This window comes from Lacerta agilis, chromosome 3 (assembly GCF_009819535.1).
Source record: "Lacerta agilis isolate rLacAgi1 chromosome 3, rLacAgi1.pri, whole genome shotgun sequence".
NCBI classification, from domain to species: Eukaryota; Metazoa; Chordata; class Lepidosauria; order Squamata; family Lacertidae; genus Lacerta; species Lacerta agilis.
In genome coordinates, this window is record NC_046314.1 from 81,482,383 (window position 1) to 81,619,335 (window position 136,953).

Consider the following 136,953-nt stretch of genomic DNA (forward strand, 5'->3'; position numbering starts at 1 on the left):
CTGGAGACTGGGTTCAAATCTGACCTTTACTTTGGAAGTGCTATGTGGCTTTGTTTAAAGTGTGGAGTAGTTGTTAAAGTGTCAGGCCAGTCACTATCTGTTAAGGTAACCTACTTCGCAGGGCTGAGGCTAAAATGGGAAGAGAAACAGGTTGGACATGAATGCCACCCTGAGCTCCTTTGAAGAAGGATAGGGTAAATTTTAAAAGCACAACACCTTGCAAATTAAAAACGATGTGCAATAAATAGTTGTAAACACCTACACTCATGTGTGAGATTCTTTTGAATCCAATGGGGTTGCTCTACCTGATTGTTTACATCTCATCTCAGAAATAAATTCAACCAGGCATACTCCCAAGTAAAGTGTGCACAGGACAGACACTTTACTCTCAAATAAAGTAGCAATGCCAAGCATGCAAACTAAAAAGTAAGTGCCGCTTAACTCAAGTGTAAACAGCCCAGATGGGTTGTAACTCATTTAAGATGGGGGCTGTCTTATTACTATGATGAGCCTGCATTGCTTACAGCAGTGCTAGGCTAGCTGGAAACACTTCCCGAGCAGTTAAACGTGCAGAGGATCCTGCTGCTAACGCCCTTATGATGGCAAAGCCGAAAGCGTGAAATCCCAAACCCACCTACACGGGAGTAAATCCTACTGAAAACAAGAGGCCTTGATTTGAACAAAGTTATGTTTAGGGCCGCACTGCAAGGTTGCCCCCTGATGCTGACTTAGTAGGGGAAGAGCTCTTCGGGCATCCCGAAGGGAACCGGCTCCGTAGGACATGCGCTCTTCCGGATCAAGGCTGCAATCCCAAATACAGTACATTTATCTACCCCATTTATCTATTATGCAACCCCATATGCATTTATCGAAATGCACGCACCGGGACCGTGCAGCACCGCTTGCTATGCACGGAAGTCCCCGGCCTTCGTCCAGGAGAGCCTGCACAGGTTGAGCTGCGGCTGGTCTGGCCTAGCTAGGAGCCCTCTTTCGCCGCAAGCAGAAGCGAGCCCGTGCCCTCGCCGCTTGGCTCCCCTCTCACATCCCCGCGGCTGCGGGCGGGCTCGCTCAGAGGCAGCGAAGGACCCCGTAGGGGCAAAGAAAACACACACACGCGCTCATCGCACCCTAAAAACTCACAGAGGCTCTCAGGCCCAGGCTCCCTTTCCAACGCGGCATTTGCGTGCAAAGCAGCACAGCCCCGCATGGACAGGGCCCTCAACAAACCTGGGAGGGCGCTGCGTGGCGCACAGCGCGAGGCGCGGTGTAGGGAGGGAGACTCCTGGCTTTCTCCGCCCGCCCTTGTCCCGTCCTCGTTCTCGGCTGCCTGCCCGTGCGAAAAGCCACGCCTTCCCTGGGCGGCTCCTCCCTCGCTCCTTCCTTCCCTCCTCCCTCCCGCTTATTCCCGAAGGCCGAGAAGCCGGAGGCTGGAGGGCGCGAGTCCAGGAGGAGAGGGAGGTTGGGGCGCCTTTTCCTCGGCGGAGGGGCGTCAGCGGGAGCCCCGCGCAGAGAGGGCGGGGAGCAAAAAGCCCGGAGGACCGCTCTGCCTTTGACAGTGAGGTAAGTTGCGCGGGAGGAGGCATGCTGCTGCTGCCTGTGTCTGGCAATGCCCCTGCGCTCCCTCTCGCCTCCTTCTCTTTGCTGCCGGGCTGCAGCAATAACAGCTCCAGAGCCCGTTCCAAGGGCCGCTCGGGACTGCTTGGCCATCCCCTTGGCGGAGCCCTTCGGGCGAGACGGCTCCCGTGGCCCTTCTTTTCCCTCCCACACTACCTTGCCAGTGTCGGTATCTGTTTACTCGCGCGAGAGAGCGCTGCTTTGCTCCCTCTGCCTCGAGGTGGAACAATGGCAGCGGAGCGCAAGGTAGGGGAGGGGTGAGAGGGTGGCCGGGGCAAGGTCTGCCGTTCGCTGGGCGTGTGGTCCCTTTTGCAGAGCCCTGCGGCAGGCACGGGCTGTTGGGGGGGGGGGGCTTAGCAGCCTCCCCTCCTCCCGCCTCCCCCAGAAAAAGCTCTGCTTCTTCCCCCCCCCCCCCCCCCCACCGACACAATGACAGTCGTCCGCCGATCCCACGCTCCCCCCTCCTCTCGAAACTGTTCCAGCCGCTGCGTTTCGTCGCAGTTCTCTGGATTCTCCCGCACAATGTCAAAAAGAGGGAGGGAAAGAGGGCAAGATGCTTTTCTTCGCCGTCAGACAAAGCAGCCATCTCGCTGGGGGGCGGGGGTGTTTTTAAAGACCCGATCAGGGTTTGTGTGCATGCGTGTGCATTGGGCAGGATGGCGAGAAAGGAGGGACGGGGTGTGGGGGCGCATGCTGCGTGTTTCTTTGTTGCTGTCTCCCCTCTTGGTGGTGTGATCGCGATGGTGGTGCTGATGATGATATTGGTCCGCGGTGCTGCAGTCAATCCCCCCTTCCTTCCTTCCTTCCTTCCGCGTCAGGTGCGGTAGGGAAGGGAAAACCGAGAAAGCCATTTCAGGGACTTAACAGTGCGGTATCCTATAGACAAGGCCGCTCGGAGTTAAGCCCCACTCACGGGACTTATTCCCAGATGTGTGTGTGTGTATAAGGAGTGGTGTCTTTTAAGTTCTCTCTTTCGTGCTGCTTTTGCTCTGGAGATTTCCCTGCTGCCTTCAGAACAGCTTTCCTCCCAACGTGATGGTTGATGGGAGTTGTAGTCCAAAACATCTGACCAGCATCAGGTTGAGGGAGGCTGCTTTAGAAAAGAAAAGGAAAAGAAATGCACCAAATGCTCAGGGAAACCAGGCCCAAAAAGGAGGCGGATGCAAAACCAAATCCATGTCCTATCCTGCCTCACTGTTTCCATGCTACCCTGCCTTTGAGCTGTGCCTCCTCCAGGGATTTTCCTTTGATCTAGTCGCAAAGATAACTGAGAGCAGCCAGGCAGTCAAAAGACCTTTCTTTCGCCTGTGATGTCCAGGTGTTACTGGGCTAAAATCCCACCATCTCTTACCATTGGCCATGCTAGCTGGCGCAGATGGGAGTTGGAATCCTGCAACATCTGGAGAGCCACAGGTTCCCCATCCCTGGGCTAAAGGAAGCATGGTGATCTATTTCTATGACGGATGGCAGGGAAGCAGGATGGACAACTTTTCCCAGACCATCTCATGCGACACAATTATAGCACTTTGGTGGTTACCATCTTTGCAACATCTGGAGGCTGCAAGCCATTCTAAGTCTAAACCACAAGTGTATGAAAATGAGGTTTAATATAAAATAGATTAATAACTGCTGCTATATCAACTTAATTCTCCTGCTTCTTATTCCGCCCTCCCACCTCATTTTAAATAAAAAAGTTGGCTTGAGTGCAAAGGGAAGGAAGAGACTGTGAAGTGAATCTTCCTATTGCTATTATTATTGTTGTTATTATTATACAACCCCCCCCCTCCATTTCCACCACCCTAATGACAATGCCTCATTCTGAGTCAGGGTCAGCTAGTGTGTGTTACTGGAGTTCAATGTGTCAACAACATCTAATGATATCCATGGGAGATGGCTTCCTTACTGTTGGTGCGGCAGTCTGAACATTTGGAATGCTGAATGAATGCAGAGGGTGTTTTTTACATAGTTAGACAGCATAAAGCCTATCTCCAGCTGTGTTTGAATCTGGCACTCAAATCAGAGGGTAAAGATGTTTTGGCTGCACAGATGCTCAAAGGCTGCATGTCTAGCAAGTAATAAATGCTGTTGATATTGGGGAAGTCATAGGGCCATGTTATGTCTTCTCCAAGTGCACAACGAAGAAAGTTCCTTTACATGACAATTTAATTGGTGACAGACTTTTGCAAATGTTTATCGACTTTTTTGGGGGGAACAAAAGCAAATGTAAAATATGGATAACCATAGATGAGATGTTATTAATTACTATGCTGTTTATCATTTGCATAATATTTTTGCGTTGCTGTGTTTGCCTTTCCGGTTGCATGGAAGGAAAGTCAATGTTACAGGGATGGACCTAAGGCAGGGAGATTCTGACCTATCCAAGGTCACACAATTAGTCCAAGCTGTTAATCCTCTCCTTATCTCTGAAGCTGCTATGGAAAATGCAGCTACTGTCTTCATTACTAGAGAGTCATGTGTAGTGCAATCCTTATCATGTTTTCTGACACAGGCTGCAGTTAGTTCAGAGGGAGTTACTCTATTGTAAGTGTGTTTAGGATTGCAATCATAGTCTTTTTACAGATAGGAGATGATCAAAGGCATGGATTAAAAGATAACAGCAGTCAAAATGGGGTTCAAAGGTTTGGATCTTTCTCCCAAGTAGCTGAGGCAATAAAGTAGATTCCTGTTACATCTTGAAACCAAAGGTGCAATCATTCCTGGCTGTTTTTAAGGTAACAACCTACAAGACATAGACAACATGGCCTATTGGAAACAAAAATAATTGAAATCTCAGTGCAGAGAATATCTGTTTAAGAGGGTGTATTGGTTGGGAGACAATGGAAGAGTCAAACCATTGAAGAGTTACAGTGCCTGCTATAGCTGTAGAGACCGATACAGGACACATATATTTCATTGCAGGTAGGGCAGATTACCTAATAATATAATGCTTAAAGCATCTCTGAACACAGTGTTTCCCAAGTTAGAATAGTCATGTATCTCTTTTGAGAGTTTTACTGGCATATCCCCTTCTTGGGTGAAGATAATTTGGGGGGTAGTTTTGATAATATTACTTTATCTTTGAATTGTTTTCTGCAGCTAAAAAAACCTACAATAAAGTAAAATAAAAAGTATGCTGTGTACCCTTTGAAACCCTTTCCCTTCTTCTTCTTTGGCGATCGCTCATAGCCGAGTAAGATTGTCTTCCATAAACATGGTTTTAACAATGAGTCAGTAAGTGACTGTGGAGGCCAATTCTGGATCCACACGTGGGGACATTGGTTTCTGGTCGGGAGTTGATCACAGGGTTTCCCATACCCCCAGGGGTACAGGTACCACACTTTGGGGAAGACGGACTGGATGGACGGAGGAATTGCTATCCACCTTACAGCAGGGTGGCAGCAATGGAATGGGCTAGGGCAGGCCTGTCCAACCAGTCGATTGCAGGCTGTCCCTGGTCAATCACAAGATCTCCAGCAATCGACCAAAAAAAGCTCAACAACAACTCTGGTCAATCCAATGGGTAGATTGCTGCCAGTTTATTTATAGTGGGAGTAGATCGCAGTCTCTTGGAAGTTGGACACCCTTGGGCTAGGGAGTTGTGTGGCTCTCCAGCACACACAAGCAGGGAACCAACTTGCATGCAGGTGTAGGGCAGCTGCCAGACTCCCTCTCTCAAGTGGGCTTACAGCAGCAGTGGCATTGCAATGGAGTCAAGTAGCTGCTCAGCAAGCCTGTGAGTGAGCTTGAGGAGGAGGCTGGTGAATGGAGCAGCGTGGCTGCCAGGGGGCCAAGTGGCAGGAAGCACTTTGCAGGGAAGGGTCCAGCTCCAGCCTTGACAGTTGTGTGGGTCCCTGCTGTCTTACTCTTGCTGGTTTTTTGGGATGGGGTAGGGCAGGACAGTGCAGTACAGTGCAGTACAGTACAGGGAGAAAGGTGGGATATAGGGCTGTGGGTGTGGTTTATATTGCCACAAAACGTCTGTGACCCCTTTAACCAGAAGTTTCTGGTTTTGCTTGCCAAAAAGTTTAATGAAATCTTCTGTCAACATCTACTGTTTAATCAAACTTGGAGGTTGCATCGCACACACCAGTTTTTGCTATCTACTGAAGAAAGGATATTCTAGGTGTTCTTAACTGTTATTGATAAGGTCAATCAGGGTGGTAAGACAAGAGGATTTTGCTTTATCAGTGGAGTCGTGACTGATCAGCAAATCTTTAAATACAAACTATGTATGTTTCTTAATATATTTTTTAAGGAAAATGTAAATAAGTTGTGAAACCTCATGCTTTCCCACATTTCTGTTAAACCACAGGTGGGAAAATAAAGAGTATATAAGTAATTCAAAAGTTAGGGGAAATGAGGGGACTTGGAGTCTGTTCAGAGATCATGACCAGCCATCTTTGGATTGATCCATCTCAGCCGCTTGGGGATGCACGCTTGCTTAAATAACTCTGTAAATGAAACACGGCTTTAATCTATGGAATGGTTTCTGGAGGTATTTGTTTCCTTTGATGAATTCCTGTAGAGCTCAGGTTCTGGACAACAGGCTAGAAAGATCCAAGAAGGGGTTTTTCCAAGAAGGATTGTACAGTTTCCCCAACAAAAGGTTCCAGGATGCATTCACAGTCTTCACCACCCAAGTTGTCAGTCCTCCATTGCAGCTCTCATTTGCTGGGAAGCAAAAGGGTCCAGAGGGAAAGTGCCATCTTCTGAGTATCCTGTCTGTATCCAGAACCAGTCTGCATAAGGTCTCCAATTGTGGAGTCCATGCTAGAATAGATGCAAGCAACTTTATCAACAATCTGCTCACAGCATGCTGCTGAGTGCTCCACTCTTTTCCAGGACAAGTCAGAATGCAGTAAGCCTCAACCATTCACAACTGCTGTTCTGTCCAATGCAGTGGTGAATGCTTCTGATGTATGTTAGCATGAACATACTATGTATGGTGCCATCAGCCAATGGAAGAAACTCTCCAACCCAAGGTGCTGAACAAGCTCTAAGGGGAATCTAGTACAATTCTGTCAAGTGCCAGAAAGGGTCTCCTGATTCCAGAGACTAGTCAGAGTCATTAATGGAACCATTAAAAGACCAATTGAATTCAATCCCAGTGGAGGACCCAAGAGGTGGTGGGTACTTGGGAGTGAGAGCTCATCAACGGCAACCTTGCTAGGGCCGCTAACAATGTGAAGCCATATGACTAGTAATTGTAGCACAGTACTCCTAACTATGCCTACTCAGAAGTATGTCCTGTTCAATTCAGTGGCAATTACTCCCAGTTAAGTGGAGCTAGGTTTGCAGCCTTGGGCATTTCCTAGAGGGCTTGAGCTAACCAGGCCCCATGTCTTACTAGGGCAATCATATACTACAGAGACTCTCTCATCCATCACTCACCCCAATTATAAAGAGGACTTAATGCAGACTGGTGGTATTGCAGTCCACCCATTTCTTACTTATCTGGGTAGTAGGTAGGTTTTTAAATACTGAAATATGCCATTTAAAAGTCTACTTTAGTTGTTACTCCCACTGACAAGGGTACAAGGCTAAATAACTTTCAGTGTCCAACTTGCCTTTCTTGGGCAAGGCAAAAGTGTATGTGTTAGTGCCTTAGCTCCGGGTCTGCCTGGGGGATTCCAAACATCATTATTCTTACCAATCTGACTCTCGGTCTGGATTTCGTAAGTAAACCCTATTGGTCCCTCTGCTGGATCACATATGTGGAGAGATGCATTGAAGAAGTGGGATCCTCTTATGTTCTAGATCTCTCTGTAGCATACTAGTAACATTCTGGACCATCTTTCATGGATGGAGATTGGAAGCATCATGCTTTGGTAACACTTACCCTAACGCTGTGGTTGGGTTCAGGTGGTGATGGTGCATGGTTGCGGGGACACTGATGGTTGTTGGTTCTGCTGAGCTATATTTAAGTGCTTGGCCTATTTGAAGTTCTACTCCACCCTCAACCTCTCCCAAAGGACCAGGTAAATGGCACAGGAGTGCTCCCAAGAATACAGCAATTGTAAAATATCAAGTACTGAGGCACATCATTATGTATAAAGTAATGCCCCAGGAATTCCACCCATCCAAGGCTCTAGTAAGTATTGGTTTGTGAATAATCTCCTTCCTGTTTCCCAGGTGCCTGGTCTCTTTCCTCTTCCCCTGAAATCTCTCCTAGGTAACTGCATTGTCCCAGTGCAATTTTCCACCCTAACTTTAAACTTAGTATGTGTCAAAAATTCTGAATGTCAAGCAGGGCAATGAATTTAACTTCATTAATTATGCTAGTACTTCTATGGCACAGAATTTATCTAATCTAGTTGTGAAATTTGCATTTGCTTGCACTAAATCACAATGGCCTGGGAAGGCTCTCATGGTGGGGGAGAGAGTGCAGCCTTCTGACACCTATTATTCAGTATTAAGGAGCACACTGCTTCACTTTCAGATCTATTATGTATCATTCAGGTACATATTAAACTCCTGCTGCATGTTACGCATTGCAGCAAGCACAAACCTTCAGGGACAAATACATGTGCACTTGTGTGTAGTAGGGGGGAGCAGGGGGTACAACTATTGGTTGTCGGAATCTGCTTCTCTGAGCCGACTGTGAAGTCTTTGCAATGCTTCTCTCTTGGCAATTCTTTCAGATGACAGCTTGGCCTGATTTGTCATACTGTAGCTTGAAGTGGTTTTGCAGTTAGTGCAGAGGAGTGTTCAACACTGCATCAGCAAAAAGTAATAGGAGCTGAAATCTCCTAAATAGAAAGAGGGAAGCGCCTGTTATTCCCATGGAGTCTGAAATTGGCTCCTGATGCTGTGAATGGAGTACCTTCAGTTGGGCTACTCTCTTTAAAAGCCCCAGTTGGGCCATCCTGGCACTACCCTCACACATCAATGCGTACCGTCACACACTTAGGGGAGCTTTCCCACATTACTGGGGAATGCCCATGTGTGAATCCATGTGTGAATTATACAATTTCATGTATATGTTCAACTGGCACTCCACCCCCACTAACTTGAAGCAGAGAAATTACAGGCACAAATTGACAAAGAATGGGTGGATCTTTTGCATCAAGTCTCCAGTGTTTACATCAATACTATGAGAAGGGCATTGGATTTATTGCCGTGGGGCAATTGTGCAATTGTTAGGCTTCCAAAAATGTTTTAACCTAAGGCAGTCATGGGAACCTGTGGCCCTCCAGATGTTGTTGGACTCCCAACATCCACCAGTCCCAGGCAGCATGGCCAAAGGTAAGGGATGGTGTTGTTGTAATCCAGCAACATTGAGGTGTGGGGGTGGGACACAGGTTCCCCATCTTTGACCTAAGGGTAAGTGTTTGGCCTAAGCGTAAAGACAGATGCAGCATTTTTAGGGCAGCGGAGCCAACTAGAATCTCCTTCATCACATTTATTCCAAACATGTCTTTCCACCTTAAAGCTGGATTTTGAAAGCGTCAGCTCTGTGCTTGCAGCAAAAGCTTAAAATGTACTGTGCTAATTGGCTAGTGCCTGTGACATTCTGAAGCAGTTATACAATTATTGTTAAGCGCTCTATTTTTTAATGATTAAAAATGTGATAGATGAACATTTCAGTTAATAAATGTATATGCCATGCTTTAACATATTATAAAAGATGGGAGGCTGCCTAAAATGCGGAGGATGAAAGACTGAATCGGAGTTTGACTTGTTGGTATGAGTGACTGTCATTTCAGTTGCAAAGCAAGGAGGAAGTGAGGCCTGAACCACTGCCAGAAAGACATGCTATAAGAGTCCATTCCACTCCCATTAAATCTGTTTTTACCAAAGTCATGGGGCAAAGGGACAAGTGCTTTTACGAGTTGACTAATAAACATGTAGTAAATGGTAGAAATATATTAATAGTTTTCGCAGTGGATGGGTCTTCCAGTGATCCATATTTGGATATTTCATTTGTTCAGAAAGTTAAGAGTCAACATTTTCATGGGGTAATGGGGTGGTTTTGCTGACATTCACCAGTTTTGGCAGGAAGGACTGTACGGCCATGTTTGGGCATGATATTTCGGCTTTCAGAGCTGAGAAGTGTACGAGCCTTTTTGCCCATTCAGGTGGTCTTTTACTTTTCCCTTTGCAAAAGCCACAATTAAACCAGGAAGCCTCTGGTTAACCAAAGTTGAAATATTGTTACCAGCTTTGGACCAAACCAGAATACTGTACAGTGGTACCTCGGTTTAAGAACAGCCCTGTCTATGAACTATTCTGTTTACGAACTCCGCAAAACCAGAAGTAGTGTCCCGGTTTGCGAACTTTACCTCGGTCTGAAAACGGAATCCAAATGGTGGAAGGGCACCGGCGGCAGGAGGCCTCATTAGGGAAAGTGCGCCTCGGTTTAAGAACGGACTTCTGGAATGGATTAAGTTTGTAAACCAAGGTACCACAGTACTCAACCATAATTTGAAGTTGATTTAATCTCCTATCTTGGTAAAATTGCAGCCTTCACACTAGATGTAGAAAAGTATCCATGATCACTGCTACAGCCCAGTGTGTTGCATTGTAACACTTCTAGTCACGAGAGCCAATATTGTGAGTGCCGTGTTTATTTTTCTAAGATAGGAATTCTCAGCTTTAGCATTTGTTTGTCAAGAGAGAGATGACTGGCAGTGACTCTGTTAAGTTTTCAGTGCCAGCTAGCTGAAGGCTCACTTATTTGCCCAGGCATCAAGAGGAGTCTGCAGAATTGTTTTTAATTTGCATTTTGTATTTACTTTGATGCAACCTGATATGGCAGGAGTTGGGAACAGGATCTCACTGGCAGGTCGGAACCTCAACTCTGTGCACGCGCAACCATCCATCTACACGCCCCCCCCCAACATATGCACTAGATTTGGCAAGTGAGTGGGGCCACCCACCTGCCATTCACCTGGAATTGTGATGATGTAAGCCTCACACAGTTCAAAATCAGTCCATGTGAGCAAAAAAAAAAAGTGTGTGCAGTGCTTCCCAAGCACTCACAATCAGCTGATCGTTGGTGCTTGAGAAGTGCTGCATAAGGGGTTTTGCAAACAGCTTATTGGTGATGCTTGCGATGCCTCTTCTGTCCAGGTCTCACCTTTTCCTGCCTCACACTTGATGTCATGTATGTTTTGGTTTGGCCGGAATTAGGTCTAATTAGGTCTTCAGTCTGGAGATTCCTCACCCCTGTGCTTTGGGATTGCCTTGGCAATGAAAAGTGAGAGGGGGCAACTTTACTAAATTTTTCAGCAGAAAACTTAACACTCCGAACTCTGGTATGAATGAATGAATTTATTTTTACGGTCACAGACCAACTCACTCAAACTCTGGTATGTTCCAGATGTTTCAGACTACAACTCCTGTCAGATTCTAGCAGCGCAGCCATACTGCCCACGGCTAATGGAAGTTGCAGGTCAAAACATTTGGAGGGCACCAGGTTAGGGGAAGGCTGCTGGAATCTTCCTGCATGCCAGATGGTATTATCAAGCATCATGCAGAGTACTATTTGCAGGCTGGACAACTCAAACCATCCCTGGCACAAAGATGCCTCATGAAATACTTTTCTTCTTATAAGTTATTCTCTGACTGGCTGTTTCCGGGCTCTGCCTTCATGCTTCTGCGTTTTCTCTCTTTCTCATTCTTCCCCTTCCCTTATGGCCTTTATATGACCTGTTCAGGCTGTCCCAGAGCTACAATTAAAATGAATGGATTCCAAACATTTTTGTCTCACTCAGGACTAATTAATTCGTAATTTTTATTAGTGTTTACATGTTTACATCTGAGATGAGCAGAACTCATTTGTAATTAGAATTTGCTTTAGATATTAATGGTGACCCCTTTTTAAAAAAATAGAATATGTATTCCACTCAATGTAGCTTTTATTTTATGATGCAAAGAGCAGGTTAAGCAAAACTTGTACGGTTGGTCTTCTTAGCTGCAAAAGATGCCATGGAATTAAGACGCATAGAATAAGGACCTTTGGATAGGAGACCTGAGCAATCTGTGTGGTGACAGAGTTGGTGCTGAGCCCTTGAGTAAGGGGGACCTTGAGAGCGGTAGACTCATTATCTGATGAACTGGGTTCGTGTCTCCACTTCTCCACATGCAGCTGCTGGGTAACCTTGGGCTAGTCACACTTCTTTGACATCTCTCAGCCCCACTCACCTCACAGAGTGTTGTGGGGGAGGAAGGGAAAGGAGAATGTTAGCCATAGTGATAAAGCGGGATATCAAATCCAAATTCTTCTTCTTCTCCTTTCTTCTTTTTCTTCTTCTATACTCATATCTAGGATTGGCCTACGAGGGACACAGGTGGCGCTGTGGGTTAACCCACAGAGCCTAGGGCTTGCTGATCAGAAGGGTTGTGGTTCGAATCCCCGCACAGGGTGAGCTCCCATTGCTCATCCCTGCTCCTGCCAACCTAGCAGTTTGAAAGCCATCAAGAGTGCAAGTAATAAATAGGTACCCCGGCTCCACGTGAAGGTAAATGGTGTTTCCGTGCGCTGCTCTGGTTTTGCCATGACCCAGAAGCTGTACACCTGCTTCCCGTCGGCCAGTAAAGCAAGATGAGCGCCGCAGCTAATGGTCCGGGGTCCCTTTACCTAGGATTGGCCTATAGAAGTAGTGTGTCTGATTCTACAACTGGTATTTACTGCAACAAAGGGAAGGGAGGATTCAACATGCTGCTTTGTTGTATCTCTCTAGCTTTTGATGGAATTACTATGGGAGCTTGTGGTGGAGCTTCCATGTAAGTAGAGGAATGAATCATGTTGCATTCATCCTAGATTGTTGCTTCTTAATAACTGTCAATGATCACCATTTATCCTTGAATCTCCGTAGTGACCTGTTCATAAATATGTGGCTGATTACGGTTCCCCGGAGTATGGACATGGCTACAATGCAGGTTTTTTTGTGTGTGTGTTGTTATTTTACAGACGGAAATACAGAAATACAGATTGATCTGCTGAAATCTTGGTTCTATAAAATAATGATAGCATAAACAAATTATTTTGCAAGCAAAGCCGCAAATGAATACAGTATGAGGAAGTATTCATGCATTTAGTGCCTTTGCATGCATACATGCCAGTATGTATAAGTGTCATATTATATAATCAAATAGATTTATGACATGAAAAATGAACTTACATATGTGGCTATAGCTACTGGAGCACAAAAACATAGAGCATCCACTAGTTTTGGGTTTCCTCCCCCTCCCCACTAAAATTAAATACCGGTATATCATCTATGTAACTTTTATTTCAATTAATCAAGACCTTTCCAAAAGAGTTATAACAATTATCAATGCAGCTCCAAGTTTAGCAAATAAATTATTCATGTTCATCCAGGGTCTGCACATTATGAATACTAATTACTGTAATTTTACATGTAGCTAAACAAGTCTGTAATTATTTCAACTATTAAACATACCACTATAGTTTTCACTGAGGGGCTCCATTTTGCTTCCTAGATTACTTCCCAATATTTCTATCCCAGTCACTTGTATCCATGCTGTCCATTCATGAGCAGAACGGAATTGCACAGTTGGACGTCCCATTCCTCTTCTCGCCCCTGCAGCTGCCTCACCCACAAAATCTGGAGGACCCTCTGGACTAGAGCAGATTTGGTGGACTTTCAGAGTGAAGAGGAGAAAGGTGAAGTGGTAGTGGTAGTTTACTTTATAATAAATATTCTGATTCCAATACTGAATTTACCAACTCTAAAAAAAATAAAAAAAAAAAAAATCTCCTATCATCCCTGAACATTGGCATGCTTGCTGCTTCTGGTAGAGTTGTAATCAACCAACACCTGGAAGGCACCAAGTTTGGGGAAGCCGATGGTATTTCACGATGCGACTGCTTGAACTGTGTTCATAGCTATGGCCACACTTTTTTTGCTGTCAGTAAGCAGCATTAACCCATTGGCTTCGCTCCTTCACCTCACCTTCCCACTTGTTTCCTCTTATATCCTCCAGTGTGTAGAATGCAGAACAGCGGGATCATTGTGGTCACCTCTTTGCTTTCCCCTCTGCCATATCTATCAGTTTGATGTATAGCTGGAGGACTGGGGGAAAGATGCTCGCTCCGCTTGCAGCGGAACCCAGGCTCCCCTTGAATCACCTTACCACATCAGCAGCTGTCACCAGCCCATGAAGTGCCTTTCAAAGCATGTGTGTAGCATGCACAATCATGCCCTGAACCACTCAGATGGTCCAGGTTCCCATCAGCGACTGAATAGCTAGCATCATAAGCTGTGGTGCTTATATTGGCATTCAGCTTTTGGGTAGCTCTTCAGATTATCTGGAGGGGCTATGCTCAAAATTATCCAGCTTTTGCTGGCTTGAATGGAAGAGTTGAGTGGAAATTAAGCTTGTTTGTCTTTTAAGATATTTTATTGGGCTTCAGCAAAGCGGACTTTCCAAACACAGAAATAACCAGTAGTTTTATGATTTCTGATGTTTTCATTATGCCTCTGCATACCAGTTGCTGGGAATCAGAGAGGTGCTGTTGCGCTCGTGTCCAGCTTGCAGGCTTCCCACAGGCATCTGGTTGGCCACCATGAGAACAGAGTGCTGGGAAACCCTTTTCTGGGAAGTGTGGTATTTTATATGTGTTGAGAAAATGGGACCTAAGACTGATATCAAGGAGAGGACTACAGTTCCCCCCTTTGTTTTCAGAAGGGGCCGTAGCTCAGTGGTCCCAGGTTCAATCCCCAGCATCTCCAGGTGGGCTGGGAATATCTCCTGCCTAAAACCTTGGGAAACAACTGCCAGTTAGTGTAGAATCATACTGAGCTAGATTGACCAATGCTCTGATTTGGTTTAAGGTGCTGGGCAAAATGAACGTGCCAGAGGGATAGTGGAATTGCAGAAGCAAGCTGACCTCCCGTGGTCATTAAAACATATAAGTTGTGATGTATGGATTTCACCCAGCACTCTTTAAACAGAGCTCTCCTCCTGCAACTGTGCTTCCACTTCCTCTTCTTTCCCTTGTACCCCCCCCCCTTGAATCTCCAGAGAGCCCCTCATCCCTCTGGAGCAGATTGTGAAGGTGGGAGGGAGGCTTCTTTCCAGACACCCCCTGCCAGGACTCCTAATGTCAGTACTGGCACAATAAAAGATAGGTTTCTTTCACATGCAGAACAAGTATTATGTGGCACCTAAGAGTGCTACTTCTGCAGACCAAAGCAGTCGGGTTGACATTTCATAGAATCATAGAGTTGGAAGAGACCACAAGGGCCATCTAGTCTATTTATGGGGCATTGGGGCAAGGCAATCTCTCTCTCTCTCTCTCTCTCTCACACACACACACACACACAGTTTTTATTGTATGCTTCTCTGGTCTCTTTAGGGATGAAGAGCAGGACATAAATGATTTTAATAAGTAAGCAGATATAATTTTAAAACAAGATTGTATGCATGCACACCTGCACATGTTCACAGTCACAACAGATGAGAAGAAACTGAATTGAAACAAAGTACAGCCTAGAAAGCTGTTGTAACCTGGGTAGACATTTGACCCACTAAATGCTGCTGCTTTTTTTTAACTTAATGTTTGCTCTTTGATCCCAGAGGAGAACAACTTGCTGAGCCCTCAAGGCTATACCAAAAATATTTTATGAGTCAGGAGGTGTCTGCAGTGAATTTGCGTTATTTGTCTGCATGCAAGTGACAGAACCAGTGTGGCACAGTGGTTAGAATGTTGGACTAGGACCTGGGAGTCCAGGGTTCAAATCCCCACTCAGCAATGAAATTCACTGGGTAGTGACCTTGGGCCAGTCACAATATTTCAGCCTAAACTCCACCTCACAGAGTTTTAGTGGAAATTAAATGGGGTGGGGGGGACCATGTAGACCACCTTGAGCTCCTTGGAGGAAAAGGTGGGATAGAAATGCAATAAATGAATAAATAGAACCTACATATAACAACCACAATGATTTGTTGTTTACAATCTGACTTTATCATCTTCTGCAGCATATCTGAAGGTGATTTACATCACAGAACAAAAAATAATTAAAAATTGGTACAATTAAATAGAATTTCAGACTGAAAGTACAATTAAAAATATCTAGCAGTCAGCAGAATCATTCATAGTCTACTTGCTGGGAGGAATTTATTATCCAAAGAAAATAAGAAATCATGGATTCAAGTTGCACATAGTGTTGTGGTCAAAACAAAATAAAAAATAAAAAAATCCTTCCAGTAGCACCTTAGAGACCAACTAAGTTTGTTCTTGGTATGAGCTTTCATGTGCATGCACACTATTCAGATACTATTCAGATAGTGTTGTGGGTTATGCTGTATACAGGTTGCGCATTGTGGGGCTTAACAGTTGTGTAGAAATGATTATTTTGGCACAGTCTACCTCTCCCGGTACTGAGGTCCAAAGACAAAGTTGCAGCAGCTGAAATCCTCCCTTCTCTGTGTTGCTGTTAAAGACACAGGCACTAATCTGGAGCGTTTTGTAAATTGCCTCCCTCCTAGCTTCAGGTCTTGAAGCATCACCGGCCTTACACTTCTTAATTGTGCCTTGGGAAATGCCTCCTGGGGCTGCGAGCAGTGCTACTGAAGGCCCTGGGGCAGCTTTGCTGCTGGAAAAAAACTTGAATTCTCTGCTGCCCTCAAGTGCGTATTCAGCTGGTTTGGGGCTAGGTGCTTTTCTTGGACAGTGTGGCCCTCATTCCATTTGGCAACTGCAGATAGTTTGGCACCGGAGAGGCAAAGAACGGAATAAATTATGTGTTCTGTTTCTGGAAGGTTGGTTGAAATGAAGTGCTCTCTCTCTCCTAGTCAGTGCCCCCAGCCATCAGCAAATAGCACTGGGAGCCCTTGTGACTAATCGGAAAGATGCCTCAGCCACAGCAAGATGTTCCTGAGTCATCTACAAGTCACCTCTATTATGTGTCACATGCACAGTTAGTCTACAGCCAAACAAAGGAGACTCCCCCACCTTGGGCAACTTGTCCTACTGCCCACTTGCCCTTGCAGCTAAGTAGGCTTGGCTAGCATTTCCTCTCACTTAAGTCTTACCCGAGTTCAAGTAAATTCCTGTTTGACTTGTCTTTCTCAGTCATCACAGCTTATGAGTTACAGTCCTAGCTGAAAGAGATCCATTACCCCATCTGACGCAACTCTGAACCCTAAATTTGCCTGCTTGTAGTTTCAAAGCAGTACTTCACCCATATATTCTGAGTAAACAGCCAGAACAACTCTTTCTTCTTTGTTCTAAGTTGTAAATAGCCATTCAGAAATCCTCCCCCGCCCCCCCTCATTTCCGACCCCCTTTCTATTCCCCCTGCCCCACTTGGCTATTTCAAACCAGTTCCTTTTTTTCATGCATCCTTTTCACTCAGGGGCCCTGGAATCTGTGCTTGAAGCTCTTTGAAGCATTCAGCTTCAAATCTGCTCAAACGCTAATGGACAAACAGCAGTGGAGAGCATGTAGATTTATTAATGTATCCGAGACGATCTCAAGGTCTTCATGATTTCTCCTCCCCGTTTTTTTTTTCTAGGGGCAGAAAAGTAGGATACCCATGTGCAGGCCCTGTGCTATAGTGGTGGGCTGATGTTCCAGGAGCCATAGCTCTCCTTAACTTGTTAATCCGCTCCACCTCCTCGTGGGGAGGAGTTGCGGTGGACCGCAGAGCCGCTCTCCACACTTCCTGTGGGCGGGGGACTTTGTCCCTCGCTGCTCGGAGGAGTCCCCGGCCGCGTCAGCAGGCAACCGGCCAATCAGCCGGCTGGGGGCGTGGCCGGGGGCTCCCTTTCAAAAGGAGAGGCGCGAGCCGAGAGACCTCCTTTCGGCTCGCTTCTTGTGGCGGTTAGGCATTGAGTGACCTAATGTTGGGGGAGGGGAGGCCGGGCCATCGCCTGCCCCTCCAAGCTTAAGGGTAGTCCGTTAAAGGAATCCGGGGGTGTGGGATCTTGTCCGAAGCCCGGGGCGGGGCTAGGGCCATGCCACGACCCCATTGGAACCCAAGGGGAACTCGAGTTGGTCTGAATCGACGGGGCTCCCCTTATCAGTGGTTTACCCTTACTGGACTTCCTGCTCTGCGGGCAGGAGTCAGATATAGTCAGGTCCACTCAATGCCTAAGCCAATACCGCTCACATGCTGTAACCAATAAAGTTGTGGCCAAATTTTTACCCAATCACATTAACCTTATATTCTGTGTCCTGGTGTTTTTATTTCATTCCCGGGAGGGCGGCTTTGGGGTCTCGACACGCAATAACTCCCTTATTTCCTTTAGCAAAGGGGTGGGGGGACCTCTGGCCCTTCCGATGTAGGCCAGCAACATCTGGAGAGCAACAGGTTCCCTATTCGTGCTTTACAACCCCCTACTTCCCCCCTTTGTGGGAGCTGTGGGAAGTTTTAGATTTGTCCAAGGCATGTACAGTGTGCGTGTTTCTCTACTTTCTCACAAAGCAAAGTAATTGCAGTATCTGTTTCATAAGTCATGCAGAACAGGGTGCCTTTCCCATGGGGTAGTGGTGGTGGATTAGCTCTGTGTAAAGCAGTGTGGTGATCCACGTCAACCATTATAGATAAGGGATGTGTTTGTGTGTGGGTTTAAAAATAAATAAATCTGTAAACTGCTCTGGAAGCCTTTTCACTTGAATTGAAGAATAGGATAAAAATGCTTCTGAGCAGATTCTAATAAAAAAACAAACAAACACCAGTGAGTATTTCTCAGCTATTATCATTCTGATTCACTGGTTCCCAAGCCATGTTTTCTGGGCACCTCTCTATAACTTTTGTTCCTCTTCTTTTCTGAACCTCCTTTATTAAAGTGTGCAAATTGAAATAACAGAGAGTGCAGGAATAGAACAGTGCTGTTGTTGCTTTATGCGTCTAGGATACATTTCTTTCTCTCTTACCAAGCCAGTACAAATGTGGCAATTGTTGCAACAGTTCTGCACTGCTGAATCATGGTCACTTTGTTATTCGCTAGATTTCCTTTCAGGCCTCCCTCGAACTGAACCCTAAATTACTTATTAATAAACATATTTGGACTGTGGGTTTTAATGGATTGATTTTGGCCGTTTGGAGTGGGGGAAATCAGTTGCATGTTGCAATGGTAGTTCTTTCAAACCATGTTTCTGCACTTTGTGACAGTAACACAAAGCTGGACCATGCAATGAGAGTGTTACTAAAGTTGTCTGGTGTTTTCTGCAGACCTAATAGAAGTTAACGTTGTTAACAACTGGGTTCATTTGACATCATCTGTGCTTGGCTATCAGATGTCACACTACTGCTGGCATCAGTGGAAGAGTGTATGCTTTGCCTGTAGAAGGTCTCGAATGAAATCCCTAACATCTCCAATTTAAAAATAAAGGCCAGGTAACAGGCAAGTGAATGGGAGGGACCTCAGTCTGAGACCCTGGAGAATGAACTATGTAGGGCTAGTTACAGGTGGGTAGCCGTGTTGGTCTGCCATAGTCAAAACAAAATAAAAAATTATTTCCAGTAGCACCTTAGAGACCAACTAAGTTTGTTCTTGGTGTGAGCTTTCGTGTGCGTGCACACTTCTTCAGATACACTGAAACAGAAGTCACCAGATCCTTAAATATAGTGAGGGAGTGGGGAGGGGTATTACTCAGAAGGGTGGTGGGAATGGGTGATCAGCTGATAGGTGTGGAAAACCTGTTGATGACTCTTAACGGCTGCAATTAGTCTTGCAGGGAAAGGCAAGGGGTGAGATGGCTAAAGATAGCTTTGTATAATGAGATAAGAACCCAATGTCTTTGTTCAGACCAGGTTTCTCCATGGTTTTAAGTTTGGTGATTAGTTGCAATTCAGCCACTTCTCTTTCCAGTCTATTTCTGAAATTTCTTTGTATTAAGACACTACTTTGAGATCTTTTATAGAATGTCCTGTGAGATTGAAGTGTTCTCCTACTGGTTTCTCTGTCTTGTGATTCCTGATATCAGATTTATGTCCATTTATCCTTTGGCGTAGGGTTTGGCCTGTTTGTCCAATATAGAGAGCTGAAGGGTACTGTTGGCATTTGATTGCATACACAATGTTGGAAGATGAGCAATTAAATAGTCCTGAGATGGTATGTTTGATGTTGTTGGGGCCAGTTAGGGCTAGATCAGGCTTCCTCAAACTTGGCCCTCCAGATGTTTTGAGACTACAATTCCCATCATCCTTGACCACTGGTCCTGCTAGCTAGGGATCATGAGAGTTGTAGGCCAAAAACATCTGGAGGGCCAAGTTTGAGGAAGCCTGGGCTAGATGGAGAAACACTTTCCATGCAGAGATTCTATGCAAACTATAGTTACTTCTTATAAAAGTGTCAGTGCTGAGATTATGTACACGAGCCTGCAATATCCCAGAGTCCAAATTTTAAATCTTAGCCTGTATCTGCACTTTTCTGCTCACCTGGAACCTTTACTGTCCTCCATAGTGACCATCCATAAAGCCCACAAGAGACAAGTAAGCTCGTTCAGCATTCTAGTTTACTTTTATTGAAGTGAAGTCCTTCATTCTGGTTCAGTAGTCTGTGACTGCCTGACTTGAAACACTTTTAGAAACTAGGAGGTCAGTCTGGCATCCTAATACTAAATACATTTACTTGGGGCTTTCCTGTTTGTTTGAGCAAAGCACACCCTCAGTTTTATGTTTTGTGGGACAATGCTGTTGGTCGCTTCTTCTGCTGGGTGACGTTCATGAGATGAGAAACATGACATTTGCACTAGATACCAATCCTCTACAAAGGCACAGACGTCTCAAGGCAATTTCCCATATACTCTGAGCAGCTGGGCTTTTGTCTACCATCTATTCCACATTTTTCTCAAGTAGCTACTTGGAGCCCATTATATCTTTGTTCGATGAGCAAGGATCGGCTCTGCGAAAAGACGAGTGCAATTATGCCTGTAATGGGCATCTGATGTAGCCTCGTGGCTAAGAGGCTGGGGCTCTAAGCGAAAAGATCCCTGGTTCACATCTTGCTTCTGCCATGAAATTACTAATTTATGTATTTATTTAAAATAGTTGTAGCCTGCTTTTCTGAGCAAAGCTCCCCCAAGTGCCATATATATATATATATTCCCAAATATGAAATATTTCCACAAGTGCACCAGCATTAAAAGCTAAATAACCAGGAAACAATAAAGCACCCACCCAGCCCAGAATATAAAATCCACTTTCCCAATTCATCCATATCACTGAGCATGCCTCATTTATAGGCTGTCTGCATGGTCAGCCCAGGACATTTTGCTGCTTCATACAGAGCAGCAAATGTCATTCCCTCACAACCAAGTTGAGATGCATAGCACCTAAGGTCAGTCAAATTATTTTTTGCACAAAATTCAGAAAACCCCACAAGCACTGTTCCCCATCACTGATTGTTTTTGGTAATAATCATAATTTTACAATTTGCCCATTCAGGACACTCCACTCAGTAACCATTTCACTAGGATAGGGCCTAGCTTCAGAATCTTTCTAAAAGACTGGTGTATGGTGGTCTTTTGTAGGATGAAAGAAAACAAAATTGAGAGCCCGAAGGCCACCACTGAAAAAGCCCTTACACTGGTGTTAGGCATCAGTAGGAACTCACCACATCTGTAAGAACTTTGATCATTTAGTGTGGCAGCACAGACACTTTGGAACTCTCTGCCTATTGATATCAGGCTTCACTGTATAATTTTTGGCACCTGCTAAGGATATTCCTATTTAGACGAGCCTATCCAGATTTTAATAATAAATTAAAAGTTGGAAAGTTTTTATGGGTTTTAATTTGTTTTAGTCCAGGGATGTCCAACCAGTAGATTGTGACCTTCCAGTAGATCCCCAGCTGATCCTGGTATCCTTATAAAGGTATCCTTAAAAAGGTATGGGAGGGAAAGCTATAAAAAAACAACAACTGTGCAACGCTCCCCAAAAAAGCTCACCAACCCTGGGCAATCCACACACCCCATGCACGCTCCTCCTCCCTCCAATGACAATAGATAGATCACTGCCAGTTTTTTAATACTGGGAGTAGATCACAGTCTCTTGGGAGTTGGGCATGCCTGTTATAGTCTATCCTATGGTGGTTTTAACTTCCCGTAGGCTTTAAATTGTGGTTGTAGATTTTATAGTGCTAATTTCATTGTTTTATCTTTTTTGTAAACCACTTTGAAATAAATAATAAATCAGCCGCTTTTCTCTCTCCCCCTCCTTGCATAACCACCATTTGCAACATGGGGATAATTATCAGCCTACATTACAGGGGGGTTGTAATGATTATAGCAATATGATAGTAACACTGTACTATATGTGATAGGCTTTAAATATTCTAAAACACTATATAAATTGCTACTTTTTTCACAGTGGTCTTATGCAAACGCTCTCAAAAACAGTTCAATAAAATTGATGTAATCCCATTACAATTAGCTGTCAAGGAGCCATTATAAATAAATTATCTAAATCAGATATTGTTATTTTTATGCCTTTGGTTTGGACATGTCTGCACTGCAGGGTAAGCGTGTGAATGTGTTGGTTTGTTTTTGTGAAGGTTTTTTTGGAGCCATATTAGCTGAAAGCTGAAATCCCTCTCTTGGAATTGGATAATTTGTGGCCTTGAATTAGAAACACATTGTGTATCTGTATGCAGTTGGTCTCCCAAGACAACAAAGTTCTGTGCATGCATTGCTTGTTTTGCCATTTCTGCAACCTGACACACATGCACACTTTTGACTTCTGGGGATTTTTGCTTAATCTCTGGCAAAATCAAGATATTGATGCATAGCAATGAGTAGAACTGACCTTGGGCATTTTGCTACCTGAAATAATAGTACCTTGCTGCGGAAGAAATTGAAAAGAGAATTGCAGGCACATCACTGCATGTAAGCATTGTCTTCTGTGTTTAAGGCTACAAATTCAGGGAGTCATGTACAATAAGTAAGGTCGTCTTGCATTTAAATAGTGGTATGCAAAGTCTCCACTTGTGAAATTATGCTAGTTTATGTGTGTCAGTTAATTCCCACCGCCCATGCCCACATGAAGAACATTTGTGAGAGAATGTCTTTTCCCTATTGGGCTTTTAAAGATTGTAGTGATAATACATCTTAATTAATGGTCATGGCAGATGAGCGGTCCTAAGAACTGTCAGTTTGAATCTTTCATGGGAAATTATACAAATGGCATTGCAGTGGGGTTGAGGGGAATTAACTCTGCATCTCCTGGATTAGTTTGCATGTTATGCAGCATATATGTGCAGACCTCATAAAGATGTGACCCAAATCCAGCTTGCAGTTGGATAGTGTACAGTGCAATCCTACTCAAAAGTAAGCCCTTTTGAATTCAGTGGGGTTACCCCCTGGTAAATGGGGCTAGGATTGTGGCCTTCGCTGGCATGCCTGTTTTTATCCAAACATGCGACTCCAATTTAGGCAGCCCTTTACCTAATGATTTCTGTTCCAAGATGCCCTGTTTGCCTAAGGCAGTATGGTGATGTCAAGTATGAGTGGGTAAGGCCATGGCAGGTCTGCAGAGACAGGGGACAAACAGAAACTCCCTGGAGCAAGGGAGTAAGTATGCAGCATAAATTAAGCATGCCATTTCCCCTCCTGTATGCCAGCAAGTGATGCTTTTCTCCCACCTTCCGATTTAAAACATGATGCACCTTTGGTGCAACAGTCTGGCACAATTCACACTTTTCCAAGTGTTCCTTCACACTGAATGATTTGCTTGCTCTTGTTCTAGCACAAGCTATTGAACTGAATCTTATCACCTCTTATGAAGGGTTGGGCAGGGAGGGTGTCAGTGTTTTGATGTAGAATTTATTGGAGCTTTCTGCCAAAAAAGGGGGGGCAGGGGGTTCTCATTCTCCAGAATGCCAATTCCTTCTCCCTCCCTTGTCCTTTTCTTGGTTCAAATAATTGAAGGACTATGCAAAATATAATCTGTATCACTTTCTCACCAGCAAGACACTGTAATAATCATTGCTATGTATTTGCATGAGTAGGAGAATGCTATTCGAAGCAGAAAAAGTGACAAGGTAGGAACAAATTATTGCTATTATGTCCTGATATGTAAAACCACAGAATTCAAAATTTCTTTTTCCCATGGCTGTACACTATGTAGCTAGATCTCAAAGGAGGGGTGATGAAGGAGGTGGGATTTAAAAGTGTGTGTGTGTGTGTGTGTGTGTGTGTGTGTGTGTGTGTGTTTTACCCTGCACCATCAAGAAGCAGGTTATAGGTATGGGATTGTGAATTACAAAAATAAAAAATGCTTTATGTAGTTATTACACGTTTTTCACAGACCACACAGAAGAGTTTTTGCCATGGTTTTTCACTATTGATTATGGCATGCAGAAGTTTATATCATATCTTCATCATGGGCACATTCTTCTTTCTCAAATATTCAAAACTGGGCAGCTGGCTCACATGAGAAAAGTGATATTGGAAAAGATATTGAGCTAATAAGTAACTCCACAAATGGATTTTAAAAACCCTTCTAGATTTCTTCTGGCTATTTTAACACTGATAAAACAGGAGAGCTCTCCCTCTCTCTCTTTCACTCACTTACACACACACAAACACACAAATAAAGAGGGGGGGAGGAGTTTACAAAGTTGCTGGCATCTATATATCTCCAGACAATGGAGTGCACCTCCTAGGTCAGGGGTCGGTTCACTACAGCGGAGATCCCTCCGTGCGCTGGATTGCACACGTGCATGAGCGTGCCCGCCCACATGAGCACACGTGCCTGTGATTCCTGGCGCCTACACAGACACGATTTCCGGCACTGCGGAAGCACATTCAGGGGCAGCTTGTGGGCCTGTTAAATGACCCCCATGGGCCTTAGGTCACCTACCTCTGTCCTAGGTGAAGTCAAACTGCTGTGTTAGCAACACCAAAGTGACCTCCCTGGGGCTCAAGCCTGGGCAGTGTGTATGGATGTCCTGGGCAGCAGAGCAATACATTTGGCACCAGCTTGACTGCAGGGATTGCCAGAAGGAGAAGAACAAGGGATCCAACCATCTTAGGGACTACACTCCAGATTTGTGTAGGGTTTACTCCTAAGCATTTTCTTCTCTCACAAATATCCTGCAAGGCAGTGGAGGTTTAGGATCAGAGCTTTCCTTCTCCGAGATGGGCTACCTTCTCAGGTGGACAAGCTTTTTAAATTTATTTTTAAACATCCAGCTGTGCCATTTGCCATCCCTATTTCCTCTGGGCAATGAATTTCAGAGATCAATTTACTTGTGGAAATGATTTATTTTTAAACTACCCCCTGTGTCTTTGAATGCCCTCCAATTATGTGAAAGAGCAAACATATTTATTCATTAGTTTACATATCTCTTATACCCTACTCTTCAACCCATAAAGATTCCAGACCCACTAACAATTACAAATCATCCAATTATCACATTAAATCAATAATCAATTACAATAAACCACCAATTTAAAAATGAGGGCCTTCTCGGTAGTGGCCCTGTGGAATGCCCTCCCATCAGATGTCAAGGAAATAAACAACTATCTGAATTTTATAAGACATATGAAGGCAGCCCAGTTTAGGGAAATTTTTAATGTTTGATGTTTTATCGTGTTTTTAATATTCTGTTGGGAGCCACCAGATGGGCAGGGTATAAAATTGTAAAATAGTAATAGTGGCAGATGTTAAAACTATATAAGATCTATGCCTGTAAGTAAACATTATACAGTGGTCTACAGTCCCCCCCCCCCCCAAATTTCTTGACAATCAATTAATCTCTCCTGCTTGCAATTTAAACTCATTACTGCCTGATGTACCCTTCAAAGGCCATGATAAATGACTCTGCTTCATGGCAGCTCTTAAGGAAGAATCTGGTCCTCTGACCTCTAGTAGCCTGAGTCTGGATTCCATTCTTCTGCATGCTCATTGGTGGAACCTGCTCCCTAGAAGTCTGCTGGAGCATTTGCATACTCTTGCAAGGTGCTGGGATAAAAGGAGGCAGCCTGCCAGGTGTGAAATTCCACCCCTTCTGCTTGTTCCTAGGGCTGTGGCAAGATTAGAGTGACAGGAATAGACTGTAAACAAACCTGGCCCATTGGCAGCATGCAGCCAACAGAATGCTGCAATGAGTTCCTTCCTTTGACTTGGACCCGTGTATTTTTCCATCTCTGAGTGTGGTCAGTCTTAATATAGCCTACAGCTTACTTTGTGGAGGTCTGGATTTTCTCTTTAAGAGCTAAGCTACGTCCTACATAACCTGGTGCTTCTCAAACAAGCTAGCCAGTATTCCCCACTGCCTGTGCCAGTTAAGCTCTGTCTGCTGCTTCCTGTTTCCACTGCATAAGAAAACAGTGATGGCCTAAGTTAAAACAGCCATAGGTCTGTCACCTGTCTGAATCCTGTGCCGTTTCATGGAACATGCCATCCATTGCTAATCATGCAGCATTTTAAGTAGTGTAACATTAGTGATACCATTAAACAGGTCAAGTAAACCAGGTAACACCTCTGTTGGAGATTGTATGCACCCTTTATCACTTTGTGGCTAGTGGGTTTCTGCATTGTAGAATTGTAAAAAAGGGGGAAATGGTTTCCTGGTGAGAAAGGATATATAATATTTTTTCACACTTTTATCCTGCTCTTTCTCCAAGGAGCAAAGGGTGAGACATCATTAGGTTATCTCGTTTTTGTCAGCGAGGTGGAGACTTCTCCAAGCCTATTCAGTGAGCTACTTGACTGACTGGTCGGGGTGAAATAGAGTTGTTGTTCAGTCGTTCAGTCGTGTCCGACTCTTCGTGACCCCATGGACCAGAGCACGCCAGGCACGCCTATCCTTCACTGCCTCTCGCAGTTTGGCCAAACTCATGTTAGTAGCTTCGAGAACACTGTCCAACCATCTCATCCTCTGTCGTCCCCTTCTCCTTGTGCCCTCCATTTTTCCCAACATCAAGGTCTTTTCTAGGGAGTCTTCTCTTCTCATGAGGTGGCCAAAGTACTGGAGCCTCAACTTCAGGATCTGTCCTTCTAGTGAGCACTCAGGGCTGATTTCTTTGAGAATGGATAGGTTTGATCTTCTTGCAGTCCATGGGACTCTCAAGAGTCTCCTCCAGCACCATAATTCAAAAGCATCAATTCTTTGGCGATCAGCCTTCTTGATGGTCCAGCTCTCACTTCCGTACATTACTACTGGGAAAACCATAGCTTTAACTATATGGACCTTTGTCGGCAAGGTGATGTCTTTGCTTTTTAAGATGCTGTCTAGGTTTGTCATTGCTTTTCTCCCAAGAAGCAGGCGTCTTCTAATTTCGTGACTGCTGTCTCCATCTGCAGTGATCATGGAACCCAAGAAAGTGAAATCTCTCACTGCCTCCATTTCTTCCCCTTCTATTTGCCAGGAGGTGATGGGACCAGTGGCCATGATCTTAGTTTTTTTGATGTTGAGCTTCAGACCATATTTTGCGCTCTCCTCTTTCACCCTCATTAATAGGTTCTTTAATTCCTCCTCACTTTCTGCCATCAAGGTAGTATCATCAGCATATCTGAGGTTGTTGATATTTTTTCCGTCAATCTTAATTCCGGTTTGGGATTCATCCAGTCCAGCCTTTCGCATGATGAATTCTGCATATAAGTTAAATAAGCAGGGGGACAATATACAACCTTGTCGTACTCCTTTCCCAATTTTGAACCAATCAGTTGTTCCATATCCAGTTCTAACTGTAGCTTCTTGTCCCACATAGAGATTTCTCAGGAGACAAATGAGGTGATCCGGCACTCCCATTTCTTTAAGAACTTGCCATAGTTTGCTGTGGTCGACACAGTCAAATGCTTTTGCGTAGTCAATGAAGCAGAAGTAGATGTTTTTCTGGAACTCTCTAGCTTTCTCCATAATCCAGCGCATGTTTGCAATTTGGTCTCTGGTTCCTCTGCCCCTTCGAAATCCAGCTTGCACTTCTGGGAGTTCTCGGTCCACATACTGCTTAAGCCTGCCTTGTAGAGTTTTAAGCATAACCTTGCTAGCGTGTGAAATGAGTGCAATTGTGCGGTAGTTGGAGCATTCTTTGGCACTGCCCTTCTTTGGGATTGGGATGTAGACTGATCTTCTCCAATCCTCTGGCCACTGCTGAGTTTTCCAAACTTGCTGGCATATTGAGTGTAGCACCTTAACAGCATCATCTTTTAAAATTTTAAATAGTTCAGCTGGAATATCATCACTTCCACTGGCCTTGTTGTTAGCGAGGCTTTCTAAGGCCCATTTGACTTCACTCTCCAGGATGTCTGGCTCAAGGTCAGCAACCACATTACCTGGGGTGTATGAGACCTCCATAGAAATAGAGATGGACAGTCTATTTACAGGCCATGCTAATTTTGCATGCTCATTCACAAGACTGTTGCATCCTGTTTCTGTATATATCTGCATTTTATTTTATTTAAAATCTGCATTAAAAGTTGCATGTGTGTGTGTGATAAAAGATGTGTTTAGATAATGCTTCTCTAAGTGTGTGCATTCTGATGGCATTTTATCTTAAAATACACGTTTTAGTTCCCTTTTTTTACCCAAGGGCTGATTGTATTTTAAAAAATTAAGATGTTGTCTGAATCAAGGCACGGTGGCTTACTGCTATGCCATCAGTCCTGAGGAAGCATTTCGTAGGAGTACAGGTTTTAAACACATTTTATCCTGTGCTACTAGCACAATCCTCTAGCACAGAAGGCGTACTGGGAATAATCTTGAGAAAGGTGTACATTGGTGTGGGCTGAAACCGCCTGCCCAAATATATTGAAAGAATCACTTGTTTCCTTACTGTTTGCCAAAGGGAATTCAGAGTTTAAAGGTATGTTTCCTGACACTGGATTCTCCTGAGAACAGTGATTGGCATATGTCTATGCTGAGTCGGTCAGAATAAATTATGGAGTGTTCAGTATTTGAAAGAGTCAGCTGGGGGAAGTAAGGGTGAGGAAGAGGGTATGTGTGAAAGATCTAGTCATTTTTACTTTTCTTGAATCCACTTTCACCCAGAAGCAATGAACTCCAGTGACTCAGCCTTGGCAGCCAGTAGAAAGCTGAACTCTCTCATAGAAGAATGCCTGCGTATTAGTTTTCCAGTAGATCCTATGCAGTGGGTGTCTGGCTCTGGGTGAAGCCCAGCTTGTCATGAGTTAATAATACATGCAGGGTGGGTGCCAAGCACCCCCTTCCCCCCACCCAAGCAAATAGCACATTGCAAAGTGTTTTGAAATGGATGGAACTTCCAAGGTCGGGAAGGGTCAAAGGGGGGGCAAAAATCCAAAGCGTATCACTGTGTTCAACAGTCCAGTAATACTTTAGATTCCTCCCACAGGCTTGAGTATATGCTTGTTGGTTGAGAACTCAACTAACTTGAGTCAACAGTTATGAGATTATTCCCTTGAGTAATCTGCTGTGCCTGTGCTCAAAGAGATGCTCTGGCTTCTGAATTGTTATTGAGCTATGTTCAAAGCTTTCCTGTTGGTATATAATGGTTTGGGAACAGGTTACTCGAGGGATCAATTTGGCCCATGCATGGCTATTTAACCACTTTGTTATGCAGAACTTTCATTTTTATAAGTGCCATATGATGAAGGTTTCACATTTACAAGGAGCTGATCTTGTAGTGTGGCAGCACCAATGCATAGACACTCCCTGCCTATTGACATTAGTCAGGAGCCCTTTCTATATTGCTTTACACACTTGCTGAAAACTTTTTATTTCAGCAACTCTACCCAGACATCATTAATAATAATAATAATAATAATAATAATAATAATAATAATTTATTATTTGTACCCCGCCCATCTGGCTGGGTCTCCCCAGCCACTCTGGGCGGCTTCCACCAAACATTAAAATACATTTAAAATATCACAGTTTAAAAATTTCCCTAAACAGGGCTGCCTTCAGGTATTTTCTGAATGTCAGGTAGTTGTTTATTCCCTTGACTTCTGATGGGAGGGCGTTCCACAGGGCGGGCGCCACTACCGAGAAGGCCCTCTGCCTGGTTCCCTGTAGTTTTGCTTCTCGCAGTGAGGGAACCGCCAGAAGGCCCTCGGCGCTGGATCTCAGTGTCCGGGCTGATTGATGGGGGTGGAGACGCTCCTTCAGGTATACAGGACCGAGGCCATTTAGGGCTTTAAAGGTCAGCACCAACACTTTGAATTGTGCTCGGAAACGCACTGGGAGCCAATGTACCGGTAGATCTCTCAGGACCGGTGTTATGTGGTCCTGCCGGCCACTCCCAGTCACCAGTCTAACTGCTGCATTCTGGATTAATTGCAGTTTCCGGGTCACCTTCAAAGGTAGCCCCACATAGAGCGCATTGCAGTAGTCCAAGCGGGAGATAACCAGAGCATTTAGTTATTTATGTTAGGTTATAATGCTTTACCGGTTTTATCTGTGTTTTATTAACTATCATGTATACCTACAATTTTAACAGTTTTGTGGATTGGTTGATAATTATATTGTGTACACCACTTAGAGAGTTTTATAATTAAGCTGTCTATAATTTTTTCTAAAAAGCCACAAGCAAAGGAAGGGGAAATGTCTATGTTGGCTTTTTAATGTGAAAGATTCACAGCTTGAATCCTGAATAAGAAATGACATTCTCCTATATGGTGAATCAATGATCTCTGTGCAGGAACGGGGGGGGGGGGGGACCTGTTCTCTGCAGTTGACACCGAGGTGATCATACTTTGCATTTTGTACACCAAATTTGCACAGAGAGCTCAAACTGAGAAATTTTCTGGATACTTGCCCCAACAACTGCCTTTCCTGGGAGATTTTCACGAATCTGATAAATTTGGAAGAATTGGAATAGCTTGTTGCATGATGGAAATGTCATTTGAAAATTTTTTTTTTTTTTTATAAAAGCATGTCTGTACTGCCCACTCACATAAAATATCAAAGTGGTGCACATCATTAACTATTTTAAAATAATACAAAATAATCACTGGATTAATTGGTTTATCTAAAAAAAGGAAATTAAACAACTGAGTAGGTTCATTGGTATAAGAGAGTCTTTAGAATCTCTGTTGGAAGAGAGTTCATACCATGGAACTGGTGACACTAAACCTTTGGCCTGATATTAGGCAGCTGTTAAAGAGGAGACGATGTCTAGCTGGGATTTACATTTAGCTGATGTTTTTCAAGTTTTCAGTTATATGTGTGTATTTTAGAGTATGCTGCTGTCCTGGAACCTATCCAAGGTGGACTAGAAACCCTGGCATAGTATGGACCAGAAATATAAACATACAGTTCATAGGGTCCAGAGACATAGGAGAGGAGACTCTAGATAATCTGAGAAACGGAATGGAGGTTTTTAAATGTTAGACAGGCAATTTTCTGGTTTCCAATTTTTACCTTTAAGCTTACAGACACATGTACAATATTCTGCAGCAAAATGATACCTTTAATACCTTTCCGTGACATTTTGGTTATGTAACCTTCATCCCACCTTCCATTAATGCTGTTGTGAATTACTGCATACTGATAGGCTGATCATCCTTGAGGGCTAAGATATTCTCTGTTTCATGTCATTAGAAAATGATCCCCTTCCTGTTAAGTGTGACCATTTCCTGACTTCTCTCCTTTGGATGAGACTGGAAGCCTAGAGATCAGACTAGTCGGAGTAGTGTGCTTCCTGGGGTGAACGTCTCTCTGCTGCAAAAGGGACCCCTGACCATTAGGTCCAGTTGCGGATGACTCCGGGGTTGCGACACTCATCTCGTGTTACTGGCCAAGGGAGCCGGCGTACAGCTTCCGGGTCATGTGGCCAGCATGACTAAGCCGCTTCTGACAAACCAGAGCAGCACACGGAAACGCTGTTTACCTTCCCACCAGAGCGGTACCTATTTATCTACTTGCACTGGTGTGCTTTCGAACTGCTAGGTTGGCAGGAGCAGGGACCGAGAATGGGAGCTCACCCCATTGCGGGGATTCAAACCGCCAACCTTCTAATCGGCAAGCCCTAGGCTCTGTGGTTTAACCCACAGTGCCACCCGGGTCCCCAATTCTATGCATATCTACCTGGAAATAATTCCCACTGAGTTCAGTGAGGATTACTATTACGTAAGCATATAGGACTGCAATCTAAGAGGCCCAAGTCTTTCTGTAGGTCACTAATGAGACTTCAGAGTAATAGTTGATGGCAGAGTAGCCTTGCAGCAACTAAGCTGCTTCTGCTTCTATAAGAGGCAACTCTGTAACCAGCTCCCCTGCCAACAAACATCTCTTTGTCTTTATCTGTGATATCTTAACTGTTGGTTTGCTAAATTTGCATTTTATGCATCTTGTTAGCAGCCCTGGGCTCCTGTGGGAGGAAAGGTGGAATATAAAAATGAACAATAAATGTGCTGCCGCAGACCTTAGAACTAGGAGCTAATTTTTCCACATGGGATTCTGGGATTGTCCCAGGCTCTGGTGATATTTTCTGCTTTGACCAGCTATGATTCTCTTTTACTCTGCACCAGTTTGGGCTGTGTGTTTGTTGTTGTTGGCGTATTCTTGCCGGTGCCAGAGGCGTGTGTTCTTTTGTCACAGCTGTAGCCTGACAGACATTCCAGATGCCCTGAAACATGTTTATTTTTACCTGCTGATGTAGAACACCTCTCTGTTGCCATTCCAGGATGTTGCTTGCTTGCTTCAGTGCTGGCCTTTGACTCAAAAGGTTATTTCCTTATATCTCCTGTCACTCATCAGCACTTACATCCTGTTGTCTCCTCTGCTGAGCAAATAGACTTTCTCTCCAAAAGATAATGATGTAGACGAGGGTGTCAGATTCTATTAACTATAGCAAGCGACCACAGGGACACTGTCTTTCAACCATAAAGCTGCTGGGGCACAGAGAGGCCCTGAACTCTAGTCTATTGTACTCAGCATTGTCTACACAGTAACTGGCAGCAGGTGTCCAGGATTTCAGCCCTACCTGGAGATGCCAGGCATTGAACCTGGGACCTGCTGCATGCAAAGCAAATGCTCTACCATTGAGCTATGGCCCTTCCCATTTTAGTTTATGAGGCATGCTTATTGCTGCACCCATGTAGGTTTTATCCATATATGAGTGTGTTGTAAACAAAATCTGCCCTTATTCCCTTATGGGGTACACAAGAGCCCTTATAGAGTCCTTTGTAGGTTCTCCATCAGTAGGAGAAAATAACAGAGGCCAAACAGAGAATATTGAGAAGCAAAGCAGCTAGTAAGCCTGATCTTTATTAAAGCTGTTGCAACAGGGTGGTCCCCTCACATGCAGGAGAGAGGAGGAGGACCTCGAACAATGGAGCGCAAGGCCTTATATAGCCATTTTGAAATTCCCTGCCATGGAGCTCAAGACCACCCCTCCATACATCATACATACATCACAGAAGGGGTGTAGCCCAAGACCACCTCCCACAAACATCATACCTACATCACACAAAAGGCAGTCTACAACAGAAATTTGAATTTTGTTGTTTTTCCTGTCTGAGACAATGGGAAGGTTTTTTCACCTCCTCCCTCCTTGCAGAGAAACACTTGGTCAGCTTGGGAGTCAAAATGGTTTCAGGACTGTCATCCTGTGCTGCTTCAGACATGTGGGGTGTGTGTGTGTGTGTGTGTGTGTGTATGTGTGTGTGTGTGTGTTTGCTTGGTACATTTATGATCATTTATTATTTTATTTATTTATTATTATATATCTAAAACCTTAACATTCTTATAACAAGTGCTATGAAACCTAATTATTTCTCAGCCAGCATATTGACAAAATGTGTGGCTATAGGAAGGGCTTTCATACAGAAGGTACCCCAGCTGATGTGAGAGACCTGCTTGTTCAAAAGCATAAATGTCTTTTCAAGAAACAGTTAGTTCTGTTACATACATACATGCCTGAAATAAATAGCCATGGGTTCTTAACTGGGTGGATAATGATTGCAGAGTGCTTTGAGGAAGTACAGTTAAGAGTTTTATCCTGAAATTATGATTTGCCGTGCCCTTCTACAAAGGTACATTAACATCGCTTCAGGTTCAGTTTCATCTATCTTAGAAGCATCTACCTCTACAGATGCCCTGGCAACTGAAATCCCAGGACACCCAATAGCCAAAAGCTAGCATAGTTGAGCTGATAACATGCTATGCATTTGAGACACTAGCTTAAAAAAAAAGTTCTAAGAAATAGCCTCTACAACAAAGTGAGTCAGAAAATGCATCTTATGCTTTACATTGAAGGAAAGGGGCATTAAATAAATAGACAGTGTTAAACCTGTTTTTGTGGGCTGCAGTAATTTTGCAAAGGGTTTTTATGGCTTACTTAGGACAAAGATCAATAGAAGCAAGAGAAAAGGAGAAAGAGAAACAATGAAAACAGAAGATTGTGCCACGAAGCACACAACCGAAGGAAGTTTGGGCCCAAGGGAAATTAAATGGCAATTATATGAAAAACTACTTCTACAGAACAGCAGGAAATATATGTTCTAGCTCGAGTAATTATTTAAAAAGATTCACAGAAATCTGCTATGTATTCCTTGATTTAGGAAGAATGGAAAATGCTTGTCACATTTCACTGTCCCAGGGTCTGCTATGAGAGTCTGGCCTAGCAAAGACGCTGCAGTCCTGCACATGTTTGTTAGAAAGTGCTCATTTCTCCCTAGATGGGCTATATATTGGACTGGTCCAGTCGTCTTTGCTTCTTCACAAATCAAAGACTCGGCTGCTATATTATGGCGTGCCCATGCTGCACTCTGCCACAATGGGAGTTCAGTCCAATGGCAAAACTGTCTTCTCGCTCAACAAGCAACTCATTGTCAACCAGCCTTGCACAGTCAAGTCCGCTGCCTGCCTGGTGTCAACCCCTGCTGTGCAGAATGCAAATGACGCTGCACATACCTCCCTGAGCTGCTCTTCCCAGACAGCCCTGCAAGTGTATCTGCACACAAGGCACAAATGTATAACAGAAATTGGCTTCACCCAAGTTGTGTGTGCTGCCCCTGGTGAAATTTCAGAAGCTGCCTCCAGCTGCCGTTTATTTATTTGTCCAATTCATTTATGCCCTGCTCTGTCCTGCCATTGCTATTGTAGTACTCAGGGTGGCTTAAAACATGCAAACGTTACAAAGTCATGCACATTAAAAAACAAACAAACCCAAAAGCAGTAAAGGAGAAACAGCTGGTAGATTAAATCAACTAAGGAGGGATCAGTGCAGACCAGCTTGAGCAAAAGTGTATTTGACTCGTGGTAGAAGACCATGAGAGAGGGGGCAAACCAAGCTTCTGAGGTAGAGCATTCCATAATCCAGGTGCAGCTGCAGAGAAGGCCCTGTCTTGTATCCCAACCAATGGTGCCTTAGCCATAATTGAGATGCAGAGGGAACTCTCTCTAACAAGTCATAAAGAGGATGTGGGATGATTTGGCAGAAGGCAGTCCTCTTCTGGCATTGACCCAAGCCATTTTAGGGTTTAATGGTCACTTATAGTTGAGAGTGGAAATGGACAAGAAACCAAGGCCGCTGCCCTGAAATAGGAGATGCAAACAACACAAAAGAGGTCTCTGTCCTCCTCCTGTAACTTTATCAATATACAGTAGGTAGGGCGCAAGCCACCAGTAGTTAAGCTCAGCAGAGGGCAAGGCTGGACCACTTTGTTTGTTGGAAGATCATTGCCACATGTACAGGATTCCTTCTTTGCCTTTCAGAGCAAATCTAAAACAACTGGAGAATTTAGGTTTGTTGTCTTGCTAGGGGGAGGAATGATCCATAAAATAAATCCAAAAAATGAGACTGTTAAAAATTTCCCTTCACTCACTTTGTCAATCTGGCTCATGTCTCCGGTTCATAAGTAGAATGTTACAGCAAATACCCATGCTGCTCTTTTATGCAAAAATCCTTTTAAAAGTTTTATAAAATTATGAAGTACTTACAGGGTAGTCTTAAGTGCTTTTCTGGCTCCCTCTCTTTTTGTTTAAAAAACCTTCCTAGCTAGTTGGAGCAAGAAGAAAGCACAATGCTTTCTGAAACTTTCTACTGAAAATTCTCTGGAAACTGTAGTACATTAGGATCTGCAACCTTTTTCTGGATAAATGTACAAAGAAAAAGATGGATGCCCCCATGTATCTTTGGGGTACAGCCATCTTTTTCCATATTGTGTCTCTCAAAGGCACGGCCCTTGCTTAGAAGGGTTCGTGGACAATCTACTCCATGTGTTTACATTCTGATCCAAGCATGAACTGTCCAATGCAAACCAAGGAGTTTTTATTCAGATTGTGAGGCCAGCTCATCTCTAGTCATCGAGCATAAAGAACTACCTGGAATATAAGGCCATTTTGTTGTTGTTGTTCAGTCGTTCAGTCGTGTCCGACTCTTCGTGACCCCATGGACCAGAGCACGCCAGGCACCCCATCTTTCACTGCCTCCCACAGTTTGGCCATTGATTGTTGTTTATTCCTCTTCTTTCAGAGCTCTTGTCTAACATCTGAAAATAACTGCAAGTAGGGGACTCTTCAGAGATGGGTGGCACTGTGGGTTAAACCACTGAGCCCTAGGGCTTGCCGATCGGAAGGTTGGCAGTTCGAATCCCCGCAACGGGGTGAGCTCCCGTTGCTCGGTCCCTGCTCCTGCCAACCTAGCAGTTCGAAAGCATGTCAAAGTGCAAGTAGATACCGGTAAATAGGCGGGAAGGTAAACAGCGTTTCCGTGTGCTGCTCTGGTTCGCCAGTAGCGGCTTAGTCATGCTGGTCACATGACCCGGAAGCTGTACGCCGGCAACCCCAGAGTTGTCCGCGAGTAGACCTAACGGTCAGGGGTCCCTTTACCTTTACCTTTTTAGGGGGACTCTTCACTGAGAGACCCCCCTGTATTGGGAAATCTGTAATGTAGACATGAGGGAGTCCATCTTCACACCCCTATTTCCAGGATATGGGAGAGGAAGGAGAGATCAGTTTAATTCTAATAAGAAACAAATGATTAAGTGAAAGTGACAGCTTGGATAACACTGTTTCATAGTCTGCCGGGACTGGATGACAGTGGATTAGAAAGAGACTCTCTTGAAGAATCACAGCTGTGAGACAATGGGGTGTGGGAAGTTGCTTATGAGCTGACTACTGTCACAGGCTGCCCAGTTTAATTTCTCTCACTGCTAAAAGGTTATTCAATTCCTCACTTTCCCACCTACACCTTCATTACCACTCTCCTTTCACCTCTCTCTCCCAGGAGCTTGGATTTGGGGCAGAGTTGGCAGCCTTCTACCTGAGCAGTCACAAAGGATGCCTTAACCACATAGCACTTCCACCGTCCTGCATATGCCTCTGTCTTTTTAACAGCAATAGTGAAATGTCTGAGTGTAATAGGTGGAAGAATAGCCTCTGGGGAGAAAGGCCTGTCTGACTTAGAGGTGGTGGGGACCCAGGCACCAAAAATGTTCAAAAGGTGGGCCTTGGAAGAGGAGGGTTGAAAAGCAGTCCAAAATTATTGAATTTAATAACTATTAATACAAATACACTCCAATAATACAAAAATGTTGACCTACTCCAGTAGCTTAGTACTAAACACGATAGAGAATGAAGCCTAACGCAGAAGTAAAAATGCACTACATGCAAAGACAAACAGGTTCCCATTTGACAAAAGCAACATGGGCTTCTCTACAGCTAACCTTCATGCATTAGTTGGCAGTTGCACCTCTCACTTGCGGCAGCCTTTCTCCTATCTCCCTCCAACATCTCCCTATCTCTTCCCCATCTTTCACCTTAGAGAGGTAGGGAGACCTGGATGCAGACTGCTGGTTCACCAAAGATGCAAGAAAGCAATCTGTCCTTGAGTTAGTTGCTTGTATTGAGGAGCTTGGTTAGATGGGACCCTGTTGGCTCCTTCTCTCACCTGATCCCTGCTGGGCTGGAGGTTGCGGCACCACACTGACTCTATCAAGGGTAGCACTGCAGACAGTGCAGCAGAGATGAAGACAGCATTTTCCTTTCCTTTCCTAAGCTGTTATGGTGACACAAGGAGCTGAGGCACCTGGATTTAACAGTGTTTTGTGGCAAAAACTGTAGCAGAAGATATTGGGGCAGCGGTACCTCTTCTTCAGGATCATCTTGCCCTTCAGCAGTTGTACAAGGAGGACACACAAATTTATGGGTCTAACTGCATCCATCTGATGAGGCATCTCTTCTGCCATTGACTGGCTATCTGTGTTTATTAGTGCATTTCAAAGCATACTGGGTAAGGAGTGGCTTATCAAAACTGACCAGCTGAACATGTAAGCTAGAAAGTTTTCATGGTGGTGAGCAAACAAGATATGGAGCTCTACAGTGTGATCTCTACAGTCAGCTGTTGATCACTCAAGCTTTTGAGCTTTTGACTTCTAGACTGCAACAGATGTGTAACTGAGAGGCAGGGAAATCAAGCTCCATGTAGAGAAAAATAATATTAGGATTTTGTATTCTATTAACATATAAAAAGCAGAAATGTGTTATTATTAGAAACAGTGCTATCTCAATGGTTTCCTCAGGAGGTCCTGTGCAAATATTGTGGTGGCGCTGTGGTCTAAACCACAGAGCCTAGGGCTTGCCAATCAAAAGGTTGGTGGTTCGAATCCCCACAACGGGGTGAGCTCCCATTGCTCAGTCCCTGCTCCTGCCAACCTAGCAGTTTGAAAGCACGTCAAAGTCCAAGTAGATAAATAGGGGAAGGTAAACGGTGTTTCCGTGCGCTGCTCTGGTTCACCAGAAGCAGCTTAGTCATGCTGGCCACATGACCCGGTCAGGGGTCCCTTCACCTAGAAGGCCTTAGGGAAGTCACTGTTGCTGAACCTCCATTCCACAACTCCAATACAGGGATAATTTCAGTCTACCTTACAGAGCTGTTGTACGTAAGATGATATGTGTGGAGCTATTTGAACAATTCAATTTCTAAGTCTTAATATTATTGCTACACTAATAGGAGAACCTAGCCTAAGGAACTAATCTTTGTTCTTGCAGCATTACATTACCACAAATTTATGTCATTTATGTCATTGAGGCTTGTGCAGGAGAACTTCCCTGTGGTTGTGTCTCATTGGGCAGATCTGCCTGGACCCCCACTTAGCCACCATAAGGCTCGCCAAAATCCACTGCCTATAGAAATTGTTTTACATTGTCGCATGTTAGGGCTGCAAAATACGGTTTAGCAAGTGCCTCCTAAGCAGTTTAATATGGTCCTGAAAGCTCCTCAGTCTTTTTCATTGTAAGTTCCTCATGTAGTGGAGAATGTTGCAGATTCCTGGCTGTTCTGCTGTCCACTTGCTTTCTCTCCCTGCCCCCATTGCCTTCTCCAGGTTATTCACAGGTACCTTGGTTTCCCAGTTCCCACTGGTAGCTGTCTCATTAAGGATCCTTGCTTGCAGAGTTTACGCCCACTCGCTTTCCCAGGGCTCAGGCCTGGCCCTTCTGCTTTTTGTCTCTTAATCCATCCACTGCTGCTGCTGCAGCATCTCTCTGCTTTTTTTCCCACCCCGCCTCTGTATTTCTTTTAAAATTCATTGCATGGCTCCCTTCCCAGATCTTCTGGGCCTCCTATTAAGCAAGTGAAGCCTCGGCCTTGTGGTGATTCCCTGTGTGCTCCACATGTCAATCAATACCCTGCGTGGCCCTTTGTTTATCATTCCTCTGCCAGCTTGAATCCCTGTGAGCAGGCCTCATCCAAGCCAATAAGGAATTAATTTGTGGAAGCAAAGACAAGACTCCTGTGATATGACAGTGCATGTTTCATAACAAAGTGTGTTTCATTTCCAGCAACACTGTCGGGACGCTGCTATGTTTTGGGGGCTTAACAGCTCAAGTGGGTGGCTTTTAATATTAGGCCATGTTTGCAGTGTATGTTCATCACTGATAGGTGCTGGATTTGAGGAAATGTGTGGTGCACATTTGATTTGAGGTTGGAATTAGCAATGTTAACTAAGCTTAAGCGTTCTACTACATTCCTCACTGTTGGCTGGGTCTGATGGGAGTTGTACTCAAAAATATCTGCAGGACACCAGGTTGGGAAAAGGTGTCCTCCTAGTATGAAGACAGGCACATTTCCAGTTTGGTTCGGTTTGGTTCTAGCTGCATCGGATCCTGGGGACCTACTTGGTGCCTCTTGGCAAGTCGTGCTCGCTGCAATTAGAGAAAAGTAGTGGCTGTGCATTTACAACCGATTGGACAGAACAAATGAAATACCCCACCAGTGTATACTTGCCTAGTGCTGGATGTTCCCATTGCACCATAGAACAATTGCAGACAGTCCTTGGGGGCACATGCAAGCTCCAGAATTAGGAACATTTCGAAGTCTCAGTCCAGCACTAAAGCAGATAAGAAGCCCCGGAAATGGAGCCAAATATTATTTATAGATTCTCAAATGTTTCAGATCAATAATGAATGCATTTAAAAACAACAACCTGCCTTCAAACCAGTGCTATCTTTCTAGAAAAATAGATGCTGGAACTCACCATGAACACATCCCTCATTTTCTTAGTTGGCAATGGCGCCCACCAGAGAGGTGCTGGAACTAAGTTCCAGCGAGGTCCAGCTGAAAAAAGCCCTGCTTCAAACACACTGCAGATTTGTCAGATTTATATATTCAGGGTTATGGTTATATGATATCTGATTTGATGAGGTGCATTGCAAGTTTGTTTTCAGTCTTGAGACTTTGAACCATGGAAATGTTACAGCTTTGACCTTTTCCCCCCAGCTATGCATCTGGAGGGGTAGCTTTAAAAATAAAGGGAACTCAGAAGAGGAGGAGCCAGCTGTCAGAAAGCAATAAGCACAAGACTATTTCAAAGGGTGACCAACGTCTTTTGGAATATTCAGTAGAATTCTGGCCATGCTTCTGAGTCCATAACTCTTTTCAACATGGGTGAATATTATGATGAAAACACATTTTCAATGGCTATTGGGCATGATAGCTAAAAGGAGCGCCCATGCTCAGAAGCAGTCTCTCTCTTGAGTTTCAGATGCTAGAGACAAAGTTGAGGAGCGATGAACCTTCATGTCCTGCTTTTAGGCTGCCTAGACAGACGCACCTGCCTGATCCTTGTTATAAAATAGAATGCTGGACTAGAATGTCCTTTGGTCGGATCCAGCAAGGCTGCTATGGCTCTTATGTGCATAGAGGTGTTGAAGTTATTGAAACAGTTTCCAAGGAAACTTCTTGAATCCAGACTTACCCACAATGAGCAATGGGAACATGGCTATTAACCCATCTGCTGCTGCTATTGTTGTTGTTGTTTAGTCGTTTAGTTGTGTCTGACTCTTCGCGACCCCATGGACCAGAGCATGCCAGGCACTCGCTTGCTTTATAGGTTTCAAGGATGAAAGGTTGACTCATCTAGTTCATGATGCATAGATTGGCAACCTGAAACCACTCCTAGTTATGTACCTTTCTACAGGTGATCTGTTCAGGCCTGGCAAGAACAATTTGTTCCTCCCTCCCCCCCAGCCTACTGGATGCAAAGAAAGAGGGGGTGGGAAAAGGGGGGGTAGCAGGGAAAAAAATTAAAAGGGGGGAGAGAGAATGACTACAGCCACTGGTGGCTTTGACCACATCACTGTTAGCATGTAGACTACAGATTACTCCAACTAGGTGGTCCAACACCTGGATAGCTCACTTGGTTAGAGTGTGATGCTGATAAGGCCAAGGATGCACGTTTGATCCCTATATGGGACATCTGCATATTCCTGCATTGCAGGAGGTTGGACTAGATGATCCTTAAGATCCCTTCCAACTCTATAATTCATTGTATAATCCAAAAGAATGTGGTCCTCTTCAGAAAAAAGGGTTCTCCACCTGCCTCCACTTCCTAAATTTGACTGAAGTTTGGTGATTCAAGCACTTAACTACTCTCTTTTGAACTTGTGCAACACAAAAAGGATTCTGAACAGCAGGGGCCAAGGGGACTGGGAGATGAAAGTTGGGAAGTCCTCCTTGAGCTCTTTAGCTGCTTCCTTCTTGTATGCAGGTGGGAGAACTTCCCAACCCACCCTTTTCTTTGCTTCTAACCAGGTTCTTCTCTTCCTTCCACAGGGAAGACAATGAAGTACTAGAGATGCTTCCCTTTGTGTTCGCCATCCTGGGCTCAGCAGAGGCTACCTGCAGGACCGCCGCCTGCAACAACACCACCAAGGATTACTGCTACAGCGCCCGCATCCGCAGCACTGTGCTGCAGGGCTTGCCCTTCGGAGGGGTGCCCACCGTCCTTGCCCTTGATTTCATGTGCTTTCTTGTAAGTACGATGGCGGTGTTGCTGTTTGGCTTGGCACTTGAGCTAGGTCTCTTCCCCCTGCATCTGTCGCAGAAGGAAAGTCAGATGTCATAAGGAGATATGTCCAGTAACAGGTGACCATGCAGAGCACAGGAATCCTGCCTCAAGTGCTAGAGTCATTTGCAGATCTTGTGTGTTTTCAAATGCTTTCATGAGGACAGGAAATCTCTCTCTCTCTCTCTCTCTCTCTCTCTCTCTCTCTCTCTCTCTCTTGTTCTGAAAGTTTGGGTGCTGGAAGAATCTGTGTAAATGCCAAATACTTCCCAGACATCCACACTATCTATAAGTCACAGTACTACTGCTACTAGCACTTTGCAAAATCGTCCACAACCTTCATTAGAGTTTCTTGCTAAAGGACCAAATAAAAATTAAATTGTTAGAATAAGAGGCGTTTGCATATTTTTATGTTGTGTGCATATACTATTTTGCAAGAAATGCAGAGAATTTAGCTTTCTCTATGGTGGAAACAAAAAACTATACTATGTTTTTTATATATCACTGGGGGGCACTGCAGTTTGGTGGAGGACAGACTAACCAGGGACCTTGGCCTTACATTTCCTTATTTGCCTTTCTGCAGGCACTGCTGTTTGTTTTTTCCATTTTACGTAAAGTGGCCTGGGATTATGGGCGTCTGGCACTGGTGACTGATGCTGACAGGCAAGTAGAACTCTCTCTCTCTCTCTCTCTCTCTCTCTCTCTCTCTCTCTCTCCTAGAAAGTGGAGAAATATCCTCTTTTGTCAAATAACTTCACCTAGAAGTTAGGTTCAGTTACTGAAATGCAGTCCAACAGGTTAGCGTTTTGCAATCCATCCATGGGCCAGAACTCTAAAGAGGTACTTTGGGTGCACTCAAGTACTCGGTAATACCTAGTGATTTTTTTTCCTTCTTCTTCTTTAGACAACAGTCCCTCAAGTCCTAACGCAAACTTCTTTTTCCTGCAACTCCCTCAGTTTTGAAAGAGGTGTGATGTGGAGGGTTATTGCTTGATACACTCACATCCTTCCAAGCTTCCTTTTGGTGTGTGCAGTTCTTTAGACATAGCTGGTGCCCACATACAATATACCCCTTCTCCTAGCATAGTAGAAGATCCAGCCTGACTAGTCCTGGGTGGCTCATAAAACGTCTGGCCGTCCAGTCGTTGCAGGGCAGGGGAGGCAGATGAGTGATTGCACAGCAACCAAAGAACTTGCCCCTCCACCATTTCCCACTAGGGATGTGGAAGGGGGTGTGGACCCTCTGCCTAGGATATTCAAGGTCAAATGGCCAACCCTTTTAGAAGAGCAAGTGATGGCAGCCTCATATATGGTAGTAGTGAACTCCTTCCCCAAGTGATGATTCTTATGTAGCAAAAAGCTTGCCATTCGCGCACAAGAGGGAGCTAATAGCTGGCGGGGGGGGGGAGGTGGACCCAAAGTTTCCAGAAGTATCAAAATGGGAGGGGACTTCAGCAGGGGGATCCCAAAAACAGTCCCTTGAGGAATCAGGTGGGCACAGAATCTGACGGACTGTTGGAGAGGGGAGATGGATTGGAGTATCCTGAAGAAATGCATGACGAGCTGACAGAACCCAAAGCGAAAGCATTTTATACTTCAGCATTTTATTGCAGTTTCCACCTTGTTGTTATTTTTACATACTTACATTCTGCTCAGGAGGGCAAAGGTACAATCACTAAGCACGTATCAGATCAAACAGCGACTTCTTCCTTTTGACGCCAGCAGTAGGAATTCTTTTGGTAGAGCAGCAGTTAAAACTCATCAGTATGAGATACGGGCCAAAGGCCTGTAAAAAAGAAGGAAGGTTTTGGCGCAGGGGTGATAAGTCAACAGTGAGGGTGCCAAAGTGAGCATCTCTGGGGAGAGCAGTCAAAAGTTTAGGTGCAGCCACAAGATGACTCAACCCTGGGGTTGGTGAGAGTTCAGAGGTGCATGATTCATAAATAATTATCTGAAACATAGCAGTTCACAGACCCGAAGAGACAGAGAGCGCCTGCCAAGGAATATGGTACACAGAGGATGGGGGGAAATTGTTACAGGGTATGCAAGGTTGTGGTTGCTGCTTTCTTAGCCTGCAAAATTGCTTACAAATGCAGGCAGATCTTTGATTTTACAGATGTTCATTTCCCAACAAAACTGGAGACCACATGCTACGCTCTTGGATGCTACAGCTTTTTATTTGTACAGATGTTACAGTTTTTGATCTGCAGAAGTGAGAGCTGGCAAGAGGGGACAGTTCCACTGCGGCAGTTCCCTTGAGTCAGAAAGTTGGTTGGGGGAAGTCTTGGGAAAGAATTGTTAATGATAGCTTCTGTGACTGGAGGGGAGAGAGAAATGACTGTTGTTAACCACTGTCCCTTGTGCACGTTGCTGCAACTCTGTGATGCAGAGTGGAGTTGCATCGTGAAGTAGGGAAAAGCATCCTTGTCTTCACAAAGAAGGGAAACAGGCCAGGAATGTGTTCTCAGAGGGCTCATCAACACTTCCGCTTGTCCCACTGCTTTCCCCCAGGGAAACGTGCTGTTTACTGCTGATTCAGAACAAAGTCAATTGTTTTTTCTGCAGATTGACTTTTGTTCCAATTCATGGTAAACAGTGGGTTTTCCTGGGGAAAGAGGTGGGACAAATGAAAAACCGCTCGGAGCCATGCCTAGAATGTCTGGGACAAGTGGAAAACCTCTCAGCCCCATGCTTTCTAGCATAGAAGCGTAGCTGAACCCAGAGTGTATGTCAGTGCCATCATGAGTGACTCTACTGCTGATAAAAGTGGATCTCATATGGAAACTAAAGCCGCCACCTCAATCCACAACCCATCTTCATTGGTCATACGTCAAGGATCTCGCTGGTCTTGGGCCTCCTGGACTGCTGTCAGTGGACAGGTTTCACAAAAGCTGAAGCCTCAGCAGCAAACCAGAAGAGATAAGGATGCAAAGAAATGGGAGTCTCAGAATATGAGAGAGAAATTAGAAACCTTTATTTTATTTGCCCAGCCATCCCCTGCATTGCTGACTATCAACATTTCAGTTTTTTTGAGGGTCCCTGGATTTGGATTGGTCCTGGCTACTTGATGAGAGAAGGACAGCAAGAAAAGAAATGTAGAGATTTGTGCAATATATCTGGATAGGAGGCTTAAGAGAACCAACACAACTGCAGTTGATGGGATTGCTAGTTTTCTGAGCAGTCCACCCTCTACTGCACATTGGCCACAGTATGGTCTACTTAGTTGCATCCCCTCCCTGGTTCCTTTTATGATAGGCTCAGAGACCACGTAAGCAAGAGTCATGTCCAGAAGGGCCCAAAGGATCACCATCTGTAATACTAGCTGTTGCAGTCAAAGATGGTATACTAAAGAAACTTTCCTTAAAATGTGCACATCTTCCACCCAGGCTACCAAAGACCTAAGGAGAGTGAAAAACAAACGAAACAGAGTTTGCCTGAAGAGCAAATGCAGTTATATGTACATAGGCTTCGTTTGCTTTAGATAAGGCTCTGCTTCTCAAGGAGCAATTCAGAATATCAGCTGCTGTATTTCAATTTGCTGTTGTGGCTTTCATCTACAGCTGTTTATCCACCTGTTGCTAATAAGAGGGCACAGAATCTCATTTCCGAGGGAGGGCAGCCACATTTGCTTTGCGTTTAAGTTTGCCTGGAGACGCAAATGGCAAGGCAAATCTGAAAATGAATGTAGAATAGATTTATCCAAACACCAGAGTGAGCAGGGAAACCCTGACAAGGGAGAGGACTGGCTCCAGTCCTGAACAGTTTGCATGAACCATAAAACTGAATCTGTAAGCCAAAAAACTAAGTTTATTTTCTTGCTCCTCGGGATGAATTTGTTGAACGATTTCCTTCCCAGGACCCCAAAATATCAGCACTGAGAGAGGAAGACCCTGGCTCTTGATTGAAAGATCCAATTTGTTTGTAACTCTCCCTTTTTCTCCCCCCCCCCCCCTTCATTCTTTTTCTTTTGTCCCCAGGCAGAGGCGCTGGCAGCAGGAGCAAGAGGAACGGGAATAGTACGTTGCGGGTTTTCCCAGGGTGCTTCTTCCATCCTTCCTTAATTCTCTTTTCCTTCCTGCCTCTGTTGAAGTTTTCACCTTTTGCTTCTAAACGAATTTTCACCGGGAGAGCAGGGCTTGTGATTGTTATCCACACTGGTCACTGAACAAATAACCCCTCTTGTGTCAGTCACACTACACCAAAATGGAGGTGGGGAAAAGTTGCTCTCGAAAGCAACGAAATTCATAATGCAGACTCTCACCTTTCTGAAAGACTGTCTTGTTCCTTTTTCAAAGAGTTGCTTATTATTTATTAACTTATTACATCTATACCCCACCTTTCCTTCAGGGAGCTCAAGATGTCAGGCAAATTTCTCTACCTCCCCATTTTGCCCTCACAACAACCCTGTGAGGTAGTTCAGGCTAGGAGAGTATGACTGGGCAATTCTGCCACCACTTTTCAGCAATGAGAAATGTTATCTTCTGCTCTGAAACATTCTCTGCCTCCTCGGCTGACTCATGCAGGAGCCCAAGGAGCTGATTTAACTAGGCTCTTCAAATTGCTCTTCCCTCAGGATTTTTTTTAAAAAAATATATTTAGGAACCTGTTCCCTAGCCAGGCATCCCATGAAGCTGGTAAGAGTTTTCCACCACTGACACATTCTAACCAAGAACAAACTGGGGCCCAGCGCCAAGCAAAAACATTTGGCTTCCTCGGACAAGATGGTTCTGAATCCCTCATCCCCCCATCAACAAACAAAAGCTCACCAAATAGGGAGCTAAACCTTCCGTCATTCCTAGTGACAGAACAACACCCTTTGCTACTCCTGAGGGTAGCAGGCTTGCTTAGGGGGAAGCAGAGTGGGTCACACCACTGTGTTCTCCAAATCTTGCCACCACCATCCCACCCCCCTTGTTGTATGTCGCCTGAGGTGCCTGCATCCCGCTGCCTCATGGGATGTTCTGTGTAGAACAGTATTCTTGTTGAGATATAATAGTCACCCATTATCTGCACTTTCTGGAAAGATTTGAAAACATTTTTGTGCTGAAAATCTTGCCTATCTAGGTGGGTAGGTCTCTGCCATGGGTGTCAACTTTAAAAAAAAATCATCTTCTGTGCTATTTTTAAACTGTGTTTTAGCTGTTTTTATTATATTTGTCCATTGCCTTGGGGCATATGTGGAAGGCAATGGCAACAATGCCCACCCCGCTGGTATATTTGGGGGGCCAGCCCTGCTGTGAGGTGAGGTGCAATTCAAGAAAGCCAAAGAGTCAAGTTATTTCATTTGCTTTACCACATGAAAACATAGTTTGGATTTTCTGACTCAGGCACAAAATTCCTTTTCAACCAGGCCTTGGTCTGATTAATATTAATATTCTATGGCCTTTTAAATGGGTGTCTTTTTGTGGGGGGCAGGTTATTGTTTTGTTTTAGCTATCTATTTTGTGCTTTTATCCTGTATTTGTATCTTGCGAACCGCCCTGAGATCTTTAGATAAGGGGTGGTATATACATTTAAGAATCATAATGATGATAATCATAATAATGTTTCATGAGATATGGCAATGAAAGAAAAACCTGGACCTCACAATGACATGTTGTTGTTCAGTCAATGACATGACAACTGGTTAATTTCTGAGAGGAGAGTGTCTAAAACAGGCCAGGAGTTGTGGTGAGGCTTGTATTTGTGTGTGGAATCCCTGTGCCACTTGTCGGTTCTAGCTCCAGATTTGGGCAGGGAGAAGGGCTTGTTCCCCTCCAATCAGGAGACCCACCTGCTACTCACCACCATTACTGCCAGCTACTGCTGCCAGCTTCTCACTTGCTAGGGAGGGAGGCAGGAAGGGACACTGGAGAGGGGATGAAATAAGAAAAGATCAGTGGCAGCAGCACCTGCTGCTGCTCCTCTTGGGCACCATCCTCACTCACTTGCTCACCTTCTTTGAGCAATAGCAAAAAAAAAAAAAAGTGAGGGAGCCATAGGGCAAGTTTGCTCTTGGGCCATGCTAGGGCATGTGCCTGCCAGCCATGCCCCCCAGTCCCAAACATTTCCGAGATGGCTGTCTTTTATTACTGCATTTATATCCCTGTTTTCTGCAAAGGAGGGAAACATGGTTCTCCCCCTCCCCTTTTTATTCTCTGAGGTAGGTTAGGCTAAGAGACCATGACTGACCCGAAGCCCCCCAGCAACTTCCATGGCTGAGCAGGAGGGGGGGACTTCAAACCCTCGTCTCCTAGATCCTAGGCCAACACGCTTAACCACCACCCCAAACCTGGCACAGCACTACTTGTTGATGAATGGAAGATTCACTATAAATGGGTGTGGAGGCTGACTTGATTATCATCCCACATGTTCCAGGAGTGATTCCTGGCATAAGAAAAGCAGGCTGCCATGCCGAGCCCCAAGTCCTAGTTAAGTGGCCCAGCCTAGCAGCCATTACAGTCTGGTCATGTCGGTGCCTTTGGCACAGGGCGTGTGTTTCGCTGCATAGCAATTTGCTTCCTCCTCACTGGCACAGTATGGAAGTTTCATCACACGCAGTGTTTGGTAGCTCAGTGATAAAGCGCCTCAGCACTGCATACAGGCCTCCCCGGGTCCATTCCCTGACATACCCAGGAAGGACTGGGAGTGTCCCCTGCCAGAAAATCTGGAGAGCCACTGCCAGTCAGTGTAGACAGCACTGAGCTGGGTGGATGAATGGTCTGACTCAGCCTAAGGCAGTTTCCTGTGTCCATACATCTCCTTATCTTCTTCTGTCTTTACTCCTCACTGTAGCTGCTATTCTCCCCCTCTACAGCCACATTCACACCTGCTGTTGAATCGGTCATTTATTCTTCAGTGGGAGGAGGGGAGCATATGCCCACCCCCTCGCAGGCAGATGGGGTGGGGTGGGATTTCGCAACCCTCCTGGGATCCACATTGCCACTTCTTACATCAGGCAGTGCCAAACCCACTTCTGAAATCTGCCTGGCAACATGCTGCCCTCCAGCTCCCCCTTGTGACTGTTCCATTTCTATGTTCCCTTTTAATGCACATTTAAACAAACGCACAAGCAAGTCACTATTGCACAGAATGAGCATTGGGATTAAAGAAGGGAAAGGCTACATCTGTGTCTGGGATGTGAAGCTGTCATACCTTTTGTTTTCCCAGAGTGCCACTTGAGTGCACACTATACAATACATCTGCAGTCCCCTTTTAGGGCTTGGAGGCATTTGGCCACTGTTCCGATCTGTGAACAGGGGGAGGAGTGGAGGCCAGACTCCATGCTGTTGCCTTGCTTACATGACTCCCTTCTCTCCTAACTAATGCTAAATGTGCATTAATCATCCAGGTCCCTGCAGGGCCTTACCACAAAGCCTCTCTTGCTAGCCTCCAGCCTTCTTGAAAATCCAGATGGGTCAGTTTAAAAAATATTGTCATAGAGGTTAGGCAAGCAACACCCCTCCAGTGTGTGTGTGTGTGTGTGTGTGTGTGTGTGTGTGTGTGATGAGTAGTAACTTTGGAGAACCTGCTTGTACTCTGAAAGCTCATTCTGATGGTGAGCAGAGAATCACAAGGATGGGGCAATACTTTGTGCTCAAAATGAGAAGCAGGCAGCACTGCCTCCGCTGGTCCCAGAGAGGCCTCTTGCCACTCACATGGTCTGAAAAGACCAACAGGGATTGAAGCAGACCACAAGCATCTGCAGCTGGGATAGGAAACATGTAGATCTCCAGATTTTTCTGGACTACAACTCCCATCATCCCTGGCCCTTGGCTGTGCTGGCTCTGGCTGATGGTGGGTTGGAGCTCAACTTCTGGAGGTCACCAAGTCAGCCACCCCTGATCTAGAGCATTGCTTATGTTCTGTGCTCTTGATGCCCAGGGGGAAAAAACACAATCTAGACAAGCGCTATAAAAAGCTCTACCGTGTATCAACCATTTCACATACTCTGGGGGTAATTCTTTTCATCTCCTGCAATGTCTTCAAGTACCCGACACAGAATTTAGAGAATTTCAGCTTTCAAATACACATGCATGCATACTTCTAGTCTTCTTGGCTTACATGGTGTTGGGAGCTAATCATGGTGACAATAATTAGTTAAGTGGGCAGAAATCACTGAGCTTTTAATGACACATTGAATGCTGCATACACAATAAACCACATTATGCACTCAGGAATTCTAATTGTTTATCACCTACTGCATCATCCAGAAGATGAACAAGGTGCATTTCCAACTCCTAAAATTTCCATCTGATACAACCTAAATTCCATAGTCAACTGAAAGGATTTCTGTTCAAAACTGTAGTTTACTTTATGCATACTGTTAATTTCTGCCACTAACAGTTTCATTTTCTTAACCCATGTTTTTAATTTGGTACTCTGCACTAGCCTGTGTGGCACTGAGATCCTCAGGTGTTTGCTGGAGGAAAGAGTTTTTCTTTCTGCCTTGGTAGCCATGTGTGTGCTGTCTTCTAATAATTCCATAGGAAGCCTCCCTGACTTGTCACAAGAGGGAAAATGCAGGCCATCATATCTGACCGGTTGTTGATTTCAGCTTCTTCTTGTTCACTCATCTCCTTTTCAGAAGACTTAACCTTCTCTTTCTCGCATCTCCTGACTGTCGTATGCAAGTTTGGCTGCATAGTAGGTGATGGGCAGCCTGGATTGCTTCTGTCCAATGCATGTGGCACACTGGTGGTGTCTGAATTCTTTGGGCATCGCTGATGGGGCCTTGTAGTGTTGGAGCAGTCTGGTGAATAAAAGCCCTTCTCTTTCTCTTACGTTGCAATGTTAACGTCACTTACCTAGCAGTAAGCCCCATTGAATTCAGTAGGACTTACTTCTGAGTAGGCATGGTTAGGATTGCACTGATAGTCACAAACTACTCATTAAAAAAAAAAAAAACATTATCATTTATTCCAGTAGCCCTTTCCTGGCCGTAAAAGATGCATTCTATTTACCTTGCATGTGTAAAGTAGATTAGGTTGAGGGACCAGTAACCTGTCAAAGACCACAAGGATATATTTGGTTATTTGTATTTTTAAAACCATCCCTCCTTTCTAGTGCCCAGGTATCATTTCATAAGCTGCCTTTCCCACACACACAAAATGGCCATATCTTTTCCGCTGCAAGCACATGGATTGGGCTGTTGCCGCAGGATTAATCTCTGTGTTGGAAATAGGAATTCATGAGCAGAGCCACATGTATATTGCAATTCCATAGGAGTGCAGAACATAACATCTGGCATCGGGCACACACCTTAGCTGACTGGAAATATTTCAGTTTTTAACAATGCTCCTAGCTGTTAGGGCTGCTGAGACTTGCTCAAAAGAATACGGACAATGCCTACTGAAATCTCCAAGGTGGCTGAATGAGAATCCAGCAGTTGAGGACTAGATTTCTTTTGCCTGGTCTTTGCCTTACTCCATGAGTAGCAAAAGCATAACAAATCAAGCAAAGAAAAAAAGAGGGGGGGGGGAGCTTTAGAATGCAGAATAAATGAAAGCACATGTAATTTTATGCGAATTGAGAGCATCTGTACAGGATAAAGACTTGAGATTTTTCTTGATGCAGCACTTTGATTGGGTGCAGAGTACTGTACGCACATCCCTGCTTATGAAGCAGCCCTGGAAGTGCATCGCAGACGCCCATGTCTGGACCTAAATCTCTAAGGCTGCTTCTGTAGAGCCCAGCATCTTGGCTCTTGTGATGGAGAGGTTTGCATTGGATCAGAGTAAAGGGAAAGAGAGGGGCAATCTCTGCTAATGGCTTTTTTCTCTCTTGCCTTTTCTCTCTCTGGAAGTTTTTTCTTCATCTCGCCTGGGGCAAACTGGCTTGCGATAACTACTCTGGTGGCCTTCTGGGTTCTCAGCCTCTTCCCAGGCCCTGATTAACTGTACCCTCTGTTGCAATTCCAGTGTGGCATCCGCCTTGCATTCTGACAGCCATGACCGTTACGAGCGCCTCACTTCCGTCTCCAGCTCTGTGGACTTTGACCAAAGAGACAATGTGAGTGGCAGGCAAAAAGAATCCAGGGTTTTCCCAGCAGCGCTCTGCAATTAAGCCCTTGCATCGAGGAAAATGGGAAATGAAGGGGTGGCGATGCTCCTTGCTCAATTTCAATGTGCACAGTGATGATCGAGAGTGGGGATTAGTGTGAGCAAAGCCCCCTAATGTTATTGGGGCATGACATGTGCATGACAAGCCACATAGGAGGGGCAATTTCCACTCCAGTTGGGACTCATGAGGGAAGATGTAACATTTGCAGCAGGAGTAGCACCCTCTGTGGCTGTAATTTGATTAACAAAAATGGATGTTGCAATGTGCTGCACAGTTAGTGTGATGTGTTATTTCATAGAATTGTAGAGTTGGCGGGCGGGGGGCAGGGACAGCCAACATTTAAGGAGTCAGTATCTAAGGTTGTCAAGCAGCTTCTAACGAAGGCAAGGTGTCTGAGCCTACACAATATTCAGAGCTGGCATTTCCCAGCCCGAGGGCTCTTCTTGGAATTGCATGCCAGCAGGTATGGCCTGAGGCAAAAAGTAGGTTGGACTTTTACAGCTGGGATAGCTCAGTTGATAAGCATGATACTCTTAATCTCAGGGTTGTGGGTTTGAGCCCCACCTTGGGCAAAATATTCCAGTATTGCAGGGGATTGGACTAGATGACCCGGGTAGTCCCTTTCAACTCAACAATTCTGTGATTCTGTGATTTATACAATAGGCTACATTCATTCTCACAAAATTCAGAGCTTAAACACCTATTCCTTTCTAGACAAGCATGAAGCATTGTTGCAGTACAAGGCATGTTCCAGCCATCAAAAGCACTTGAGGAAAGGGTGCAGAACAGGGCCAGAAAGGGGCGTCCTAGGCAGAGTCCTGAGGGGCAGATAAAGAAGACTAGGCCTGAGGCCTGGGATCCTGCCCCATAACTTACAATGACATGTGGGCTTGTTTGTAACCTTACACGTCTTAGAACTGATCTGGCTGTTGCCTCGTTTCAGTTCTTCCATCTTGGCAGGAGAAGCTGGTAGATCTGAGGTTGTAAGGGGCTCTGTACTAGTTAAGAAAAAGTAGCAAAGTGGGATAAACCGAAAGAACTCTGATTAACTTGGGCTTGTTTTGTCTCCACACAGGGCTTCTGCTCCTGGCTGACGGCAATCTTCAGGATAAAGTAAGTTCTCCCATCTCCATGCAGAAGGTCCCCCCTTCTTGTTCTTGTATCTATCACCAGCTGTCAGGAGCAGCAAAATGGCAGAAGACCTGACACTGCAGGGTCATATCACTGTCGTAATTCATTGTTAGACCAGGGGAATTGAGAGCAGGGATAGGGAACTTGATGCTCTCCAGTGCTTGTTGGGCTCCGGCTCCCCTTAGCTGCAGCCAGCCTGGCAAGTGTGGGATGGAATGATGGAAGCTGTAGTCCTGTAACATGTAGACGGCCATCCCTGAGCCAAAGGTCCCCAGTCAAGAATAAGGATCCTCTGTTGCTCAAGATGAAAGCAGATTTAGTCCTCAGGCTCTCCTGGATTAATTAAAGACGGCAGCACCTTAATCCTCAGTATATAGACTGAGAGCACTGGTGGCAAATGGAGCTGATAATAATTCTGCTGCCAAACACAAATGTTCTGCGACCCAAGGGAGCTAGAAGCAGAAGGGTGGAAATAGAGGCTAGCTAGTGAAATTTGACAGCATTTGGGCAGAGGAGTGGGTGGGGGCAGCAGTGCGCTCACTTCATTGCTCTGAAATGTTGGCTGCGCATCACACTTGGCCCCCACGATTCCTCTAGGTAGCCATCAGCTCTCCACCTTTCTGTTCCTTCCCAGGGATGATGAGATCCGGGAGAAGTGCGGGGCCGATGCAGTCCATTACCTCTCCTTCCAGCGGCACATCATTGGCCTGCTGGTGGCTGTGGGCGTCCTCTCTGTGGGCATCGTTCTGCCAGTGAACTTCTCAGGGGACCTGCTAGGTAAGTGGAGAGGCGGCTTCTTACTATTCCTGCTGGGAAAGAATTAGACAATCTCACTCAGTGCTGGGAGGGACCTGCTCATCCTAGTGCTGGCTAAAGAGAATAGTGGTGATTCAGACACAGGTGCATGTCTTTCTACCTCAAATAGCTCGCCATGACGCAGGAGGGCCCCTTGGGAGCACTAAAAGGAAGCATGAAGAGAAATAATCTATACTAACAGTGATTTCAACCTGAGCTTTCTATCTCTTCATCGCTGAGCTTTTGGGGCTGAGTGAGCTGCAATCTCTACATCTATTCCCCAAACCTGGATGGTACAGCCCAAAAAGGAGGATATTTTACCTCCCAGCTCTAAGTGGAAAATTGGGATCAGGGGGTGCCCATCCGATAGCATGCATCTTTCTAGCCTAATTGCACCATTCACCCCCAATTAGGAGACTTTTGGCAGTCAGCCTGGCTGTGCTCATCTTCCCGGCTTAAAGAATCATTCAAGGGATTATTTGGAATGGAGGAAATGCTTTCTTCCCAATCTTGGTTAAACTTCCCCAAGAATCCTTTTAGCATTGAAGCAGACAAAACACATGAAAGCTTATAGCATCCCTCACAATTAATAGCCCCCTCCCGCATTTACTGACCTCTTAAGCTCCAGAGAGTTTAGACCACCTGGCAGATGAAATAATCCTGAAGATGGGTGGGAAATTAGGGCCAAGAGATGGGCTCCCCTGACCCCAATTGACCTCTGCCCCCTTTAGGCCCTCGGCTAAAGGGAAGCAAGGGACAGACCATTTCCCACTCTTCAGTGTACCAGCACTCTACCCTCTTGTCACCAAGTTCCTTCATGTACTGTAGGCCTCATTTGGTCTTCCATTTTGAACCAATATTTTTCTAGAAATCTAGAGGTTAATTGACAAAGCACAGTGTTTTGCATAAGGGGGATTTCTGTACAATTCTGCTTGTCTGCCAGAAGGTTGTACTACTGGCTTGACTAAATAGTGTAATCATGTACTCAGAAGTAAGCCCTGTTGCATTCACCAGGCCTTACACTCAGGTAAGCATGTATAGGATTGCAGCTTAGAGTCTATCCTCCCTCCCAGACAGCTAGTCAAACACCATGCTGTTTTGAATTTAGACTTTGTTAATGTTACCAGCATATGGTGTCAGTCTTTCAGAAGCCTTAAGGTACCAGCTTACAATCTAAAGCTCAGTAATGCAGTTTGATGGTGGGTTCATTTTTTTATTTTGTACTACAGTAATTTTTAAAAAACCCACACAGGATAATGTTTGGGTTTGTTTTCTGGTTTTTAATAGAGATATACCTCTAATAATACATCATTCTCAAAATATAAAATATAGACTAAGATAAACAACAGTAAGTTCCCAAGTCTTACCAGCTCTTGTATAAGTCGCTGCTATCTTGGAGGTACAAGCCAGAGAGCTTCAGTTGGTAGGATGCTCATACATTCAAACATCATATCATTTTATACAGTTTTGTAAAATCACATGTTAACTGCTCTATAAATTTGGCACACAATCTAAGCTATCCAGTTGTTTCTTGAAATTAAAATATATAAAAGAATACCCCTCCTTACTAAATTATTATTTCTAAATTATTCCTAAGCAAAAAGACCCATAGATTTCTATTAGATGAGGTCAATCCTAAATTTATTACTTCACTTTTGGCAAGTCTTAACTCAGATTTTAACCATAAAATTAATACATGACCTTTTGCAACTATCCTTGTCATGACAAACATACACTAAGTATCTGAAGAAGTGTGCATGCACACGAAAGCTCATACCAAGAACAAACTTAGTTGGTCTCTAAGGTGCTACTGGAAGGAATTTTTTAATTTTTAATTTTGTTTTAAGTTTACAATGTTTACAATTTTCTTACATGAAATTATTGACCCTTTACATTGATTATTGTTTATTGACTATTAATTAACAAAACTTTAAGTACACTTTAATAGATTGGCCATCTGGCCTAATTCCCTGGCTAACCCTCTGACCTGAGTGACATTTGGGATGAGATGAATTTCATTTAAATTCTGCCAGAGCCCTGGGACATTTATAGTAATGGCACTGAAGTTTTTCATGGTATTCATCCTTTTCAATAAACCATGAGATACTTGGATGAAATTGTTAAGGTTGGAAGTTGAATCTCTGGAGCAGCTCAAACAGAAGTAAATGAATAGTCACCAAATGAGGAAAGATTGAGCATCAGCAGAAGAACATGGAGAATTTCAAAGTCTCCCATTACAGCAGGCATTGGGCTGTTTGCCTCATCATCTAATCCAAGCCACTTTGAGTCTCTCTGATAAAAGCAGAGCAATTTTGTTCCAGCAACTTAATGCCTTCTCATTGCATTGCATCCAATTAATTATTCTTTACTTGTTTTCTTGCCAGAGAACAACCCCTACAGCTTTGGGAGAACAACTATTGCTAACTTGAAATCTGGGTAAGTATGATATCGGGGTGCCATCAAGGAGCTGCGTTTTCCGAAAAGGAGGAGGAGGAAATATTCATATTATTGAAGGGGAATATTATCTGGGAGGCTTGTGGATTAGCACTGGGATAAATGGGCTGACCCAAAATGCAGAAGATACATTCAAGCAGAGATAAGTATTGGGCATCTCTTTTCCCTTGTGACAGGAATAACCTGTTATGGCTGCACACGTCCTTTGCCTTCCTGTACCTGTTGCTGACTGTGTACAGCATGCGCCGGCACACCTCCAAGATGCGCTACAAGGAGGATGATTTGGTAAGTCCAAACTGGCATCAAGCTAGACTTGGTCAGCTGGAGCAAGCAACCTCCTTAATTTGGGTGATGTCCTACAGCGGGTCATGGGATCTGCATTTCCTGTTCCTCTGATTTTAAAGCATTTTTTTCATGCTCCTTTTGCATTTGTGATATCTGTTGACTGGTTTCAGGCATGTGAGTTTGGGGAGCTTTCTTTAGTACCTTTTCTAATAGTTAGGGTTATTAAAAATATATATTGTTCTGACCTTCTTTCAGTTATTATTTTGCCATTAAATGAGATCCCGTTCTCTTCAAACACACCCATGTATGCCCCTTTCCTGCCTCCCTGGTGCCAACCCAGACATTATTGTCATTTATTATTTACATGATGCCATCAGGAATAAAAAACATTCAGATATCAGGCCTGAGGAACTTAAAACCTAAAATTCAACTGGGGTGGGTGGGTGGAGGAATGAGATAGAGGGGAAAGCAGGAAGAAGAGGAATCTTGTATTTATTTAGAATTGCTTCTATTCTACTCTTTTTTCCTAATGAGATCAGAGTGGCATATAATTAAAAAATAGTAACAGAATATGTAAAATAACAAACAACATTGCTCTCCTAGCAGCGAAGCAATAAAACTGCTAGCACATTTGCAAAGCTAAGCAGGGTCTGGTATGGTTTCAAATTGGATTGGGGGCTGCGTGTTGAGATTCCTGCATTGCAGGGGGTTGGCCTAGATGATCCTCGGAATTCTTTCCAACTCTACAATTCTATGACTAAGCGTAAAGCAGCCAAAATATCCACTGTTACAAAGAAAAGTTTTAACTGCCTCCCTGATATGCAAACAGTGAAGTAATATGACTCTCCCAGGAGACGGAATTCCAAGGGTTGGGAGGGTGGCACAGAAAAGGCCCTATTGAGCAATGTATTATTGTGGATAGCTGATTGGGAAATGAGAGGGACCCCTGTGGAAGAGCTCAGTTCTTGACCAGGAGTATGTGGGGAAAGGCAGTCCTGGTGTCCCAATTCATTTAGGCCAGGAAATGGATAGGCAGCCAATGTATTTGGTAAAAAGGAGAGTACCACGAGCCCTATGTATGACCCCCATGAAAAGCCTAGCTGCCATATTCCGAACAGACTGAAGTTTCCAAATGATCTTCAAAGGTAACCCCACTTAGAGCTTATTAACAATGATAAGACATATTCCATTTCTGCTTCCCCATATCACTTGGTTTGAGAGCAGGGTACATTTAACATAAATCCACAACACATAAATCCCATAAACTGATACTTAGCTTGGGCTTAGTCTCCATTTCCTGCTTCAACTGTGAAAGACCTCAGATCTAACTTTCTCTTTGCTTCTTGTCTGCTCCAGGTGAAGCGAACTCTCTTCATTAACGGAATCTCAAAGTATGCCGAACCTGAAAAGATCAGAAAGCATTTTGAGTGAGTCTTGTTCCCTGGATCCTTTAATTCTTGGCTCGACCCTCTTCTGACAAAGAAAAAAAATATATAAATCAGCCATTTTTCCTTTGGATAACTTTGTCGCCCAACACAGTACCTTTGTATGCCTTAGATCAGGACTAGCCAATGTAGCGCCCTCCAGCTGTTGTTTGCTGCAGCTCCCATCTTCCTTGAGCAACATAGGGACATTGGAAGCTGCTTTATACTGGGCCAGACCATTGGTACATCTAGCTCAGTATTGTCTACACTGGCAAGCAGCAGCTTCCCAGGATTTCAGATGGGGAGTCTTCTCCTGGAGATGTTGAGGATTGACCCTGGTACTTTCTGCAAGCAAGGCTGATTCTCTGCCACTGAGCTCTGTCCCTTCCTCCTGCTAGCTAGGATTGATGGGAATTGTAGTGCAGGAATGTTGTCTACCCTTGCCTTAGATCAGGCATAGGCGAACTTTCTCCATCTAGCCCAGGCTTCCTCAAACTTGGCCCTCCAGATGTTTTGGGACTACAGCTCCCATCATCCCTAGCTAACAGGACCAGTGGTCAGGGATGATGGGAATTGTAGTCCCAAAACATCTGAGGGCCGAGTTTGCATATGCCTGCCTTAGATGGACATGGTGTCACCCTAGGACAGGGGATGCATTCACTTCTGGGCAAGCTTACAGGGTTCACATGCTAGAAATGGGCAGGGCTTCTACACATACACCCATGCCCCCTCTCTGTCCACCATCCTCCAATGTAAGAGGCATTATTATCAGCTAGGCAAAAGCATTCATGGAAGGTGCATGGCAAGGCCAATGCGGGGGATGACCTGAGGAGAAGGGATGTGCCTGGGAGTGGTGGGGAGAAGTGTGACCTGGAGAGAATTTGGAGGGCCACATTTGGCTCCTGGGCCTGCAGTTCCAAACCTTCTGTCCTAGGTGGTTGTTACACTTCTTAACAGGAATGACGGGCACTTATTTCTTTCAGTCCCTCCCCCTCCCCCCCCCCCCGCTTGCTCCTACAGAGCTTCAGCATGCAGCTGAATCAAAAGCTGAAGAAGCCTTCCTTTTCAGAGTCAAATGTGCCATTTCAAGCCTCTTCCTTGAATAGGAACTCAACCAGGTTTTGCCGACCCTGCAGGTTTCTAATAAGCTCCTGCCTTGTTGTTTTCCCCGACTGCAGGGAAGCCTACTCCAACTGCACGGTACTGGAGGCACGTCCCTGCTATGATGTGGCCCGGCTGATGTTTCTTGATGCAGAGAGGTACAGTCTGGGATTTGTAGGGAATGGGGGCTTTTAAACATGATGTGAAATGCGCAGTTTGGCCCACCGTGAGGTTGCTTATGCAGCACCAAGCCACATCCAGTTCTAGCACCGCTGTTCACAAATCCTAGGATCCCAACAGTAGTGGGAGAGGGTACAGGTCAGAGGTGAGGTCAGGCGAAGCCAAGTTGAAAATAACAGGAAGCAGGGGAGCACATGATGAGAGGTAGCATGGGAGGGGCTACAGGTTAGAAATCGTTGACTGAATCCCATACAGAGAATCCAGTAATGAAGTTTCGGTAAAGCTCTGCATGGAGTAGCCCTTGGGCAAAATGGGACAGGGGGGAAACCTGCATGGCTCTTCCCTGAACTGTTTCCAATTGAGCTTACAAGAATTCAGTAACTTTTAAGAACTGGTGCCTGAGTCTGCTTTTCTCCTCCTCCTCCCTCCTCCTCCCTTTTTCCTTTCGTGTTATGCTTTTTAGATCATAGGTCTGAGGGCAGGGGCAGTTTTTTATTTTCACCATCATCTGCAGGGTACAAATGCTTCAAATAAATACCGTGAGACCATATGCTTGCTTACCTATCTTTTTCAATCTTACCAGCTAGACCTTGCAACCCCACCTATGAGACAGGAGGGCCTTATTGTGCCAGCCTTGTGCCAGTAAAGGCTGAACTGCTTTTCTAGCCATAACAAAGAGACTCTGTGGCAAAGCAAGCGGTGGAAGTTGCATCTCATCCAGTGCCACAAACACTTTCCTGTATCTGGGTATCTTAATCCAGATACTCCTGTTTTGGGGAGAGTGGAATTCCCTCCTGTTAAACAGCTGTTACCTTTTCGGTGCTTCCTGAAGACCTTCCTCTTTCAACAAACCTTTTAAGTTGAGATCTTTGCCCGGGGCCACATCTGTAATGGAACTGCTTTAACTGTTTTCATATGTCAAGTTGTTTTGAATGTTGGTATTGTTTTATATAGGGAACTGTTTTTTAAAACTGTTTTTACACCTGTTTTATGGTTGTAACTGTTTTGTTTGTCTTACAATTGCATATTTTACAATTGCATATTGTAGTGAATATGCTGCAGGACTCAGTTGTGCAGAAGACCCAATGCATGCTTTCTTTCTTTCTTTCACACCCCACTTTGCCTGCTTTGTCTTGCTAGGTTCTCTGAGCTTCCTCTTCCCCTGCACTCTTCTGTTTCAGGAAAAAAGCAGAACGTGGAAAGATCTACTTCACCAACTTGCAGTCCAAGGAGAACACGCCCTCCATGATCAATCCCAAGCCCTGTGGCCATCTCTGCTGTTGTGCCATCAAAGGCTGTGAAGAGGTGCAGAGGAGGGAGCAGGGAAATGCAGGGGACTGAGGGGTCCTGCTAGGAAGTAGCATGAGGGAGGGGGGTTCTTGATGGCCACAGGTCCATTTATACCATTAAAGGCACTCTTTGATGCTCATGCTTGTAGAGAAAGTTGTGCTAGGGATCCAGTGGTCACCTAAGCTTGGGCCTTTGGGTTGAATCCAAATTGTCCCTTCCGCAATTTGTTCATTCCATTTCAGGGAAGGGTCTGAGATTCAGCAGAGGCTCCTGCTGAAGGAAGTAAGGCATTTTTGTCAATATATGCCGCTTTTCTGCAACCACCAGTGCCAGCTTCCACACTGCTCTGGGGGGTCCGCAACACAGGATCACAATTTTGTGGGTCACAAGAGGCTTTTTTGGGGGGTGGGGGAGAATTAGCTAAAATCACCTCTGTCCTCCACGCTTCCTCCAGCAGAGAATCCCATCAGTAGCGTTCCACCTATGCAAAGTTTGGATCCAACCCTCTGTAATGGCTGCTGTCCCCTTATCTGTTTCATAGTATCTCTTGAGAACCCTCTGCAGAATACATGTGCCCTGTTCAGCTGCCCTTTTCCTGCACAGTTTCAACTGATGTGCCCTAATAATCAAGTGGCCCTTTTATTATGCAAGAGGATGTGCATCCAGTTGTTCCATTCTATACTCACAGCAACTGTCTGGGTGAGATTAGACAGAGGAACTTGCTCAAAGCCACACAAAGGAGCTTAGTGGGTGATGAACCCAATTCTTCCTAGTTCAGGTCTACCATCTAGCCCTACACTAACATAGCAAACTAAAAAACCCTTTTGCCAAGCTGCCGGGGATTGGGTAGAAGTGTTGCTCTCCCCAGCCCTGCCAGCCTCTGCCTAGAGAGCGACACCAGCTTCACTCCTCCAGTTCAGAGCTTGGCGTTCCACATGCTGAATGGACAGTGGATAGCCCTGAAATGGGGCATTCTGAGGCCATGGGGAGGAGCTGGGTCAGCCTCAGATCCCTTGAACCCTGAGCCATCACATTAGGTTCAATCTGGGTCCAATTGCTGGGCCATTTCCAGGCTGGCACAGTGCTCTGCCTGTCCCTCACCCTTACCTTCTGATCCAGCATGCTTGGCAGGGCTACAGATGACCATACTGCTCCAGGTAGCAGCTGGGGTTAAGATTGAACCCCAGTGCTTTATCATACAAGAGCCCATGAAACCAAAATATCAAGCAGATGACCAGTTGGTTCCCACTCACTGGGCAGCAACTGATCCTGTATAAATTGTAATTCAGTACCGCTGTGTGTTGGGCTAACATGCCATATGTTAGCCCATCATTTGATGTGGCAATGGGGCTGCAGGGCTTGTGTTCTCACCTTGTGCATGGTTGCCTAGGTGGAAGCCATGGAGTATTACACCAAACTGGAGGAGAAGCTGAAGGAGGACTACAAGAAGGAAAAGGAAAAGGTGAACGAGAAGCCGTTGGGCATGGCCTTTGTCACTTTCCACAATGAGGCCATTACAGCCATGTGAGTACCGGGAGTGATGGGGAAGAATCATTTTGATGGCGGGGGGGAGGACATTTCCCAGAAAAAGGCAATTTGGGTGTCATTTTGAACCAAGACGGTGGATAGAAACTGTATTGATTTTAAACACCTCAAAACTGCAATGTTTTTTGTTTGTTTGTTTCTTAGAACTGCTGATAGATAGATAGATAGATGATAGATAGATAGATGATAGATAGATAGATAGATAGATAGATAGATAGATAGATAGATAGATAGATAGATAGATAGGTGATCTAGCTAGCTACAAACTATCATTTTCTAAAACTCCAATCATGTTCCCCTTTTGCCTGTCTTCTTCAAAGACAGAGTTTTAGTTGTGACTAGTAAAGCAGCTGAGTGAGGCAGTTGTTGTTGTTGTTCAGTCATGTCCGACTGAACCCCATGGACCAGAGCACGCCAGGCACGCCTATCTTTCACTGCCTCCCGCAGTTTGGCCAAACTCATGCTAGTCGCTTCTAGAACACTGTCCAACCATCTCATCCTCTGTCATCCCCTTCTCCTTGTGCCCTCCATCTTTCCCAACATCAGGGTCTTTGAGTGAGGCAGTAGCTACTGCCAAATTGCAGAGACTTGAGAAGGCCTCTGGCCCTCCTCCAAGGAAGCTTCATCTCTCCCTTCTTCTTCTTCTTCTTCTTCTTCTTCTTCTTCTTCTTGCCAGAATGGCTATGTTTTGTCGGAGCTATCATGCCTCTGAATCTCGCTTGCTAGGAATCACAGTTGGGCAGGCTGCTCTTGGGCTCAGGTCCTGCTGGCTAGTTTCCCACAGGCCACTGTGAGAACAGGATTCTGGGCTATAGATTGTGCCACTGATCCAGCAGACCTCCCTTACGTTCTGATGTTCTTCTTCCTCCAGAATCCTTAAGGACTTCAACGTGTGCAAGTGCCAGGGCTGCAAGTGCCGTGGGGAACCCAAGGCCTCGTCCTGCAGCGAGTCTCTCCATGTCTCCAACTGGGCAGTCTCGTATGCGCCTGACCCTCAGAACATTTACTGGTAAACAAAATGGTGCCTCTCTGTGGCCTAAACTGGGAATTCGCCATCCTGGCACCATGCTTTGTGCAGGACTCTTTCTGGACTGCATGGATGCCAGAGCAAGAGATGCTTCTCCATAGGCTTTTGTTAAGGTAGCTATTGGTAGCAGAGTGTTTTTAAAGGGGATGCAGCCACATGAGGACTGGATGCCACAAGGTTTTCCAAAAGCTCCTCCGGTCCAATGTCTCCAGTGTTGGGTTCTGCCACCCTTAAAGTTTGGTTCTTTGCTTTGTCTCTCCTTCAGGGAACACCTGTCCATTCGTGGCTTCATTTGGTGGTTCCGCTGCCTGATCATCAATGTGGTGCTCTTCATCCTGCTCTTCTTCCTCACCACTCCTGCCATCATCATCACCACTATGGACAAGTTCAATGTCACCAAGCCTGTTGAGTACTTGAATGTAAGACCTTGACCCGAGAGATTTGGAACCTCCCTTCTCTCTTTAACCCCATGACACAGGAGGGGCCTTTGAAAAGTGGCTATTTCCCTTCATATTCAGTAGGATTAAGCCCAGCCTCATGAGCTCTCCCCTCTGTGGTTTTGAGGAAACAGAACAGGGGCAAATTATATTCATGTTGCTATCACTGCACTGTTTATGTCCTCATGCTGTCAGTGAGGTTGCAAGGAGAAATTATGAGTGTGTGTGTGTGAAAGAGAGAGAGAGAGAGCACACCTTTGATAACATAGAACAAGTACATCTTTTTAACTTGTGAATAAAAATTCATGGTACTATGTCTTTTTGAAACTTAAGTTCATTCCTTCTGGTTCCCTGTATAATTTTAAGTGCTATAATTACATTCCTTGATGTAATTGTGATAGCTTGACTTGAGGAGCCATCAGCTTGCTGGTAGCAGCCTCTGAGGTCCATGTATTATGGGACTGTAGGACCATATAACATCTGGCTCAAATGATGGTGCTATCTGTTGGATCTCAAAGATGTAATTCCACTGGTGGTCAGTGTTTAGAAACAACTACTTTTAAATTGAGTTTGTCTAATTACGTTTGCACAAATGAAAGGGAAATTATTAACTCAAACCAATCTAGCAAGACCAGTGGTATTTAAATGGAGTGTGTGTGCATTCATGCTCAACAGCAAATGACAAGTTACCAACCAGTTGCCAGCTAAATCAGCTTATATAACTAAACAGATCCAGCTGTGTGTGTGTGTGTGTGTGTTCTTCAATGGCACTCCCCTGTGCGATGTTGCCAGTCATTTGTTGAAATTTAAATTAATTAAACTGGCCTTAGGAATTCTGCCAGCCAATTTCTCCAAGTTAAATACAACCATGCATTTACAGTACTGAGGCCCATTAAATAAAAATAACTACAAGTTTCTCCTCAAGTAGTTTGTGGGAGATCTGAACTGACTTGTACTGAGTCTGCAATACTTGAATTAGATAAAAAGAATCCTTCTGCTTTCAAGATAATGAATATTTTTATAAACTTGGCTTATCTGTTAGTATACCGGTTCTTAAAATATGGGGTGGACTAATTCAGAGGGACATGGGTGGTGCTGTGGTCTAAACCATAGAGCCTAGGGCTTGTCGATCGGAAGGTCGGCATTTCAAATCCCCGTGATGGGGTGAGCTCCCATTGTTGGGTACCAGCTCCTGTCCACCTAGCAGTTCGAAAGCACGTCAAAGTGCAAGTAGATAAATAGGTACCACTCTGGCGGGAAGGTAAATGGCATTTCCGTGCGCTGCTCTGGTTCGCCAGAAGCGGCTTAGTCATGCTGGCCACATGACCCGGAAGCTGTCTGCGGACAAACGGCGGCTCCCTCGGCCTATAGAGCGAGATGAGCGCGCAACTCCAGAGTCCTCTGCAACTGGACCTAACGGTCAGGGGTACCTTTACCTTTACAATTTTAGTCAGACATGGTTCTGGGGCATGAACTAGTAAGTGCTTTCATCTTTGCCAAGAGAACATCCTGGGTGCATTGAATACTCCTGGTGTTTCAAGTGGTGTTAATTCACCTGGCAGAGGAATCTTTCACTGATGTGCTTTGAGTTTGTGGGGATCACTGCAGCCTCACCCATTCTCCTCCCATTCTAATTCGGAACAGAGTTCAGAAAAAGCTGCTGCTTTGTTCCTATTCTCTTTTCCTGTGCCTGGTTTTAGGAGGAGCTCAAAGATCTCTTACGCTATTTCACATGTATCCCAAACCACAAATCCTGGCCTGCAGTGGCATGCAATACACACAGTTGTGTGCAAATATCTTTGCATGCTTACCTACAGAATTGATTGTTCAAGCTGTGTTGTATGGGGGACAGAAAGCAGAGTAAACTTTGAATTCAAGAGGTGTGAGAAACACAGTGCTGGCAGCTACGACTAGACTACCATGGTATAATATCAATGTTGGAATTATATATTTCACACACATACACATGTTATGATAACATGTTATGATAACATACAACCAACCCAGCCAACTTGGTATTCTTGGTTGCTACAGTATATATTATTCAGAGCAAGTGACTGATGGTTTCTTTTTCTTTCTCTTTCCAGAATCCCATCATCACCCAGTTCTTCCCCACCCTGCTGCTATGGGCCTTCTCTGCTCTGCTTCCCACAATTGTGTACTATTCAGCATTCTTTGAAGCCCACTGGACCAGGTAAGATGGGGAAATTGTCTCTGCCTGCCTAAGAGCTGAACTACTCAGAATCTCTGCTTGGAATATCTCCCTCAGGCCCACCTGCACTGCACTAGGATTTGATTTCTATGGACTTCATGTTTCTTCTTTTAGGAAACTTTAGGAAAAAACTTCATGCTTCTTCAAATCCCATGAATCCCTACTGAGGAAAATAATAAAATGCCAAAAAAAAATATGTTCCAAATTCTTGTTTTTTGCAACTAGTGTTCTTTTCTGATATGTATTTTATTCTTGGAGTTCTACAGTATTAATCTAACAGTATATTGCAAACTACCTTGAGAGCCATTATTGGATGGAAATATGGCACATACATTTAAAAATATTAAATCAAGGAGGCTTTGCCAGTCCTTATTCACATGTTATGTTATGCATATCTTAAATCTGTACCTCAGGAAGGTAGCAGCACAAGAACTAGCCTTTTCGGTGGTGGCCCCCTTGCTTGTGGAATGCCCTCCCCAGGGAGGCATCCCTGACACCTTCAGTATCTTTTTTTAGACACCAGGCAAGGGTTTTTCTCTTTTCCTGGGTTTTTGGATGGTGTTTTTGAAGGGTGGCATTTGTGGCCTCCTTTAGTGGGGCAGGATTTGTTGGTTCTGCCTTTTAATTGTTAAGCTGTCTTTTTAGGTAACTTGGTTGTTCTTATTTGTTTTAATGTAAACAGCTTTGGGTCATGCTTCCAGAAAAGCAACTATCACATATAATAACTAATAGTAGTAGTAATAATAATTTATCTTTGCCACTAGGTCTGGAGAGAACAGGACAACCATGCACAAGTGCTACACTTTCCTCATCTTCATGGTATTGCTGCTGCCTTCGCTGGGCTTGAGCAGGTAAAAGAAAGGTTGCTGGGTAGAAGAGAACATATCTGGGATGGATCCAAAATATCTATTCTTTCCAATGGTGGTGGCAACTTTCACCATTTCCCCCTTTCTCCTGTGTCTCTCTGGAGTAGAGAGTGCTGCAGGGCAAAGGAGCAATTGCCAAAATCGCCTCCCTGCCATGAAACAGCACCAATGCTGAAATCTCACCCTAATTAGATGTGATCTTGCCCAAAATTGGTGCGGATGGTAGCAGCGCTTCTCTGCTGTTGGCTGTGGTGGTGGGGCTGGCAGGGCATCCGCAAGCGTGCCACCTGGGGTCTTCAGCCACCTGAGGCAACAGCCTCACCCTGCCTAATGGCTGGACTGGCTCTGGCTGTTGTACATCAGAGCAGTGAGGCTGAATGTCAAATCAGCATGCACACATCTCTGCACCGTGTATTTTCAATTCTCAAGTGTCCATGCAGTCTCTTCTTTGTTGTTTTTATTTTTAATTGAGAAAGAGAGGATGCATGGCAGGACATCACAATAACCTTATACACATTCAGTGTGTATAAGATTCAAATTAGCTCAAGGTCTGTTAAAATTGGAGCTGAAGTGAAAAGCTTGGCTTCAGTCATTGGGATAGTAAGACTAAAGTCCTGGGCCTACTCACCTTGGAGTAAGCTCCAATGAATGCAGTGGAGTACGTAGAGAATTGTGCTGAATATTACCTTGAATGAGGACTGCTTTCTCAGCTTCAGTTCCCAATCTCTAATATTGAATGGCCTACTTGTGGGATCTTGTGAATGGAAAGTGTGTATGTGTGTGTGTATATATATATATATCTCCACACTAAGGTAAAACAAATAGGATTAATTATAATAATAATAAAATTTGTAAGTGGCTGTATTGTATAGGCAGATTTGCTTATATAAATGTAACCTCCTCTAGAACTGCATTAGTAATAAGATCCAGTAAATGCAAAAATAAATCAATAATGGTTCCATTCCCCCATCCTTGGCCTAAAAGAATGGAAGCATCTTTTATTCCGCTATTGCTCTCTTTTAAATCAATGCTTTTAAAGTGATCCCTATATAAATATAATGCCAGTGTGGTGTCAGGGACTTATCTGAGGAGGGAGAGAAAGAATCCACAATAAGAAACAGGGTTCGGTTGTTTAATGTGGCCTAGTTTTTTCTTGGTCATGGTCTGAGACAGAGGGCTGGCCTTAGATGGACTGGGGCCTTGACCCAGCATAGCAAATAGATGTATGCTGACACTGCAGTTGCATCCCAAGTGCCTCTTGGTAATAATTACTTTGTGTGCTTCACTTTCTAGTCTGGATGTATTTTTCCGCTGGTTGTTTGACAAAAAGTTCCTGGCAGAGGCTGCTGTGAGATTTGAGTAAGTAAAGCCTTAAAACGAGAGGAGGGAAGTGCGTGGTTTGGTGCCATGCCTGCTGTGGCGCAAATCACTGCTTCTCACAATCTTATCCTCCCACCACTTCCTGCTTCCCTTGGTATGCCATCGTCCGATAACATCAAGCCATTTAAGCATCTGCCATATGCTGTCAAAAACTTATCCTTCGATGCTCCTAGTTGCCATATTTCCTTAAATTACCTACTGTGTAGGCTGCGAATAAGACAAAGCTTTATTTTCTTTGTGAAGGTGGGACACAGAGACCATGCTAACAGAGACACACCTACCAGGGTTGGGGAATAAAGGGAAACCACTGTATGTGAACCAACATGTTAACACAGGTGGATGTAGGAGTCACAGGTGTGTTAGGCAGCTAATAGCCCCTAATTGGTGGTTCAGGCAGTGGGGACATCCTACACAAGGAGGAAATGACTCAGACGAAGTAGTCAAGGGCATCGGTATATCCACGTCTGACCCAAAATTTACTACCCATCTTCCATTCTGTTAATCCCCACGCAACATTCCATTTGCTTTCCTGGTTGGGCAGCTTTTTTGTATTGCTCTCCTTTCTCTTTCCCAGGTGTGTGTTCTTGCCAGACAACGGGGCCTTCTTTGTGAACTATGTTATTGCCTCTGCCTTCATTGGGAATGCCATGGACTTGCTGCGCATCCCCGGCCTCCTGATGTACATGATTCGCCTCTGCCTTGCCCGCTCAGCTGCTGAACGCAAGAATGTCAAACGGGTACGTGGCTCATGCCAGCAAGAGTTGGTCAAAACTGGAACCAGACGTCATAAGGGGATGTTTGACTGCTGCCTGGAGCAACCCACAGACATGATTGTCTAAAGGTTTCAAAACAGTGGTGCTTTGAAGACAATTTGGGAGGTTCTTTTGCCTTGTAGTGTTAAAAAAAACAACAACATGGAGATAAGACCCCCCCCAAAAATCATATCTAGGGCTGTCAACCTGTCAAATAAATATTAAATTTATTACATGCTCTTTGGTCGATTAATCAATTAATCAAATTTGCATACGGATTTTTAAAAATTGGTTCTGGAACTACAAGCATCCTTTTTTATTTTAGATTATATATTCATGTGTCATAGCATTATCTTAGGGGAGACATTTTTGCTGCGTGTGAGAGAGTTTTATTTTAACCTGCCTGCTTAATCAGGGATAACTTTTCTATTCAAAAGGTCTCCCCCTCCCCTCAGTTAATCTTAATGAACTAACGTATTAAATGTTGCAACCCAAATTATATCCTGTTGATCCTTCTGTTGAGCTCCTAGATGCTTGAAATTATTTTATTCATAAACCTTGCACAAGTATTCCACAATGGGGGGGGCAGTCACTATGAAGGCCCTCACTCTCACCTCCACCCCCACCCCCACCCCAAACAGCCAGACTCCCAGGCGACCTTAAGTCAAGGCGGGGGACACACTGGATTGACATACTGAAGCGATTGCACCTTGCCTGTTTCCATAGTAACTTAGGGAGCCCAACTTCCAGTACCATCTTGGTGCGAGAGCCTCACTGTGAATCTGTGGACAAATGGACTTGTGAAAATCGTAGCTTGTTTGACACACATCCAGAATATAGTCATGTGGGCTCGTCACTCAGACATTCATGTGTATGCCAACAGGATCTCTGTTTTTGTTCCTCTTGCCCTTCAGCATCAGGCCTACGAGTTCCAGTTCGGGGCCGCTTATGCCTGGATGATGTGTGTCTTCACTGTGGTAATGACCTACAGTATCACCTGCCCCATCATTGTCCCGTTTGGTAGGTACCACAGCATCTCCTTCGACTTCCTTTGCCTAGCACAGGCATGGCCAAACTTGGCCCTCCAGATGTTTTGGAACTACAACTCCCATCATCCCTAGCTAACAGGACCAGTGGTCAGGGATGGTGGGAATTGTAGTCCCAAAACATCTGGAGGGCCAAGTTTGGCCATGCCTGGCATAGCAGGTTTTTAATACACCAAATACTTAAAGGCAGCAGACATAGATATATTCACAATGGGTTTTGTGTCAATTCATTACAGTGAGTTTCTTAAGATGACACCTGGGTGATAACATAGCATCTAACTATAATCTTGTATTCTGTGGGTTCAAGGTGGCTTGAATGAGATTTGCAAGCCCCCATTTTGTGATTCATTTCCTGCTGGGAGCTTAGGGCAGGTACAGCATTGGGGTTGGCACTGTCGGCCACTTGCCAATGGCCTGAGGTGACCGGAGGGCCCACCATCCATCTTCCCTTCTGTTTACTTTAGGCAAGTAAGTAACAGAGGCAGCAAGAAAGTCAGTGTAGCCAGCAATGCAGACACCGTTTCAGGGGGCGGGACCCTATCTCTGGGACCCCAATGTAGTACTGCTCCAAAGATATCCAATATTGGACCTCCCCAAAGCATTGTGGGAGAATTAAAACAATGGATGTGATGTCATGAGCAGTGCTTAATCTGCTGGCTATACTGGCATTTTTGCTGCTGGTGGTATCTGCCTGCTTCAAGGTAAAGGGAGTAGAACAGAACTGCTGTCTCCTGGGGCCATTTTGGTAGCTTCTCTACCACCACCTGAGGCAGATTTTCTCTCCCTACCACCCAAACAAGGGGTGTTGGTATCAGCTCCACTGCTGCCCCAGGAAGGGACATCTTCTGCCAGTGCCAAGGGAAGGTGCCACTGAAGAGCTTATGTTGTGGGGTCTAATAAGGACCCCTTCAAAGCTGGCACCAGTCCTGGCTGAAGAATTTGTTTTGGTGACCCAGCCAAGTTGTGGCTAAGTAGGTAATTTTTTCAGGCTTCCTCCATTCCTCCAGAAACAAGGAAGCTGCCAAATGAATCATTGGTCTCTCACATGTCTGATGCCTGTAGAAGCTGTTTAGGAGGCACCTAACAAGTGGAAATAATCACATATAATAAAGTAGTGTCTCTGCATCCAGTCCCTGTGTCCGTGGGATTGTGCTACTGCGCATGTGCCCCACGGACAGCCGTGGGGACTTGGAGCGCAGAGACTTCGGGCGGGCGGGCGAAACTGTTGAAGCGGCGGGTGTGCGCGGGCACACGGTGGGTGCACGCTCGCGTGACTTACTTCTAAGCGGCGGCGGGCGAGCAATGTCAAGCGAGAGGTGCTCGGTCAGCTCTGCACGTGTTCCCGATGTTGCTAGGGCAACAGGGACGCTATGCACAGAGCTGGCTACGTCATGCTGCTCTTGTGTTGTTAGAAAAAAAATACCAGATAAGTGAGAGCCGCTCAGTCAGCTCTGCGCATGTCCCCGACGTTGCTAGGGCAACAGGAACGCAGAGCTGACAAAGTTTCTATAACTAACATTGAGGCAGAGTCGCCTCTGAAATTCTGTAGGACAAAGAGCTTCATCCTGCCAGTAATATTGGGAGGTTAATTGATGTGGATGTTTCAAAGCAGGGCATGCAGGTGCTCCTGTTTAACTCAATGAGGCTTTCTCCTAGGAAAGTGCAGTTAGGCTTGCCATGCATTTTAAAGTGCACGATTCCCCTCAAATAATTTTGGGAACTGTAGTTTGTTAAGGGTGCTTGGCGCTGCAGCTCTGCGCAAGGTAAACTACAGTTCCTAGGATTCGGGGCAAATGTTTGACCACATATGTTCTAGCGCCCGTTAATTTAACGGGCTTAATGTCTACTAGTTAATAAATAAAGCTGCTGTTCATTCAGCCTTCCAGCTGATTGCTCCGTCCCTCCCTATTCTGTTAGGCCTGATGTATATGCTACTGAAGCACCTGGTGGACAGGTACAACCTCTATTACGCCTACCTGCCTGCCAAGCTGGATAAAAAGATCCATTCAGGGGCTGTCAGCCAGGTGGTGGCAGCACCTATCCTCTGCCTCTTCTGGCTCCTCTTCTTCTCCACCGTGCGCACAGGTAAGCAGATTCTTTTACGTCCAGTCTGATTTGCTAACGTCTGCCTTTATAATAAATATAGAAGGGCTTTCAGTGAGACATTGATGCCCAAGGTTCAAGAAGCATGCTGAGCAGCTGCTCCACAAGCAGTGTAGATGGCACCACCTTCCGATCATTAGAAAGTGCAGTTAAATGAGTTAATTGCGTTAATTCGGAGCAGGTATGGGGAACTTGCTAGATCAGTTACGATCAATCCCAGGACCCATTTTTAAGTAAAACATGCATTTGGGGACCCGTATCTTAATCTTTTATCATATATTTGCATGGTGGTAGTGCTCCTGATGTGACCCATCTTTGGATCAGGTTGCTCAAGACCAGTGCTCTAGATTTCCCTGGCCATCAACTCCCATCATCCCTTACTATTGGCCAGCTTGCTGTGGGTTATGGGAGATGGATTATAACAAGGTCTGGAGTGACCATGGGTGGAATTCAGTGTGTTGGAAGAGATAGCAAAAAACCCTGTGTATACTCACTGTGGTGTTAGAGATTTGCAGGTGGCAGCTCCATACCATGGAACACGGTCCCAAAGGAAGCAGCAATGGCTTCTAAAGAGGATGAGACAAATCCATAAAGGATGAGCCTATCAATGGCTACTAGCCATGATGGCTGGGCTCTGCTTTCATGGTCAGAGGTAGTAGTGCTTCTGAATACCGGTTGCTGGAAACCACAGGTGGCGAGAGGCCTCTGTGTTTGGGTCCTGCTTGTGGACTTTCCACCGGCATTTGGTTGGCCACTGTGAGAACAGGATGCTGGACTAGATGGCCCAGTAGCCTGACCTCTTCTTATGTCAAAACATAGCCTGTGAGGGGTGGGAGAGATAACAATATGGCCCTCTGGAGTAAAAGTAAATAAATATTCCCCACCCCAATCTATTCTTTCTTCATGGGCTACTGCCTCCATTTTGCTCCTTCTGAATGGAAACATATGGCCTGACACAAAGCGATGTCACTTGGAGCGACCTCTGCCCACAAAACGTCACTTCTGTAACATAAGAGTCCACCCTGGCTGTCATGGGGACCTGTGTTGCCATACATAGCCATTATATAGCCACTCTGGAGTGCCACAACAGATGATAAAGATGAAAGGATCTTCTTTCCCATCTTGGTTACACACACACACACACCACTATTGCTGTTCAAAATGGTGAACGTTGGGGGAGTGTGGAGTGTGGAGGGGGTAGAATGCCTCGCTGAAGGTGGCCATGCTTCAGCAGAGAAGTGGCTTACCCTGTTCTTTAGGTCAGCAGCTATACTGAGAGAGGACCAAGGCCTAAAGTGAAGCCCCCGGGAGCAAAGAGCAAAGGCAGAGGAGAGAGAAGGTATATACTTGGCAACCTTGACAGAGATTATTTTGCATTCCTCAGGGTTCCTGGCTCTCACGTCCATGTTCACCTTCGTGGTTCTCGTCATCACCATCGTGATCTGCTTGTGTCATGTCTGCTTTGGACACTTCAAATACCTCAGCGCTCACAATTATAAGGTAATTGTAGTGGAAGGGTGTTTTCAGGGCAACCGAAAGGGTTGTGTGGTGACTTCCCCTAAGAACTGCTTCACGTGTTTCCCCAGAGAGATTTGGGAAAGGGGCAGGATCCCAGGCACACCTGTGTTCTTAGTCCGTGTGTTGAAGAGATGGGGAAAGCCCTGTGTACACTTGTATACACATATGAAGACAATGGGCTTGCGCTGTTGTGCCTCGACATGTGTACACGCAATTGGAGAAGCGTCCTGCAAGAGGCGGACTCCATTCTGAGATGGAAAAAGACCACCTCCTAATTCCTTGTTTTTTGTCTTGGTCTTCCTGCCCTCGCTGCATGTCTCAGCCATTTTAGGAGCTATGTGGGGGCTGGACCAATGCCGTGGTCCCTCCCCACAGGAGGAAAGCCCTGGCAGGGGAAACCAGCCCCTATCATGGTTCTTCCTTTTTCAGGAGCCACATGAGAAGAAACTGTGAAGAAGCAGCTTCCACAGTGATGCAGTGATGTAACTTGACCCTTCAGAGTTTTATTGCTGTGGAGCTCCTCTTCCACATGCAGAGCACCTGAAGCCCAGCTCCTGCTGTGATTGCCACCACCGGCACCATTCTGGTTGCATCACGTAGAAACGTTCCCACAGGGCAGGCAGGGCCAGAACTGGCAAGTTGCTGCCTCTGCTGTCTGGTTTCCTGCCACGTATGCTTCTGTCTTCCAGATCGACCACACAGAGGTGGATGCTGTAGATGGGAGGGAGAACGGACGGCCTGCTGCCAGCCACCCGCCAGCTCCAAAATCAGCTGTGAGTCTCCAGCTCCTCCGCTTGCCTTCCACAACGTCGGATATTCTGTGCCCTCTTATGTCTGAGTTTGGGGAGGAGGAGGAGGGAGAGGCCTTTGCAGATTTCCTATCAGGCCCCCACCTTTTTGGCTGTACACGAGCAGCATCCACGGAGCATGAGCAGAGAACAGGCCTCTCTGTTACTGGCCCTTTCTGAGATGATGGACTGGCAGCCTCTCTCTGCCCCTCCCCTGGTGCTATCTGTTCACTTTCTGCCTCTGTCTCTCAGCTTGGACAGTGAAGCCAGACTGGTCAGTGCCCCTTTCTCTTCCGCTTTCTGGCTCCTAACGCATCGGCATGCTCTGTGAGTGCTGCAGAAAGAGCTGCGGCCGTCATTTCCCAATGCAAGTTAGTTTTGAGTGGGACGGGAATCTTTAATTCATTCAAGGCTTTGTGGGTCACCCCTTTCCCTGCACCCCAAGTTGCCCGAGGTCCAAATTGTCTGCAGACAAGCACTGTGGAGATGTCAACGGCTGCAGTCATGCCATGGAGAGCACAAAAGAGCAGCTCCGGAGGCAGATCCTAAGTACTAGCTTAATTGGGGTCAGGGAGGAAACACACACTGAAAACAAGTGGATTGGTTTCCCTAAAAAGATAGAAAATAGAGAGAGCCTGTATTATTCTCATCCTCATCCATTTAACGCAGCATTTTAGTTGTGCCAAAATTCTTCACAATCTTTCACTCCAATCCAGAGTCCCATGTGTGCTTTGGTGCACGTACAGAGCTTCTGCATGAGACAGTTTCTCCTTTTGCTGTGCATTGGAGGAAGACGGTCCAGTTGCCCATCATCACCTTGTGTGTGTGTGTGTGGAGCTGCACCGTACATTGAAGTGAATGGTGCTTTACTGGTACACCAGAGCTCTCCTTCCTGTGAACTGAGATGCTTGCCTCTTTTTGCCCTCAAAACGAACCCACAATTCACCTTTTCTACACACGAGGAGCTGAAGCTAAGCTATCTTGCTGTGACAGACTTATCTGTTGCAGATCTGAATTGCAGCCACAGTATTTTCAATTCTATTCTAGCCACAGTTGTTTCTATTCCTAATGATGAAAGGCCCCTTGCAATGGGTGGTTTCTGAATAAGGCCTCAGTGGCTCCTTTCATGTTTGCTAAAGGAGGACATTCTTGATGCTAAGGCTCAGGGCAAGGAAACATCGGGCCAAGGCTGTGGAGGATCCTCAGTGCAGGTTTTTGAGGCTTCAGGGCTGTGTTTCTTCCACTGAATGTCTCAAGATCCTCATGAAATTAGGGCTGAGTGCTACAGTTCAGAAATAACTGCTGCACTATTCGAGCCTAAGCTCTGAAGTCTCACGGCCCTTTTTTTTCCTCTTTCTCCCACCCTCATTTTGCTGTCAAACAGCTATTCCACACAATACAGTTCTGTGCCAGCATGACTGCTCTTGGGCTCCCGACTGCATGGCACTTACCCATCATGCTCTGCTGCCTGGGTTCCCACAGAGAGAGGAAGAGGGTGGGGGGCTGACTGGTCCATTGGTTTATTCTTCTCTTCTTTTTATACCGGCTCTGCAGCAGAAGTACATTGCCCAAGTGCTGCAAGATTCTTCACCGGAGGGCGACGTAGCAGAGTCTGAAGAACAGGGGTCCCAGGACGAGGAGCTCATCAACCCCAACGGCATAAACGATACGGATTTCCAGTCGTGCGAGGACAGCCTGATAGAAAACGAGATCCATCATTAGGGGTGCTGGAATGCAAGAGGGGGCAGGGGGAGTCCCGTGAGCTGACAAGGCTGCTGGGCACCGGTTGTATATGTGTGTGTGAGAGGGAGTGAAAAGCTGTGTATGTGTGAGAGAGGGAGCGAGACCAAGGAAGCGGAAGAGAAGGCAGCACGAGGCAGGTGGCATCCATTGCTCCTTCCTACCCGCCTGGCTGCTGGATTATTGCTCCTTCCAAGATGGGGAGAGAGAACCTGTCCCGTTGCTCTCTGTATTGTTCTCTCTCTCTCTCTCTCTCTCTCTCCATCCTTTAGCATGGGAGGGGGATTTCTCTTACAAGCTGCCTACCCTTAGCACCAACTGAAACCCTACAAACCCAAGATGGAGCAGAGGAAATGACCTGCCTCTTTGCTCCATTGTGGCCAGGATGGGGAGCAAAAGGAAGGTGCAGCAGAAACCAGGCGAAAGACTCTCCTCCTCCCAGGGAGCCTGTCCTCCCCCATTCCCTGCTCCCCTGTCTAGAATCATGAACACTAATAATGTATTAGGTCTGAAAGCAAACTGAGCTTTAATCAAGGCACTGAGTTTCCAAACGAAGAGTCAAGTGGCTTTGAACCTGGCTGGGATCAGGGATTCCAGCCAAGCGGAGCTGTTTTGGGTTTTTTAAAAAAAAAAAAAAATATCTGTGTGTAAATCGCCCTACATGCCTGTGCATCAGCAAGCATTTCATCTCTGGTGCCCGAGGCACAACCCTATGACGACTGCGGTCTCGGCCAGCCTTTTCCACTCTGTCTCTCCAGGGAAGGCTGCTAGAGCGTTGTCTTAGAGCCAGAGGGATGCGTGCAGGAAAGGGCCCCTGCTACCAGGAATGCTCCTCGATGAAAGCCGCAACTGGAGAGTGCCACCCAGCAGCAGAGGCTGCCCCCTTTGTGGCAAACGCAGCTCCAGTGGCAAGAGAGCCCCCTTGCAGGGCAAGGGGAGCGCAGGGGGATTGGCAAGGAAGATTGTCCCAGGCAGGCTGGCGGTACTTCCCTTCTCTTCTCTTCTCTTCTCTCCCCACTCACAACTCAAACAATGATGGTAGTCCATGTTAAGTGCGACCCAGGGGTCTTGAAGCAGAGGTGCCATGATTTGGGCTCTGCAGCATTATTATTATTATTATTGCACTTTTGTTTTATCTTCAAAACTGACTAAAACCCAAGCCGCTCTCTTGCCCAATCTAATTTTTAGGGAGGCAGAGGAGGGTAAGACGGGTTGGTTTCTTGAAGACTGCTAGAGAGGGCAAGACCACAGGATCCCGGGCACAGTGAGGCTTCTGAGCTGCTCCAGCTGTGCCCCGGGTCCTTGCTTTTGAATCCTCTCATGCATTTTTAGTAACCGGCAGCTCGGCTCCTGTTGGATCAGGTTCCCCCACCCCGGCTGCCTTGCATGTGACTCCAAGGAACTGCCTTATGACTCAAGGTGTCGCTGCCTCCTGAGCTTTCCTTTTCAAAGGGTTGTGAGAGAACCTTCCATCCCACCCATTTGCATCGTTTGCACAGAAGGTTGGGGTTGCCCAACTCATAGGGCTCTTTTGTTTTTGTTCTGTTTTGTGCTTCTGTAAGATTGGCATGAGCCAAAGGGTGGCACGGAATCCATTTCTGTGAGCACTCCAAAATCTATTCGGAAAGGTATTTCCAGCCTTGGATGGAATGGGCAAATAGAAGGGATACAGGTGGAGCCAGGAATGGCCCTTTGGGGTTGTTTTGGGGGATGTGGGAAAGCAACGAATCCCCTTTCACTCTTGGCGAGTCTTGCCTTCACCTGGGGACACTGGGCCTCTTGTCTAGGTTGAGTTGGTTCTTATTCTTGAGCTGAGAATCTGCACCAGACCCATTTCCCAAAACACCAAAACGAAAACCCACACACAAACAGAAAAAAGGCCGTGCTGCTATTTAGCTGTCTTAAATTTTCCATTCCCTTCGTCTCCACAACACTTTCCCTCCCCTGCCGTAAGCAGTCCTTGAGGGATGCTGCCAGTGTTACACAGAAGCAGAGACCAAGAGACCAACCCTCCCTTTGAAGAGGAAGTGGGTGCAATTCGCTGTCTTTGTTCTTCCAGCCAGGGACCTGAAGCGTTTTCAAAGATGGGACTAAATGTCTCGATCTCTTTTAACACTGGGCAGGGCTGTGGGGGGGGGGCTGATCCACCTCCATGGGGGAAAGCAAGAGAGCTGAAGCGCAGGAACACAAGATGCCGTCACGATTGTGCAAAGTCACGGACAGTCACGAGTGCAGACGAGAGAAGCCCTTTGCATTTTTACGCTTCTTGACTTAGGAACCCCAGAAAACGGGGAGAAGGAGCTGGACTTTGTACTCCCTTCTGGGAGGAGACACATGAGTTTGAGGAGGAGCCCATAGCTTGGGGGGGGGGGGAGTGTCCATGAGTTGGGGGGAGGGGGAGGAGGCTGTGTTCAGAGTGACCCTTATTCCTCCCCCACCATGATCATCACCCCCGCCACACTGCTGCTGGAATGCATGTGGGTTTTATTTTAATTGTTTAAGGATGTTTTTCTTGGATACTGTCTAGAAATAGTATGTGTTCCATGCCAGGGTTTCCTGTCCACACCTGTACTGGTCCCTTGGCACCATATTCTTAAGCCCAGCCACCACTGCCCTATCTGCATCAGCCCCACAGCCTCAAATTGGGATGACTGGGATGGCCCTGGGATCTCCCTGTACATACAGCTGCAGCGCAGGGCTGGCCTATGCTGGTGATGGATGGATGTGTTGGGTGCGGACCACTGGTGCCCCCCTTGCAGGGAGCTGTGTTCTAACTGGCACTGTGTCTGTGTAGAGATGTGTATAATACCCTGTATATATTTGTGTAAAAAAAGGAGAAGAAAAAACAGGAACTTATCATATTTCTAGTCTCTGTGTGTGTGCATTTGGGGAGTGGCGGGACGGGGACGGGGAGTGGGTGCCTGCTGCTTGGGGGGAAATGAATGCTAGCAGATGATATCAGAATTTGGGGTGTGTTTACATTACCATTTACTGTGGCTGGTGATTATCTTTTCCCACAAAGTCTTCAAGAATAGCATCATCTGGATGGAAGAGAAGATATACGTAATTATTTAAGTGGGGGTCACTGTAGATCTTAAGAATGCAAAAGGGGGGCATTGGTAAGGGCCACCTGAATGCTGTTAAGTTATAATTAGACCTGTTAAGTGAAGCAGGTTGATTAATCGGGAAAAATCCGCCCCAAATTTGGGAGGGGATGCTTCATAGAAACATGGGGAGCTGCCTTATGTCAGAATTTTCTACAACAGTAGTGGGGAGCCTGCATCCCATAGGACTGCTTAAGTCCACCAGGCCTTGCCACTTGACTTGTGCTGTGGTTTGGTCCAAATCATGCCCATGTTTCTATCTCCTGGTGACATCAGGCACGTGACAGGTAAACCTTGGGGCCCAAGGGAAAAGGAAGAACCAGAAGCATGCTCTGCTTTGCAGAGGAAGACATTTCCTTGGCAGCCTCAGCTTGACTTCAAGTCATGGTTGCCGCTACAAAACTGGAGGGTGCTCCCAATTCTTCCATTTCTATTTGATCCTGAGGTTAACTGCTGGAAACAGGCCCGTGGTTGCAGCAGAAGGGTTGCTATGCCAAATAAGCACTTACCTTTCCTTGGGTTCTCTGAGCATCTGCTTACTGCAACCCTGATGACAGAACATATTGTTGTTGTTCAGTCGTTCAGTCATGTCCGACTCTTCATGACCCCATGGACCAGAGCACGCCAGGCACGCCTATCCTTCACTGCCTCTCGCAGTGGCCAAACTCATGTTAGTAGCTTCAAGAACACTGTCCAACCATCTCATCCTCTGTCGTCCCCTTCTCCTTGTGCCCTCCATCTTTCCCAACATCAGGGTCTTTTCCAGGGAGTCTTCTCTTCTCATGAGGTGGCCAAAGTACTGGAGCCTCAACTTCAGGATCTGTCCTTCTAGTGAGCACTCGGGGCTGATTTCTTTGAGAATGGATACGTTTGATCTTCTTGCAGTCCATGGGACTCTCAAGAGTCTCCTCCAGCACCATAATTCAAAAGCATCAATTCTTCGGCGATCAGCCTTCTTTATGAACATATATCCACCATTTAATTTAAAGAATGGAGCAGGCACCGTGCATCTAGAGGTGTGTATCTGCCACAGTGTTGATGAGCCTGACCAGGACTTCCTGGGATGTGGAAATCTTTTGTGCCCATCTCCATGTCTCAGCCTGTCAGTCAGTCACTTGGTGCTACAGACTACTGTAGAGTGTTCTATGTGGTGCAACCCTTGAGGTTGGTTCAGAAGCTGCAGCAGAATTCTACAGCTGGGGTGGCTGCCACTATGCTACCAAGCCATCTTCCAAGGTCTTACTATTAGTTTAGAAAGCCCTAAATAATATAAAACCCTTAACAACTTGGGACCAGTGTACCAACAAGATCGCCTTGCCCACTACACTGCTCAATCGGCGGAATGGGCGCCACATAACAGCCATTCCACATTTGTAGGAACCTGATTGTTTATTCCTGTGGTCTTTGTCCATGCAGTTTTCTTGGCAGGGATACTGGAGTGGCTTGCTAGTTCCTACTCCAGGTGGATCACCTTTGGTCCAAACTCTCCACTATGACCTGTCCATCTTGACCTGTCCATAGCTTCCCTGAGTAATTCAAGCCCCTTCGCCACGACAAGGCAGTGATCCATGATTGTTTATAGTGTGGCAGCAACTACACTTTGGAACTCCCTGCCTATTGAAGTCAAGCAGACACCTTCACTGTACTCTTTCTGCCAGCTGCTAAAAGCATTCTTGTTTAGGCAAGCCCACTCGGATGTTTGGAAAGTTGAGGTAATTTTAATCTGTTTTTAGTATTTTAGCTTTTGTATGTTTTTAAGTGTGGCTGAAATTTTTATCTTGGTTTTATCGTTTTGTAAACCGCTTTGAGTTTTTTTTTTGTTTTGTTTTAACAATCAAGTGGTGTATACAAAGAAAGCGAAAGAAAGAAAAAGAAAATCGGGGGCCAGTGAGCAGGATACTTCAAAGACTAACAAGGCTACCCCTTTGGAAGTTGCAGAGCAATGAAGCCACAATAAAAACAGTAAAGCGAATCGCGAAAGGATTTCACTTATAAAATCGCCCATTGAAACAGCAATGTATTTTAACTATCGAAGGAGTCATATCTATACCCGCCTCTGTTGGCGCATCCAGGACTAAGTAATGCGCCAACAGAGGGAGCTCGCGAGTTACGAGCAACTGTGATTCGTTTCTGCAAGGGCCGAAGCCCCGGTCCCGTTTGGCTACCGAGATCCCGCAGCTTGGGCGGGGCGGCGGCTTTTTAGGGGCCCAACCAGAAGCTGGTTACGCCAAACGGGTAAAACTTGCGGAGTCACGGCAGCTCTTGCCGCGCACGCTGAGTCATTGTGGGGGGGGGGGGAGCGGCGAATTCTACAATTAAAGGCGCTGGGTCTCACAAGCTCGCCGGCAAGCATAGCCCCTCTTGCCCGCCCCAAACTGAGCACAAGTTCTCCAAACCAAGCCGGAGCCGCGAGTGGTCTTTTCGAGGGTTCATCTCATTGGCGAGGAAAAGGCACTTTGCACATGCCTCGTTCAGAGCCGGTGCCACGTTACTCCAAGCATCTCAGCCCCCACCACTGCGGGAAACTAGTTCCGGGGCTAAGCCCGAGATGCAACGAAACCCTGAGTGGCAGCGGCTTCCCCCGCCCCGTCGGTCTGGGTGTGGCGGCGGCGCGGCAGGCATAGCTGAGACCTGACTCAGAGATCGGGGCTGCGGCTCCGGAAAGACGCAGTGGATCCAGGCGTTTGACTAGGAGGGGGAGGGATGGCTCTTAGACACCGAAGTTTGTTGATTCCGGGCTTATTAGCTCATTGTTTGCCTTTCAAGTGCCCCCCCCCCAAAAAAACACCCACCCACACCCCCGTCTGAAATGCAGACTAACCGAAGTGCAATCTCTGTGCCCATCATTGATAAAGCAACACAATTGTAATTGTTTCTCAACACAATTGTAATTCTTTCTGAAAAGATACTTAAGTTTGTTAGAGCTTTGTTGCTTTGCCACATATATACCCTTAAAGGGAGTTAGTGAAAAGATACTTCTTTGAAACTCTTGACTTGCCACTTTATGAACAAGGCTCTCAATTTCCTGCAAGTTGCACAGAATGTAGTAGTGAGGTGGGAGAGATGGGGAAAAAATCCACATCCGGCAACCAATGTGCCCCTTTGGTTTCTGAGAGTACAGGAGTAGATGAGTCTAAAAAGCCTCTGACACACATTTTCACAGCCCTCTAGCTGCTATGGTGGCTCATGTACCAGAAGTAATGTATTATGGAAGTATGTACTTGATTCTGACCAAACTAGCATTGGTTGCCAGAAGTGAAATGTGTGGGCATTGTTTTCAGCTCTCCTGCCCCACTATAAGAAGCTTCTTTATGCTGAATCAGACTATTTATCTAGCCCAGTTTTGTCAGCCCAGCTCCTCCAGGTTTCAGGCAGGGGCCTCTCCCAGTTCTGCCTGGAGATGCTGGTGTATGTTCTCTAACCACCGACCCACAACCCTTCCCCTGATGTCCTCCTCACCAGCCCTCTTTGAGCACACCATTCCCCTTCCCTTTCAAGTGTGGCAGGGGGAGGGGGTTGCATTAGACTTGGCTTACATATACTCAAGCCACACCTGTGGCTTTTCCATGCAGAGCTCCTCCACATGTTGGCCAGCACCAACATGAATGGATGCAAGCATGGAGCAAGCCTTAACATTGTTACCATCCATCAAGCACAGACACAGCTGTTATTAATTACCCCATGCTTCCACCAAGCAGTTTGGGGCCCCCTGTTTTATCCTTGCAATAAGCCTGTGAGGTAGGTTAGGCTAAGGGGTGCTGCCTGGTGGCCCATGGTCACCCAGTAAGCTTCAAGCAGGAGGGATTTGAATCCACTTCTCCTCAGTTCTAGACCGACACTAAACAACATGGCTATACTTTATTATATTTTAGTAACAAACTTGGGTGCTGAGTGTATGTAGCCAAAACAGGGCTACCTCTGAAAAGAAGGAAGTACAGGTGCAATAGAATAATAGAATTCTAGAACTGGAAGGTACCCTGATGGTCACCTGGTCCAACCCCCTGCAATGCAGGAATCTCAACACGCAGCCCCCCCCCCATCCAGTTTGAACCATACCAGGCCCCGCTTACCTTTGCAAATGTGCTAGAAGTTTTATTGCTGTGCCACTAGAAGCTGTCTATTGTCCCATCTAACTCAGTATGGTCTTTGTTGAATGGCAGCAGTTCTCCGGGGTTTCAGGCAGCATTCTCTGCTAGTCCTACCTGGAGATGCCTGGAATTGAACCTTGGAACTTCGTCATCGAAAGCAAAATCTCCACCACTAAGCCACGGTTCTTTCACACAGTCAGCATGCTCAGAAGAACCTCAGTGTTTGCCGAATATTTTTTTTGAAGAGGGGGAAAGGGCAAAAGCCCCTTGTGGTTTATCGTCAGTGTTTACATTGCATGTTACATTGTTGGAACTTGGTGGTAATATCAGTGACTATATCTGCTTATTTGAAAGAAACCACGGAGTGCAAATTGTTAGATGCAACGCAGCACATAGTAAGTCACACCTAGCCAAAACTAGAAGTGTAGCATGTAAGCAAAACTGGATGACCAGAGAGGAAAAAATTGCCCTACCCTGCAGGATAAACATACCTCTGAGAAGCCACCTGCCTATCTCTCCTTTCCAGTTGCTACCCGCTCCTGTCGCCTTGTCATCTCTATTTTGCTTGTTACCAGACACTGTGCATTGATCTGCTCAAAGACAAATGGAAAACAAATAAAATGAAAGATTCAGGTGAGCTTAAACAAATAGGGGAAGGAGAGTTCCCAAGCCACTCTCACCTGGCCACATTTCTCGGTGTTGCCTTCCCCAGCTCACACAGCAGCACCCTGCTTGGACATTCCTCTTGGGCATGATTTAGTACCACAGGCCAGCACAGCATCCCTCTGTTCACACCCAGCCAGACATGCTGCCAGTGATTTTTTTTACAGTCCAATAAAGACATGTATGCATCCAAACAGTGTAATGAATACTGGCTGGGTATGCACACACAACTGCAATAACATATACACTGTAAATCCAGCTGGGATGACAACAGTGAAAAGAAAAGGGAAATAAATGTTGTGCTTATTCCATTTTAAAGAAGAGACATGCACTGAGATTGCAGCCCCATGCATATTCCCTTGGAGGACTAGGTCCCACTGCATATTTGTCAATATCCCTTCTAAGTAAGCATGCAGAAGATTGGCAGCATGACTATCTACAGATAAATTGTCATTTTAAAGCACATTGTTCCTCACTCTGTGGCACTCCCATTGCTCAACCATTATCCCAGCTCTCATAGGGTCTCAGTTGTGTTCAGATGGACTCAAGGGCTTCAAGGTCAAAACAGGCTATGTACACATGTGGGGTTTGAAATACACGGGGCTCTTTTTTTTTGCAGAGTTTTTGTACGTAAGTGCTTTGCAGTTGTACATACACAATAACATTGCCTAAATTGGGAGTTACTATCCATGCTGTCTGTATGTACAAGTGGATGAGTTTACGAAGCAAAGTGCATCAATATTTTCTTCTGTGCTCCACTCAGTTAGTCTATCCACTCACCATAAGCACTGGCAGAAACCAAGTAACACCTCATCACACCTGTGAACGTGCAGTTCTTCAATCAGTGTATAGCCCTGCAACATCGTGAAGTCTACTACAGCAAGAGGCGACCTAAGAAAACACTCTTGGTGTACATGGCAGCAGTGCTTGAAGAGTGCATTCCTGGCACAAAATGGTCTAAACCCATTCCTGTGGAATGCACTTTAGCTCAAGCAGTAGCATGGGACAGGAATGACGTGTTATGTGCACAGAAACGCCCCCCCCCAATGTGCCTGCATCCAGCACTGTATGCACATTATCACACAATGTGTACATGCCCAAGGAAAAGCCTCTCTGGCTCGAATGGAGGTCAACCTTTTAGAAGGAAGGCCTGGTTATAAGTATAGCAGCAGACACAAGTCTTAAATGAGAGGGTGTAAAGATTAATAAGAACACTCTTTCATATTTCAAGACAGAAGAAATTATCAGCAAGGTTGAAATGCCCATTCTTGGTTACATTCAAGATCAAAGGGTGGGCAGGGCATTTTAAGAGTATTTTAACCTCATAGAAATCTTTCTTTCTTTTCTTTCTTTCTTTCGTTCTTTCATAAAATGTATACAGTGCTTGATTGTGAAAAAAAAACTAAAAGCGGTTGTCAACAAATTCCAAACATCATCATCATCATCATTTATTATGGAGTGCCACCAATGTGCAGTATTTTAAGGGCAGGTCCCTTGTCCCAAGGAGCTTACAATCCAAGCATTGACACAGGGGAAGCAGGGAGCTCAGGAAGGGGAGGGGGGAAATAAAGGCGGAAGTAAACAGGGAAATAATGTGCAGCTGGTTCAGTTAATACATGCCTGGAGTTGGTTACAAGGTTATTTATTAATATTGCTGCTGCTGCTGGGGGTCATTTTGCATACACTTAAACTGATTGCCACAGACTCTTTGCACTCCATTGCCATTTAAGTCAGTCTTTACATTCCTGTCACTGCTTCCATCCCTGTGTACCTAACCCCTCTGTGAATCTGATGAAATGTAGAGCCTACAGTATATATTTCACCAAAGCTTGCCTTGTGCTGTAGTAAATACGTTATCATTTTTGGTTGCTGTTTTCGCTGCAACACAGACAGGACTAAGCACACAGAAATAATAATAAATTATTATCATCATCACCACTTGTATGCTGCCTTTCAAGGTGAAGCCTCTGGAGGCGGCTCACAACATACCGAAGCCATAAAACTAATCAGAATCTGACACAAACCCACAACCTATGCTAACCAAACACGAACACATCCAGATATATTATCCCGGCAGCCGTCTGAAACAGCACCATAAATTACATATTAATCCTAGTAACTAAAAATAAGATATGGAAAACACCCACTTCCCTATTTTTCAGCAGAGATTTGTGCTGTTAGCCTGCCGATAGAAACTGTTCGATATGATAGAACCAGTGACTTGGGACGGGATAGGAGGGCAGTGCGAAGGACAGGAACTTATGAGGGTGGGATCTGAGATACAAGAGGAGCGATGCCCCCCTTCCTGAAATTGCACCCTTCGGGTGTGGGGCGCCCAAGGTCAGTATCACACAACTTCAGGCTCCCACAAATCTCTATCACCAACCGATGATGATGATCTTTAGGGGTACCTCGCGTTCGCGTATAATTGTCCTGTCCCGCTCCTTGGGCCAAAGATAGCCCGAGAATGGCGGCAGGCTAACTTTTCCAGGGCAGTTACAAGCTAACTTTTCCAGGGCAGGTTTACGATGCCTTGCATAGCTGTCAACTTTTCTCTTTTTTAAAAGGGAAATTCCCTTATTCAGAATAGGATTCCTCGCAAGAAAAGGGAAAAGTTGACAGCAATGCACCGCACGGCCGGGGTGGGGCGGGGGTCAGCTACACCGTTTGCCCGGGGAAATCAAAGATCGGCTTTGCTTTGGCTCCTTCGAGGGGTTTTTGTTCCGCACATGACGAACGCCCGGGAGAACTTCTTCCAACTGCAGAAGGAAGCGGGAAGGGACCCCGAGCCGGATTTGTGCGGCGCCTTTAACTCCTCCGCCCTTGCCCCGCCCGCCCAGGCTCAATCTGAGCCTCCTCCGCGTGCACATCCTGCCAGGCCAAACCCCACCTTCCCCGCGCGGAGTCTGGAGGGCGGCTGCCGAGCAACGACTGTGCCTGGCCGATGAGCAAGTAGCAGGGCGTGGGGAGGTGCCCGCCTGCCCGAGGAGGGAGCGCACCAGAAGCGGAACTCCGGCCTGGCAGAAGTAAGTGGCTCTGGGAGCTGGAGATTTCCTGCAATCCGATTAGGAGTTGCTAATTCCAGCCCCTCCCCGCTGCTGGCGGCAGGGCCTCGGGACCCCGGCGCCGTCGCGAGCCCTGCCCCGAACTTTCCTACACCAGGGCAGGTAAGCTGCTGACCGGGGGAAGAATTTGGCGTCTCCATTACTTGCAAGATCTTGGGGGAAACCAGGGAGATCTTACTTGCTTTTTAGTCCAGGGGGGCGAGGGTTTTTGGGGAGCTTCCTTTCTGTCCTTAGTTAAGGGTGGAAGAATGTCTAGGGGAGCAGCGACCTTCTCTTAAATGCTGGGGGGGGGGGGAGTGGATACTCGATCTCTCTCAAATCTCCGATCCAGCATTTTATACCTTGTATGTGGCTGGAAGCAGATCTGGGTGGGAGCCAATTTATGTGTAACGCTCTGCACGGCCTGGGCTGGGCCAAGCCAGAAGGAACAAGCAGGAACAGCCTGGGACTCTTGAAGGGGAAGGCGCATTTCTTGGAGGATCCCTTTAAAGCTAGCCAGCCCACTGGCTAAACTCCCTGGGGATGTCCTCCACACACCCCTTGCGCTTCTCCGGCAAGCTTGTGCAGTGAAATGCCGGGTGTAGAGAGAATGATCAAACGCTGCTTATCTCTTATCTGATTTTTCTCCTGGTGTATCTTCTTTTTTGGGAATGAAGCCAAGCAACCGGAGGTGGCCTGGGAAGAGCATCCTGACTGCACCGACATATGACTGTGCAACTGGGAGAATGAGCCTGTGCTTTTATAGCACAAAGCAGAATTATTGGCATTCTGGGCTTAGTAGCTGGTTTTGCATTCAGGACAGGGTCATAGCGGGGATATTCAATGTTGTGCCTCCCATATGTTGTTGGACTGCAGCTCCTAAAACCCCTGACCAGTGCCCATGCTTATTGGGGCTGATGAGAGTTGGGAGTCCAACAACAGCTGGAAGTAGGGCCGACCCAAGACATTTTGGCTCCTGCCAGGGAAGAAGCGGTGTGTAAAAATCTACATCAGGAGCAAGGGGAGGAGTAAATAATCTACATTGGGATCTGCTGCTCCTGTGGATTTGCCACCTAAAGCAGTTGCTTCACCCTGCCTCATGAGTGGGCCAGCCCTGTCTGGAAGATGCCATGTCAATACGGCTCCTTGTTAGTACCTGCTCCCTGCTGTTTTTAATTTATGTTGTCTGTGCACTGGAGGTGAAGCACTGCTGAGGTCTCTCTGGGACCCCCTGTCTATATTGCACATAAGAGCATCCACGTTTTTCATCTGTATTGATGATAAAATATAAGAAGAGCCCTGCTGGATTATCCTAAAGGCCCATCTGGTCCAGCATCCTGTTCTCATAGTGGCCAACCAGATGCCTATGGGAAGCGCTGCTACTTTGACCTAAGTGCAAGAGCACTAAACTAGTATTTGGAGACCTAAAAAGTTTAATGAAGTTAATAGCTCTTGCTTTGTTTACTTATTTCTCCTAGCAGAGAGCCTTTCACTAGTCTCTAATCTGACCAGGTGAAGATGTCCTAATAGCCATTGTTGACTTATGTCATAGTTATGTCCTATATAAACAACTAAATACGTGCTTGAAGTATCAGTGGAAAAATCTCACTCTACTCCTTGGACTATGCATCTAGGCATCCAAAACCGGCCACTTTTTATGGAGTGGTTGATGACTAATAGTTTCTCTTTGGTAGATAGAGCCCAAGGGCAAGGTCCTCGACTGCTGTGTAGGAGCACACACAGGATGGCCATGTAAATTGTAGTCTGTTTTTTCTTGCAGTCAATACGGATTCCCAGTATCTGTTGGGTTTCCATCGCGTTGTGCTGTTGACTCCTTCAGCCTGGCCCAGCTAAACTAGTGTCTTTCCGCCATATTTCTCAGGGTTGAGGTATAGGGTATCCTCCCAGTACTGTTGGACTACAGTTCCCAACAGCCCCAGACATGCTGGGAGTTGCAGTCCAAGAATATCTACAGGTCACCACATTTGTTCCTTCCCCTCCCCCCGCCCTCCATGTCCTCCTGTAGCTGCTGCATTCTGCTGTGTTCCTCATGCTGAGTGGTCTTTCTTTTTGAATTCACTTTTGTGGATCTGGAACATGAAGTGCCTTCGGATGGCTGGATGCAGCTCATGGCCGCTCTTTGTGCTTTGCTGGTTTATTGTGGCAATCTGCAGCTTTTCCTTTTCACACTTCTAGGAGGAATAAACATGGGACTTATTTGCACTGATACAGTACTTCCATAACTGTCAGGGATTTGCCTTCTCCTCGCGAGGAGAGCCCAGGGGGAGGTCCTACTCGTGAGGAAAGCACGGGCGGGAGTACTCCTCGCGGGGAAAGTGATCCTGCTAGTGGGGAGGATCAGGGTAGGGAACCTCCTCGAGAGGAGGTCTTGCTCAGGTACAGGGAGCCCCAGCCACTGCTGTCATCTGGATTGGAATGTATGACTGTTATCTCTTGGGTTTTGCTCACTCCAGATGTCATAAAGACCCCTGTTTTTTAACATTTTCAGTAGCTTGTAAGAGTCCGTAGTTGTGTGGGGGGGGGGGTTGAGGAAGGCTGTCCATGAGGTTGTGGGGTGGCCACTGCTGTCATCTGAGTCCTCTCAAAGCCCATTGCCAGAGCTCTCTCCCGTGGAAGAGGAGGAGGAGCCGAGGGTCAGGGATGCTGGGCAGAGACCCAGCAATGCCAGCCAGAGGCAATCAGAGGGGGAGTTGCAGCTTCCGGCGCCAGCACAGCATGGGGGGGGGTCAGGGGACACAGAAGACATCGTTTCAGGGTGCCGAGGCTTTGGTGCTGGGCAGGAAACAGGAGAGGGGCACTTCCAGATTCTGCAAGTGACTGAGCGGTCATGTTTTTAGCTAGCTCTGCACTGTAAACAATTATGCACAATAAAGTAATCTTTAGTGTAAGAGGACTCTGTCATTACTCATGAGCAACACCGTGGTGTACCCTGACAGCAACATTAAAATGGAAGCTGCTGTGGATTTTCCTCCTGCAATGTAAGCTGAGCTTCCTCCTGACTTGCCAGTGTAAATGACAGTCATACACACTAGTTCATTCAATAGTCGCTTTTTTCTCTTTACCCCATGTTTTGACTAGGCTGCCACGTTTTGATTTTTTAATTGTCATTCATTGAAAGTTTTGTTTTCCCCTTAATTTTTTTTAATGGTTTGCAAAATACACTTTGGGAATTTGGAGGATAGAGAGAACTGGGGAAGCCAACTTATGCTGAGTCAAACCATTGGTCTGTCAAGTTCAGAACTGTCTACACTGACATGCAGCACTTTTCCAGGTTTCCATAACAAGGATATTCCCAGTCCTACTAGAGATGCTCAGGGTTGTACCTGGCACCACCTACTGATGCTCTGCCACTGAACCGTGGTTTGTTATGTCATGGACACCAGCCAAGCAGTGCTGTGCAGTCTTCTGCTACTGCAGAAATGTTGAAATGGATTTTTCTGAGCTTGGCACTGGAGAGAAAATGACTTGAAAATAATGGAATGAGTGTACTTGCAGAACAATCTGTTGCTCAAATTTTATGTCTGTATGCACCCCTAAACTGTTGGGGGGGCAAACCTTATGTGAATGGTAGCTGTATTTTTGAACATTGTTCAAGATCAGTCCTGTTTTGATTTGTCTGCAGTTATGGAGTCTTGATTTAAAGTGAAGCAATACGCTCCGAGGAGTGGTGGGTGGGTGCTTCATACTGCCGCCTTATTCCAGAGGTAGGCAATGTGGTGCCTTCTTCCAGAGGTTACTGGACAACAATTCCTATCACCCCTGAGCATTGACCATGCTGACTAGGGCCAACAGGAGTTGGATTCCCAACAGCATCTGAGGGAACCACGTTGCCTATCTCTGTCAATAGAAGATCTAATGCAATCCAATTCATCTATATTATTTGCTAAGGAAACATGAGCACCCAAACCAAATTATGCAAATTATCTGACAGTCAATGTAAGTTTATTGTTCAAGCCCAAAGCCATGACAAACCTGCAGCAATAGTACCAGTAAAAAAATACAGAGCATACTGTATATCCATAATCAGAGCCAGCATCCAGGATGTAAGAGAGAGGTTGCCGGAGACAAACTCAAATCCAGCCTGATTTCATATTAAACCTTTGAATCACCACAACCATTTATAGTGATTTTATCTAATTCCCCTTTCCTGATTCTTTGATTCTTTGATTTGCAGCCAGTGCATAGAAGGCCACTCTGTGCGTTACAAAACTATTTTTGTGGCTCAAAGGAAACCGGACCATTTCTGCCAGGGTGCACCAGCTTGCTTGTGTTCAGGGGTGCCAAGTTGAATAAAATATGGGGGCAGGTAAGCCCCACCCTGCATAATCGATCACATGACACAGCACACCATTTAAATGGCAATGCCCATTAACTTGGGGGGGGGGAACCTCAGCCCCATAAAATATTTTATTGGGGGGGTTGAAGCCCCCTCGGCCTCTAGGAGTTGGCGCCTATGCTTGTGTTTATGAAAATTTATAAAATCTGCATTTACTTCCAAATTTATTGTGCTTCCAGCATTCCGGTTTCCGATCTACTTGACTTTTCTCCTTTTATTGATTTTTTTGGGGGTGGGGCTGAGTATTGGGCTGACTAAAAGCATGGCGGTAAATGGAACCTGACTGGACACCATCAGCACATTCCTACTTTCCTCTGCAATCATGAGGGCTAGACAGTTGCTTTTTAAAAAAAACAAGCACTGTATTGTATGAGCTAGCTGATATCTACCACTCGTACTAAATCTGTATTGTCCATCTTATCCCCAGTTGTGTGGAGTATAATAGCAATCGGGACTGAGCCACTGGAATGGACTGCTTGACTATTGCTTTCCCCCTTCCCCTTATAGGATGCTCTGGTGGCACTGTGACCGTCTTCTCCTTTGAGCGGTTATGTGTAGAGGCCCTTGGCCAGGGTGTTCGTGCTGCAAAGGAGCTGGGAATGCAGGAAGCAAAGTGCTTGTTGCACTGCAGCAGGCGCCTGGTATTAATCCCGGAGAGTGGCAGGGAGCCAAGGCCTTCCCAAATACAGCAGAATGGTGTCGTGACTGAAGAGCTGGAGGCCATCACTCTGCCTGAAAAAGTGTATTGTATTCTAGCCGCCAGTTGCTATGTCTTCAGTGCTAGATAATCTCTGGGAGCTGCCTGCTGACATAGCTGAAATAACTTGCAGATCACTGGATATAGCTTACAGCTGTTGATGTTTCTGTCTCAATTTTTAGGTGTAAGGACATGCGGCATTTCTCTTGGGAAGGGCAGGGGAGGAGTGGGAGGCTCCACACTCCCATCATTTTCTCCACGGCCATCTCTAGCTCATGCACAAGATATTGTTAAATGCCAGCTCATGCAACCTAGCAAGTCCTCCAAGAGCTAAGAACTGTTTCCTGGACTGTACCACTTAGGCTGCAGGTGTCAGTCCTCCCGATGGAAAAACCATCCCTGCAGGTATAAAAGGATGTAAGAAAGGAAGCTGTGCTGAGTGGCAGGCAGTGTTTCACCTTGAGGAACATCTTGAATATTCTTCCCTCCCTGGATTGACTCTAGACAGATTCTGCATCCAATGAAGGTCTCAGTGTTTGGATTTGAATGTCATAAAGAGGCCCGCAGCTCAGAAATCTGCAGCCCAATACAACCGTTCTCACAGATCAGAGAAATGACCTGGTAGCTGGTCATTTTGGTCTGGCACAAGGGGAGAGGTAGAAAGCGAGGAACTCAGGACTTGACCCTGATGCCAGTGCTGCAGAGGAACACGGCCTCTGGGAAACTGCGCAGAACACTTTCTGCACTGGGAATTCAGAAGTACCATTTTTAGTTTGCATGTACAGCAGCAGGAAATTGAAGTAGCAGGAAATGCTTTTCTTTCTGCAAAATCAAATGACTGTGCCAGCTGTGTGAAACCCATTTCAAAGTTGCATGGTTGAGAGAGTGTGCTGAAAGGCTGAAGAGAGCAGCAGGGAGAAGAGGGTATCCCTTTCCATTTTGCAAATGTTTTGAAGCTGATTAAGCACTGGCTGATCTGATTGGCAGAGTGCCTGGTTTGGGGGAACATGGGAGACTGGGAAAGTGACTGAACTAAATAATCCAAAATAGTAGCTGTATGCTTAGGACTTCAGAAAAGCAGGAAGGCTTTTCTGGTTATAGTCTATAGACTGTGAGCACTTGATGTCTTGGGGGGGGCATGGCTTTGTCTTTTTGTGTTTGTTTGTTTTTACAGAGGATGGGGGTTGGTTTGTGGGGCTACTTTAAACCTTCTTAATCGGAACTCTGATCGTCCACACAAGGCAGTATTTTGGAAACTTGGGGATTTAAAGGGAAAACATAGAATCGGCTGTTTGTTTTGTAAAACTGGGCATCAAATGATGGGTTGGATTTGGGATCCTGCCCTTGTGGGTGTCTGCCCCTTGGTCTCCAGACAGTGCCTTGGGAATGAGTCCAGTGAGTGTGTACAGGCTGCACGAAGGAGGAGAGAGGTAGCCCTAAAGCAGGCATAGGCAAACTCTGCCTTCCAGATATTTTGGGACTACAACTCCCATCATCAGTGGCGGAGCTAGGCTCCGCGGCACCCGGGGCAGCAAAGGAAACGCCCCGGGGGCGGGGCGTCGTGACGGCACATTGTGACGTCACGATGCTCCGCCCCCGGGGCGTTTCCGGCAGTGCCGCCACCGCTTCTGCAGCCCCCTTTTAAGCCGAAGAGCCTGCTTTTAAGCTCTGCGGCTCAAAAGGAGGCTGTGGAAGCGGCGGTCCGACGCTGCTGCTCCCGGGGCGACTGAGCCAGCGGCAGCGCGTGGGGGTGACAAGCGCCGGCCCCTCCTGCCACTCCCCACGCTGCCGGTCACCCCGGGAGCAGCAGCGCTGCACGGACGGGGTGCTCCCTCGGCCGTGCGCTGTTGCTCCTGGGGTGACGGAGGGAGCGGCAGCGCTTGGGAATGGTGGGAGGGGCTGCCGCTTGTCAACCCCATGCGCTGCCACTGGCTCAGTCGCCCCGGGAGCAACAGCGCACGGCCGAGGGAGCACCCCGCCCGTGCAGCGCTGCTGCTCCCAGGGTGACCGGCGTTGCGTGGGGAGTGGCGGGAGGGGCCACCGCTTGTCACCCCCACCCGTCGCTTGACCACTGGTCCTGTTAGCTAGGGATGACAGGAGTTGTAGCCCCAAAACATCTGGAGGGCCGAGTTTGCCTATGCCCGCCCCAAAGCATCTCCTGTCATCCTCTGCCTCCTTGCACTGACTTAAGAAGCAAACATATGCTGAAAGATGCATCGCATCCAAGGGGAAAAGCCATAGCTCAGTGGCGGAGTTGTGTGCAAAAGTTCCCAGCATCAATGCCCCACAATCTACAGGCAGAGCTAGGAAAGGCACAGTCACTGCTGGATGAACTAAGGGTGTGATTTGTTATAAAGCAGCTTCCTGTGATCCACGTTGCCTCTTCCTATGATTTTCCTGGATGTGGGGCAAAAGACCAGCACACAGGCCTGCCAGGTTCACCCCTAGTGGCTCCACTACTTGTAGAACCCCGTGGCACTTGCCAGTGTAGCCAAAGCCAGGTATCATTTGTGGTAATGGCAATAGGCAGCTGGTTGACATTTTGTTAGGTTGCTTATACTTCCATGAGAAGATGAGGAAAGACACGTTCTCTTAATACAGGAATTGATAGTGGAAAATGTAAAACACTTGGTCTCTTACCTTACCGTCGTGTTTGCAGACATGCTTTTTGTTGGCGAAACACTCGTGCCTTGCAGCAGTAATAGCTACTGAGTTGTGCTCTGGGACCCAACAGAAGTTAACCGTGCAGTTAAAGTGTGCTACCAGCTATTATAAATACTGCCAGCTATTGGTTGCTGATATGATACCTATAAGTACTGGCAGCAATATAACTGGGAGTGGCTCTGTAAGGAAGGTGAGCATCTCTTTCAGCCGTCTGCCATTACAGCGCCTGAAAAGTCTTATTTGTCATAAAACCAAAACAATTTGCACTATCAGTACAGAATTTGACCTGCAAGAGGGAGAAATCTGACTAAATGGCAAGAAGAAGCTCGTGAGGAATGGCTGTGCTATAACTGTTTAAATATTAAACCTAGCATTCATTATTACTTTTAACTTCATGAGATGTTGAAGTTTGTTTAAAGATTGGATAAATATTCCAGAGCTATTTTTGTATAACTTTGTATTAGAGTTCATCCTGGAGAAATATCCTCCCTATTTAGCCATTCTGATGCTAACAGCTGCATAATATATTCTTAAATTAAGACAGTTTACTCCTCCTCTGCTAATAGGCTTTTGTACAGTTGAGGTTTGTCTGTCTTTCTAGAGAAATGACATTTTTGCCTACCCAAAGAATGGCATTTATTTATGAAGCTTTATTATTTATCTTCCACCTGTTTAACAGAATATTGACCTAGAGACTAACAATAAACAGGAAATAAATCAAAATATAAATCAAGACATATTGAAAATGCATATTGAAAATGCACATACCTAATAAATAAACAACAGGGGGGAAAGACAGCAGTAATATATGCAAGCACTCAGATAAAAGCAGCCAACTGATGGGCTGAAATACAACTGAAAAGAAAAGGTTTTTGACTCCCAGACAAATGCCAAGAGTGGGGACTCCAGTGACTGAGCGTGGCCATGAAAAAGCTCCTCCTTTTTTGTCTATATATTGTGTCAAAAATTCAAGGCTATTGTGGAAATCAATTATGGATCCCATTTTAAAGGAATCATTCAACGAAAAGGGGTGCAGTTTGTGTCTTGTTGGCCAGATTGACCCTTCCCTAGCAGAAAAGCTTCCCAACAGAAAAATGTTTGCAGTCTATGACAATGTGCATTTGTAGGTGGGAGAAAGGGAGCTGCACCACGTCTATGTGTGGCAAGTGTTTTCATATGCTGCAACATGCTACAAGTGCACAAGGGTAAGCGTTAGTGCATGGAAGCTAAGTCATAAGCGAGCACAATATTATGAGATGGAAGGCGTTTTCCTGCTTGTGTGGCAGTGAGCTAAGGCCAGGTGTCGTAACTTAATGCCTCCAAGCTTTTTAATGCATGAGTGAATTTATGTACACCTTAACTCTTCTCTTAAACAAAGAGGTGGGTGCTTTTTGTTTTGTTTTCGTTCCTTCATACTTAACAAGTATACGGGGCCGGAGTTACCGGTAGTCTACTTGGACTTGCACTGTTGCAGAATGTGTCTCTCCCTTCTCCCCTACCCTTTCCAAGCCACTACTTTTTGTCAGCTAACAGCACTGGGTTCCCCTCCTACATATTGTTCTCAAATAGTTTCCTGTGTGCTGGCTGTGGCAGTTGCCTAAGATAACTTCAGCCATCCGTTCTGATATGGGGCTGCCCATGGGGCCATGAAATGACAGGGAGGGGGGGCTGGCTCTGTCACAGGATTGTTCCAGGATCCTTTCCTGAACTTTCAGTTTTCATTTTTAAAACTGCCTGCCTGCCCCTTTCACTTTAGATTGTGGTTTCTGTAAAGTTTGCAAAAATGCAAATGGGAAACATGCAGCATTCAATAAGAAAAAAACTTGCATTTTCAATGTTATCACGCACAAATGCAGCCTTGTAGCGTAACAACAAGCACGTGGCGCTTGATTTTAATAAAACCAAAACAGAACACAAATGTATTATTACAATTATTTCATAAATTAAGGGTTTCATCCTATACTTATGCCCACTGAGGGGACCTGGGAAGTGGCATAAGTACCATATTGAGAGATGATCCAGTCACAAACCTCCCATCTCATGTGCCTCAGTGCTCCTATGTGCCAGACCTTGGTCCTGTGGCTGAGGACCTGTATCAGGGACACCCTGTATCTGAGGGGGGAAGGGGCACACACATTCATGTCAGAATTGTCTAAGTTTGCTTTCTGTTAGCAGGCCAACTTCTTTAGAATAATGAAACCACAAATCAGGAAACGGTTGCTATGATGAATATGAATGTGCCTGGTGATTCCGTTTCACTCCGCCCTGCCCAGTGACTCAGAGAAAGAGAGAGAGAATGACTGGTCTGGTCTGCATGGAAATATGCATACCTTGTGGGGTGAGAAGTTGTGTGAACTTGTTTTTTGTGACTTTTACCCTGATGTAAATTAGTTTTCTCTCTCATGATAGTTGCCATCAAGTCCCAGCAGTATGCTAGAGGCAGTTAAACCTTGGTAAGATATTTGCTGACATCGAGTATATTGCCCCAAAGCATAGTTCTGAGGTAAATTTGTCTTTTGTCTTTCAGAACAAGCAGCCTAGAGGGGTATGTGGAATGCTTGAACTCAGCTGGGAGTAACTCTGTGACAAATGTTGTTTTTGAGTGTGGAAAGGTCTGGTTTGTGAAGGGTGGATTTGTTTGTCTTCCCATATAGGAAACTATGTGTGTCAAATGCATGTACATCGAGGATCTATTTCACTATGTGAATAGAAGGCGGAGCCGCTGGTGGATTCCTATAGCATGTAGACGTACAGATACATGTGCACACAGTGAAATGGGCACATCTTCATGTGGGTCGCATAATACTGTAATTTTCCACACAGGCAGTAGTGGATCTCTACCATGTACACAGGGACCCTGTGGCCCTCCCAATGATCTTGTACTCCAACTCCAGTCATACCTGACAATTGGTTATGCTGACTGAGGCTGATGGATCTTTTTGCATTAGAAGAAAAGGTGTTTTTTAAAAAATACGTCTCATCAGAATGCTAGCTGAATATTGATGATATAATGATGACAGTGGAAAAAAATGCAGCAACTATGCCGCTATCAATGATAATGCTCCCAGTTGCTGGACATCACAAGGGGGAGAGCGCTGCTGCACACAGGTCCTGCTTGTTAGCTTCGTATAGCCATTTCTCACCACAAGAACACAGTGCTGGGGTGGATGGGCCACTGGCCTGATCCAGCAGGACTCTACTGTGAACTGCCCTGAGACCTCCGGGTATAGGGCGGTATATAAATTCAATAAATAGCAGTAGCACATTAAGTGCAATATTTCTCAAACTTGGTCTCCAACTGTTGTTGGACTACAACTCCCATCATCCCTAGCAAGCCAAGGCCAGTAGTCAGCAATGATGGGAGTTGTACTTCAATAGCTGGGGACCCAAGGTTTGAAGAACACTGGTTAATTGGGATTTTGTCACTCGAGTATCTATTACATTTTCTTTCTTTCTTTCTTTCTTTCTTTCTTTCTTTCTTTCTTTCTTTCTTTCTTTCTTTCTTTCTTTGTCCTAGGGTGTCTTATCTTCTAAAGTCTGCCAAACCCCCCCCCCCACTGAAACATTACCCAGGAAATTTGGAAGTCAGGATGATGTAAATATTTTAATGCATATACAAACACATATGTTTTGCATGCTATTTCACTAACACCTGGTTACCAAAAAGTGCTTGCATTTCTTGGTAGTCTTTTCAGGCTTCTGATTTAGATGTCTGAGTGTGGGATGACTGGTCGCACTCTTCCCAAAATGTATTTGCTTCTTCAGTTCTCTCACTCTTGCCAGAGCTGGGGCTTCTGGGACTTCTTTTCGCTGGGCCTGCAGGCACTGCTGTCTCTAGCCGCCTTGTGGGCTGCCCAGAATGTCCTAACATGATCTGCGCTCAGTGAATGGTGTCCCCCAGGCTGTGGTGAGATCCATTTGCTGTGTTGCATGGCCTGCAAGCCGGTGTGATACATTGTCTCCGCATGTGTGGAAGAGCCCAGGTGCAAATACCTACTTGGCTTCCAAGCTGACAGTAGGCATGAAACTGGATGACCTATTTCTTGGGTTGTTGTGAAGAAATAATGAGAGGACTCTCTCTGTGTGTGATCCTGAGCTCCTTGTGGAAACAGTGGGGTATATAAATTGCTGGGGGTATCTTTGACAAATGCACCCAACTACATAGTTCAACCAACGGACAAATATTGTTCACAAGGGCATGCAGGCTTATTCAGTCAATGCATTGCCATCTATAGTCTGGAAGAATATCTCCAATTTGGTGATTTGCCCTCCCCAGAATGCAGAACCAAATGGAGAATTTCCTCCCCCCCCCCCCCCAGAAAACAGTACTACTGTTTAGGTTTCTCCTGATTAGCCATGAGGACTGGGACTGTTTTTAACTGTTTTTTAGTCTTTGACTTGTTTTTTTCAAACTGTATATTAAATACCGGTAGATATTGCAAACTGTATCTTAAATAGATAACTGTATCTTAAATAGATATCCTTGTTTTTCTAAGCCTCTCGTTGCGAGGCTTTACCTGAAAGGCAGAGCAGAAAATTTTAAAATCTATAATCATAGAATCCCATATGCACGTGCTTGATACTCTTAATCAGCTTCAGTTCCAAGTAATTTGTGTCTCATCTCACAGTGGATTTTTATTTTGGATTTTAGGAGTGCTGCTGAGGTATCCGTTGCCCACGCCCTGCTTGCTGTGCCATGATGCCTTTTGGAGGAATGGCTGCCAAACTAGAATGGAACCGTTTGCGGGCCGAGGGTGTGGGCCAGCACAGCAATGCTGTTAAGTACCTCGGCCAAGATTATGAGACCCTGAAGCAGCAATGTCTGGAGAGTGGCACCTTGTTTGAGGACCCCCAGTTTCCTGCCATCCCCTCAGTCCTTGGATTCAAGGAACTGGGCCCAAATTCTAGCAAAACACGTGGAATTCGCTGGATGCGTCCTTCGGTGAGTACCTGGCCGCCTGCTTGAAGGGACCCTCGGAGGACCGCTTTGACCCGCTGTTCTGCATTCTATTAGCAGCTTTTATTAAAATCCCCTTTGTTCATGGGATCCAACTCTAGCATTTATTATCATTATTATTTGCTTCTGGTGGCCTCTTTCCATCTTCTAATTAGTCCCGCTTTTCTCATTTGGACCTCTTGCTTTGCCCCTTCAATAAATTTTAGTTGACTCCGGGATCCAGCCCAACTTCAAATGCATCTGAGCTTGCAGAAGACCGCCTATTCTGCAAAAGGCAGGGAGAAATGCCAGCCAACCACTTTCCACACTTGAATATTCACTACAATAGAACTCTCTAGAGTTCCCAGCAGCTTCCTGTATATCGATGGCACAAGCCCATGTTTTGGAGCCATTATTTAGTTGAATAGGACTGTCCATTTTGCTTCAAGGTTTGGGGTGTGTAGCAACATTTATATGCAAAGTCTCCCTTTAAGCTTTGGTATGGCCTGGTTCTTGGTGAGGAAAAAGTAGACCATAATAGGGCACAGGAAGAAATCCTTTGATACAGGCATATGAGATCTGCACAAGCTGGTGCAGACCAAATCATAGATGATGATTTCCAGTCAGCTGTGGACTCACAACCTTAATCAAGCTGCTCTCTCACATTCCCCATCTATTATAAGGTGACAAAAATGCTGGCCTGCATACTGTATTTTTTTGGTGTGTATAAATAGATCCCCCATGAATAAGACGACCCCTATTTTTTGGAACCCAAAATTAAGAAACTAGGCCAGAGCCCAAACCCAAGCCTTGGCTGCTGGAGCCCAAACCCTGCCCAGACCATCCACACCAGAGTCCGAGCTTGAACCCCATTCCAGGCAGCCTGCACTCAACCCCAAACCCCTGTGCATTCACCAATTTTTGACTAAAAGCTTTAAGCAAAAAACATTGTCCTATACACGGGAAAATACAGTATTTATTGTAAACTTGATACACTCTTTATGTTGAAAGACTATTATTTCCATCATCTCTGACCATTGGTCATGCTGGCTGGAACTGATGGGAATTGTAACATGTGGAGGGTCACAGGTTAGCCAGCTATCCCCCTCCCCCAGAATGGATACATGGGTTTGTATTCAACTAAGTTTTATTCAGAGTACAAATTAATGAACATGATTATGAATGAACATTGATTTCAATGGGTCTGCCCTGAGTAAAACTTGTTTGAGATTATAGGTGGTATTCAACAAGAAGAAAACATTGTCCGCTCACATTGATCTTTTTAAGACCATCAATCCTGACTTAAACATGTATATTAATTTAAGCAATTCACATGTCTACTTGTTCACATGTAGAAAGAGCAATGAGATATTCAGGGCGGGTGGTGGGTGTTTATGCTTCCGGCCTTGAAATATAAACTTCTTTGCAGCCATAAGGTTTTGCAGGTTCTGCTTCCATTGCCCATCAGTTAATCCCCACACCACAGAAATATAATTTAAAAATGTGTGAACACCTGCAAATATCAAGAATTTCCCCAAAACTAAAGTTAAAACTAACTATTTCTGGTCAGAAAATAGGGCACCACAAAACACAGTCATAGTGTATGGCTCAAAAATATATTATCAGCATTAGATTGCCAGCATCTGCCTGAACTGGCCACCTGTGCCTTAAATGGTCTGGGCGATAGCAGCTGCCTGGCTCAACTGAACTCTGATGCCAACCATTCATTACTGTACTTCAGTGCCAAACTGAACCAGGAGATGTTCCAACATAGAGTCTCCCTTGAATGCCAGGAGCTTTCACAAGTAACAGAATACTTCATTGAATGTGTTAGCTTTGGTTTCTAGCCTCTGCTGGTTTTGGTTTCCGTAAAAAAATACAACAAAAAAAAACCACTCTCCTTTTTTGTTACGGCACTTCAATTTTTTTATGTAAAGCACTGCGAAAATAGGTCCTCGGCAAAGAACTTGTGCATTGTATCCATTTCTTGCATGCACAGTAAAATAAAGGAAAAGAAAGTTGCAAGAATCCAAAGATTTGTGTTTGTGTTCTTAAACCCTCCAGAATACATTTAGACCAACCGATAACCCAAGAAATGAGAGCAGGGAGGTCAGAGAGAGCAGGAGATATTAAAAAGAAGAGCAGCACTGAAGTGGGAGGAAGGAACACAATATGGATCTGAGCCACGACAGTCTTTGCTGCATTCATGTTGTGAATCCCATGCTCCCACTATGCGTGTATGAGTATTCTGAAGAACCCAGCCACAGTTTATATTCCATTTTTCTTTCCTCCTTGCAGGAAATTGTGGATGACCCCCAGTTTATCGTTGGAGGTGCTACAAGGACAGATATCTGCCAGGGGGCTCTGGGTGAGTAATGTGTGTTTATCCCTTGGATTGAGGGGGGAGCCGGAGGCTGGTGGAGTTCAGAGGGGGATGGGTAAAAATGGTTCAGAATTGGGGCGTTAAAATGTTGTTTTTTACAATCCTCCTCTTAAGGCTTGGATGATCAGGGTGGTGAAACCATAAGCTGGGTTATTTATTTAAAATTATTTGTGTGCTGCCTTTTATTTCAAAGAAACACCAGGGTGGTTTGCAAGGCAATGAAGCAACAACATGTATAGAAGTAAAACTATGCTTCTATATATCAGTGCCAAGTACAGTACCCAAAGATACCAAGGAGCCAGTATGAACAGGAAGAAAAAGCTTGGGTGAAGTGGTGTGTTCTTAGTTGCTGAAGTAAGGGCCCACATCCTAGGATTCTTAGCAAGGGAGCACCATTCACTGATTTTGAAAATCACAATGAGATATAGGGGAGGAGGTTATCTTTCCTTTCTTGCAGATTCTGTTGCTTTCACAAGAAACATTGGGTTCCAAAATCAGTACATTGTTCTGAGGGGAATCTTTTTCTGTTGTTCGTGGTCTGCAGGCACCATAAATGAAATCTTAAGAGCAAGAGAGGATATTCCAAGTTTTCTTGTGATTTCAGATGATATAAATGAAATGAGGAATGTGCTGATGCTGAAAACCTAGAGAAAAAAATAAAGATATTAGGAATCCAGGTCCACTGGGAAACTGAGGCTGCATTCAGACAGCACTTCATTCCTCCCCCCTCTTCCCCCCCGGCAAAGCTTACATGATCTTTCAAATAACATAAAGTGCAGCAGAAGTTCAGTGATCATTCCACTATTAATTGCTCCCAGGGGAAATCCATTTGCAACACCATTAACTAAAAAAAAATTGGAGGATGAAATTTGGAGTGGTATGCCAACATAACTACTCTTTCCTGTCATTTTCATGGGTGAATCATGGGGAATCGTAGTGCACATGAGCATAAAGGGTGGAATTGTGGGAACATGTCTGCTGTCTGCTTTTGTGTACTGGAACGCGGGTGGCACTGTGGTCTAAACCACAGAGCCTAGGGCTTGCTGATCAGAAGGTAGGCAGTTCGAATCCCCGCGACAGGGTGAGCTCCCATTGCTTGGTCCCAGCTCCTGCCCACCTAGCAGTTCGAAAGCACATCAAAGTGCAAGTAGATAAATAGGTACCACTCCGGCGGGAAGGTAAACAGTGTTTCCGTGCACTGCTCTGGTTCACCAGAAGTAGCTTTGTCATGCTGGCCACATGAGCTGTACGCCGGCTCCCTCGGCCAGTAACACAAGATGAGCGCTGCAACCCCAGAGTCGGACACGACTGGACATAATGGTCAGGGCCCTTTACCTTTTATGTTTATGGGAGTGAGTGGAATTTAGTGTGACATGGCAGTCTGTCAATAAAAAAAAGAAAAAATAACAAAATTCCTTCCAGTAGCACCTTCATGAGCCTTCGTGTGCATGCAGACTTCTTCAGATACACTGAAACAGAAGTCACCAGACCCTTATAAATAGTGAGAGGGTGGGGAGAGGTATTACTCAGAAGGGTATGCACACGAAAGCTCATACCAAGAACAAACTTAGTTGGTCTTTAAGGTGCTTCCGGAAGGAGTTTTGTTTTGTTTTGTTTTGTTTTGTTTTGTTTTGTTTTGTTTCAACTACAGCAGACCAACACGGCTACCTACCTGTAACTATCAATCAAAAAGCCACTGTTCCATAATGCTGCTAGCAATGCAGTGTAAAAGGCATGTCAGAAACTGGGACAAAAGTGTAACCAGGAAAACTGGTTCAGCAATCTCCACATCTGAATGCACCCTGAGTTGACTTCTGTTTCCTTATTTATCAGGTGACTGTTGGTTGCTAGCTGCTATTGGCTCCTTGACTCTCAATGAGGAACTTTTGCACAGGGTTGTACCCCATGGACAAAGCTTTCAGGAGGACTATGCGGGCATCTTTCACTTCCAGGTAAGGCTCATCTTTCCCACAGAAAGTGCTTCAAAGGAAAGCCCTTCTCACAGATGGATGGGACCCTGAGCTATGGAAAACATAAAGCTGCAAACAGAGGAAGCCTTGGCTAAGAAGTGGAGTTATTGCTGAAGGGATGGTTGCCCTGTTCAGACCTAATGTCTACTGTCCCATTACCTCAACCCAATCAGCAAAGCTCATAGCTCAGTGGTAGAGTACATCCTTTGGATGCAAACCATCATCAGTTCAAGCCCTAACATCTCCAGGTAGAGCTGGGGAAAAACATCTAAGATCTTGGGAAGCCACTGCCAGTCAATATATATATTACTAAGGTGGTGTAGTCTTCTTCCAGTTTAGTGGTGGAGCCTATTGAGCCTGAGCATCTATCTTGATGCTGCAATACCCAAGGTGCAGGCTTCTTCAGGAGAAAGAGAGGGATATAAATTGAGTTGTTAATAATAATAATAATAATAATAATAATAATAATAATAATAATAATAGATGGAGTGATGGTCTGATTCCAACTGGACCACCTTGCTATGTTACTCTGTCTTATCTCATTATTATTCTCTGACTTCTTATCCTTCAGATCTGGCAGTTTGGTGAGTGGGTGGATGTAGTGATTGACGATCGGCTGCCGACCAAGGATGGAGAGCTGGTGTTTGTGCACTCAGCAGAGTGCCAGGAGTTCTGGAGTGCTCTGCTGGAAAAAGCTTATGCCAAGTGAGTGCTGCCTCAGCACACCCTTTTGTGTGTTTTCTCCAGCAAGCCCTGGTTTGGATTTTTTTTCTGTTGTTCTTCAACTCACCACCCTCTGTAACTGGGCCTTCCGGTTTCCAGGAGGCCAGGTTTAAGGCTAGCCTACTAACCGCCAATTCTCTTTGCCATACAGGCTGAACGGCTCTTATGAGGCCCTGTCGGGGGGCAGCACTACAGAGGGCTTTGAGGACTTCACAGGTGGCGTGGCAGAGATGTACGATCTCAAGAAGCCACCTCGCGACTTGTGCAGGATCATTTCCAAGGCTCTTGAGAGGGGATCCCTGCTTGGCTGCTCCATTGATGTAAGCAGTGCCCCAAAGAGGGAGCTTGTGGGATGTTCCAGATGTGAAATCAAAGCGGGGCAGCGGAGGGAGATCTGGCTTCCCTGATCTGGCTCTGATATTTGTTCTGAGGCCAGGGATTTGGTCAATGGAAACCTGTCAGAGTAGAACAGTAGAATAGGCCCAAATGTTAACTCAAGTCTGGGTTTGTCTGTAGCAAGAGACATTTGGTTGGTGCCCCCTTGTGTTAGGAAAGTGTACGGACAACCACCCTGTTTCAGGCAAAAACAGTTCAGGTTGCCATTTTCTTTTACTCTTTAGTTGAGTTCTTTTAAAAGTTAGAAAACAATGATGTGAAAAACAGGGGCATATGAATAGCCTTGTTATGTGCAAATTAGTCAGCTGCTGGTCTGAGATCCATACTTGACTGACCATTGCCTGGGATGTTTGCCAAACACATGTCTTTTAATTATTCTTGTGTTTTTAAAATGCGAGGAGAGAAAAACAACATTGGTGATCACACACAAGTGCACACCAGTCTAAGCAAGAGAAATGGAATGGCGCCAAATTGTGAAGGAGGAACGCCTCTGAGCCAAGCATCATACACAACAGCTTTTGTTTTCTCCATACCCACTCTTGTTGCCCTGCATGCCTGCTCACACATTGTCCACAGGATGTCCTTCTATAAATGTCCATTTACGAGTTGTAATAAGTAGTGCAAATGTAAGCCAGGAAAATGAATGAAAGTCCGCATCCCGAGCGGCGATATCACACATGTGCAAAAGCGCGATATTGTGCTTCTGTGTGTGCGCGGATGGCAAAACCCAGAAGTAAACACTTCCGGGTTTGCTGCGTTCGTAACCCGCGCCGTTCGCAACCTGCAGCGAATGCAACATGAGGTACGACTGTATTCTGAATAATACAAGTGGCCAGTTAGCGAATAGCTTGCAGTTAATTTATGGAATAGCTTTCTGTTGTAAAATGGGGATGGGTGAAGCTGTGGCCCTCCAAATAATGTTGATTTCCAATTCCCATCAGACCAGCCAGTGTGGCCATTGATGATGGGAGTTGTAGTCCCAACAAGAACTGGAGGGCTGGAGGTTCCCCATCCCTGCTACAGAATGTTGCCTTCAAATGTGAAAAGCTGGTCTTCTCTTGTTGAAAAAGTAAAGAAATCGACCTGGATGTTGTCAGCACTCCCAGTGGTGTTTCACCCAAAGTTCTCTGTCAAGTTTCCAAATAACAGTTTTCTAGAAGTCAAAGACTATACCCACTAAAGGGCCCTTTTCCTATGGAACCTATGGAAACCGAGCACCTCTTGATGTAGATGCTGTAATGTCCACAGCCTTACTGCACGACTTTTGCATCCTTCTGAAATGAACAGGCTTGTAAGAGTTCACAGCCTCTTCAACATTGTGAATGAACTTTTCACTGAGGCAGCTAGGATATACAGGAACCAACACCGAGCTATGAACTGCTGCTGGTACATTGTGTTTAGCAGCCATTTTAGTCCATCGCCTGTTGGAGAGAGGGGAGGGTTAAGTCTTTTGACCAGTGCCATATATCCTCTCTCTACAGATCACAAGTGCATTTGACATGGAAGCCGTTACCTTCAAGAAACTGGTGAAGGGCCATGCCTATAGTGTCACAGGATTGAAGAATGTGAGTTTCTCTTCAAGGGGCTGTGGAGACCAGTTCAAGGGGTTTATCCATGTGTGTCAGTTGTTTTAATACATTAACTTTGACAGGTGGACTATCGTGGCCGGCAGGAAGCTCTCATTCGCATAAGGAATCCCTGGGGTCAAGTGGAGTGGACTGGAGCCTGGAGTGATAGGTGGGTTAGATATGTTCCTGCAGTGACATTCTTCTTTGGCGATCACTCGTAGCCGAGTAAGATTGTCTTCCATAAACACGGTTTTAACAGTGAGTCCGTAAGTGACTGTGGAGGCCAATTCTGGATCCACACGTCCTTCCACAGTAGGGACATTGGTTTCCTGGTGGGAGTTGATCACGGTGTGGATTTGCCAAGCGTGCCTTCCTCTTAGCACATTTCTCCCTTGCGTCAGTGCCCATCTGTGACATCTGATAGCGATCCCATTTGGGATGCACCCAGGTGACACTTAAAAAAATGTTTCGCAAATGCATGTGCCATCACTCGATGACCTGAGCATTAGGTGATGATCTGCATGCGCAATTAAGCCAACACAGGTATAATTTCCACCTCCTTTCTAACGCAGTGCTTTTTGATCTAATTAGAATTTAATTTGATCCTGACTTGTTTTTAGCATGTAATTTAATTATTGCTTGATTTTATACCAATGTTATATATTTGATGTTAGCCGCCCTGAGCCCAGTTTCAGCCGGGGAGGGTGGGATACAAATAAAAGATGATGATGATGATGATGATGATGGAATCTGTTCATCCATGAACTGGAATGAAACATCAGATTAGGGTCATGGGTAGCTGCCTAATAGAGTCAGATCATTGGACTGTTTAACTTAGAATTGTCTACACTGACTGGAAGCAGCTCTCCAGGGTTTCAGACGGGAGGGAGAATTGAACTTGGGACTTTTTGAATGCAAAGCATGGGCTCTACCACAGCCCTTTGCTGCTCCCAGATAAAACTGGAAGGAGCAACATGTCACTAAAATTCTACTCAATATTGATCCACAGTAGATTCCAATGTACAGTTAGCAGAGTAAAAACTTAAACACGTTGCAGGATTCTCAAAAAATAGACCAGAGGCAATTGTATTTCATCCAGCAGAGCTTTACTGCTACGGAAGGCAAATGAGCATTATGGTCACAATTCCAATACGTTCAGGATTGGCATTGTCCATAAGAATCCAGTTGCAGCAGACTTAACTTAAACTTACAATAACTTATAATAAGTCTAAACCTTAACACTAAGCACACTGTGTACAGAACACCAGACCAGAGGGAAAAGAGATATTTTAATTGGTAATTGAAACCCAGGCTCCTTCTGACCTCTTACTATACAGTGGTACCCTGTGTTACGTATGCGATCCGTTCCAGGTCACGCCACGTAACCCAGGCGTACTTAACATGAACAAACAAACAAAAAAAAGGACTTCCGGGTCACGGAGGGGCATAACCTCAACGTACGCAACACGGAGCATACACAACACAAGGTATGACTGTAGTCAGCATGACCTTGAAGAAGAGATAATAGAACCAGTTTAAACCAGCTGTACTTGGCTTCTTTGAAGGAATAACCCAAACATCATGAACCTTCTGCTTGTTTCTTTCACACAGAGAAGCTTCAAGAACCCTCTTGGAATTAATTAGAATAGGAAAGATCTCTACACATCAGATCAATATTTTCTGCACTAAGAAATGCAAACTGACATAACATGGGGAGGACGCACAGCATAACTGTCTTTCTGTTGGTATATTAGCTCTTCTGAGTGGAACGAAGTGGACCCCGATCAGAGGGAAGAACTGCAGCTGAAAATGGAAGATGGTGAATTCTGGTGAGTTCTGAGATTTGTGGCACTGTTTGTTCCTGGTGTGTACACACAGAGAGACATGCAGATACCCGCAATAATTCCTAATTCTGTAGCGGGATATGCAGAAGTGTTTGATGCCAATTAATTGCCTCTTAAAAAAAAACAGAACAAAACACCCATAGCTCCTTTGTGTTTATACCCCAAAGTTGTTTAAAGAGTAGGTGTGGAAAGTGTTTTCTTTTGGCTTCAAGGTTCTTTAAGCATTCGAGTGACGTTGCGCTTGCCCTGCCTGATTTTCCTTTCTGCTCTGTGACTTCAACATACCTTTTTGTCCCTGCAGGATGTCTTTTCGAGACTTTCTACGTGAGTTTTCCAGGCTGGAGATCTGTAACCTCACCCCCGATGCTCTGAGCAAGGATGACATGAGCAGATGGCACACCACCCTGTTTGAGGGCACCTGGCGCCGAGGCAGTACAGCAGGAGGCTGCAGGAACCACCCAGGTAACAGCTGCTGCCTGTTCTTTGTCCACCCTCTTTGGTGGTGATGGACTAGTAAAGTGACTCCTACATTCTGCAGAGGTGTGATATATAAATTAACCATCCTGGAGCCTCTGCTTGAGCCACGATCTGTTGCCTGATGTGCCTCCTCTCTGAATGCCTTAGTTGTGGAAAACCAAGCTTTTTCTGATGATGCAATAGGTGGCCTTGGGGAAAATCACTGGTGGGGCTACTTCTAACATGCAGCTAGACACATTATTGTCAACCACAACAAAATCTTTGCAGTGTGAAAAGTTGTTATGCAGTTGGGCGTATGAGATTTCGGAAGGAACCACGTTGTTTCTTAAAAAAAGAACTAGATGAGGAAAGATAGGAAGAAGTAGGAAATCAGGATGAATACTGGTTGCTTTCAAACTTTGATAACCTTGTAGTATATTATGGGGCTAGTTACTTGACTAGTCAGAGGCTTTTATTGACTCGAAGCAAACTCAAACAGTTAATCTGGGTATACAATCACTACACACCAGTACAAAACAAACACAAGATTGTGCAGTGATCCTTCCTCTCACATTATACTGCTAAAATTTATTTCATCTTCAAATGAGGTGGGGACTCAGCTTCATAGTTGTGCTTTGTGGGGGACAGGAGTCTCAGTACCCAAGTATAGTTTAAGGAAGGGAGAGAATCTCTTCCCCAAAATAATTGAGGGGGCATCCCTTGCTCTCCCCTTCTTTTGAGGGCACCTCTGTTTTTCTTGCTCCCTCGCCGTCTTTTTCATTTAGCACATTCCTTTCTTCCTCTGTTTTTTTTTAATTCCTCCCTGCCTCTTTCTCTGTTAATTCTTACTTTTCTCTTCTGTCTTCCAGGTTCATTCTTTCACTTACAAAGAGGTTGGGAGTGGGCAGTTGGCTGGCTGCTTGTGCCATAGGGGAGAAAAGCTTAGACCAAACCCTGCCGCAGTGTCACCATCTCCCCTCTCCCCCTTGCAGCTACATTCTGGATTAACCCCCAGTTCAAAATCAAGCTCTTGGAAGAGGATGATGACCCAGACGACAATGAATTGGCTTGCAGCTTCTTAGTGGCCTTGATGCAAAAGCACCGGCGGAAAGCACGTCTAGCTGGGGAAGACATGCACACCATTGGCTTTGCAGTCTATGAGGTAACCCCACGTGGCTTCCTGGTGTGTGCCCTTTTGAGCATCATCACTTAATAGGAGTGCATTCCTAACCTTTTCCTCCTTTCTCTCTGTGTGCAGGTTCCTGAGGAGGTATGCCCTGAGCCACCGAAACCCCATTACTGAATTGTGTGTAAGAATGAAATGGGTTGAGCCACAGAGTGCTGTTCCCTCTTCTGGATGGAATCTGAAACGTGTGCCTTCCTCCTGCTTGATGCAAACAGAGACCCATAATGCTGTGCACAGTTCTTTGATGGCTGCAGACCAAATGGTCCAGGCTGCATAGGTTCTAAGCCAGAAAGGGGGGTCCAGTTCTGCACTGGATGCATCAACAATTTAAGCAAAATCAGTAAATGTGCGGTGGTTGCATGATTTTAGATGGGTTTGCCAGATGCCTTCACGAGACTTTAAAGTGGGATTGTAGTTCTTTTAAATGCATGGGGTGAGTGTATGTTTCTAGATATGCATGTGATGCCTAGGCCGTTGTCATCAGATGAAGGAGAGGGCTGACCCTTTGCCGAGCTGTACAATATACTTAAACTTTTGCCTGTCCCAGAACCAGGGCTGCCAGAGTATTCACCTGAAGAAGGAATTCTTCCTGAGGAACCAGTCTCGGGCACGCTCAGAGACCTTTATCAACCTGCGGGAGGTGAGCAACCACATCCGCCTGCCCCCTGGCGAATACATCATCGTGCCCTCAACCTTTGAGCCTCACCAGGAAGCAGACTTCATCCTGCGTGTCTTCACAGAGAAGCAGTCAGACACAGAGTGAGTCCATGCCTTCGGTGTGAGCTACTATCATCTCCTAGGTCTTTGTAAGGGATGTATGAGCTTTCCTCGGGACTCAACTACATTTCTGTAAATTAGCTTGGATGCCAGTTGACTTTTGGGGGGTTAAGAAAAGGAAGGCTCTGAGCAGCAGAAGATATTTATATGAGCTCTAGATGATGGACAAAAGACTCAAAAGCTAGTTGAGGAATAGACCTGACTTGTATTCCACCCAATGTCTTTATCCTCACAGTGGCTTTCCATGGTTTGCTGCCTGAGTGAGCTGCACAGCAGACTTCCATATATGTCCATTGGGACTGCTCTCTTGAATGGGAGATGTGTCCTACCATATCTCTTGCCCTTCTGCCAGGCCCTCCTCCATCTTCTCAGAACTAGAGGCTTTCCTAACAGTATTCTTTCTTCTCCAGGGAGCTGGATGAGGTGATCAGCGCAGATCTGCCTGATGAGGTAACACTCCAACCCAAGACAGGCAGTTTTAAGTGTCAAACCTCCCTCTTTTTCAATTCTGACTTATTTATCAGAGCATTTAAAAGTGTGTGTGTGTGTGTGTGTGTGTGTGTGTGTGTGTATTCTGCACATTTCACTGTATCTGGGTCTTAAAGCAGTTTACAAAAAGTGAAAACAATACAGTGTACAAAATTTAAAACATCACAGATGATAATACCGAAACAAGTATTCATGGTGCAAATGCCTCCTGGAACAAAATGGTTCTAACCAAGCATGTGAAGCTTAGCAGGGACAATGCCTGTCTGGTTTCTAGTGGGAGGGAGTTCCATAGAGTTGGGCTCGCTACATTCAAGGCACGACTCCAGTGTTGGATTAGGAGCTGGGAGAGCAGGGTTCGAATTCCCACTTGGCCGTGAAACTCACTGGGTGACCTTTCAGCCTACCCCACAAGGTTGTTGTGGGGATTAAATGAGGAGAGGGGTAGCGATGTATGCCACCTTGAGCGCCAAAGTTGGGCTAGGAAAGCGATAATAAATAATACTTTGGTCCAGGGGGGGTGATCTCTGTAATTGGCTTGGGACATAAAGGGGCAAGGCGGTTCTTAAGGTAACCTGGGCTTTAGTTGTTCAGGGCTTCGTATGCCAGTACAAATACCTTGAACCTGGCCTGGTAGTAGAGGGGAAGCCAGGGCAGGTCTCTTAACCCTGCCTCTTCCCATTATCCATCTAGCTGCAGCAATCTGCACTAGATGAAGCTTTGAGAGGAGTCCCAAGGACAGCTCCCCGTAAAGCATGTTGCAGTAATATAGTCTTGGGTTACTGTATAAATCACCTGCACATAATAAAATACTGCGTTGAGCATTTGGCTAATGTCCCTTCACGCCAATGTACCTCCTTCTTAAAGCTATGCTTTAAATCATCCTTGTTGGTTAAAACAGGATGGGATGAAGCATGGAGATTTAAGGAAAGGGAGAGAACCACCTGCTGGAAAGTGTGAAGATGAAACCCCATAGCATTTAATGATAGAGTGTGTGAGATGCTGTCCGTGGTTTTTGAAGATAGCTAGAGGGAAAAATAGGTAGTCAGAGCAGTTCTTCACCAGCTGGTCCTGGTTTTTGTTTCCTCAGGAAGAGATATCTGAGGATGACGTGGATGAAAACTTCAAGAACATGTTCCGGCAGCTTGCAGGAGAGGTATTCCTGTCAGTTTCTTCCCCCTTCAGTTGTTGTGTGCAACAAGCAGGTAAAGTAGCCGCAGTGGCTTTGACAATGTGGAAGTGAGAAGGTGTCAAAGGAGGAAAGAGGACTTCACTTGGATCAGGGACATCTCTGAGGAATGCCCCAAAGTCGCCTTCCTTCAGCCTCATCTGCCTCACAGGGCTATTGTGGGGATAAAATGAGGGTGACAGAGGCATGCACATAGAGCTTGGAGAATGGAGGGAAAGCACAATAGATAAATATCATTGAACAAAAGCACGCTTGTGATCTCTGAAGGAAGATGGCAATGGTTCATTGGAATATGAATTTGAGGCTGAAGGGCTCATAGTCCGGACAAATTTCCATGACTACTTTAGTGACTTGGCCTTCCTCAGTGTTGTCCAGAACCATCCCTTAATACTACCGTGTTTCTCCTAAAATAAGACACCGTCTTATATTTTTTTTCGCTCAACAAAACACAGTATGGCTTATTTTCAGGGGATGTCTTATTTTAACCGTGTCGCATCGGTACGCTGCATAGCCACGCCTCTCCAGGCTGTTTTAATGGGAGGTACCACGTCACTATGGCTTATTTTCGGGGTATGGCTTATTTTTGGGGAACGGCTTATATTTCGCAAATGCATAGAAATCCTGCTATGGCTTATTTTATGGCCATGTCCTATTTTAGGAGAAACAGGGTAGGGATGCTTGAAGAATTCAGTTTCTGAATTCTGATACAAACGGACCTGGGACTGAGTTTCAAATCAGAAAGCAATTGCCTTTCTGATTTCACACTACTCTGAATTTTGTGATGCCATTCTTGGCTCAAAAAACGTATACCAAAACATGTAAATAAATCTGTTTTGTATGTCTAGAAACCCATTTATTGATGCAAAATGCATTTAAATACATATTTTGGAATAAAATACATATTTAACTATTATTTTTGCTGCAGATTAAAAAAAACAAACAGAATTGCAGATTGGTGTGAAAGCAGGGCACAGTGAACTTATGAATAGACATGTATGTGAAATCAACATGGATTGTAGATAGAGTGATCCATTTATTCCTGTGCATTGACAGGCTGCCCAAGGTGGGATCAGAGCCTAGGGAGTTAGGAGTGAGCTGCTTTTGGACCCCTGAAATCTCTGAGCCATGAAATGCTCTGCTAATGATCTGCCTTCTCTCCCTTCCTCCAGGACATGGAAATCAGCGTCTTTGAGCTCCGAACCATTCTGAACAGAGTCATTGCCAGACGTAAGTGCTTCTTATTCAGACTCCTGTGGGTATCTCTGAACATCCCATCCAGGTGTAATAACAGTGTGTCTCTTTCCTCCCTTGGCCAGACAAAGATCTGAAAACGGATGGGTTCAGCATAGATTCTTGCCGTAACATGGTCAACCTGATGGATGTATCCTTTCTGCTGAGAAGGGAGCAATGGGGAGGGTTATCTTGGTCAAAGAAAGTGGGGCAAGGATACAAATCTGCTCATAGCATAGAACTACATAGGTAGTTTTGAGAGAGAGAGAGAGAGAGAGAGAGAGGAGTGTTCTTGTATGAAGCTTAATAGCCTAAACCTACTGACCAGGTTTGCACATCACAATAAGCTATAGTTAATGGTTATCCCTGACTGCACCAGGGATCATGCTTCGTTTCATTCCCCAAAACCCAAGATTTGTGTTTAGCTTACTGATTTGGAAATACCAAAAAGCAAGGAATTGTGGTTTGTTTTATCCAAGTAGATGTGAGGAAGGAGAGAAGAGCCTCTTAGATGCTAACATGGTTCCCTTTAGATATTGTACTACAGCTTCCATCAGCTCCTGCCAGCATGGCTTCTGGTCAGAGATGGGAGTTGTGTATACCATTACCTATGTGAAGGGAGCCCCTGTGGCCTCATGATGTGTTCATCATTTACGAATGCAGAGTAGGACATATTTGAGGTAGTTGCCTCTATATTCCTCTTAGTTGTAGGCAGGCAGTTGCTTTTGATTGTGCAGCCTCTCTGTGTATAGTTTGTCCTAGCCCTATAGCAGGCCAGAGACTTGTTGTAACTTGCAGTTGTTAGGATATTGTGGGAGCCGGTCTGTGTTAGTTAAAGGTCATGCAGATTCTGTGGCTTATTCATGGCACCACTGCTCACAGAAGTGTTTTAGGCCACTGCATTTTGTTGCAATGCCCCTCTTCATACACGTGTGTAATTAGTGTGTGTGTTGTGAGCTGTGCTTTGGAGCCAGTTGTCTGATTGTGCTTACATTAGACACTTCAATGTGTCAGGATCTTGAGAACATTCAGCCAGCAAGATAAATGTACCATGAGTTGGGCCTTGTTTTTTCTTTCTTTTCCAAATTATTTGTATTAGTTTTCCAAATTAATACAAATCAAATCTAATTAATTCAATTTAATAAAAAAAATTGAAATTAGGTTTCCCGCTCCTGTTGCCAACATATGTCCATCTCTTCTGTTGCTGCCACATCTTTTTTTCTGGAAATCCATTTAAAATCTTTGCTAGATGTTGATGGGCCTTGTTTTTTCAGTACTGGAATGAAAAACATGGAGAAGTATTTTCTGTTGCTAGCCCTTTCTTGCTAAAATAGAACACTATCATTATGTAAATTTTCTTTCCCCTCTCTTCTACTTCACTTTTCATTTCACATTCCCCCTCTTCTTTATTTTTTGGAAGTGAAAGTGTGTGTGGTATATCTCATTCCCTCAATATCATCGCGGCCTAGTGCACAATTCCTAGCTGTGCATACCTTTCCCTGCTATTCTTGCTTAAATAGAGTGTTTCACTCAATTGTACAGAGCAGTGCAGAAGTGCAGCCGCTCCAAGGTGGCAGGCGTGTGGCACTGATTACTGCAAAAGCATTAGGCTGTCTTGTGTCCAACTGGAAGACAAGGGTGGGTGAGGTGAACCTGGAATCCAGCCAACACTATCTCTAGGCTTCTTCTTTCTATCTTCTGCCATGTTGAGCAGTTAATGAGCTTACACCTTCCTCCTCTATTCAACTCTTCCCCAATACGTTGGGAGTAGAAGTCCTCCTTTTTGCACTTAAAGTCTTCCCTTGACTCTTCTGCTCTTCAGAAAGATGGCAGTGCTCGCCTGGGCCTTGTGGAGTTTCAGATTTTGTGGAACAAGATTAGGACCTGGCTGGTAAGAGAAGCAGACTTGGCCATGTGTGTGTGTGTGTGAGAGAGAGAGAGAGAGAGAGAGAGAGAGAGAGAGAGAGAGAGAGAGAGAGAGGTGTGCTCAACCTTTGTTGGGAGGAAGGGGCTTAAGGATGGCAAGGGAGTGTGTGTGGAGGAAGCAATACCTCAGCATCATCTTCTTTCTCTATTATGACAGAATGTATTTCGCCAGCATGACCTGGACAAGTCAGGCACTATGAGCTCCTATGAGATGCGTTTGGCTTTGGAAACATGTGGTAAGCATGGATGGGGATGTTTCCAAACACTTTGGTGGTGGGTTGCTGGGGTCCTTATCGGCTGCAGACCCTGATACTTTGACTGTGCTATGTAGTCTGAATCCATGCCAGTCTCATACAATAGCATTATTTCTAATTGCTAACCAGGGCTTTTTTTTCCGGGGGGGGGGGGGGGAAGAGAATTCATTTCTCAGAATTTGAACACAGAAATACTAAATAATGCCATCTGAGAAGGAGTGATGGTCCTTCTTCTCAGACTTCCTGTGTGGAAGCAGTTCGGCCTTTAGTTTCTAGTGCCATACCCTTACTGTAACAGCTCTGGATTTGGCAGGATTCATCAGAACTGCACGTGGGTAGGAAAAACTATTCTAGGATTTGAGAGAGAAAATTCTCCTTCAGCATTCTTTAAAAAAAAAATCAGAAAGGACATCTGGCAACATCTGTGTGGTAAATATAGGCGCAATCTTAGACCAATACAATCAGCCAAAGATGGTCCTGTGCCCTATTCTCCTCACAAACCAAGTTTTCACACTCTTCCTCCCCCCCCCCCCCGGGAGGGGGTGCAGTAAATATTGAACTGTTTTTCTGGCCTTGTCTCTTATGCTGAACCTCATTAAGGCAGAGAAGGCCTCCATTTCTTTCAAGCTGGTTTAACACTCCCATTTCTACCTTTTTAGGCTTCAAACTGGACAACAAGTTGCACCAAGTGGTGGTGGCACGTTATGCCGATGAGTCACTGGGCGTGGACTTTGATAACTTTGTCTGTTGCTTAGTCAAGTTGGAGACGATGTTCAGTAAGTGGTTCTGGAGCTGGGCCTGAGAAGGGAGCTATCTCCCTGGGCAGTCTGCCCAACGGCGTGTAGGAACATGCCTTTAGGCCTGAAGTACAACACACTCGTATTTTTCTATGGGTGGCAGTTGGTTGTGTAAAACGGCTATCCCAGACAAACTACTCTTGGGGTGTAGGTAACGGCTACGTGGCTATCACACCTTACTAATTTCAGCTGGATTTCTCCTTGAGAGAAAAGGGGAGGAAGTAGCTCCCTCCAGCCAGGCTGCTGCTTGTGGTAGGCCTTAGATATACCAGCCTTTCAAGTTTCATCAGAAAGTTATCACTTTCCTCTGGTGATGGTTATATGGACTCAGAGGGGACATAACCCCCCACACACTTGGCTTGTCAGTGTTTCTGCTTCAATGGACATTCTGCCAACAGTGAGGATCAATTTGAGCCCCTCTTGGCTTTTGAAGTGTGATGGTGTTTCGCCGAAGGATGTAACGTATCCTGGTTTCTGGTATACAAATGATTCTCAGTGTACCAACTCCTTGCCAGGTTTTGAAGGGCAAGTCTCCTTTTGACAGGGTTTAGGTAGGAACATTTTAAGTCAGGAGCCAAGAGCCACATATAGCTCACCGCTATGACAAGAAGGATATTTTAACTAATGACCAGCAGCCGCCAACTTAATGCATCAAGAAAAATCAACAGGCGAGGAAATGTTTTGAGTAGGCATTTTTAATATTCATTGTGCCTACAAGCCATTGAAGATCAGTTCAGTGCTTACTGGATTTAGCTGAAGCCCAATTCCAGGCATCCTTGGACAGGCCATTTTGGAAGTGGTGGTCTGCCTGCGGAGCTCCATCACTAGAAATGTTTGTATAGTGCCTACTTGTTTTGTATTTTAGACATCAATTTAAAAGGATCTGGATTGCTCCAGCCTTTATTTGTAAGTTTCCTTAGGGACCATCTTGGTGAGAACAGATGGAACAGAAGTCCTTTCAGTGACTGATCACCTTGTGTTTTCTCTTAAAACTCTATAGGATTCTTCAATAGCTTCGATCCCGAAGGCAGTGGGAGTGCTGTGATGAACCTCGGCGAGGTAAGAAAACTGAGGCTGGGCTTGAAAGCTGACAGAAAGTGTGTCCACAATATTGCAGCCCTGCTGTCCCTTTCAGAGCTCCTGTCATGCATTAAATGTGCGGAGGGCTCTTAATTGATCGCTCCAAACTATTCATTGGAAAGGTTGGCCACTGAGAAATTTGAAGGGATGAGAAGGTCAACAGCAGAAGGAAAGACGGGGAGAAGCAGGAATGAAGCCAGGGAATGAAGAGGAATAGCCCATGTTTTTGCCATATTGTGTGGAGAGAACCATTGTGTTTTGGTGATGGGTTGAAAATGGAGAGTAAAGGAGGAATTGAAGATAAAGGTCCAAGGCCTCGTGCCTGGTTAGTTTGGTGGCAAAGTGAGGCACTAATCTCAGACAGCTAATAAATGTAGGGAGGCAGTGGAGGCAGCTCCCTGGCTTTTCCTACTGTGTCCCTTAGCTATGCCCTTCTGCTGGAAGCCTGTTCTGCCACTCCTCATCTATTCTATTGTCCTCAGACATGGTGGAGGACAGTATTAAAGTAAGATTCAACTGCCAATCCGGTAGAGTTCATTGGGAAGGGTGCATCTTGTCCTTTGCCTCAGGTAGCCAAATATCTTGGGCCACTCCTGAGTCAGATTGAGGTGACAGGGGGAGGCAGTTTATGGCCCAGTTCTGCATCTACCTTTTGGGCCCTCACAAGTGCATTCATTCTTGCTTTCCTTCCCTCACAGTGGCTGATGTTCACAATGTGCGGCTAAAGAAGAGACAGGCGTTTGCTGAGACGACCCTCTTGGACTGGGCTGCCCCAAGTGCCTCCCTTTACGTCAGGCTGACTGACCAAGGATGGCCCATTATCCCCATTTCTTCCTCTCACCTCCTCATTCCCAAGCTCAGAGCCTGCTTCCTTCCCCCCCCCTCCATGAAACAGACACAGCCGGTACCCTGTGATTTAAGCTCCCTTACGTGACTTATTCACGGGTATCAAAAAGCTCTTCTATGGGAGCTGGGCAGAGAAGGAACAGCTGTTATCCTGCTGTGAGTGTGGCTCGTGGTAACAGCAGCACTTAGGCGATCAGGGGGAAGTGAAAGAAGCGCATGGGCCATTGCATGCAGACATTAGTGTAGCTATACCCTTTGCTAGGAGGGGCCTGCCTGTCTTCACAGTTATCAAAAGGAGGCAGGGGTGGGGTTGTGTTGCTTCTTCTCAAAGGTTGGCCTCTCCCTACTCACTAGCTACTGGCAATTTGGATCTTGCATGGAAATCTCGCTTGTTCTCTTGCCGCTCTGAGCATTGCAAGATCCCCTGCTCTGCTTTTCTCCAGTAAATTTGGTGGCAGGATGGAAAGGGACCTGTGTCCTTAATTTAACTCTCAAAGAGTTTTCCGAATTGATAGCATGGCCTCCAGAGCTGGTGCCAGAAGGGTGGTGAAGTCTGTGACTTGCCAAGACCAATAACAGGCCCCACTGCCCACAAGTGCCACCATTCTCGCTTTGCACAGAACATCCATGAAAGTTGGAGGCACAGGAACATAGGAAACTGCCTTGGTCCATCCAGCTCAGCATTTCTACACTAACTGGCAGTATGGCTCTCCAGGTATATTCTCACTTTTACTAGGAGATGCTGGGGATTGCACCTGACACTTTCTGCATGCAAAGCAGACGCTGTCTACCACTGAACTGCAGCAGTTTGGCATTGGTGGGAGAGAGTTATCTCTTTGCACGCTAGTCTCTTCTGAGTTAAGAACTGCACTGCAGCCTCCTTGATCCTTGCATGCACACTGGTGAAAGAAGAGGGCTTTGGATAACTTCACATTTCTTCAGGTACCCAAAACATCAGAGTTCTTGCATCGTTTAGGACCCAGTACTCAGAATAAGTAATTCACGCTTTTAAAAGCTAAATTTTCAAAACGAGAAAACATCACAACTAACTGTGGCAATGCTTTCAATCTCATTGTTACATGTTTGGGCAAGAACCCTTTTTAAAAAGCAAAACCAAAGCATTCAAGAGATGTGGAGGACCCTGCAGGCTGCCTCAAGTGTCACATGAACTTTATGCAGTACCCCTAATAGGTGAAAGGATCCAGAAGTTAAGAATGAAGGATTCTGGTTCCTTGCACCTGATGTGTTAGTGACAGCTGGGAGCACCTGGCACTGCTTTCTTGTTGGATTTGTAAGCACAGGCTTGCCTAATGATTACAAGCCTTGTGGAAGCACTCTGACAATAGTTTTCAAACCATATAATAAATACACAGATTAGCCTAAGCAAAGGGTGAAGTCCCTTGTACTGGGGACCGTTCCCATGCTTGCCTCTGACTTGCTCTGTGGCCTTGGCCAAGTCCTTTTTATGCTTTCAGCTTTTCACTTCTTCTGAGTGGAAAAATAGATACAAATCGGGGAGTGTGTTGCTCTTAGATTGCTCATTAATGCTAATGGCTACAGTGTGGTTGAATGCAGCGCTGCCTCTTTCATTCTTATACCTCTCCATCGGTTTCCTGTGCTGAGGACAAATATCCCCACTTAATTGCAGTTCCAGCCCTCTGCAAGCCTTCTAGCCTAGCACTGTAGGCAGCCTGAGGCAGGATTGGATTTCTTCTGCGATGTGATCCCAAAATGTCTGCCTCTCTTTGGATTTACTAGTACAGAACAACTGCCAGCCTTTGGTGCTACTTTAGCATGGATAAGAATCTCCACTCCCCATTAAAAACGTCACTGAGAAAAGGGGGGTATAGCAGAGCTTTATGAGATGGGGAAAGGGAAGATCTTAAAAGCCACCTGAGTTATTGGTTGATACACAAACATTGCAGTTGCCACATTTTGATGTCAGTTGTAATACCTGATGCTAGTGGTAGGGAGGTTATTCTTTGGATTGCACCTGTAATAGGTAGCACTTGGCCCAAGTCATACCACATGTTTGGCTCCTGAAAAGGGTTCTGAATTTGGTGTCCTGAGCTAAACTGGGCAGATTAAGAAAATGTGAGTCTGCTCTGAGGCTGAGATTTTGAGAGGGCTAGGATGCCCCAGTAAGGTCGGAGGGAAAAGCTGCAAACGAAACGAAACATGGATGTGAGGGTTTTGTATAGCTATTCAGGGCTGAGGTCAAATACTTCTGAGAGCAGGATACAGAGGCGTGTGCTGAAGGCATAAGGGTTACAAGCCCTACTGTGCCACCTCCAGGTGCAGGCTTCTCCAAACACTGCCAATGCACTCCCAAGTTAATCTCTCCCCCATCTCTCTTTAAATTTTGCCAAAAGAAAACTGAAAATGTTCTGGATGCCAAATTCCCATGCTGCATTCTGCACTTGTCTAGCCCTTAGTCATGCTGCTTAATTTTTCACCCATTTGAGAATGTAAAATAGGAGTTTTCTGAAGGGTACGTTCAAGCTAGCTACGCACAACCCAGGCCACTTAATGGAAAGGAGATGCTTAGGTGAGATGCAGCCAAATTGGATTTTTCAAAAAGGAACAGTAGTGAGTTCAGAATCTACAGCAGGCATAGGCAAACTCTGCCCTCCAGATGTTTTGGGACTACAACTCCCATCCCTAGCTAACAGGACGAGCGGTCAGGGATGATGGGAGTTGTAGTCCCAAAACATCTGGAGGGCAGAGTTTGCCTATGCCTGAATCTACAGGTCTTCCATGTACTCTCATTCTTTCCTATCTATATCATACTCTACACTCCCATGAGGGCATTTCCAGCTTCTGGGTCTTTTCTTGCCTCCGTTGTGAGGAACCCACATGCGGCATATCCTCCTGCCCCATCACCAGCCCAAACCCCTTCACGGTCCCTGTCTATATCCAGGCTGCTCGTGCCCTTGCTGCTTTGTTGCAGGGACCCACAACCGCCTGCTGCCTTAGAATTCCTGCAGAACTTGGCTGCGATTATAACCACTTCAGCTCAGAGAGCAGAGCTGCCTCCTCAGTCTGATTTGCGACATATGTGAAATAATAAATAAATAGATATATGTATCTTAAACTATGCATGTGTGGGTGTTGGTATGATTTAAAAAAAAAAAAACCTATTGGGGGCAAATTCACGTTCTAGGAGTCATTTGAAAGGGAAACTTTCAAAGATCTACAGAATAAACACACACCATGCAATGCAATATTGTATTGCCCTGCTTGAATTGCTAACCACCACCCCTCTCCAAAGCCAAATCTCCACAATTTCGTAGGCCTGGTTGGCTTCATCTCCAGTTCCCCCATCGTCTGCTGCTGCTGCAATGGCCCAGCAGCTTCGAGAGTCCAGTTTGCCATCACACTTCAGCTTGCAGCAGCACCTGTCTGGCTAAGCAAACTGCAGCATGACACCATTCTGACATTTTTATTATATGTATATAGAAAATGTTGATCTACACATTAACCAACAGAAAAATAAATATATGCCTGCAGGCCAAATAGTTTTCCCTGCCTTTAGAAAACTTCTATAAACTTCAGGTTTCCTTCTGTGCATTATATATTTGGGGAAGACAGGTATTTTCCTGAAATAGTTTGTGCGCAGTCCAATAGGAGCAAAACAAATAGAATTTAAAACTATTTTTGTTGAGGTAGATACAAAGCAAGTTGCATTGCAAAGCAAATATATAATAACAGCTGTACCTCCACAGCTCCAAGTTCAGATATAAGAATTTGCCAACTGACACCTAGTATCTTGATGTCAACATGCCTTTTATTTATTTAACAGCGTTCATATAACAAGAAAAAAATGTCTTAAGAGGCTTACAGAAGTGGTATAAAATATTCAGTAAAATAAAATAAACAGGCACACAAGCAGGCATTAAAAAAACTGCAACAGAGGTGTGTGCCTGATACAAATAGAGAGTTCCAGAAAATTGCTACCATGCTAAAAAAGATTTTTCATATATGGAGTAAAAATGTGGCATATGATCAACGTGCACGTGTAATTACAGGTGTAATCTTTACTCCTTTTGGTAGAAGAAGAGAAAAGCTACAGAGTCAAGCAAAAGGTAAAGTGGAGCAAGATAGGCTGTTTGTTTACCAGAAGGTTACTCCTAGGGATTTATTTATTTATAGTGCGCAATAAAGGTAAAGGGACCCCTGACCATTAAGTCCAGTCGCGGACGACTCTGGGGTTGCGGCGCTCATCTCGCTTTACTGGCTGAGGGAGCCGGCGTACAGCTTCCGGGTCATGTGGCCAGCATGACTAAGCCGCTTCTGGCGAACCAGAGCAGCACATGGAAACGCCATTTACCTTCCCGCTGGAGTGGTACCTACCTTTGGAACTGCTAGGAGCAGGGACCGAGCAAGGGGAGCTCACCCCATCGTGGGAATTCAAACCGCCGACCTTATGACCGGCAAGCCCTAGGCTCTGGTTTAACCCACAGCGCCACCACTTCAATTTCTCTTGGTACTATGATTTTTATCCAGAAGCCACTAGGTGGCAGGAAAGCTCTTTCCTCAGCCCTGCTGGACTCCCAGACTCCTATCTGCCAGTCCTACTGCGATCTGCAACTTTGCCAGTGGGCTGGATTCCAACAAAGTTGTCCTGCTGGCTTAAACTCTGGAAGAAGCCTGTATTGGAGTTAATGAAGAAAGGGGTTGACTCAAGAAAGGCAGGGAATGGCTTGCCAGGTTGGGCATCACCTCCCTTTCACACCACTCACAGCCTTGATTCGGTCATCCTTCCAGCTTCTAAAAGTACCTTGAGGAGAAAGGAATGGTGTGAAGAATTCTTTCTTTCTTTCTTTTTTGCAAAGGCACTTGGCCACCTCTTGTTCTTTCCCCCTTATTTCTACACAGCTTGGAGAGATTGCAGTGCCCTAGCCTTGTGGGTGGGTGCCCTTCTCGCCCATAGAAATTGTACCTTGTGTTAGGACTGCTCCGTGGACAGCAAATGGAGAGAAGGATTGCATCAGAGAGAGGGAGTGGCCTGTAGGCGCCGAACAAAGCCATACACATGTCCATTGCAGCTGTGCTGCCTGTAGATCCAGGGTCTCTAGAGGAACACGAATGGTAGCTTGGGAGACCACAACAGGACACACACACACACACACCCTAATGTGTGTATTGTAGACAATATGTCAGCTCTATAATGTCATGTCCAAGTGTCTGGAAACCTATTGCCTGAAGATTCAATGCAGAAGATTTTGAGCATGCCTGGCCCAGAAAAGGGAATCCAACAGGAGATCTAGAGGAAGGACAAATCTCTCCTGCATGTTAGCAACCAAAGTGTGCGGGGGGGGGGGGTTGCTGTGGCGACCTTGGTGTCTCGAATTTCAGTGGCGCCCTGTGTGGTGCCAAAATCTAGCACCCCACCCCACCTTTTGCCTCCCATTGGATAGTTGAGGCACTTGCTGCGGTACCCCACAAACTCTGTGCCCCTAGATCAGCCTGTGTGAGAGAGAGGGACTCCAGAAGCGTTGATTTCAAAAAATTGATCTGAAGTTCTTGGCCTCAACTGTTGGAGTAAATGAGCTGTTAACATTCACTTCCAAGTGGTGATTTTAATGGTAAAGAAGCTAGCACTTAATATCCTTCAGCTTGGAATATTTACAAGCCCTTGTGGAGCACCAGCGGACACTTTTCTGCGCTCCTTTGGCAACGAACGCCAATCTCACTAGGCGGGCCCAACCCGGGAGCCCTGTGCCAAGGCTGCAACAAGAGCAGATCTTGTTCTTTTCCACCTGGCCATTGCATCTCTGCAGCTCGGCCGTCAGGGTGCTGCTCGATGAAGGCTAGTGAGAGCACTGGGAACATGAAGAGCTTTCTTAGAAGCCTGGGGATTAGCACAGCAGGCAAGGAAGCAAGGAAAATCCAGCACTTCCGGCCTGCTGGGCTTGGGAGAGTGGACCACACACGGCACTTGCCCGTGGGCAGCCTCTGTAGAAGGCCAAAGCTCTTTCCTGTGTTTTTAGGCAAGCAGTGGCTTACAGCTGGATATAGAAAGCTTCCAGGAAAACTCCTTCAAATGAAGGAGGTGGGCACTCATGTCACTCAAACCAGGGTTCTCCTGCTCTTGGCTGAAACAGATTACTCCACAGCTGGTTTTCCCCACATTTAACATCCCCTCATCTGGACTCTGAGGTGAGAAATCATGGGATGGGGAAAGCGACATTTGAGGCAGCAACCCTCAGGAGAAGCCATTCCCATGCACTCTGAAAACAAACAAAAATGCTATGTTGTATGAAGAGCAGGGCAGCTGGGATCCTTGGGCATCTACCTAGGCCCTGAGAGGGCCCACTTAATTCCCCTGCCCCAGTCACAGCACTTGGATCTAGCCATCCTTTTGATTTGCCACTGCACCCCTGAGTGTGGGGCATGATGGGAAATGTAAAGGGTGGCTGGGCACAGCCCCACCTTGTGCCGCCATGGTCAGATCATCCTTCCAAGGTACACTGACAGGAGGCGGCCCACATGGAGCTACTTGGGTCAGTGACTCTTCAGCCCTGGAGTCAGTCCTGAGAAAGTGCTTCATTTGAGACAGTAGGCTACTGCCTAAAGCAGCTCTCAGAGGGATTTCTAGCTGTGCAGCAGGAATGGGGCACCTCAGGCCCAGGGAATAAATGTGGCCCTTCCAAGACCCTCGGGCCTCAGGACTCTCCTCAGGTCACATCCCCTCTCCCTCTCCCCAGCTTGTACCTCTCACTGGCCCTACTTTGTCTGTCCTGGTATTTTGAACATTTGTTTAGTGTTTTTGCCTGGCTGGAATGTGTCCTTGAATGCTGTTGCTTGCCTTGATAGAGGATGGTAAGAAAGGAGTGAGTGAGTAGAGGAACTAGCCTACTGTACAAAAGTAAGATTCTCATTCATTCCTCATGTGCTTTCGCCTCTGGCCTTGCCCATGACTGGCCTGAGGGCCCTGGACAATTGCTCAGAAGGGGATCTGTTCTGAGGCTGAAAATGGTTCCTAGTCCCTGCTGTACAGCAACTAATAACTCTAGGCACTTTATGAATAACAAGGAATAAGGGGGTATAGAGTATGTTCACAGGCCACTATCCTGTTTCAAACCTTGCAGGGTGGCGTACATGGTTCTCCTCCTCCCCATTTTATCCTCAAAACAACCCTGCGAGGTAGGTTAAGCTACAGTGACTGTCTCCAAGGTCACTCAGTGAGCTTCATGGATGTGTGGGGATTTGAACTCTGGTTTCCCGGGTCCTAGTCCACCACTCTAACCACTACACTGCATTGGTTTTAAAGGACAGTAGTTGAACTGGTAAACCAGAGGATGACAGGTAGGCATAATGTGAGGTGTGTTTGCTTGCCAGAAGTCACCTTTCAACAGCAGGACTAGCAAATGGCCCCAGCTGAAATTAACCCCAGGTAGGGGTTTAGGAGCAAGAAGGAATAGTAGGTGAATTCTAGATGGGATAAATTTGATCCTGATTGGCCAGCTCAAAGTGTTGTGTGATTATTTGCAGGCAGGGAATGGAGGCAAACTAGTTATTTACGTAGAGGTCTGTCTCCTTGGAAACAACTTTGACCTCATTCTACTTATGCACCTTGAGCAGCTCCAGGTTTCGGACAGGCACCACTTTAGTTCCTCACATGAAAGAGGGAGGCTGTCAAAAACTCTGAAAAGGAACTTGTTTGTGGCAAAGAGCAGCTGGGGTCAGAGCACAGCAGCCCAGGAGAGAGAGGGAAAGTAGGAGATTGCAGCACAAATTGGCGAGAAACGCAGTTGACATCAGCACAGGGCTAAATACAGGCAAGCAACTTAACTTTACTATGTGGTAAGTGTTGGAGGAAACTGACTACTAGATAAACCTCTCAACCTTTCCTGAACATTAGAACGCATAGCAGAGGGGCAGGCAATCATACTGCCTTTTTTTCCAGTACATGCAACCAAGCAAAACTAGGGTAAAAAGCTTGATAAATTGATTGTCCGCATTTATGTGGATCAATATATCTCAGGAATCTTCAGTCCACGAAGGAGGAACTGTGATATTGGTAAACTTGTTCTGATATTAGGACAACTTATGACATTCTTGAGTCTCCCTCCCAACATGCACACACAAATACACACACACACACAGAGAGAGAGAGAGAGAGAGAGAGAGAGAGAGAGAGAGAGAGAGAGAGAGAGAGAGTCCCATTTACTACTAATCTCTCATAAATACTTGGCCACTACAAATAAATACAAACAAGTTTCAAAGATAGAAAAAGTAGGACTGATCATGATTTTTAAGTGTGCTTACGTGTATCTGTGTGCATGCACATGGAACTCTGGATTCTGAAGAAATTCAAGTTAGAATGATTTCAACCCAACAATGAAGCATAGTTTCAACCCAACAATGTTCCAGTATTTGCAAATTAGACACTTTGAACATGTAGCACCAACAAATTTCACTTTTTTCAATAGAGAACACATACTTCAATCTCTACCATTGAAAATCCTGGGATTTAATAGTGCTTAACTTTTGTTAACTTTTAAAATCAAAATAATGGGAATAAGGTGGGGCATGAGCTCCTTTTTCATGAACAGAACGGTCATTGTTCAGTCTCTTGTAACACACCTAATTGTCTAATAGACCAAAATGTACTAATTGGGCAGGGGATCTTAGTAAGCCAGTATCTGAAAGGGAATGGAGATATACACAACAGGGCCAGGTTCAAGGTGTTTGTATTAATTTAAAGGGCCCATAACAAGTTGTGTCCAAAACTATCTTAGGGACCACCTGATCCCTGATTGATCATTGGAGTCTTTGGGGGTGTCACTGCTTGTTATCCGGAACTGTATGGTCAATGTCGTGGGCCCAATTTTACAGAAGTCCATTCCAGTGGAGATCAGACTGGCCCCATCTCTAATGAACTTCTGACACCTACTGAAGACTTCTTCTTTTATTCCAGCAGCCTTTTTGACCGAGTTCTGATTTAATAGTTTAAACAAATTTTTAGCTTTGTTGTATTGAGTCTCCTCTGCACCACTTAGAGATGACTGTCATTAGGTGGTACCGGTACACAATTTTTTGACATGAATAAATATACTCCATTACTTGAACCTGCTTCTTCTTTTTCTTTTAGTATGGGCTTGAAATAAATGGTTTCTCTCTCCCCTCCTCCAAATTCTGTGTCACTTAATGTTATACCATGCGTTCTTCCTGGCAATTCTGATTTCCTCTTGGGCACTAACTAGTCTTCTCCATTGCCACTTCAGTCAAACCTCTGCTACTCCTTGGAGCCAGCTGCCTTTTCGGTCCCACCATTTGCTTCCCCTCCCAAGCAACTGCTTGCATAATTCTTGAGCTTCTCCCAAGCCAGCCAGACACTTCTTAGCAAATGGAGGGGTGAGGGGAATCCACACAGCTGGTGCCCACCTGTTTATGTCAGCTGCTGCTGCCCATTGCACGCAACAGGCTCGCTGACACTCCCTCTGTGTCCATCAGAAGTGGGTTCTCCCTTCTCCTCCCTATCTTACTTGCTGCAGGAATTCCAGGCTTGCTGGCACAAAAAGTCCCTTTGTAAGATTGGGCAGGGGTGGGGAGAGGCACCCAGGATGCCCCAGCTGCTGCTTCTATTCACAGGATGGCTTCAGCTTTTGGAGTCTTCTTAACACTTGCTGTAAAAGGACTGCGGTTGCTGAGACTAGGTGAAGAGCCAAGTTGGAAACTGCAGCAGGAATTCCAGACTGGGAGCAGCAGCAAACTAAGCTCACTTGATCACTGTGCCCTGACTACCACCCTCAGACAAAAGGGGAAACTGAGTCATGCAGCCCAGATCCAATTTGTGCACCTATCTTTGGTCAGGAAAAGAGTGAAATTACATGGTATGAGGCCCTGCTTCTCAAACCATTTTAGTGCTTGAAGTCATTGTGCCCATTAATGGAAACGAGTCCCTGGCAAATTGCAGGAGCCACTCCAGGTTTGGAGAAGTTGACTTTTGGCCCATCTATAAATGGCTTCTTCTACTTCAGCCTTCCTTAGCCTGGTGCCCTCCAAATGATGTGGACTACAATTCCCATCAACTCTAGCCATTGGCCATGACAGCTAGAGCTGATGGAGCTGTAGTCCAAAACATCTGGAGGGCACACACCAGGCTGGAGAAGCCTGTCCTACATATGCGAGCTCCTCTATAACACCCTCAGGATGTTAGGCCTAAATAACCTTTAGTAGGTGGCAAAACTGTTCAACAACGGCTTGGATTCCCCAAGACTGCCTTCTATCCACTTTGGGGGAATAATTTTTGACTTATTATCTGACTTGTGGCCCTCCAGGTAGGGCCAACTCCCATTAGCCCCAGACAGAGTACAGAGATGATGAGCACTGCACCCCCATCAACATCTGGAGTGTCATGAACTGGCAGGATGACAGGGAGGAGGAAGAAGATCCTGGCGAGGGTGTAGCCCAGACTGGGACACCAGGGAAAGCAGGGGATGGGGAAGGAAGTACTCACAGGGTGACGGAGGATGGCAAGGCGGTGAGGGTCAATGCACAGGAACCAGAGCAACAGGACCCATCACCAGAGCCAGAGGAGCTTGAGGAGCCCCTGTCTCCATGAATACGGCGAGCTCTGAGGTGTAGGGAGCAGTGGGAGGGGTGCTCCAGGAGGCTGAGACAGGCAAGGGCCCACAGCCCAGCTCCCTGTGATTCCTCAGCTGGAGTAAGCTTGGAGAAGTTGCCCATGTTGATGGACCTTGACTTGGATGCTCCTGGACTTGTTTGGGACTTTGGACTTGTGGATTGATCCCTGTTCTTTGAACGTTGGACTTGACATGCTGACTTGCTGCCAGGTAGGATAGGGGTTCGGGACATGGAGGGCCATAGGTTACCCAGCTCTGTTTTTGACATGGTTGCTTATTGCCTCTTGGTACCCGAAAGGGTTCCCCATCCCCATTCTTGAAAAGAGACACAAAACCAAAAACTCATCTCTTTGTAAAAACCTTTATTTGCTTTCCTCCTTTAACATTTATGCCAAAACAGCAAATGCACTTACTGACTATAACACCTTCAGGTTACAGCTAGTCATTGACCAGATGGTTTTCTAATTATCTGACCAAAGTCCAAGAAGCTATTCTGTGCTGTTTAGTCAGCTCCTTCTTATCCTTCATTTGGCACACATGAGCAATGTATGTAAGCTAACTGAGCAAAGCAAATTGCAGTTTTTGTGCTGAAAAACTTCTGCCCTGAAATGACACTAATAAATCGCTTTTTGTGAAGCAAAACTAACTTGTGCCATGGTTCTGCTATTCCCCCCCCCCCAGCTGTGCATATTTTCACCTCCTATATCTGTACCATATCACACAGTCCCTCCAAATCTTCTGGTGCTTTTCTGCCCGTGAGGATGAGTGAAAACATATTTCTCTCCCTTCTGCTGCACAACACCTCAAGTGGCTTGAAGTTGAAAGCAGAGGAGACTGGGAGAAGAAGCTCTCTATGCAGCCTCCTGCCCAATACATTACTAGTCAAATGATCAATATTTTGCTAAACATATCAAGTTAATGATAACCCAACTCATGTCAAGGTAATTTCATGTCAGTGTCAGAGAACTCATGGAACTAGATTGTCAGAAGAGATCCAAAATGCACATCTTGTTGCACAAAGAGTAACCTCTACAGAATCCATTGTTTGTTGATGATGTTGCATTTCTAACTGCTTTGATCAATTTTCTCTTTAAGCTACTTTGGAAGCCTTTTTTGTTTTGTTTTGTTTTGGCTGAAGCATAGTATAGTTACATATGAAACAAACCCCCTTCAGAAAACCCTATTCCATTTGGCTTCCACAATTCAATTGCAAAAGCCAACATTTGAAGAGGAAATACTTGTCTGAATGCTGCAACCATTGTTTCCATTCACCACCTGTTGCATTCCATGTTTTCTTGCTAGCTTCCTGCGCAGTTTAGCCCAGCAGCAGCTATCTGTGTCAGCTTCAATTTGAATGTGCTTTTAACTATATTAAAGAGATTGCAGCTTTGTCTCTTTTGATACAACAAATGTTAAAAAAAAATGATTTGCAAATGGACAACTTTGAGGAGACGCTTCATATGGACATATGGGTAATGAGGGGGTAGCAAATGAAGGGGGAAGGAGGCCCTAAGCCTAAGGACACCAGCCTGGCATGCAAGTTTATAAGGTGGTCTGGGAAGAAAGAAGGAGTGAGCCATTTCTGGCTGTGATGAGCATGTTAAGTCTGAGCCCACAGAATCTTGGGAAGACAAGATGGAAGACAGCTGGCCTACCCCACCTGCTTCAAACAACTGCCGTTCCAGAACTGGCAAAGTTATCAGACAATTAGTTCTTATTTTCTCGAGTTATTTATAGTCCCTTAAGAATGAATGGGCCATATTGTCCCTTCTCAGGAACCGGTGGTGGTGGTGGAGGGTTCAGTTGTCTTTAGCCTGCCATACTTCTCTTACCTCAACCACAGAACTACGTATGTCAGCCATGCAGCTGCTTTCAACAGGCTTCTCCTCTCAGAAGGGGAGATTTTGATACTTTCTGGAGCCAATAACATATACAGCTGTCTTTTCAGGGCTTAGCTTAGGAGCTGTAAAACTGGTGTGACCACCACAACAAAGATTGCTTGCTGCATTTGCCAACAAAGGTTTTGCCCCTGAGAGAGTATTGCCTTCTTGGTATGTGTTGTCCACATTGGACTGGACTCCCTGTCTTGAGTAATAATTCCCAAAGAAATAGAAAACAGTATATGCCTTTGATGAATTCCAGGCCATGCCACAAAGCCCAGAATAACCTCCTTGCTGCAGCCATATTTCTGTGCCAATCTGTCCTCCAAGATCTACAGCAGACTAAATGAGGGTGCTTTGGCACATGGGATTTGTTTAGTGCTAAGATGTTCTCGTGCTGTGCATCTGAAACACAAAGACGACAGCCAATTTGTTCAAATATTCTGCAAAACTATGTTGTCCACTAAGTAAAATTGCAGCTAAGATTAGGGCAGGGGAGCTGGCTACTTAGCAAAAGACATTGGTCATGCTGTTGTAAAAGCATTATACCTGACTTTTCAGCCTGTATTTATGATCCAGTCTGCAGTGTGTCAAACTTCTTGGAGTGATTCTTATCAAGGTCTCCTCATTAATCTCAGAGCTTACACTGCTGCCTGCCTCCCATTCCTTTTCTTTCAGCAAATAAATCTTTCCACATCATTCATGTGTCTGTCTGCAAATGCAGTGATGCCATGGCGCCAGAATCACCATTTGGCTCCCCTCCATTCTCTCTTCCCATTCCTTTACTCTCTGTACCCCCATCTCATGCAAGGCTCTAGCTCTAGATTTGACCTCGGAGCACTTCCTTTGGGCTCTTTGAAGGAATGATCTCATGTTTTTAAAAGGGGGGGGGGGCTAAATGCAAATTGTCCCAGGCCTATAGTGTTAAAGCTTGTCACACACTGTCTCAAGTGTCCATACCAAAAACCATTTTGGCACAACGAAGGCTGATTTCCCACTAAATATAATTTTTAATGTGTTAAGTTTGGCTTTTAGTTGACGGCTGATGAATTTACATAATGGATTGCCTCAGTTAAGATGCCTTTCAGATAAATTTACGTATTTCAAAGGTTTCTTTGGGGAACCTGAAGGAAGATGGATACTATCTTTTATCTGTAAACTACTGCTTATCATTTGATGGAAAGGTCATCTTTATCATTTCACTTTCTTTAGCAAACTGGGGAATATGCTCTTTTAGCTACTCCCCACTACAGTAGCACACAAGAGAAAAAGTAAAATGTTTATTTTAGAGCATTTACATAAGGCTTTTCTTTTAGAAACCACAAAGCTGCAAACAGATAAAGAACAGACTGGTATCAACTGACAGTAAAGGCTTGGTATTATTATTATTATTATTATTATTATTATTATTATTATTATTATATGCTGCCCATCTAACTGGTTGCCCCAGCCACTCTGGGTGGCTTCTAGCATAGGATAAAAACCCAATTATGCATCATATATAAAAAAAACTTCCCAATATAGGGCTGCCTTCAGATTTCTTCTAGTTGTTTATTTCCTTGACATCTAATGGGAGGGCTTTCCACAGGGCAGGCACCACTACCAAGAAGGCCCTCTGCCTGGTTCCCTGTAACTTCACTTAGAGCACCACATTGTGCAAAACATTCCTGCACTGCAGAAGGTCAGACTAGATGGTCCCTTCCAACTCTATAATTCTATGATTCTATTAAATACTTTCTTTCATCTCTCCTCAGTCTTCCAGCATTCAACTTCATTAGATGTCATGAGCTCTAGCATTACGAGAGAGGGAGAAAAACATTTCTCTATCCCCTTTCTCAATGCCACTGTGCCTCATTGGGTGAGTTGGTCCTGACTAATATAACACAGAAGTGGCCTGTTTGGCTTGCTCACTGTCATGTTTAGACTAAGAATTCTTTATGTGCCATATATTTCAGTTTCTTCATTTTAAAAAACCAGATTGATTCAATATTCTCAGGTGGGGGGGGAGTATAAAGCAAGCAGAGCTAAACTAAGCAAATATGAACACATCTTTCGCTAAACATTTTTTCCTCTAGGCTAAGCACACCTTTCTCCTTCATCTCTTTCTTTCTTTCTTGTTTTTCTTTCCAGGTGTTTTTATCATCTCTGTAGTTCACCTTCAAACCCTTCCAATTTGTCAGTTGCCTTCTGCATTGTTAAGTGAGGTGATTTGCGGCAGTCCCTACATACTTCTGCGCAATCCAGCTGCTGTTAAACCTCCTTATGTTTGTGAATTGCATTCTTCGTTTCTATGTTGCACGATTTGCATTAGTTCTTGTACAACAACACTTGTTATCACCTCCACCCTCCAGTGTATTTGAACTATTTTTTTAATGTTTAGTTTATGCTCTTAAGATGTTTGCAATTCTTCCCACTTTTGTATAATCTGAAAAGTCTGACAGGTGTATTACTCAACTCTTTTCTCCAAGCAGCTAGCAAAGATGCTGAACAGCACCAGACCCAATAATGACCCCTGTAAAACCACAAACAAGGCTTCTTTCTAATCTGAAGTCAATCCATTATTCCACTTTATATGCCATTATTCAGCAAGTTACATATGCACTGAAAGTCTGGTCTTTCTCTTCCATTTCCCAAGCTTCCTAAGGAGGATTTATCATTCAGAATCTGCACTAAAGTCAAAAAAGGTTATATTGACTTTATATCCTATGTCTACTAAATCAATCACTTTATCGTGGAAAAAAAAGGTTTCTTTTAATAGCATGATTGAGAGGTACCAACATCTCTTTGGCTTCCTTCCAGAATATCTCCTGCAGTCTGGCCAGTATGTAAACATCTAATATTATGTAAGAGCTGGTACTTGAATTTTCTTATTTTCCTTTTCCTTTTCCCACTCCATCCCTTTTTCCTTTTCAGACATGTCTATTAGGTTGTTAGACATTATGACAGTCCCTTCTAATCTACCCTTCTTGGCTCAGCCTCATATCTTGACAATGCTCCTGCTGCCCTTACTCCTAATTAAGGATGGAAGGGTGAGCCCCTTTCTGTTCTCTGTTTCCCATTTTTCCAATCCTAAATTTGGTTCTCCGCAGTTCTGCAGCAATCTGCAAAAAAATAAAATAAAATAAAATCCTCATGAAATTTTGTCTGTATTTTAGTGTAACTTTATAATAAACACATTTGTGTATGCAGTTGTGACTGATATGCACATTTTGCAAGCAATTTCTCCTAATATAATGCATCTTTGTATGTTACTTTCACTTATTTTTAGGCACACATTTGCCTGATACATGTATTTTTGTAAACGCTGGGTGAATGCAGAGCTACACTGCAAAAATGGGATAAGCGTGGATTTCAAAGGATGACTATGTTTTGGCTGTCCTATGGTTATTGAAAGTCTGAATTTGATAAATTCAGATTTTAATGTGAACTGAATTGAATGTGTCTGTCTCCCATCCCTACTCCTAACAGATTTGTTCCTGCTGCCAAATAATTCCGCTATGACACATGGGCATAGCCAGGATTTATGTTTGGGGGGGCAGGCATCATGTTAGGAGGGGCAGAACCTCAGTTAGTTATTTTCATTGGTTTTCTTGATTTAAGGAGGCAGCTGAGCCCATGTTGTGCCCATGCTCTCACATGCTGTTGGTTCTCCCATGCAGTCCGGAATACTAACCGATTCACAACACTTAAATGAACAACACAAATATTATACGAATAGCATCACTGTGCACTAAATGATACTGAGTGTGAGGAAAGGAAAGGAAGGAACAAGCTCTTCATCAGCTTAAAAGAATCAGGCAAGGCAGAGGGCAGCTAGGAAGCAAGCCCCAGGAGTCTGACATCACCATTGACCCTTGCTGCTCCCTCTTGCTAATGACTGAGCTGTTGAGTGGCTGTTTCTGATTTTGGAGCATGATGCTGCTGTTCTGGGGCCAAGCTGGTCCCTTGGGTTGATCTCTGCCTCTCCGTGAGAAAGCTGCAAGGGGCTGGGAAAGGTCAACCCAGCTGAGCTCATGGCAGCAGCCTTTAAGGGGCAAAGGATGGGTCACATAGTCAAGATCAGTCTGGACTGGAAGAAAGAAGGAGGAAGAGCTGATCTTTGCTCCTCCACACAGCGTCAAACAAAGTGAACTGCTTACAGTTTCCTACGTGCTTCCTTATTTTCCCCCCCTCAATTGTTCCCCAGTTAAATCTTGTGTGAGTTAACCACAAAGCATGAGCAACAGGCTCCAATTCCCAGCTCAGAGAATGTTAGGTATCACCCAGGCTCATTAACATAACAATACCCTAACAAATCAATTCATCGCCAATTTTCTTCAGTGTTAAGCCTATCCACAATGCAGTTAAGGCAGAGCACTTGGGTTTAAGCCACTTGAATCTCATTGGCTTCAAGAAAATTAAATCAGTTGAAGGCCAATTTAATGTGAAGTGATCTGAGGAAGGGTCCCTCTCACACCATCAAGTTCTGCAAATATTTGATGCAGCACAAGTGGGGGGGTGATGATGGAATAGAGAAGAACCCTCTCCACACAACTGTGGTGTTTACAAACTTACTTTTTTAATTACTTCCATTATTTAAAATGTTTACTATCCCCAAAAGTTAAAGGTGACTAACAAATAACAAACACTATATAGAGATTTTTTTAAAAAAAAAAAAATGCATCACTTAAAAAAAAATCACTAAAACATCATTACTTAAGAAGCAGAGCAGCAAAAGCCACAACAACAAAACCATAAGAACAGTAATAAAAGCCTGTCAACCAAAGTTCATTAAAATCAGTAACAAAGGCCTTCCTAAAAATGAAGTTCCCCCCCCCCACTGTGGTAGAAAATATTCCGGGTCAAGGTGAGGCAAATCTGCCTGGGTGGGGAATTCCAGAGTCTGGTTGTGGCCATGGAAAAGGGTTACACAGATGAATGGGATTGCATAATGGGAAATAAAATCTCATGCATATGTGGGTGGAGGGGGCCTGCTTTGACATGTGGTGGTGACATTTTTTTGCCAATGCTCAGCCAACTTGCAGTGGAGTTCATTTTTACCGCAGTATGACTAGCCACTCCCTGCAACATTGCAGTGCTTAGATAAATGTGGATTGATTAACAGTGTGTCGGTTAGGCACATGGTTGCTTTACTATGTGCCAGATACGCTTTCCTATGTGTGTCAGACATGGGTTGGATCCATTTGACCCATACGACATGCCGCATTTTTCCACAGCGTTCTTATCGTGGCACTTCCAGTTCTAGGTTCCTGCAGATTCAGATAAATTAGCCAGGCTCCTAAAATGGTTTGGAGATCTTTCATGCAGAGATAAATGATTCTGAAGGATTCACTTGCCTTCAAAGGGTTTTCTATCTGCTGGGGAGCCTTTGAGAATAGAATCACTGAATGGTAGAGTTGGAAGGGATCCCGAGGGTCTTTTAGTCCAACTCCCTGCAATGCCCACAGCCATCCCTGGGTGGGGTCAAACCACCAACCTTCTGGTTAAAAGCTATATGCCCTGACCCATTGTGCCACAGGATGCATAGGAACATAAGAAGTTGTCTTATACTGGGGCTGACTATTTTTATATCAAGCCCAGAGCCAGTGTGGTGTAATGGTTAAGAGTGGTAGACTTGTAATCTGGGGAACCGGGTGCGTGTCTCCACTCCTCCACATGCAGCTGCTGGGTGACCTTGGGTAGTCACACTTTGAAGTCTCTCAGCCCCACTCACCTGTTTGTTGTGGGGGAGGAAGGGAAAGGAGAATGTTAGCCGCTTTGAGACTCCTTCGGGTAGCGATAAAGCAGGATATCAAATCCAAACTCTTCTTCTTCTTCTCCTCCTCCTCCTCCTCCTCGGACAGTTGCAATCCCAGCTCTCAGGCACAGATAAATTTCCCTTAACTGTATTTCTTGAACTGGAGATAGCAGAGACTGAACCCTTAGACTCCTGTATGTACAGCAAGT

The 136,953-nt window shown here is 45.4% G+C and overlaps 2 protein-coding genes across 6 annotated transcripts; both read left to right on the forward strand.

The window, feature by feature from the left end:
* The first annotated feature begins 1,402 nt into the window (after positions 1-1,402).
* On the forward strand, positions 1,403-78,729 carry TMEM63B (transmembrane protein 63B). 3 transcript variants are annotated; one of them, XM_033144543.1, is made up of 24 exons: positions 1,403-1,560; positions 41,522-41,720; positions 42,337-42,416; positions 45,731-45,769; positions 51,653-51,743; positions 52,870-52,907; positions 53,560-53,702; positions 56,105-56,156; positions 56,351-56,459; positions 57,816-57,886; positions 59,062-59,142; positions 60,346-60,469; positions 61,845-61,978; positions 62,871-63,008; positions 63,292-63,445; positions 65,551-65,657; positions 66,440-66,526; positions 67,835-67,900; positions 68,496-68,658; positions 69,588-69,693; positions 71,637-71,804; positions 73,207-73,322; positions 74,030-74,113; positions 75,683-78,729. In XM_033144543.1, exons 2-24 carry the CDS (start codon positions 41,544-41,546, stop codon positions 75,848-75,850), a joined length of 2,496 nt encoding a protein of 831 aa, XP_033000434.1. In that variant the 5' UTR covers positions 1,403-1,560; positions 41,522-41,543; the 3' UTR covers positions 75,851-78,729. The 3 variants fall into 3 exon arrangements, with proteins under 3 accessions (XP_033000434.1, XP_033000432.1, XP_033000433.1); XM_033144541.1 differs by lacking the exon at positions 1,403-1,560 and having other exon boundaries at positions 75,686-78,729; XM_033144542.1 differs by lacking the exons at positions 1,403-1,560; positions 45,731-45,769.
* A 7,867-nt stretch (positions 78,730-86,596) lies between these two features.
* CAPN11 (calpain 11) lies at positions 86,597-120,634 on the forward strand. 3 transcript variants are annotated; one of them, XM_033144547.1, is made up of 23 exons: positions 86,597-86,749; positions 98,003-98,080; positions 99,137-99,427; positions 101,720-101,789; positions 103,638-103,756; positions 104,346-104,479; positions 104,649-104,817; positions 106,375-106,458; positions 106,545-106,630; positions 108,216-108,290; positions 108,607-108,767; positions 109,754-109,923; positions 110,020-110,031; positions 110,495-110,706; positions 111,135-111,174; positions 112,301-112,366; positions 113,569-113,626; positions 113,716-113,780; positions 115,452-115,520; positions 115,713-115,791; positions 116,469-116,585; positions 117,607-117,665; positions 118,385-120,634. In XM_033144547.1, the coding sequence occupies exons 3-23, from the start codon at positions 99,182-99,184 to the stop codon at positions 118,409-118,411; spliced, it is 2,118 nt and encodes a 705-aa protein (XP_033000438.1). In that variant the 5' UTR covers positions 86,597-86,749; positions 98,003-98,080; positions 99,137-99,181; the 3' UTR covers positions 118,412-120,634. The 3 variants fall into 3 exon arrangements, with proteins under 3 accessions (XP_033000438.1, XP_033000437.1, XP_033000436.1); XM_033144546.1 differs by lacking the exon at positions 98,003-98,080 and having other exon boundaries at positions 86,597-86,890; XM_033144545.1 differs by lacking the exon at positions 98,003-98,080.
* The last annotated feature ends 16,319 nt before the right edge of the window (positions 120,635-136,953 follow it).

Excerpts from the sequence above, each read along its gene's own strand:
- TMEM63B (XM_033144543.1), top strand. The coding sequence starts at position 41,544 with ATGCTTCCCTTTGTGTTCGCCATCCTGGGCTCAGCAGAGGCTACCTGC. Across the intron at positions 61,979-62,870 it reads AATGAGGCCATTACAGCCAT|AATCCTTAAGGACTTCAACG; the intron begins GTGAGTACCGGG and ends TTCTTCCTCCAG. Across the intron at positions 73,323-74,029 it reads TCAGCGCTCACAATTATAAG|ATCGACCACACAGAGGTGGA; the intron begins GTAATTGTAGTG and ends TCTGTCTTCCAG.
- CAPN11 (XM_033144546.1), top strand. The coding sequence starts at position 99,182 with ATGATGCCTTTTGGAGGAATGGCTGCCAAACTAGAATGGAACCGTTTG. Across the intron at positions 103,757-104,345 it reads CGGGCATCTTTCACTTCCAG|ATCTGGCAGTTTGGTGAGTG; the intron begins GTAAGGCTCATC and ends CTTATCCTTCAG. Across the intron at positions 108,768-109,753 it reads AGGCTGCAGGAACCACCCAG|CTACATTCTGGATTAACCCC; the intron begins GTAACAGCTGCT and ends TCCCCCTTGCAG.